The sequence below is a fragment of the Aphelocoma coerulescens genome, chromosome 9 (assembly GCF_041296385.1).
Source record: "Aphelocoma coerulescens isolate FSJ_1873_10779 chromosome 9, UR_Acoe_1.0, whole genome shotgun sequence".
NCBI classification, from domain to species: Eukaryota; Metazoa; Chordata; class Aves; order Passeriformes; family Corvidae; genus Aphelocoma; species Aphelocoma coerulescens.
The window spans coordinates 25,646,189-25,758,036 of NC_091023.1; the positions used below are offsets into that span (position 1 = coordinate 25,646,189).

General features: G+C 48.5%; 4 protein-coding genes across 16 annotated transcripts; 2 read left to right on the forward strand and 2 right to left on the reverse strand.

Annotated features, from left to right (window-relative positions):
* Positions 1-3,595: 3,595 nt before the first annotated feature.
* LOC138114659 (lysosomal amino acid transporter 1 homolog) lies at positions 3,596-7,857 on the reverse strand. Its single transcript, XM_069024378.1, has 5 exons — positions 7,778-7,857; positions 7,515-7,644; positions 7,125-7,215; positions 5,720-5,844; positions 3,596-4,883 (listed from the first exon to the last, which is right to left on the reverse strand). Exons 2-5 carry the CDS (start codon positions 7,632-7,634, stop codon positions 4,791-4,793), a joined length of 429 nt encoding a protein of 142 aa, XP_068880479.1. The 5' UTR covers positions 7,635-7,644; positions 7,778-7,857; the 3' UTR covers positions 3,596-4,790.
* An 8,122-nt stretch (positions 7,858-15,979) lies between these two features.
* On the forward strand, positions 15,980-78,121 carry VEPH1 (ventricular zone expressed PH domain containing 1). 13 transcript variants are annotated; one of them, XM_069025060.1, is made up of 18 exons: positions 15,980-16,080; positions 20,238-20,389; positions 22,802-22,871; positions 24,737-25,536; positions 26,142-26,552; positions 26,800-27,077; positions 27,505-27,720; positions 29,989-30,163; positions 43,366-43,532; positions 44,622-44,831; positions 48,607-48,827; positions 53,552-53,761; positions 54,750-55,144; positions 63,886-64,025; positions 65,783-65,917; positions 69,866-69,983; positions 76,054-76,190; positions 76,564-78,121. In XM_069025060.1, exons 6-18 carry the CDS (start codon positions 26,940-26,942, stop codon positions 76,798-76,800), a joined length of 2,499 nt encoding a protein of 832 aa, XP_068881161.1. In that variant the 5' UTR covers positions 15,980-16,080; positions 20,238-20,389; positions 22,802-22,871; positions 24,737-25,536; positions 26,142-26,552; positions 26,800-26,939; the 3' UTR covers positions 76,801-78,121. The 13 variants fall into 13 exon arrangements, with proteins under 13 accessions (XP_068881161.1, XP_068881162.1, XP_068881167.1 ...); XM_069025061.1 differs by having other exon boundaries at positions 26,147-26,552; XM_069025066.1 differs by having other exon boundaries at positions 26,437-26,552.
* PTX3 (pentraxin 3) lies at positions 33,297-39,468 on the reverse strand. The gene is made up of 3 exons (XM_069024822.1): positions 38,771-39,468; positions 37,763-38,284; positions 33,297-34,641 (listed from the first exon to the last, which is right to left on the reverse strand). Exons 1-3 carry the CDS (start codon positions 39,459-39,461, stop codon positions 34,028-34,030), a joined length of 1,827 nt encoding a protein of 608 aa, XP_068880923.1. The 5' UTR covers positions 39,462-39,468; the 3' UTR covers positions 33,297-34,027.
* A 15,669-nt stretch (positions 78,122-93,790) lies between the features above and the next one.
* Positions 93,791-106,347, forward strand: CCNL1 (cyclin L1). The gene is made up of 11 exons (XM_069025090.1): positions 93,791-94,095; positions 94,277-94,351; positions 94,512-94,621; positions 100,606-100,726; positions 101,150-101,214; positions 102,490-102,589; positions 102,707-102,811; positions 103,061-103,202; positions 104,366-104,477; positions 104,605-104,703; positions 105,608-106,347. Exons 1-11 carry the CDS (start codon positions 93,841-93,843, stop codon positions 105,957-105,959), a joined length of 1,536 nt encoding a protein of 511 aa, XP_068881191.1. The 5' UTR covers positions 93,791-93,840; the 3' UTR covers positions 105,960-106,347.
* The last annotated feature ends 5,501 nt before the right edge of the window (positions 106,348-111,848 follow it).

Here is a 111,848-nt window from a genome sequence, read left to right on the forward strand (position 1 = left end):
TACTCCAGCACCAGTGCTGTAAATGCTGTGGGCTGGGCTGAGTGGGGAGGCTGGTCAGGAGAAAAAGTTAGTAAAAATTATCAAAAAACTCTTCTTAGCAATAGCTCAGCAGGGCCTGAGCACAAAACACAATTATCATCTCCTGCAAAACTTCCAGGCAATCAAATTTGCAGGCACTGACACTCAGACAACAAATGGTTCAACATTTAGGGCTGTTTTCAACACAAGTTGTGCAATTAGACATAATTATTTATTCCCATTGTAAACCAGACCATTGAAACACAATTCTCTCTAAAAAGAATTAACAAGTGTGTCCTTGTCCTTTCTCCTGATGGTGTCAGCTCTCAGTAAATTATTGACTTGGAGCACAGACAGCCCTTAAATACAAAATAATCACAGTTCTCCAGAAGTTTTGCTGGATAATCGAGGACTTCTTGTACTTGAGTTCTGAACTTGGTACAAACCACTTGGTTTTCTAATAGAGGCTTCCCTGTGAACTGGGAAAATTTGCTGAAGTCCCACCATGGATCATAAAATGACAGAATCATGGAATTGATAAGGCTGGAAAAGCCTTCCCCAAGCTCCTGGGCTGTAGCACTGGGCAGCATCGCCCTGAGCCATCAGGCTGGTAACAGCACCAGAGCTCTGAAGGTGAATAAATTATCAACACAGCTTATATGCAGCTTATATATTGCAGAAAATATATCAGCTGCTTCTTAAAAAGAAAAAAAAAAAAGAAAAAAAAAAGCTAAACTGCCAAAATACTGAATACAGGAACTCTGAGACCTCAAGAGTCAGCCCAGAGTGGAGGAGACAACCAAAGTGAGTTCCAGGGTAAACTTCCTGTAGCCACCGAGCCACTGCAGCAAATTTGTTCCATGAAATTAAACAATGTACTGACAATTTAAAAATCTGAGATGAATTTAAAAGCTGAGTTTAAAAACTGGAGGCAACCCCAAGCATTTACAGGAGAGCAGAGAAGTTGACTGTCTGGCTGGGAAGCTCTGCTGGCTCAACTGTCAGGCCAGGCTTCTATTTTTAGCCCAGTAATTAAATTGCAGAGCCCAGTGTTTTGTGGAGGGATAGAATGGATTCCAAAGGTGCAGGAGAAGTCTGTGTACAGCAGCTTGGCTCTTGCTGAATAAACTCTGGCTATCCTGTAACTGCCTGGCCACGTTCAATGAAAAGGAAAACGTGGAAGAGCTGAACACAATTCTCTGACAATAGGGTGATGTCAAAGCAAAAAAAAAAAAAAAGGAAAAAAAATCTCAGTGAAGGGTTTTGTCTGAACTAAACACAAAGCAGAGTTGTTTGGGTTTGGAGGGAGCGGGGGAGGAAGGACACAGGGTAGGAAATAAGAGGAAAGGATGAAGCTTTCCAGAAAAATTTTCACAGGATTCAGGCTGTTAGAAACTTCAGGATGGTGCTGCTCCAGGAGCAAGGGCAGCACTGATTTAGGACTTTGAAACATGTAGGACTGCAGCCCTGTGTACAAGGGAAACATTAAACAGTCATGCACAGAACATAAAGCTCGAATAAAATCCTCACCTGGATTTGGCATCTCTGACAAGACCCAGAGTATCTCGAGGAAGCCCAACCACCTCCCACGGCAAAGTGGGAGGAAACACTGACTGGAAAAGGAAATGATGTCCAATTTATAATTCAAACGTGCAGTGATGAAACTCCTCTCCAAAGGAACAGGAGGACAACTCATGCTTTACAGATAACAGGAGACTGCCGTAACCATGGGAATAACTGGCTTCTTGTGCAAGCACACACCTTTAACTGCAGCCACCAAAGCACTGGGATGGGCGTGCTGTGATCCTGTTAAACCAGGCTGAAACGGCTCCAGGGGAATCCTGCACTGGAGCTGCTGCTCCAGCCACGAGCAGAGCCCATTTGTTTCCAGAATTAGTCCGTGCCAGCCGTGTCAGATGGAAGCACAGGAATAGTGCAGCAGACACAGAGTGAGTGAACTCTTAATCCTGCCTTGGACCTTGAGAAATGAGGGTTTATTTTCCACCTAATGAAACTCAGGACACAATCAGGAATAAAGTCGACCAGAATTAGGCAATTTCTCCTCAAAACAGACTGTTACACAAATAGCAATGATGAAACACCTCCCTTTTAGAAATTAGGACTTTTGGGGTTAATTCCTGTTTCCCAAGACCCAGGTGAGCCCATCTTTTGGTTTCTGGACTAAAGTGATGGGTAAATTTGTCAGATTTTTATTTTTGTGTTTGGCAAGAGGCAGCAGTGAAGCTGTTTTTAAAAGCAGTGCCTTCCTTACCTTCAGGGCTCTCCAAGCAGGAGGTCTGCTTTTGTTTTCTCTTGATTATGAATACTTCATCCATTCCCAACCAACACTATGTACTTGACCAGATTCCTGTAAGCTCCTCAACCTGATTTGGAAGCATCTGTTTCCAATACAATTTGAACTGGAGGACTATTAACAAGATTGGATTCAGACCCCAATCAAGCCAGAACCCAGGAATTAATGCCATGTGCAGGCTGGCACTGCAATCCCGGGGCAGGGAATGGAGAGGGGGAGCTTTGGGGGCAATGAAAAGTCGATTTTCAGAGTCTATCACAGAAAAGCATCTGCAAATCTGTACAGAACGTACTGTGAGGGTCATCAAAATCAAGTTCAAGGGGGTTTTGGGTAAATAAATACTGCCTGGTTTATGTTTCCAGCTGGGGGCTGGAGCAGAAGAAAGTCAGGACTTAGTTCATGGAGTAAGCCCTGGATCCCACAACCTGCTCACAGAATGCATTGTCCGATAAAAGATAAAACCAGAATTTGTTTCAGAACAGGCCAGGACCCACAGTCCAGCCTCCCCACCTTAGTGGGGGATTGTGTTCCATGATGCAGAAGGTTTTACCCAATCCACAACCAGGGGCTGGAATGACACTGGAATTTCAGGGCCCATCCCGAGGCCAGGGCTGTCTGGTCACTGCTCTGATTGCAGGGCCTTCTGAAATTCCTTTAATCAGAAAGACAACACTGATGCCTGGGAATCATAACTTCTGGAAGAGCTCCAGGTAAAGCTGGTGAAGAACTTGCTTTTAATCTGGAATGGATTAACATAAAATGCCTGAAATCCCTCCTCGTTCCATCCTGGTTTATGGCTCCAGTTCATGGAGTTAAGCTCCAAGATGTTTTCACACACAAACATTCAATTCTTTCTTCAGAAAAAAAAATCATAAAATCTCCTTTTTATTCTCCTTTAAGTGCAAATCCAAGCTCTGGTAACAAGACAGGTGACTGTAGTGCACAGTCCCAACCCATCCCTGTTTACCAGGTTTAAAGCCAAGGTAGAGAAGTTTCTCCAAACATTTTGCCTTTAATTTCTTGAGCACAAAATGCCAATGCTCCACCTAGAAAGAGCATGACTAACAATAACTACTACACTGGGCATGAATATATTAAATATATAAACACCCCAGCATGATGTGCAACCCCTCCCAATTTTTATTGTCTCCAAGTTATAAATTAACCCGTTCAAAGCAGATTTAATGTTTATATTTTCTATAGACTTGCTATTCTTGTAAGAATTATCATTATAGAAAAGGTACAAATTGTCGTTCAGCAAGAAGATTTTATTATCAGGTTAGAAAAAATGTGATTTAAAAAAAAATCCACTTTATTTCTGATCTATTAATTAACAAGCCTGTCCTGAGAATCTCCTGTAACGGGAGAATGATACAAAAATGTCAAGGAACAAAACCCCAAAGCTCCCAACAAGCCATGAAAGGTGGTGAACAAAGCAGAGAGCCTGGGAGGATTCGGGTTTTGGCATCTTTAGAACAAGGCTCAGTCCACAGGTGCAGTTTCCCATCATGGCCAAGGCAAAGAGCAGGAAAAAGGTACCTTCTGTGTGTCTTCTCTAGAACTAAATACAAATTTTATACACAAATCTAAAAAATAACAGTTTTATAAATACAAAGAAATGTTAAAATGTACCCCACAGTATGCAGTTAGAGAGAATTTCGGCATTTTGTGATATAACACATTCAAAGACTTTCAGTCATTTTTGTCCCTGTCTTCCTGGGGCTCTGAATTTCTGAGTTTCAGCACAAAGCACTGAAAATTCAGGAACTGTTACAGTCCTTAGGTCCCTGGTTAATGCCATTTTTGTGGGAGTGCAAACAGCAGGGATAATCTGCTTCCAAATGGTAACTAATTTTTAAGGAATCTGTTGCTGTAGCAGTGTATTTAGTAGATCCTTTTGAAAATACTGTGACGTTCCAGGTAGAGAGGGAATATGAACAGGCTTAGCAATTAATTAGTCACTTCCATAATGAATTAAAATGTCTGCATATAACTGACAAAGTAAAGCCTTCTACTCTTTTGATGTGCTTGTTGGGTTTTTTAAAATATACTGATAGTGAAGAGGCTGTGGGGAAAAGTAATGGTATCTTGGTGAAAAGGGGCTAAGATTTAAAACGAATTCTAACTTTTATTCCCATGATGGAATAGTTTGGAGAAAGAAAAGGGCAGATGCCACTTGCTCATGACAACAATCATACAAAGCAGATTTCTGCTGATAAATGCAGCTGTAAATAATTCCTTCCTCTTCCCCTGACAATCAATCTTTTTTCCAGCAATCAAAGACCAGCATTTTCCAAAATTCTCACTGGCATTCTCTGAATGGGAAAAAAACTCCATTTTTTTCAGTCGCAAAAGCGAAGTGGGGGTTTGAGTTGAGGAGGGCTCAGTGTGAGGGAGAATCCAACACTGAAAGGAACAGAAAGTTAAATAAACAAGTGCCAAAAACCCACTCACATTTTTATGGAACTGAGGGAATCTGCTGCCCAGGTAAAACACACAGGACACACATGCCACAAATGAAGCCTGACATTTCAATCATATCAGGAGAGTCCTGGAAAAGAAAAGCACATGGATTTTGGCAAGAATGCTCTGAGGCATTTCAGAGGATTAAACTGAGAGTCCACAGGCTGAGTTTGTGGACAGAACTCCTTTCAAGCAGTGCAGTTCTGCTCTTCAGATGACCAAAGAGGGCTAGGAAGGGTTTAATCTTCATCTCACAACAATGCAGATCAAAACTGGTGCCAGGCTTTGGGATATGACACTGATATCAATCCAGTCCTCCTGCTCAAAAAGCCTGGGCACAATAACTCAAACCAAAACTAAAAACTGCAGCTCCAGCCATGAAAAAAAATGAATCATCCTGTCTGGAGAAAGCAAAATACTCATTTTTCACAGTTTAAGAGTTGCTGGTTTTCTCACTCTGGCTGTGTTTTGAAAATAAGCTGCTTCCCTGCTGGGCCATGTTGCTGGATTACAATTATTTCCCTGGCATTAGTAGGAAGGCCATGAAGCTGCTGGAATAGGCTGTGAACTTCCCTGCTGGACTGACAGCAGCAGGTACAATGGTGATTTTCCACTTTTATTGATTTTTGGTGGTCTCCACGTGGATGTTTACAGCATTTCCCACAGGCACAGACACAACATTTATGTTCTGTTAGTTCAGAGCAGCACATCCTCGGGATCCAAAGGACTCAACAAGCCCAGGATGCTGGTGAAAGAAACAATTTTGTAACTTCTTTATTTTGGGATGTGTGGGAAAAACATTCACATACATGATTTCTACACCTTTGTTAAAAAATCCTCCAGGTTTCTTTAAAGTACACAAACTTTTCAAGACACTTCTGGGTGGGATTTTTTTTTTTTTAATGCAAACAGGTAAGAACTTACATTATTCCTCAGGATTGCTGGACTACGTTCCTGGTTCCTGAGGAGCAGCTGACAGAGTGCAGTGACCTTCAGAGCTCCACACCTCAAAATCCAGGCTGTGCCCAAATTCCTCAGGCTGGGACTGCCTGGAATGACACACAAACAAATTAGCTGAAAAATAACATCTGCTGTTGATTTGAGGTCACTTTCTGTTTGCAGTACAAATATGCAAATGTAAAGGTAGAATTTCATGTCTCTTTTTCTTGGCAGCAGTGGAAGTTTCACCTCTTTTTTCTGGGCTCTGTGCCCACCCCTGCTCACTGTTGTAGTACTGATTGTAGCAGTGGAGGAACTGCTGGGGAACCCCTTGGTGGACATTGCTACTGAGAGGAAATGTTCATTCACACCTTCTCTCTTACATTATAATGATATATTATACTTTATAACTTATGATTAAATAACAGCTAATAAACAAAACTGCTGAGTAGAATAGAATGCAACTTTTTTCCACACATCTTGATTAAAACCTGCAAAAGCAAAGATATTTGAAATGTGAATGAGTAAAATCTCACTAAGATATTGATGACTCTGTCATGTTGGACCAGGCAGTGGCAGCTCAATGCACCAAAGCCTGGGTCTGTTCCCAGAGGAGGCAGCAGGAAGGAAATCCCTCAGCACTCCCCTATCTCCAAGTTTATTATCAGTTCCATATTGAATCTGCTTTATCCCTATTTAGTCTGTGAGGAGGCATCTGGTTTACTTCAGCTTTTTGTTACCTCTGCTGTACCATGGATTTTCTTTCACATTTCTTTTTAAATTGATGAGTTAATGGTTTTGATTTGATACAATATGAAGAGAGCTGTCTTCCATTTCAGACAAAACAGTAGTCCATGGGCAGGCTGAACATTCCAACCACTGCCAGGATTTTCTCAAGCACAACTCCAATAATTTCATTCCCTGGAATATGTGTTTTTAAATGCAGATATTGAAACAGGACACATGAAGATGTCAACATATTTTATGCTATAAGCAAATAAAGCCCAGTTTCAATCAACAGGGAGGAAACCAACTGAACTCCACAAAGAAATAAGGCTGGGTTTCAACTCCCACATATTTCCACAAAAACCATGGAATTGGTTAAAATATGGAACCAGATTCCACAAACCTATTGCATTTTTTATGTCTGTATCAACTGAAAGTACTCCATAGAAAATATTCACAGATGTGTGTGGGTCAGAAGCAAGAAGGAAGGGAAAACGGGAGGCAATAGGGAAAACAGGAGCCAACAGGTCCCAGAACTCCAGAATTTGTACACTCTATTTTTTGATCCCTCTGGAAAAAAAAAATATTTAAATGCTGTAGGAAAATCTCTCAGTAAAGTCTGTAATACATCATGGAGAACATTTTAATTGCTGTAAAAACTTACCTTTTGTCACCTTCTGATTCTTGAGCTTACAGTAAACAAATTGTGAAATCATAATTAGATCCTTGTTCACATAAAAAGCAGCAGTGACAATCTGAAAGAGAAGAGACATTTGCTTGTTCAGTAGGCAAATAGTTTGAAATACCTCAACTGCATGGAAATGTTGCTTCATAATTACAATGTGAATGACAAACACCAAATCACTGCCAGAAATAAACATCAGAGTAAATATTGGTGCAATTATGACTTGGTTTAGATGGCAGATCAGTGAACTGAATACAAACCTCTTTTCTCTCCCAGTGTGTATTTGGCTGTGCAATGTTGGTTTATCCCAGAGTCTAAAGGGACAGTTCTAAAAGGATAAGTGAAAAAGCAGGAATATTAACAGATCACCTGGACTGGCAGCTGGTTTGCTAAAAAGCAGCCTAGGAAACTGGTCAGGTCTCCAGCCACCCAGCACAGCAGGAACCCTCCGGACAGTGCTTGGTCCACTCTCCCACTCTGGCAGGACATGTGAATTTGACTGGAACAAATTCCAGAAGGAATCATAAAACAGTGTAAGCAGAACAAGGTTTAATAACTCAGAAGTTTTTTTCAAAATAAAGAAAGATGAAAGCTGCAGCCACAGGGACCTCCCACAGCAATACCCCCCTCACCTTTGGAAGAACTTGGCATCACCGCAGCTCAGCCGGTCCCACCCCAAGTGAAAAAGGCACAAACCACAAGCTCTCCACTGCCTCCTGTGCTCCCTTTAGTGACCTGCACTGAAACACCATTTTGTTGTGACCAGAACTACATCACAAGCATTTGACACTCACCTGCTGTAAATACCAGCCTTTCAGTTACTGAGGTAAGAAAACCCTCTGTTGTTTAACACAGAAGGGCTCACAACTCCACGTAAGCCCCTTAATTGGAGAGCTGTGACTGACAGTGAGGACTAGGGAGCAGTCCCAAACCTGAGCCCACTGGACATATCTTGCTGAATTCCATGCTCACAAACATGACAGTTTTAATGTAAAGCCCCTCTCCAATTAATATTTCAGCTCACATTTCTGCAGCTCAACAGCTGAGCAAGCATGGTTTTATTTCACTTGATTTCCACAGCCCTTTTACCAGGTCAGTAAATTATATCCCACTTATAGGGACAGACTTTGGAGTCAATCCCATTTTTTTCCAAGCATTTTTAGCTGCTGAGATCATTCCCACTTTTCCTTTGTCATCTCCTACCTGCATGTCTGAAACCTGAACTGAGTGACAAAGTGATTCAGCACTGTGCAAGTGCCAACTCCAGTGCTGCTCCTGACCTTTTCCCAACCCAAACTGAATTGGCAGGACAGGACTGGTGGGAGAGCATGGGATTTATATAAACCTTGAGCCAGCTTGTGCTGCAAGTGCACACACAACTCAGGGTGGAGAAGATAAGAGAGGAAAGGTGATTTATTCTCATTTGCTCTAAGTGGCAGAGATTAGTGTCAAGTCAGTACAACAGCACAGTACATCAAGCTCATTTGTCAACCACCAAATATTTTTGCAAACATGAACAACATGCTTCTTTCTCTGGCATATTATTCTATCTGTATTATGCAGATAGAGGAACATATCCAAGCTAAAATTAAAAAAAAAAAAAAAAAGAAAAAGGCAGCTTTTGCAAAAGGCTTCAGGCAAGATTACTCATGTTTGAGTCTGAGAACTGATTAAGACTTTCAACTTAGGGGAGTGCAGCGAGCAGCAAGCAGACAATGGAAATGAGCCCTGTGACAACGCTCCAGCACTCCCACACATCCCTGGCACATTCTTCCAGGAGGTGCCAAATCCAGGGCGCTCCATTCCTGCACCATGCCCTGTTCTCTGCTGGGCAGGTACTGAGAGCGTGTGCCTGCAGCTGAGGAGCCACCACTCCCGCATGGAGATCCAATCCCAGAAGTTGATTCCTGCCTCCATTCCCAGCCCGTGCAAATCCCCAAATCCGGTTACGGATGCTGAACATCCTCTGTGCAAAGCCCTGTGCATCCAGACAGATGCAGCAGCTCCCAGTCAGCCCCAATCTCCTAGAGAAACCTGCCAAATTCCAGGGGATAAATACAGCCACTGTGAATGAGGCATTACCCACACAATGCTCGTTCCTATTCACTGATTACAGACACAAGTTGGACTTCCAAGAAAGAAAAATACTTTGTGGATCCAATATGTAACACTCCAAATTTATCACTGCAGCATTTTAGTCTGAGCTGTGTTGGATGAGGCTGTCAGTGACACTGAGGGACCAGAAATCTGCTACCGGATAAGCTAAACCAAGGAACTTATTGGAATTTAAGACCCAAATTCTGATTTTTCATGTTCATTGTGATGCTAATAAAGTGACAGTACTTTTCTTAGAAGTGCTCACCCAGATTCTGAACATGCTACTCACTCTTAAAAAACATGCATATATAAAATATTTATCTATTTGTTGGTTCCATGCAATTAATTTGAAGATAATGCTATGAACAACAAGTAATTTGTGACTCAGATTCCAGGTGAGCTTCAGAGTCTACTAAAATCCACCCAGCCTAATCAGTGTCTCGACACAGTGTGACACAGTTTGTGTTATTTAACATGCCACAGGAAACATGGGAAGCATAAAAAACGTGCAGAAGGCAAATGCAGGGTGATCCTGCCCCCAAAATTCCTCAAATGATGCCATCATGATGCATCAAGCTATTCAATTCTTGAAGAAGATTCCAAGTTCGTTTTCACAGAGCATCATTCCCTGTAAAATGAGGACTTACTTTGCTCATTGGCCAGAAACTCCTTTTTCTTTCCAAGAGACTTCAGGTTTTTGTGGCTTTAAATGCTGGAACAAGTTTCCTGCAGGAACTGGCTGCCTCTCCAGAGAACTGTCATCATTGGACCTAAACCAATTAAACAATAAAAATACAGCATACATTTATGCACTGAGAAATCACCTGAGCCTGGAGGATATGTTCAGTTTATTCTGCTTATACCAGGGAAGTTATTAGACTTTGTAGCCATCTTTGAAAATAACTTTTAAAGTTAAAAAAAATGTTACCAGTAGTATTTCAAGTATTTTTTATCCCATTCTGGCACTGTGCAGCTGAGCAGACTCACTAAAATGGGACATGGTATTTAAATTTGATTTTTTTGGGTTGTTATTATTCAATATTTATGCAGCAGAATATTTGTGTTGCCAGTCCCTAAGACTATAATTTTGGTATTACAAAAATTGCTACTTTTCTTAAATCCCTGGCAAAATATCCTGTCCCAGGAAGAGCAAACCCAGGAATTCCACATGAAAAGAGGATAGGGAGACTGCCAGAACATTTCTTTGCTTCCTGTAGTATTGAAGTTGTCAGTGATGAGAAAAGCATGGAATGGTTTGGGTTGGAAGGGGCCTTAAAGATCATCCAGTTCCAACCCCCAAATAATAAAATTATATTAAAAATGGGTTATGTTCCTATAACAATTCTTTGCCTGTAACCTCATATTCTTTCTTAGTTTGCTGCCCAAATACTGGTTACTTCCATTTGGAAAAGTTCCAGGGAAGGTGTGAACTTGGATCCTTGGCATCATCCCTTTCTGCAAAGGTTTAGTGTTTCTCCAGCTACAAATAAAACTGTTGTGGTCCAAGACATTTAGGAATAAGGAATCAGTAACCTGAGCCTCTTGTTTGGACACTTTTTCTCATTTAATATCTTATTCTGGACTAAGTAAACAGAAACAGACAATGGTTTAGAAGTGAAATTCACTTGCTTAGGAACAGTCTCTCAGTGCAGACAAGAAAAAGCAAGTTTTCCCTGGAATTTGGGAGATTTGCCACAGCTCCTCTGCCTCTCCAGCTGCTGTGAACATCCCTGTGCTCCGGATGTCAAATAACCAGAACTGCAAGTGATGTATGAGGATGTCAGATGTGTGTTTGGCTGATGTGCAAGTTCTTTAAACTGCGGTTACAAACAGCTCAAACCCCAAAAGGGATTCATTTGTAGTGTTCATCATTTAATTCCTGCTAGGGAAGGAAAAGGTGGAGCTGGGCTATGGAGCAACCAGGGCTTCTGCAAGCATGTCCCAGTATTAACCTGGTCACTGGATTTTGGCTTAAACTGTTCTCTGAAAGCATTTTAGACACTACTGGTTGTGAATTCTGCTTGGCCAGATTTCACCTGGAAACCAAGGCAAGTTCCCAGAGAACAATCCCAGTTTACCTTCACCTGGGATAGTGGAAGGTGTCCGTGCCCATGGCGGTGCTGGAACGGGATGAGCTTTAAGCGCCCTTCGAACCCAAACCAGTCCGGGTTCTTTGAGTCTGTGATCTATGATTTTATGGTCTAATATTAACAATAATAAACCAAACAACAAAACTGAAGGAAGCGCCTTTCAGGAGAGCCCAGCATCCCACCCCCGGGGAGCCGCATCCCTGCGGGAACGGGGGTGCCGGGGCTGCTGTTCCCCTTTTCCCTGCGGAGCCGGGGAGCGCCGGCGGTCCTCGGGGGAGCCACGGGATCGGGGGAGGCAGGACACGGCAATAACAACCGGGAACGGCGTCGGGAGAGGCCCCGGGCACCGGGAGCGAGGGACACGGGCCCGAGCGGGGCCGGCACCGACCTGGAGGGCTGCGGTTGCTGCTCCGGGATCCGGCGGGCTCGCCTCGAGGGAAACCCTGCGGGCGGGGAGGGAGACAGGGGAGCACCGGGATGACCGGGATGACTGAGAAAAGCGGGACAGCCGGGATGCCCGGGACAGCCGGGATGCCCCGAGCAGCACGATCCCCGCCGCCCCTCCCTTTCCCTGCCCTCCCCTCCCCTTCCCTGCCCGCCCGCCGCCATCGCCTCAGAGCGCGGGCCCGGGGCGCCCCCTGCGGGCGGGCGGGCGGCGCTGCGGCCTCAGCCCGCCTGAGGGCCGGGACCCGCCGGGAGCGCGGCGGCTCCGGGGCCCTTCAGCCCAAACACCCCGCGAGTCTGGGGTTTCATCCCTGGATCCCAGCCTGGGGAAGGCTGGAAAGGCCCGCAGCGGGTCAACTGCTCCCAGGGTCTAGAGGTGCCTCCCAGGGCTGGGCAGAGGGGCAGGAACACCCCCTGACCTGCTGGAAGTGCAAGAGCATCAGGAGACCTTCCCCCTGCGGGACCAGCACCCTCCTGCTCGCCTAAACGCATTTTAATCTGATCGAGAAAGACCACAACACAAAGAATTCTAATTAACAATCCTGGGATCTTTGTAGGGATTTTTGCCATTTTAGAACCATTGAATGGTTTGGGTTGGAAGGACCTTGAAGCTCATCCCATCCCACCCCCTGCCATGGGCAGGGACACCTTCCCCTATCCCAGGCTGCTCCCAGCCCCAATGTCCAACCTGGCCTTGGGCACTGCCAGGGATCCAGGGGCAGCCACAGCTGCTCTGGGCACCCTGTGCCAGGGCCTGCCCACCCTCCCAGGGAAGGATTTTTCTCTAATATCCCATCTAACCCTGCCCACCTTCTGCTCAGGGCCATTCCCCCTTGTCCTATCACTCCAGGCCCTTGTGAAAAGTGCCCCTCCAGCCTCTTTGCAAGCCCTCTTTAGGTCCTGGAAAGCCGGACATGAATATTTTAGAATATTTTGATAGGGAAGAGTGCTGTATAATTTACTGAATTTTTAATACAGTTTTACTTTTTATTCTCATACAGGCTCATCATGTCAGTGGTTGCTGCAGCCTAGCTAATTAACACAGGGCTGGGAGAATGATTAAAGGCAGGCTCTGGGTATCTGCATTGTTCCAGTTTAATTGCTGCTCAGGCAATGATTCAGTGTTGGTTTTGGCAGTGGAGCTGCATTTGTCTGGCTCGGTGAAATTCCCTGTTATGTCCATGACACTCATCTGTTGGGGATGGGCAAAAGCAGGAGGATGTGTAACAGTGTTAGAGGCAGGCTTGTGGAAGGAATAGGTTTTGTTATGTGGGAAGACCAGGCTGGAGTGGAAGGTGTCCCCTCCATCCCAAGCACTCCAGGATTCTGTGGCTGTAGGAGGGGAGCTCCTGGATGGGCCCTTCATGCAAGCACACTGTCCTACCAGCCTGAATCCCTGTTTCCTTTGGATCTGTGCTGTAGCCTTGCTCACAGCTCCTCTTTCTCACCTTCTCGCCTTTTGTTCCTGAATATTCAGAAACTCATGTTAATCATAGGGGGGAATAAGCAAAAAAAGTAATTTATATGTAGAAAAACACTGTAAAGATACCTCCAAAATCCTTCCAGAGACTAAAAAAAGTTTTCAGAAACAGAGGTTGAGATTCCTAGGTTTATCCAGGCTTGTTGCTGTCCCTGTTCCTGAATAAACACATCTTGGATGTCACGAGCTGCATTTCATGACACTCCCTTAAAAAAGAAGTGACTGAAGAGAGGATAATATGGAAGACAGCCAATTACTCCATAAATGTAAACGGCATTAAAAGTGGTGTATAACATTATATATTTATGGCTACAGTTTTGTTCTGCTGTCACATAACAAAATGAATAATGCATCAGTCCAAGAACTTGTCATTAAGTGAATTTCTTTGTTGCCTTGCTATTAAAAGATAAAACCCCTTGGTGTGTGTATATGCGTGACATTAACCCTTTTCTGGGAGTAAAATGTAGGCTGGGTGAAGGCATTGTTAGAGTGGAAAATTGAAGTAGATGTTATCATTTTACAGGTGAAATAATGCTAGTGATATTCATCAGAGGGATTTGAAGACATTCAGGAAGGTGTTTTCTGTTGATGAGAGGAGATAAATGCACTTCACTTCTAAAAGACAAACAGCTCAGTACAAGAAGGACAGGGACGCACTGAATCCAGGGGAGAGCCATGAAAATGGCTCAAAATCCAGCTGGAGGTGGCCCTGACCACCCTGCTGGGCTTGGGCTTGATGGTCACTGCAGGCACCTTCCAATCTCAATCCCACTCTAAGAGATGGGACATTGAATAATTAAAAAGATGAACTGTTACTCCTATGAAGAATCTGCTGAACTGAGATCTGGTGCCTCCTAAAAACATCTCTGAAGGTCGTGGTCTCCACCCCCAGATCCTGTGGGTTTCCATCTTTTTTCCATGTTGTCTTCCTTTAATCCTTGTCCTCCCGAGGAGAGAGGGGAACATCTATTTACAGCCTGACAAGGGAGACTAAAGGGCCAATCCAACTCCTGATTAGGAGAAAATTGCCTTTATGCTTAAAGTCAGTTAAACTGGATATGGAATTTCAGGCCCCAGCTGAAATCCTCGTCCTGTCCCGTGAGCCCTGCTGACAAAAAGGAAACCCTAATGCAGTTAGATGAGGGTGGAACAGTTTTGGTGTTGAGCCTTCCAGACTCCTCCATGTAGATACACGTGATAAGTTTGCACCTCTCAAAAGTAAGATTAAACTTATCTGAAATACCATTTATCTCAGAATGCATTAATCTGATTTTTTTTCTATTTTCTCCTATTTCTCCCTAACGTAATTGACAGCAAAATTGAATCGGTTTCCTACCGAGTTGGACTTGAAAGGTGAACACTGAATTTTCTATTACTTGGTTTTAATGCAATGTGTACACCTCACGATTTGATAAATTCAGACCTGCTGGGGAAAAGCCAGGAACCACATTTTGGACACAAAGGATCAGATCTTGTTTTATTTTGCAGGAACTATTGGCTAAATTTTGAAGTTATGAGAGAAAAATGGTTTCTCTGCGAAATGTGTTGAAAATTCAGGGAATTGGTTTCTGGAGCAAGAGGTTCTCAGGTCAGGGAGGATGTTGTAGGAAAAACAAAACAGATACAGTGATACCACCCAAAAAACCCCAAAACAACCACCCCACAAACAAACCCAAACTAATAAACCCCCCCAAAACCACAGAGAAACTGAGGAAATGAAAACTTTGTGAGAATGGCTCAGGAAAAGGACGGGACAGCAGGAGGAGAGTGAGAAAGGGATGAAAAGAAAGAGATGTTTCCTTCAAAGGGAGACATTTTAGAGAGCAATCAGTCATTAATCCAAACACCAGGACAAACCAGTGATCTGGTGTCCTCTGTTCCTAATGGAGTACAGAAAAGTCTCTGGCTAATGAGTAATTTCCTAATTGTGGAGTGTTGAAAAGCTTTGCTTAGGGAAGCAACATCAGGGCAAACATCAGGTGAGCCTAGACCTGACAGCTCTTGCCTCAACAGGTTTGGTAACCTCGAGGATGTTCCAATCCAGCATTCCTACAGTTTCATGATCATTTATTTATAGAAAGACTTCCTTCTATAAATCTAGTTTGCCTGCCAAGCCACTTCCACATCAGTGCTAATATTAATTAATTTAAATAACTTTTCCCGTGAGGTGCTACCTCTCTTCTATTTTCCCTGCCTGCTTTCCTTAAGCTCCCAAGTACCTGCTGCTGCTTAGCCCTGCTGCCATTGTGAAATGAGGTGCTGGTGGCAGCGTGTTCCCCTTTCAAAGCCCTCTGAGGTGCAGCATTAACGATGGAAAGCTTATTAAGGATCTGGGCAGATGTTTTAGGGTTTTTAGTGAGGCATCTCTCTGCAGCCAGGAGGAGAACCTGGGCACAAGCAAGGCGTGAGCACCTTGCAGAGCAGGCACCGCTTCTCTCCTGTGTAACTCAGCACAAATCCCTGTGTTAATTTTCACTGCTATGGATTATCTGGTTTCATTAGCAGCTTCAGAGGCTGGGTGATTAATATTAATAATCCCTGTTAGCCTATAGACTTAATTAGGGTGAGAAGCAGCTGGATGCCGTGCGGAACCAGCCCTGGCTCCAGACGCGGTGTCTCTGCCCTGATTGCTGAGCTCTTAAGTGGGGGCAGCTGAGAACAGCACGTCCTCACGGTTACTTATCAATACCGCTCCTCCTTCCTGCTTCCAGGACCCTTTTAAAGGCTTCTGGCTCTTACCCAGGACCTGGCAGCGTGGTTGGAGCAGTCCTTGTAGTCAGGCGGGTTTTCCTCTGTGTGGGAGTAGCTGCCTTTGCTCTCCTGGGTAAGTTTTCCTCACGGCTGCTCTCGGGGACAGAACACGAGGGTTCCTTGGGCTATCAGCAGCTTCATTCACTTGTCGTGGCTCTCCTTAAAAAAGAACTTGTGCGAGCCGAATGCGGCTTTTGTCCCCTTGGGGTATTACCAAGCAGGCAAACCCTACAGGAATGTGAGAGCTGCTAAAGGGCTCCTCAACTTGCAGGGCTGCAGCTCCAGTGGCACCGACCCAGCACTCGATATTGGGTCGGGTTCAGGGTCTGAAACCCCGGCGGCAGCGGAGTTATGCAGCTCAATTAGCACAGTTCATAAACTATGCAGCTCAATTAAGGAAGCCCTCTGTCCGTGGAAAGCAAAGCCAGTGGAAGGAGATGGCTGAAGTAATAAAATACGCGGTTCAGTGGGAAAATGATGCAGGTGGCTGATGAAAATGTTACCTGAGATGTGAATGTGTGTGGGGATGTAAAAATGAGGCTGGGTGCGTTTGGGTTTGTCCAAAGAGAGGCGGAGGTAACTTTTTTTGTTGCTTGTGAGTATTTTGGAGACATCTCTGAACCTGCAGTGGTTATAAAGAAACGAGTATGCAAAGTTTCCCTATTTGTGATAAACTTTATCACCGCGATGGCGCAGCAGGTGTTGGGTTTGTGATGCAGATGAGTCTTTGGGGAAGGGCAGCTGTTAATGAGCTCTGAGCGTTGTACGAGGCAATACCCACCTGCGAACCTCCCTAAACAGCAGTGCCAGGGCTGGGCAGGGTCTGGCTCCTCCCAGACCTGGGTCATAACCCCAGAGTTTTATTCAGGGAAAACCTCTTTTAATTTTGGCAGGCGCTGTGACTGTGCCTGGTACACAGTAACTGGAGAAATAAGCAAGACTTGGTATGGAAAAAAAATCAGCATTGTTGCCCAGAGAGGCTGTGGATTTCCCATCCCTGGCAGTGTCCAAGGCCAGGCTGGATGGGGCTTGGAGCAGCCTGGGACAGTGGGAGGTGTCCCTGCCCATGGCAGGGGTGGGGCTGGATGGGCTTTAAGGTCGCACTTCAACCTTACTTGTTCCATGTTCTATGACTCTAAAACAGCTTTAGCAATAAATACAAAATTTGATTGAAATATGAAGTTGGCATGTAACACTTCTTATTTGGCTGTGGTTACAATCCTGAATAATGCACTTAGTGTATAAAACAGTGCAAATACACTGAATATTGGGCTACTGCCAGTCAAACACATGGCCCAGAAATGCTTCTTGTTCCCTTCTTCATAAAAGTCTGTGGCATTATCCCCTTTTCTGTCTGGGGCAGCATAAGGTAAAAGCACAAAATACTTCCTGGGAGGATAAAGGACTTCAGATCCTTGTAGGGACAACGAGAATCTCTCCATTAATTTCAGTGGGCTTTTGAGAAGCTCTGGTATTTTTTAGAGTTAAATACTTCATCCTCTCTGGAATGGAAAGACCCAAGATGTGTTTTCTGAAGAGAAGAAAAATCAAACACAAACTGTTTATCTCCTGTTATGATAGAGGAAATATTGCATCCAGTTCTACAAAATTCTTGGATGAAATTCCTGATATGTCTGTAAAAGATGTGAATGAGCTGTGCATTAGTGATGTTTAGGGTGTGGGATAAAGACCTTGCTTACAAGGGAAACCTTTACACTGTCCTAAAGATGTTTGTGCCCTGGCTGGTTCCATCAGAATCAGGGGAATGTTGCCTGACTTTAAAAATGAGTGGATTAAGGGAACATTCAAGGGTGTCCTGCTTGGCCAGCCTTGGAGTGCACATATTTAAAGGCCATTAATAGGTGGTGCCCTGTCCTGGATCTGTCCCCTGCTGAGGCCACCCCAGTGCAGAGCAGGATTTGAAAATCATTATTTATCCTATCCTGGATTTCAGCCTTAAACCCAGACAATTATTAGCCAAACTGAAACCCTTTGGAGGTGTGATGTGTGAGTCCTGCACAATTCTCCCTGGTTTTCCATGGCTGATTCCTGGCATACAACAGGATTTTGGTGTCAGGACAGGCTGCAGGGACATAAACATGATTTTTGCCATTAGCCTTTTATGTTGGGAGGGGAGTGGGTTCTTACAAAAACCCGAAATTAAAGAGACTCCAGCCTGACTGTGAACTTAATAGAGCTATCAACCCCCCTCTGTCATTATACAACAATTGTTAATTATTTACAAGCAAACTTCTGCGAGACAGTATTGTAGCTGTCAGCATTGTCATTATTAAAATTAAAATATTTTGTCTGGGTGGAAGATAACATGACTCATTTTGGTGAAATGTAATGAATATGGAATATTCTGTTGCTTTTCCCCAATTAGTTGGAGGGAGAACAATAGGCTGTCTCTTCCCTAACAAGATGTTTGTTTTTAAAAGTCTAACAAAATAAATATTTTCAGGGCTTTGCTGAAAAAGGGCGTCATTCACTGTAGCTGTTACAATAAAAGTTAAAACCAATTTATTTTTTTCCAGGATGGGGAAAAACCTATTTTCATAAAGTAATTTTTTTTTTCAGCTGGTGAAAGATGTGTATGAACCTTTTTGCTTTATTGCCACAATATCTTGGTTTGTCCTATTGTTACAGCAAAGACTGTAAAGCTCATCTTGTTCCACCCCCTGCCATGAGCACCTTCCACTATCCCAGGCTGCTCCCAGCCAAATCCAACCTGGCCTTGAACTCTTCCAGGGATGGGGAATCTGCAATCTCTGGGTGATTTTCGTTGCTATTAGAAGTCAAAATTAGGTTCATAGTGAGCAAAGGAACCTCTGAATTCCTGCTGTACCATGAATAAAGTAGTTATCAGATGCAGAAATAAAATCCAACCCCCTGTCTGTGCTCTCCTAGTCGGACCACCCTGCCCTGTGAAATTTATTGTATTAAAATCTTTTTATAAAAATTATTTTCAGAGTAAGAATATTTCTGTTCTGCCATCATCTCACAAGCTTTTTTACAGTCTCAGAGGAGTGGGAGAGAAGCCAGCTGTCTTCTTCATGTCCTTCCTGAGCTACAAGGAAGATGCAGGGAACATACAATTGCATTTCCCTTAAAGAACAACAACAACAACTTTAACATTGTTAAAAGAATTGTGTTCACCCCCCATTAATTTTGTATTTGATTGCCCAGGCTGTGGTGCAATGAACAGGAGCAAAAAAGCCATTAGGAGGAATTGCCATCAAAATCAAGGACCTGTATGACTGAATGTGTATTCTGGGGAGCAGGTTTTTTTTAAAAACTATAATTTATAAACTCCTTCGGTGTTGCAAAAGCCCTAACAAGAGTCGTACAAATGTTTCTACTCATTATCTTTGGGCAAACAGGCTTTCCTTTCTCCCAGCAGCTGCCCAAGGGTGCTTGACCTTACACTTGGCTGTTCCCAGTTGGTTCCTTTGATATTTCTTTGGCTGTTATTAGAAAAACGTCCTTGCTGGGACACTCCCAGTGGGGCTTTGCTCCTGTGCTCTCCCAGGAGAGGAGGACACAGCCTGGCTTGGATCCATGGGGTCGGCCTGTAGGGTAGGTTTTAGTTAAGCTTGACTTGGTGGGAATCTGGAATGCATTATCAGAGGGAGGTTAAGGGGAAGAGTATGGACATGCTTAATGTGGAAGGATCAGGTGCGTGTGGAATGCCTCTGGAATGCTCTGGGAATCATTTCTGTTGCAGCTGCCAGGCTCTGGAGCTGCTCAGGTACGTCCTGGGCACGGGTCCCCCCCTGGGCAGCTCCCTTTGGAAGGGCTGGCTGAAGCTCTGGGGTTGGTGAGATGCCACAAGTGTCAGCTGAAAGGCTGCATTTCCTCAGTGTCCTGCTCTCCCTTGACTTTCCTGTTGGCTAAAGCTCCTCCAGAGGCACTGACAGGCTCCAGCCTCCGAGAAGAGGCCCCATAAGTAATATTAACTTCTGCGATTTCCTTGTTACTCTTAAGCAGGTTATTAATTAACTGAATGTAACCACTGGCTGTTGATAAATCCTTTTAACTAATTCAAATTCCGTATCGAGCTGGGAGCATTTTCACTCGAGCTGCTGCCCAAGTTAAGCTGGATGAGGAATTATTCCTGATGTGCTTTCCAGCGCCGGAGTCGGGGCAAAGGGAGAGAAGATATTTGTTTGCTTGATTCCACATGACAACTCCAGGGTAACTGAACAGACTGTACGGTTGGGTTGACAGGGCTGAGCACCCGCCAGCAGCCTCACTCACATACCAGAGCCAGGGGGATGGAAGGGGCACCGGCAGCTGGGATGGAGCCGATCCGAATTCCTCTAAAGAGCGCCAATTTGCCATCAATTATTCATGTTTTTCTGAGGTCTCGCTTCTGAGAGGTAGGAATAACTTAAATATGTGTTCATGTACCAGTTTGAATAATGAATAAATTACTGTGAGGAGAGGAGTTGAGGAGCAGAGCTGAGTGTTAAATAATGGAGGAGGTTTTGGAGGGAATGTAGTCGTTAACAGCGTGGCTGTTCCTGGTTTTCTCTGACTGCAGGAGCTGTACTTATTAGATGTAGAAATGTATTACAGTGATGCCCATGAGAAGTGGTGTGAGCTGGCTGGAGGTGCCAGGGAAGGAAAAAGCAGTGTTTGTGTGTGGGACATGCACCTGCAGCACTCCTGCATCCTCCTGGGGCTCAGCTGTTTCCTTCCCCTCGCTGTGCTCAGGGGCAGTTTGTGCCCAGGCTGCAGAATTAAAGCCTTGCTTTAGGGGAACTCTGGCAGACTGGGGAGCTGCTGGTCCTATTAAATCACAAGCTGGAGAGACACTGGGGTGGATTGCCAGGTACCTGGGAGGAACTTCAGGACATTCAGTTCTTGTCTGGTGACTGCTGTTTCAGGAGACTTTGAGGTTCAGTGATTTTTGCATTTATTTACTGCTCCAGTCCAATTTTCCCTTCCAGAGTGGCATTTTTCATGACAGGGTTCCTGTATTCCAACCCTGTGGTCCCTCATGCTCTGCCCCATTTCCTCCTTCACTCTCTTTAGATAGAAATTCACATTATTCCCCTTGTAAAAATTTAAACCAAATTCTTTTTCTGTAACATCACTGCAGTTGTGAAAATAAGTCACAGATCTAAAAGCTCGTTAAGCACCCCTTGTAAATGAGCAGCTTTTGATGGCATCATTGTGACAGTGATGGAATTGGTGTTTGTTATGAAGCAATTTATTCCATCTTAGCGCTGTGTTTAGTTTAGCCTACTGTTTTAATATTATGGGGACATTTAAACATGGAATTCTTACAAATCTGCCTTACTGATGTTAAAAATGCTAAGTCTTATGAAGTGTTATACAAAGCATCAGTGTGTGCTGAAAGAGCAGCCAAATATGGTTTCTTATAGACTGAAAATCAGAGAGAACTGTCTTGACAGCACCCAGATTATCAAGTAATTTATTTATATAAAAAATTGATCAGGCTGTCTGTTTGCAGCAGTAGAAGCTGGCAAGTTCCTAAGTACATTCCTACCCCTCTGCAGCAGTGGGCTCTGCATGGGTTGTGCAGCCAAAGTTGCCTTGGAGTTCTGTGAGATCTGGTTGACCTCAAGCTGCTTCTGACCCATCAAACCTGCTGATTAAACCAGCTCATCACAGGGGAGAACATTCCCACATCTGGCAGGACCCTGGACTGCCTGCAGGCTGTGGGCAGTGGCACAGCCCTGGAATTCTGGTAGGAGAGGTCTCTTAAAAGGCTCTGTAATTCCTGATGGTCCTGCAGTGGCCTCCACAGGGACACAGGTTCCTGGGGTACAAGAGCTGGATGCTGAGAGCAGGTCAGCTCCCAGCACTGCAGCAAGGTGTTTCATTAGTAAAAACCAGTTTTAACCCCAGCCTAACTAACAGACTTCATAATTTATCGTTTCATCATCTGGTCCAGCTCAGCATCCATGGGATTTCAAGGGATGTGAAGTGTGGAAACCTGTCCTGACAGAAAAAGAGAGAGGCTTGTAGGAAACAATGGTTGTCTTGTGGGAAGATTTTAAATATATGCAGCTGATCCCATGGGAACTGCTGTAGTCTATTCACCCTGTGTGAAAATGATGCTCTCTCAATATAATCTTTAATCCTTTTCTTTCACTGAAAAATGTGAGGACTTTATTTCCAAGTTTTGAAAGAATGCTCTGTTTAGGGAGCAAATGCTTTCCAAGCATAAAAATAAAATAAATTATTAGTGCAACATGGGGGGGGGGGGAAGATTCTCTGAAATCTCTTGTAATATTCTGTCCATGAATTGCATATGTAGATGTTCTTGGAAAATGTATCCAGGGTTGTTTTTTTTTTTTTACCCTGGGTGGGTGCAGGGGGGAAGGAAGTATCCAGTAGTCTTGGCAATATTGCAAACTTCTGTAGCTCTTTGAGACTGAAATTCCACAAAAGTTCTTCTTGTAAGATGGGGAAGAGGAATTTCGACAGAAGGGAATTCTACCTGAAATTCCAAGTTTTCTTTGAAGGTGATTCTAATCCTCCTGCTATTCATGGAAAAGGAACATAAATGCAAATATGCAGTTGTTGCAAACATCTATCCCCAGAGCATGGAAGTCCAAACCTGCTCTGTCCACCGCATGCGTGTGTGAATAACATCGGCCCCAGAGCTGCAGCAGAGCTGCCCTCCTCCCCCTTTAAGAGCCCAAATGATGATCAAACCCTGTTTGGTGAAAGCCAATCATTCCTGGAGGTGTCCTGAGGGGCATTTTACAGTCTGGAAAGGCAGAGTCACTAACACTATTTTCCTTGTTTTCCTCCAGTGCCTTTCATCCAAGGCATCCAAAGCACTCTGTGTAATCCATGTGTTAGGCATGGCAGCACGGCTGGGAGGTAAGGAAATGGAGTTTTGCTTCCTTTTTAAGGTTACTCAAAGCTCTGGGCTGTGTCGTGCCCCAGATGACCATGGTAAAGCAACACCTCCCAGTTCTCTAACACAAGCCTCTCCAGTTCAAGGGAATTCCCAGAAATTCCCAGATCACTTTCCTCTCCCCTGTAATTTACTGGACACTCTAAGTCACATCTTTGAACCAGATGCTCGTTCCATACCTCTTGGATTTTTGACAAGTTCAGAAAATGAGCGTGGCCTTGTGTTTATCAAAGAGCTTTGGCACCTGTGGTGGCTCAGCCCTTCTGTGGGGAATGAGAAATTCCATGTGGGAGCTGTGCTGCAGCATCTGAGGAGAACCAGGTGTGGTGCCCATGGCAAACTGGGTGTCACAGAGGAGGGGGGGGCTCTGGTAATTAATGGGATTCCCTTGGTAGGCTGGGCTGGGTTGGGAGTGTCCCTGTCCTTGCTGCAGCTCCAGCAAGGGAGAAACCAGAAAATCCTGTAAAGGTTCATTTAACATGAACTGCAGTGGCCTGAGTTCCCTAAAAGTTCTTAAACAGAGTGAAGGCTTTCCTGCTGTGTGTTGTGTAGCACAGAGGTAGGTAAAAGATGTTATTGCACGATTCTTTGAATGCTGTGTTTCTGTTTTCAGTGGGGTAACACCCAGAAAATCAAGCAGCTGGATTTACATTTCAAGTCTTTTGGAAGTTAAGGAAATTATTTTCTTGCAGAATTTCCTTCACTGTAAATATATATATATATATCTATCTATCTTTTCCCTTCCTCTTTGGTTTAAAAGATTTTTTTTTTTCTTGTCCTTCTAATGTCATTCTGCAGAAGCTGAGCTCCTGATGAACTGTAAGGCTCAGCCTTTCAGCTCAAGTTCAATTGGCTTTTTGGATGCCTGTAGGTCCAACTGCCCTTTTACATGGAATTTTTATTGTTAATCTTCTATTATTGGGGGAATTATTTTGCAAACAGACCAATTCAGTAGCTTCAAGCTCTGAAACCTGTCAGGCTGGCTTTTATTCTGATTGCTTCTGATAAGGAGCTTTGGTAAGAATGCTGTGCCTGCAGCAAGTGGAGAGACTCACCTTGGAGGGGAACAGCTTCAAGGTCCCAGGGAAAGGGTGGCTCTTTCAGCTTGGCATGAAAAGGGAAATGAGGTGTTGAAAATCAGATCAAACCTTGGAATTAATGTGGGACTGCACCAGAACCAGTGGAAGTGGTTTGTGTTATAAGCCGAGGGGTTTTTCCTGCATAACGATGACTTGAAGCTTGTTACAAGCGCTGGAGTTCCTGCTTTGTTCCCCATGTTTTGGCCTTGGAAAGGTGTTGGATTCCTGCTGTGAGTCCCTCAGATGCAGTGCTGGGGGGGAGGTCCAGGCAGGATGGACAAACTTTGGCAAAACCCTTTACCTTTTCCATTCCTTCAGTACATGGGACACAAATATAGTGAGTGAGAACTCTGATGGGTGGTGTGGAGTCGAGGTGCTGTAGGCTCAAGGTGATGAGACACCTCAGGAACTACACTCCAAAGCAATTCTATTGCCCAACCTGACCATTTAAAAAAAAAAAAAAGGCAAAACAACTTTAAAATGACATCTTATAAGATGTGATTTGTTTTCCCTCTTGCCCAGTGCTTGCTGCCTATCAACAGCAAATCTTGTAGGGAGCAAGGAAATGCTTAAGGAACAATTCTCTTTAATGCTGATGCAAGGAAAGCATTTCCAGCACTGTTACACAATGTAAGCATTAAGAGGATTTGCTATGATTCCATTTCAAAGAGCTCACAATAAATAACTAAATGGTTTTCTGCATTATCCTGAGTGTTATCTATAAAACTCACATAAAATTGTCTGTTCAGGTAGAGCTCAGGACCTCTCTGAGAAACTCCTCTGCACGAGCACACCCAGGGGAGGATCATTTGCAACAGGCCAAGGATCAGGGAATATCCTGAGCTGGAAGGGATGCAGGAGGATGATGAAGCCCAGCTCCTGCAGAATGGGCTGCTGTGTTTCAGAGCAGCTGATCCAAGGGAGGGCTCAATGGACCTTCCTTCCTGGAGCACTTTCCTACATTGTTGGGCACATTTTGTTGTGCTGCTCCTGAGGGTCATGTTAAAAGCCGAAGCAAACCTCAGACCCTCTTTTGTGCTCATGTAAAGGCTACAGAACGACAGCATTTATTCCTTTGGCCAGGAAATCTCCTCTCCAGCAATGCTGTTCACTTGTTCTCTTTCTTTCAAACAGTGGGAGCTTACTGAGGGCTTTTTCCCCTCCTTCCCAGGGAAGGATAACTTTCCACTAACACAGAGAGTTCTGTTTCCTCTATTAAAAACAACTGCCCTCAAGTGGAGCAGGCTTTGTATTTTTCCCTGGAAACAGAGCAGCTCATTCAGAGATAAGGCCTCCCTGCATTTGGGTTCCTTCAGTCACCTGACGGAGCCGTGGGTAACTTTTAGGCTGCTTTAGTCTGCATTCCTGGGATGCCTTCCCCGTGGCACCGCAATTAACAGCTCCAGGATCCCTGCCTGCCTCCCGCTTCCCGGCTTTCTGCTGCCTGTGGCCCTGGATGCTGCCCGGGGGGAGAGGAGAAAAGGGGCAGGCTTTGTCCCCGGAGCACCTGTGCCCATCCCTGAGGATGGCCTGGGGCAATCCCGAGCAGGTAAAAAATCTGGGGCTTTTGGAACTTTTAGTTTTGAACTTGGCAATGGCTGAGTGTGAGTAGGCTGTGGGCATCAGAGCTCACACCGCCCCGGTGCTTCAGTGGTGGGGGATTTGTGCCTCGCGTGCCTTGGGGTTTGCAACCTTAGCTCCTTTCTGCCTGATGAAATTGGGAATCCTGTGGAATAATGGTGTTGATAGAGCTGGGGAAATTCAAACAGCCCTGTCTTGTGGCATTATCAAGTGCAATGTACTGTCCATTCAAGTAGAGATTCTTTCAGGGACTTGCTTCCAGGAGGTTCTCAGTGTTTTGCATTGGTTTTGCCCCTTCTGGGTGCCCCAGCCCTGGCAGTGTTCAAAGCCAGGCTGGATAAAGCCTTGGGCAACCTGGGCTAGTGGGAGGTGGTCCTGCCCATGGCAGGGGGTTGGGATTGGATGGGCTTTAAGGTCCCTCCCAACTCCTTAACGTTCTGTCATTCTGTGGCTGTTTGACTTTTTTTCCCCCTGCAAAACAGCACGAAATACAGCAATGGGGATTAAGGATTCTCCTTATCTCAAATAGTAATTAGAAGTGATGTAATTTGTGGCTTTGTGTGTCAAATCAAGAGCAGAATCCAGAGGAGCTGACACCCAGAGTGAATCCACGTGGGACCTAACTCTAAGCAGAGTTTTAGGACTCAAGTGTGGGACACTTCCCAATGTGTGACCCTGGCCCTGCCTGGCTCAGCCTCTGCTCCATTCCCCAGCCAAGGAGAAGTGCAGGGCTTCACTTCAGCCAAGGCTTTGCTTTACATGTGTTGAAAAGGCCCCAGGGATCATTTTGGCAACAAAAGTGACATTTTCTTCAAAACAAAACTCGTTTTCTTCTCAATCTTGCCAATAACGTTTTTCTGGAATCAAGACACAACAACCCAGAAAACAAAGGAAGAGGCTTCACCCTCCTGCTCGAGCTCAACTCCTGACCAGGGAAAGGAGTTTGGAACCCTCATCAGCTGGTCCAGTCACCAGCCTGCCCAGGTAACATGCACTGAAAGGAAGAAAACCTTGGGTTCAGTTATTATGTATTTTTTAATCTAATTTTAAGCTATTTAGTGTTGGAAGGTAAAAATTCACACAGTTCATGAATGTGCTTAAGGCTGTCCCTGGATCAGGGGGTCCTGTCTGATGCTTTCACACCCATTTAAAAATCTCTGCTGAACTGGAATATGTCAATCAATGTATTTGCTAATTTTTCTTCTTTCTATTTGTTACTGTTTTCTTTTAGACTGGGGCCAAAGCCTTGAAATACAGCCCAGATTTATCCTTCCTATTAAACTGATCACTCCTGGCCAGGATTGTTCCCATTTTGTCCCCACCTGAGCGCTCTGTGCCCATGGTGCCTGCAGAGGGTGGCTGAGCAGGGCCATGCATCATCTCTTTGGGCTGGTTTTGGCACAGAAGGACCTTTCCAGGGCAGGGGATCTCTTCTCCCTGGAGGATGCTGAGATTGAAGGAAGCCTCTCCGAAGCTCTTGAACAGATCAGAATCATTAGTTCAGCTGCAGTGAGTGAAATATTGTCCTTAATAATTTTTCATGAGATTAAATATAATGTATACATAAAGGTGGGGGCATAATTTAAATTTCTGATAAGACTTGAAGGGCAACGTGTAAGATTTAAAAATGCGGTGACAAAATCCAGTTCCCACCAGCTGGTTTTCATTCAAAGATATTTCAAGTTCATCTTTAATATGCTTTAAATAACTACTTAATAAAGAATTATTATAAAGATTAAATGAGATTTCAGGGGTCCATACCTTCACAGTAATGAGAATTAAGTTCTGTGGGATGACAAATTCCAGAGCTTAATCACGCTGAGCATTTGTTGTGAAGGTGGATGTGGGAAAATGGACATTGGACTGCTATGAAAACTGAATTTTGTGGGGTCCTGGCAAACCAATTCATTGGCAAATGTCCCCTCCTGTGCCCCAGGACTACCAGACCAATGACAACGACCAGGCTGTGGTGGAGATCTGCATCACCCGGATCACCGCGGCCATCCGGGAAACCGCATCCATCGAAAAGCACGGGAAAGCCCTGGTGGCCCTCTGGGAGTCGTGTCTGGAGCACAACCTGAAGCCCTCTGGGAAAGACGAGGATGCCCCACATGCCAAAATTGCATCTGACATCATGAGCTGCATCTTGCAGGTAGAACTGGGCTGGAAGCCAGCGGGTGCTGTGCACTCATTGCCAATTCAGTTCTATTTTTTAAATGCTTTTGTAACTCTTTTTTTTTGGGTGCTTGTGAGTGGTTGTGTTTAAAATTGAGAGCTTGGAATTGCCCTGTTACTGATTCCTTCTGTCCTGAAGCCACTGAGGTAGCTCATAGAATCATGGACTGGTTTGGGTGGGAAGGGACCTTAAAGCCCATCCAGTGCCACCCCTGCCATGGCAGGGACACCTCCCACTGTCCCAGGCTGCTCCAAGCCCCAAAGTCCAGCCTGGCCTGGGACACTGCCAGGGATCCAGGGGCAGCCCCAGCTGAGCTACAAAAGTACTGCTCCCTGAAACAGAGCTGTTATTGGCAAGTTCCTTTGCATCAAAAAAAAAAGGTATAAAATGAGGTTTTACAGCAGATGTGGGGGACAGTTGGAACAATAAGGAATATCTGCCAGCTGGGCTGGATCTCAGGCAGGTCTCTGTTGATAGCAGCAGCAGGGAGGTCCCCAAGGTTTGCAAACATCACTGTATCACTTTATTGAAATCTGCTCTTCATTGTCACCTCCACATTTTCTAAGTGTGCCTTCCTGCCCTGATGTTTATCATGGATCAAATGAAACCTTTTTCCTTCCCTCTGAATTCAGACCTTTTCTTAACTAAGGATTTTATCTTTATTGGAAGAGGGGGGGAAAAGAACTGTTCTTTGGAATTCTCTTAGATCTTTTAAATGCTAGTCAGAGAGCCAAGCCTTATCTTCCTATTCTTTGTGTGGAGTAGCAGAGCAATAACTTGGAGCAGCATTTGGCTCCTTCTCAGTGGTGTCTCAGCCAAACATAACGAGGCATTATGTTGATTTAAACATGCTGCTGCAGAAAGCTCCATTTATTTGAAGGGCTTTTCTCATTAAAGATGCAGCTCTCGGTCATATGGCAGCTGCCAGAATTATCTGTCTTGACACCAAGGGGTGGCTGCAGCCCCTTCTTCCTCAGGGGTCTCTGGAAGGGAGTGTCCACTGCTTGGCAAGTCTCTGCTCCAAGGAAAAACCCTCAGAGCCACTTAAACTCTGTGGAATAACAGATTTGGGGTTTTCTCAGTCTAAATTTATTCTGTTCAGAGCTGCTCCAGAATGAAAGTCCAGAAAGTCTACTCTGCCTTCCTTTGCACTGTTCTGTTGCTGTCTGAAACGTCTGGGTTCCAGGGGTTGCCTGGGATTTCAGCTGCTAATTAAACATAATCACATTGCAGGATTATTTTCAGAAACAGGGATGTGCTCCAGTTTCAAAGAGCTGCTCAGAACTGACTGGAGAGCAGAGCACTGGTTAAGGAGGCTCCAAAGGGAATGTAGGTCCCCAGTTCCACACAAACGTGTCCTGCTGGTGTGGGAACTTAGCAGGCACTGGATGTGTGTGGTTTGTACACATAATTTGTTGTATAAACAATAGCAGAAAACCTATTCTGACCTGATTCAAAACCCAAGTATACACTCAGGGACCCTGGGATTCCTGATGCTTGGAGATGTTTTAGGGAGAGGAGTTTTCAGTCCTGAAAAACCTCAGTGTTCAGAGAAATTGGCTGGAGTTTCCCAGAGCAGCTGTGGCTGCCCCTGGATCCCTGGCAGTGCCCAAGGCCAGGTTGGACATTGGGGCTTGGAGCAGCCTGGGACAGTGGGAGGTGTTCCTGCCATGGCAGGGGTGGCACTGGATGGGCTTTAAGGACCTTTCCAACCCAAACCATTCTGGGATTCTGTGAGTTTAAATAACAAAAGGAAATCCCAATGATTACAGAATAATTATTGATCAATACTAAAGCTATTACATTGTGAGCAAGTTTCCAGTGCAGTTACTGGGAGTGGCTGCTCCAAGGTGTTTCCTGTGCTTTGGGCTGATGGATACAGCCTCTGTCTTCCCAGGGAGCACCAAACACAAAATTTCTTGCTAGAAATGTTAACATTTAATTAGTGCACTTCATTTCTTGATATATCTTATTTATATTTATGCACCACATATTTTATTAGTGCACTTCTGCTTCTTCTAGCAGAAGACAAAAATAGGGCCATTATTAACATTTCCTGCTGCAGTAGTTTTAAATTTCTGTATGTGCTCTTTCTTTGATGCCTGCCTTCACTGGTGGTACCAAAACATGGCCTTTCTTGACAGGTTTTTTGCTCTTTTCCCCTTGTTGCTTTGACTTTTGTTCCCCTACTCTGCCCAGCACAAGACTTTTATATAAATCATTTTTTTCCCTGTGTTTTTGCAGAATTACAACCGGCCTCCAGTGATGGCCTTGGCTGTGCCAGTGGCAGTGAAATTCCTGCAGAGGGGCAATAAGGAGCTGTGCAGGAACATGTCCAGTTACCTGTCCTTGGCTGCCATTGCCAAGGCAGAGCTGCTGGCCGAGCACACAGAAACCATTGTCAGGAGTGTCCTTCAAGGTAGGCCCACCCCAGAGCCTGGGTTTAGTCCAAGTGTGTGACCATTAGATCAGTGAGGCTGTGTTGGGCATGCACAGAACCATTATCTTACAGAATCAATCAATCACGAAGGGTGGGAAAGGCTCCAGGATCAATCCAACCATTAAACAAATCATGCATAAAAATGTATGAGATGTATAAAGCAGACCTATGGAAATATCTATAAATGTGATCAAATGTATTAATCACACGCTAATAACAGACTGTATCAAGGAATATGTGAATTTACTGCACCTCTGGAAGTTTTGGTATGGATTGGCTGACCCACAGGGCAGGAAATACATCTGTCCTCGTTAATATTCCCTGCTAATGGACTCCAAAATACCAGCCCTGATATGAGGCACCAGCCTTGGAGCTCTTATCCTTCCTCTTAGTGTCACTGGCAAGGCTCCAAAAGAGAAATGGGAATGAAATTAATCCCATTCTGTGGTGAAATAGTCAGATGGAAGATATAAAAGCTTTGTAGTGGTTCTTTAATTTTGCCTATGTTATTAGCTTTATATAGAACAATGTTGCTAAGCTCTTTACATTTTATTTTTTGTGGCTTAAAAAGCCAAAAGTATTCGTTCCTCTATAAAAGGAAGTCCAATTGAATTGGAGTAATAAAGTTCACAGTGTTTGTTGCAATACAGTGCTACTGCAGTGGTAAAATCACTGTTCTCCTTTAAGTAGGGGCAATAGCAGTAAGTAGCAATAACTAATTATTAAAAGAACGTCGTTATGAAGATGTTAAGCCCTCAAATTAAATGTGTGCATGCTGTATTTATTAATTTATAAATTATTAATCTATTCTTTCAAGACTTACTATTAATGTGTTAACGCCGTGCATTGCCGCTTGTAACTCCGGGGTAGGAACAGAAAGAAACAGTGAATATATTCACAGTTCTGGGAAAAGCCATTCCCACTCACAACTGAAGGTTTCCGCACGGCCGAGCCGTGTACTTCTGTCCTTGCACCAGCAGATGTTGCTGTGGATAGCAGGTTTGGGAATTCCAGCCTGGAAGAGGCCGCTTTGAACGGGCAAAATGATCCCGTTTGTGTAGCGGCTTAATGGCACTGCGCACAATTCGTGCTGCAGGGGTGAAAAGCGGGGTTTGCAGCCGGCTGAGGGCTGCCCTGAGAGTGCGTTTGCTGCAGGGGCACGGGGGCAGGAGGCAGAGCTGCTGAGGATGAATTTCCGAGGCTGGTTTTGCAGACAAAGCCCCGTTGTGGGGCTGCGCAGACGGGGCCCAGCCTCGTGGCACCAGGCACAGCAAACTTTGACCCCTTGCCTGCAAATGTTGGAGAGGAACTGGAGCTTTTCATTACTTGGGGCAACTCTTTGGCTGCATAACCGGGTTCTTATCTTATTAGCTAAAAAAGAGCTCTTTAGAAGGAGTTTGAGCGCTCTGCTCCAGCGGGCGTGGGCTCGGAGCACGCCTGTGCTGCCGGCCCTGCGCTGGCACCGTCCCTCAGCACCAGGGCTCGCCCGGGTTTATTCCCATTCCCAGGGGACAGCAGCAACTCTGCCCTGTGATCCAAGAGTCCCGTGGCTGCTCCACCTTCCAGAGGCGTTCAGGCATCCTGTGGTGCTGGGCTGTGGCTCAGCCTCGCTCCTTCATTAGTGTTGGCAGTGCAGGAGCAGGATTGCAGGGGCTCGTCCATAACTGGAGCCCAAATTCCCCCCAAATACTGTTTCCTCGGTGTTTTTCCAGACTGTTGACTAAGGAAGGTGTAGTGGAGGAAGGGAGGAAGGAGAGAAGTGTGCTGGTGGAGGGGAGTTGTGGTGCTGGGCTGTGGGAAAGCTTTGCTGGTCCTGGGAGGTGATAAGGGAAGAGGAAAGCACTTGGGAAGAGGGAAATTTTCCCGCTGAGTCAGTGAGGATGGAAGGCTCCTTCCAAGACAAAGCATTTCAGGTATGAGCTGCAGTAAGAGAAGCAGCCAGGAAGGATTTCTGGGGATCTTTCTGAGGATTTTCCTTTTCCTGCTGCATTTTGTGGACATTTGTTTTCACTTAATGGAGGGCACTGAACAGAGGGAGGATTTGAGAGTGGTTTTGCCCTTGCACAATGTTGGGACCCCAAGTGTTTTTGTAGCTCAGAAGACCTGGGTTTTGGCTGCCAGAGATGAACAGAGGTAATATTTCATTGTTCTCTAGCTAAGGTTATTTGCAGATACTACTTAGCGAGGGATTTTTGTCAAGTTTACTGCCAAGCGTTTATAACTTAGATACATTTTTATTGCAGGGTTACAGGAGAAATTCCAGCAATCAGGGCAATTCTTTTTCCCTTAAATAAGCAGTGCTGCCAAAACTTTGGAGCAGGTCGTATAACTTTAGGTATGAAGCACAAACCCCTTGAATGGCACAGGAAAGGGGAATTTACTTTTTTTTACTACTTTTGTATCTGGGCAGCAAGGATTTGTCATGGTCAGGAGGAAGCATAGCAGCAACATGTCAAGAAATTTGTCAAAGTGTGTTCTTAGGACATCTGTAGAGAATGAGAGAGATGTGGAAACATGGGAATAGAGAAGGATGGGCTGCTTCCAGGGGGAGTAGGAACTGCTTTGAGTAAGACATCCCTCATGATAACTTGTTCAGAGGTTTCAACAGGTAGCAAGTAATGGTTCTTGTTGTAAGTGGTTACATATCCAGTGAGCAGCTATTCATCATTCTCTGCTTGTGCTCTGTTTTCTGCATGAAAATCATCACCAGCTCCTCGGCTCTCTGCAGCTGCTATTGTGCTCTGTATCCAGCCCTAGGCTTTTACTGGATTTGGGATAACTGTGTGTGAGAGAGAAGAGAATCACTGGCAATGAGCAGCAATTCTGTCTTGTGCAAGCCCCCTGAGGGCAGCAAACAAGCCCAAATGTACCTTAAAACCTGGCCCCAGAGGGCTGGCATTGTGCATGGGGTCTCTCTGCTCCTGTGAGATGTTGCTATTTATGTTTTCTCTATCAGCAGCTAAAACTTCATGGTTCAAAACATGGAAAAAGTCCCATTTGGGACTTGGTTCAGAATTTTGGTTTACGAGACCAGTAGAGAGTTTTAGTCTAGTAAAGTATCTTTATTTACAAAACAACTTTACAAAAATAATTTCAATAAAATTATCACAAAGTCAATGTACAATATAATACAGCTGTGTTTTCTCCCAATGTAGCATCAGATTATGATGGGGAATATTATTTTTATATCAATCCGTGGCATAAATAATGCTGTAAACAAGGAGCCTAGCTTTCTTAGAGTCTACAAATTACTAACAACGACTAATAGACAACACATACCTTGACTTGGGTGGTTCCTCTGTAAAATTCACATTTTAACACTATAGAACACAAGGATTGGAAGAGCCTGGAATGGTTTGGGTTGGAATGGACCTTAAAGCTGATCCCATCCCACCCCTGCCATGGCAGGGACACCTTCCACTAACCCAGGTTGCTCCAAGCCCCATCCAACCTGGCCTTGGATGCTTCCAGGGCTCCAGGGGCAGCCACAGCTGCTCTGTCTGTTCTCCAAAGCTCAGCAGGGATGTCAGGAGCACGGTTTGGCTCCTGAATGTCCATGGTGACCCTCACTTTATGCATCAGAAAACCCTGCACTGGAGAGACAGAGCTGCCTGACCCTAGGAACAGCTTTTCCAATGCCATGCCTTGATCTGTGGGTGTGTTTTCAGTGTTTTTCCAGGACAGCAGGCAGAGATCGAATCCCATCTCCGCAGTACCTCGGTCTGTGAACCTGCAGCGCTGATCTTCCTTGGGAATTCCAGAGACAGGGGCTCCTGCAGCTCTGGTCACTGTAATATTGATGTTCAGCTCTGTGAAATCCACGCCCTGGGCAGAAACCAGGCTTTAGGACACGTACTGGGCTCCTCCATAGGGCAGCACCTCCGTGACCCCCCAGCCGACGATGTTGCCCCGGGTGCCACAGGTGTCCCCCGCGCTCTGGGCTGTCACCTCGGCGGGGCTGAGCACTCGGTCCCACAGGTTAAAGCCAGTCAGCTTCCCCGAGAAGGCCAGAGCTTCATCAAACCCCCCTCCCACGCAGCAGCCGTTCTTCTCCTGCCCGAGCTGCAGGATGCCTCCGTCGGGAATGGTGTGAGCACCAGCCAGGTCCAGGGCGCTGGCTGCGAGCTCCCCCTGCGCCCACAGGGCTGCAGATCCGTTCTCCGAGCTCCAGGTGCCACAGAGGTGGAGCCACTTCCCGGGAATAACCACATTTCTGGCAGCCAGCTTGTGCTGGGCACCCCCCACAGCGAGCACGGCCGAGTCCCGGCTCAGGTACAGCTGGATTTCGTAGGGGTTGAACTTGGTTCCGTAGGAGAAGACAATGGTTTTGTCCAAGGCCTCGGTCACCTTGAGCCAGATGCAGGCAGTGAAGGAGAGCAGGCTCATTCCAGCGGTCGGGTGGACGCTCCCAAAGATCTTTCTGGAGCGCATGGGGAACAGAATCGCGGTTTCACAGCCTGGAAAGGTTTAGAATGTTGTCAGGTAAATAAGAACTGCTTTATTTGTACGTGCACAGCATAGCATGGAATCATTGAGGTTGGAAAAGACCTCTACGATCACCAAGTTGTGGCTGCCTCAGGATCCCTGGCAGCATCCAAGGCCAGGTTGGACAGGGCTTGGAGCACCTGGGATAGGGAAAGGTGTCCCTGCCCATGGCAGATGGGGTTGGAATAAGATGATCTTTAAGATCCCTTCACCCCAAACGTTCCATGATTCTGTGGAGTCCAACTCCAGCCCAGCACCACCATGTTCACCCCTAAACCAGGCCCTCAGGTGCCACATCACCCATTTTTGAACACTTCCAGGGATGGGGACTCCATCACTTCTCTGGGAAGTCTGTCCCAATGCCTGATCCAGTGCTTGCTTCCAGGCTTCCCAAAGGGAGCTGAGAGCTCAGCTGATCCAATGGGATGCAGGAACCCACCCCAGGATGCTTTGAAGGAGCTGCCAGAACTGATGGAGGAATTTGCTGGACACTATGGCAAGGGATACTCCGGCTGCAGGAGTCTCTCTGCTCTTCCCTGCCTGCATGGGTGGGGCACTGTGCAGTCCTGTGACATCCAAGGCATCTCCAGGGTTAATGCAGCCTGCCTGCCCTGCTGCTTCCCTTGGGAAGGCCAGCTTCCTGAGGCCCTGAATGCAGCACCACCTCCTGGGAGAGGGACTCTTTTAGCCCTTGAAATTGGTAATTATGCCAGGTAATTGGTAACCCTCCCTCGGTGCCACTGAGGTCTTGATTTATCCTCTGTTCTAAGTGCGAAGTAGTGAAAATACCAATGCTGTGCTGAGGGAAAGGGGTCAGGGATCCCCTCAAACAGCAGGTTTGGATACCGTGGCATTCCCAGGATAGGGTGGGAGGCTGTGCCATGGATAACATCATGGGCATCAGGGCACAGGAGCTTCTGAAAAGCAGAAAATGTTGGCAGGAACATGCTGAGATGGGCTTGCTTATTTAATTAATATAATGGCTCCCTTTCCTGGCCCTGCCTTTAGGATTTCTTTATCAGGAACATTCATGGGCACTGGTTAAACAGGGGAAATTATGAGACAACTGATACTTTTAAAATAGTTCTTCTCTCATGCCTGATTCATCAAAGTGTTGATAATAGAAATCAGATCAGTTAAAACCATAACAGAAATTAATGCAACTTGGGAAAGCAACTGGTGGTCACTAAAGCCAAGACGTTTCTGGTGGTTTCTGTGCTGTTCCCTGGTTGTACCTAAGTTAATATCCAAGGTGACAGGAGGGAACAAGCAGCCCCTTCTCCAATTAAGCTGCTTCATTTCCTGTTTAAAGAAGCTGGAGGATCTGAAATGTCTAAAACGTGTGTGGAAATTTCTGCTCCAGGGAACGAAGGATTCTTTGTGCCCTCCAGGACTGAGCTGCTGTGGTATTTCATGGGCTGCTTCCCTCCAGCTTTGAGCAGATTTTACATCTCCTATTGACCCTTTTGAGGAGGGGCAGGGTCAGTGAGCAGCTGCTGGGGAGTCTCCTTAAAATGCTACTTAGGAGCACTATTGTGAAAAAGCTTTTAATTAGCAGGCTTTCAGGCTTTATTATCAAAGCTGAATCAAAATTAAAACCAGCCTCAGTGAAGAACAAAAAAGTGTGATTAGAAAACCCCTCAAGAGTATGGCTGGCAGTAAGTCAAGATGTGAGAAATTAAAGTCAGTTGCTAAAAATTCCCTTGAAAAAAAAATCTGGAGAGATACTCTGGAAGTACTTAAAATGTAGCCTTTAAATTAAGAAGTATGGTGTTTGTATGTAAAATCATGTAGGAACCAGTGGAAATAAACTGAATTTCCACTGATGATCCTCAAAGCAGATCGAGTTTGTTGCTCTCACCTAGAGCAGAGTAGCACTAGGCTGGCTGGGTTACAGGGAGATAAGGAATGAGATCATGCTCTCTGCGAGGTTTGTGTTTGGGGAGAAGAGGAATATGCTCAAAGATCCACTCCCAGCGCACAAAGATTTCTGAGGTGTGGTGATAAAGCAGTGAAAACAATTGACTTCTAAAGCTGAGTCGGTGCCCGGCATCAAAGGATGGATTCGGGCAGGCTATAAAAGCTTTGATGTAAACGATGCTGTGGCTGTGTTGTTGCCTTGGCTTTAGCAATTACAGGCTGCTCCTCTTTGCTCCCTGCTCTAAGAGTTCACTCTGGAGATGCTGCACCCCCTCCTTCCTAGGCACCCATCCTGCGGGGGTAGATTTTTGGGGGAGTTTAGGTTGCAGTAACTTATATTTGTGTAAAACAGAGCCGTTAATCGGCACTGGGAAGCCAGGCAGTGACAGCTCACTGGTGGGCAGGGTGATACCGATGCAGTTTATCTTGCACATGCTAATTTGGCACCCACACTTTAAACAAATGAGGGGCTGCTCTGCCACACCCAAGCTGCTGCTTTTTGGGGTGTCTCGTTGCACTGCACAGAAAAGCTGAGTTGGGATTTGAGGTCTGAGCCCACCTTTCTATGGCCACGTCACTGAGCAGTGCAAATGTTTTGGAAGGGGGAAAATCCCCCAAGCAACAGCAGCACGGGTTACTGGTTTCTCTGTGCCAGAAGGAAGATTCTGCCCTGACCCTGCATGCAGGGAATGTGCCCTCCCTGCCCTGGATGTGTGCTTGGCTGGCAGCAGCAGCATGTCCAGCTCTTGGGCACTAGAGTTGGTGAGGAGATGTTTAGGAAGAGGAAGGAGTGGCAACAGGAGAACAGGAGAGCCCTGTGGCTGGTGTGAATGCACAGGAGTCACCAGCTGGGAAGGCAAAGGCTCAGAGAACATAATCTGGATGTCTAAAATACATTTGCTGCTCTCTGACAATGGCTTTGATCTGGGAGAGCCCGGAGGAGGTGGGATCCTGGCTGGCTCTGCCCTGCACAAGGACTTTGATGAAACCTTTCTTTCATCCCACGTTTGAAAAGCTCAGTGCCTCTTTTCCCAAAAGTTCTGGGGTCCCCCCCTTTATGCATAGCCTGTTCAAAGGTGCCCTGCTGCTCCTGAGGTTGCTTCGGAGGAGTTTGTGGATCCCTGTTTGGAAGGGCCCTCCCCAGAGCTCTCGGGGGGAGCACACTGGACTTACCCGCTGGCAGCAGGTGCTGAGCCGCCCATTGCTGCGATGCCCTCAGCTCAGCCCGGGTCTGCTGCAGCTCCTTCCACACCGAGTTCAGGATGAGACTGTCCCCTCTGCTGGCATCGAATTTATCCTGCTGCAGAGCTGTTTCCTGCGCCTGCTCCTCGGCCCTCCTGCGCCAGGCGCTCTCCAGCCAGCCCAGCCTCACGGACACGTTGTGGCTCAGCTGCAGGACGTGCTCCAGCACCTTCCCTTGCTCCGACTCCTGCAGCCTCCTGGCCTCCTCAGCCTGGTCCCTGCTCCTCACCAGTACCTGCTCCACCTGGGCCACCACATGGGAGGTGACAGTGGCGAAGGTGCCCGCCAGGGTGGTGGTGAGCTGGCTGAGCTCTGCCTTCAGGGTCTGCAGGTCCGCCCTGGGGAGCTCCTCCAGAGCCTGCAGCATCATGTTCTCCTTCATCTGCGAGTTCTCCAGCATGATGAACAGCTTGTCCCACTTGCTGTGCTCCCGCTGGCAGTCGCACGAAGCAGCTGGAAGGGAACATACGGATGTCACTATTCCTTTGTACTGAGTTTTAAACGGGAGCGTTTAGCAAAATCTGTCTCTGTGCAAGGCTTGTGCTCTCCAGCCTGTCACAGAACCACGGACTCACAGACTGGTTTGGGTTGGAAGGGACCTTAAAGACAATCTGGTTCCAGCCCCTTACCATGGTGGGGCCAGTGCCTTTCCCTCTGTATCAGGACAGAACAGTGCAGTGGTGTGGCTACAGAGATCCTAAACCTCTGTGACAGCAACAGCCTTTTCCAGAAAAACCGAGAGATAAAGAGTCTAAATCACAGCCCAAGGCACCCCATCCAAGGGCTTTACCATTATTGCCCAAAAGAATCTGCTGCTGCAAGCACGAGCTTCTCCCTCTAAAAACCGGGCAGTATGTTTGCAGTAATAACTCGTACAAGAGCGAGGCAGCAACGAAGGCAGTTCTGCACTTAACCCAAATTCAGTTTGAATTTACTGACCTTCCTCAGTTCCAGGGGCAGGACCTTCGATTTCGTTATCCAGGTTCACGTACATGAGCTCGTAGTCATTGTCTTCATCCAGCACAGAGCCAGAAGCCCTGAAAACACAGAACAGCGTGAGCAGAGAGAGGAGTTCTTGGGGCAGCATTCTCGTGGCTGCTTCCTGACAATCGCGGGGCTGCGTGGAGCTGCTCGGGCTGCGGCAGAGCCGGGGCTGTGCGAACGCGGCGCAGCGAGCCCCCGATAAAGGCTGCGAGCCCCCGATAAAGGCTGCGAGCCCCTGATAAAGGCTGCGAGCCCCTGATAAAGGCTGCGAGCCCCTAATAAAGGCTGCGAGCGCCTCGGGCCGAATGAATGAGCGGCCGCGCTGCCAGCGCTGTAACCGGAGCGCTCCCCGCTGCTGCTCCCGGCCGGGAGGGGCAGGGGGCGGGCAGCGAGCTCGATCCCAGCCCTCCGGGCTTGCCCGGGGATGTTCTGACTGGTCGGGGGGAAAAACGGGGGGAAGCTGCTCTTGCCCCGGGGCGGGTTGGAACGCGCAGCGACGCGAGGGGCTGGAAGCGCTCGCACTGCGCTGGCCCAGTCGGTTGCGTTGTTTTGTGTTATTTGTGGAAAAGAAGGCGTTCCCTGCAAGTTCAGTTTGTGGTCGGTGTGTGCCAGGGCTCTTGGAGGGGATTGGTAGAAAAATAAACATACCTGGAGTTGCTTTTGGATACACGTGTCTGGTTTAGCTAAATAGTGCAGCTTTTTTGGAGAGTTAGGCACTGTTATATAATAAATTCTGTTATATACCAACAGTTTATTGCTTTAAGCAATAAGGGAGAACTCTTAAGGAGTTCTTAACAGCTTGCTAGGGTTCTGCTTTTCCAGCCCTAATTAGCACTTACACCACCATCACTCCGTGGATAATTTGTTAGTGCTGTATCCCGTTTTGGGAAATGTAAATCTGCAGCTGCACAATCGGAGCTGTGTCTGTTACCTTTGAAAAAGCAAAGCAAGGTGCTTTTGGATGAGACATTGATTTAGTCTAAGTATTATTAGTATTAATCTGGTTTAAGTTCTGTAATCTTATTGGTTCAATGGGCCATTAATCATGTCAGAGATGCTTTGCATGGATGAGATTAGGGGTGATTTCATACAAGTTACGTCTTGGCTATGAAATATCCAGAGAACAGCAAAAAACCCCTCCTGTGATTACATCTAACTTGGAATCTGTGTTTCCCTTTCCCTGTGTCTCTGGTTTTGCTTATACAAACCTGCACTACCTGTGCCTTGGATATTGGGGAGGAATTCCTCTTTGTGGGGGTGGTGGGGACAAGGTGGGGATTGGGCACAGCTTGGACTCTGATCCTGGAGGTCCTATCCAACCAAAATGATTCCATGATTTTCAGGTAGATATGTGCCTGACCTGAGTCATCCTGGGGGAAAAATTAGTGTTTGGGCTTTTGTCTTTGGAAACTCCCTTTGGAGTGAAAATCCATCTGCCCATGGGGCACTGCAATGTGCTCCAGGGCCCTTGTTCTTCCCAAGCTCTCTGTGCTGCTGGATGGCAGAGCTGGAGCTCGGCGCAGCCTTTTCCACGAAGGGTGCAGGGCTGGCACCACCCAGCCACACCCTTGGGGTCCCTCCTTGCCTGCCGTGCAGCCTTGGGGTGTCCCCAGCTGCAGCACACTTTGTGCCAGAATTGTGTCTTTCCCAGTGTGAGGTCTGCTTGGGAAATGTGCGGAAATCTAATCTGGAAAGTATTGGGGGTCAGGGTGGCAGGGGAGGAAGAGGGAAGGAAGGTATTTAGGGAGTTGAGTGGGATGTTTTTCCATTCTCACACAACAAACATATTTTCAGGCTCTTAGTTTAGATTGAGGTAGATGAAGCAAGATTGGGAAAAAGTGAATTATTCGTAATTCCCAATATTGCCTCCGGCTGTCTGAGCTCTGGGAATCAGGAGGTTGGGGAGCTGTGTGTGTGCATAAATCCCCGTGGAGACCGTAAAGGTGTGACAAACAAACAGCTCTGAGGATCCCTTGCTAACTCAAACATGAAAAGACCAGAAAATGGCCAGCTGGGTTGTGCCTGATGACCTTTCTTGAGGTCTCTGAAGAACAGACCCAAGGTGGGCTATCGGGGATTATTTACACGTGTGCACACAGGTTCTTCACTTAAAAGCAATTCCATGTCAGTGAGGTCACTTTCAATCTCGATGCAGAGGGAGGGGATTGCTCTGATTGCCTTTGCTTTTCATTTATCTTGGTTAGGGAATATCAGCCCAGCGGTGTTTGCTGCAGGAAACTGCCCAAAGCTGCACTTGCACAAAGTATTTTTTGTTCCGAGAGGTTTGGTGGCTGCAGGCCATCGTGTGATTGCATCACTCCTCTGATACACCCCACGCTCCAAATGCTCGTTTGCCAGACTAAATAATCAGTCTTCCTTCCCAGATCCCTTCCTATCCCTGACATCCCAGCTTAGGCAATAGCATGGCTCAGGCTGGTGTCTTTCCTTGCTTAAAGCTGTTATTTTTGTTACTCCCTCTTGGGTTCCTTCCCATCACACTTCTATAGCTGAGAGGAATTTTGCCTGTCCAGGAATACGGGGATTTCATCTTTTGCAATTGTTGCTGAAATTTGACTGGAGCGTAAGGGCTCTGCTCCATGTGGGCAGAAAACTTCCAGTGGAAACTAAGCAAGGGCAAGTGCAAAGAAAGGACTTAGTGCTGGAAGCACAACGTCATCCGCAGAGAAAATAATTTTTGGTGTATTCAGTACAAAATGTTTCAATTTTGAACTATGACATGAGTCTAGAAAAGTTCCAGTGAATCCATCCTGTCACCTTCTTATCATTGAGAATCCCGAGCTGGAAGGGACCCCCAGGGATCATCCAGTCCCACCCCTGGCCCTGCACAGACACCCCAACAATCCCACCCTGTGCCTCCCTGGGAGCGGTGTCCAAATGCCCCGGGGCTCTGGCAGCCTCAGGGCCATGCCCAGCACCCTCTGGTGAAGAACCTTTTCCTGATGTCCAAGTTCTCCCTTTGGGGGGATTGGTGCTTGGCATCAATCCCACGGAGTGTTAGTGGTGACACTTTTTATCCACATCCACTGGGAACCTCAGGAAGAGCCCAGGGAACGTGGTTAGAAAATGGCCAGAATGGAGCAGCTTGCTCATCTTTTCAGGGTGATTCATCAGCAAATCTCTTTCTGCTGCCCCTGGCCTTTGTGATTGTGTAGAACAGAACAAGATAAATTTGCTGTGGGGTGGGAGTGGGCTCTGACCTCGCCTTTGGCACTGCCGGGAGTGCACAGGGGGCTCAGAGCGGCCTTCGGGAAGCAGCCAGGGATTCTCCAGGCAGGATAAGGTGCAGAAGTGTGGCTGGCTGGAGTGGAGAGACACTCCTGCGAAGGATCAGGACCCCTCTGGGGTCATTACGAGCTGTTGGGCTCAGAGCTGTCTGAACCTGCAGTGAGTTATGTGCTTGTTTCTTGGCTCAGGGGGGAGCCTGTGAGACCCAACCGTGTCCTGAGGTGTATTTCTGTATCCTGCAAGAGCCCCACGTGCTCCAGCCTGAACCCAAATATCCTTTTGCTACCATCCGTGAACAGATCTGCTTATCTTCCAAAGTTATCCAGCTCAGATTTAAATGGGAGAAAAAGCAGCAGGCCAGAGAGCTGATTCCTCTTGGAAACCAAATCCAAAGAGACCGTGAGGACTTCCAAGGGTTTACAGAAAGGAGCCATGCTAGGTTGAAATAGGCAGATGTTTTCCATATGTTGCTCAAGTGAAACTTAAATCCATGGAGGCAGGCATGTACTGCAATGTGAAGTTATATATTTTGGTATGAGCCTGGGCTTCAAATTGCATTATGCACAGACATCTTAAGAAAACGTGTGAGAGAGGGTTTAGCATATCTCTGTCTGTCTGCAGTTGGCTCTCTCTGGCTCCTTTCTATTCCTGGAAATGGCATCCTTAACTATTTCTGTTCAAATGTGTGTTTAGTTCTCTATTAACCAACTATTCCTTTCATATGATGCTTATTTAATTTGAAAATCTGCATCTCAGCTAAGAAGAATTATAGTTTTTGTCTTTTGCTGGTTTTGTCGTTTTTCTTTGTAGTTTCTTTGTCATTTCTCTCCTTTCTCTCTTCTTTTGTTTCTCTGTTAATTGAAATCACACTTAGTTTGGCCTAGGACTCAACAGAGCATCATCTAAATCTGAAAGTTTATTAAGCAGTGTTCTCATGATATTCAGAAATAAAATGATAATTAATAGGAATTAGTGGGGGTTTTTTACACAATGTTGTTACGCCTGCAATGATTTGTTCTATTTTGGTAATTTATTTGGCTTCTTGGCCAAATATATAATTCCCTGCAGCTTTATGCCTCCCTGGTTTTGTACTGCTGATCCTTCAAAGCCAGGTTCTGGAGCAACCTGGTGTAGGGAAGGTGCCCAGGGCTGGGGTGGAACGAGATGAGCTTTAAGGTCTCTCCAACCCAAACCGTTCTGTGACTGTTCTAACCGGTGTCTCCAGGGCTGTGCTGGTGTTGTGGGGCTCTCTGCAGTGCTGGGCATTGACTGACAGCTGGTCCCTGTCCCCGCTGTGTCCCCAGGGAACTCGATGCTGCTCCGCGTGCTGCCCGCGCTCTACGAGAAGCAGCCGCAGCCGATCCACGCCTGCCTGCGGGAGCTGGTGGCACCCATGGCCCAGCTGGACCCGCCCGAGCAGCTCCACCTCCTCAGGCTCCTGCACACCGTGGCCAGGAAGAGAGAACTGGGGGTAAACCACACTGGGAATATCTCCCTGCTCAACGCTGCCCCTCCTTTCGAGGGGTTTGTGTTTCACAGGCTTGGTGAGGGAGGAATCCCACAACATGCAGGGCAGCGCCTTCCTACGCTAATTCCCTGTAAATGCTTTAACCCCATTCCAAGTTTTCCACCTACTCGTAAGGAGAACAGAACAATGACTCTGCTGGACCAAAAGGTTTGGGTTAAACCATTTGTCTCCAATGTTTTTGGCTCTTCCTCTGTCAGCGGAGCATGAATTCCCATAACTGTGTTTCTGTCGGAGTACATGAACTGTATTAAAATCCATGTCAAGGACAGTTAAAATGATTTAAGAATTGATGAGAACTGGCAATCCTCAGAAATAAAGAACAGAAGAACAGGTTGTTTTATGCCCCATGTCTGTGTCTGAGTGTCTTTTCCACAGATGCAGCATTTTCCCTGAATCCAAGGTGCCTTTGTGTGCCTGTGTTCACCTTGCATTAATCCCTCGGTGGGGACTTGTACACCCAGCATCCAGTTTGGCAGATGGCTCCAAGGACTACACCCTCAGCCTCCTGAAACTGGGTTCTTACAAGAAATGACAACTTACTTACAGCATGTTTGTTATGCAACGAGGGGCTTGCCCCTTGTTTCTCCCTCCGTTCCAGCTCCTGACCGTGTCACATTGTTTAGTTTCTGGTGGAACTCAAAAATTTCTACAAGTACTTTAATTTACTGTGTCATTGAGGAAGGCTGAGTCTTACATTGTTTTCATCAATAAAATATAGACTGGCCTAGAGCAAGGAAAATATTTGGTTAAGGGTTTTTTTTGTCTTCTTTTTTTTTTTTAATTGGGCATTTCCTTACTTATTTATGCATAACTGCCATATCTTAAAGCAGAGCTTACCCTTATTCCATATGTTCCGTTGAACTTGGATTGACCTCAGCAACAGCTCCATGCAAGGGTCACCAAGGGTGGAAAACACTCCTATTAACTCAAAGTCTAGTGGTTTATTTTTATCACTCTAGTGGCTGTGTCTCCTCTGGTTATATATGTTCACAATTCAAAACAGAGTTTCACTTTGTTTCTGATTTTTAACAGGTGCTGAAGGAGTGTTTGCCATTTTTATTTGGACACCTGAGAGACCCCAACCACAGTGAGGTGGTTCTAAACATCCTTCTGGAAATATCCAGCTACGAACCTGCAGCCTTGGCCCCTTTCCTTCCCACGCTGAGGGAAATTGGGGAGAGTTTTCCCACTTTGATTGGGCAGATGGCAAAGATCTTTGGAGCTGTTGGACATCTTGATGAGGTAAAGTGGGATACAAAAAGGCTTGGTTGGGTTTGGGGTTGGGTTGGTTGGGGTTGCTTTTAATCCTGTATAAAGTAATACATCCATGTATTTCTTTCTTCACGAGTAACCAGGCTGCCCTACCACAGAATCATGGAATGGTTTGGGTTGGGAGGGACCTTAAAGACCATCTTATTCCAGTCCTTCCCCCTCTGGCATTTAATTTGGGTGTGTATTGGCTGGGCCTTGGGTGTCTGAGTGCTGGGAGGGCAGCACAGGAAGGCGCCATCCTTGCTGTTTCTACTGATCTGGAGCTTTATATTAATGTAAAATTAAATTTATCTCAGAAGAATCAAAACCAGATTTGGTTTGGCTTTGTAATTCTTATTTCTGTTGTGTGGGAAGAGGAGCCAGAATCCCATTGAGGCCCTGGGAGCCAAATGAAGTTTGTTGTTCTCTCCTTGTTTACTTCCATCCCCCAGCAAGTTTTACTTTTATAAGATCTGCAGGTGACCACATTTAATTCTGCATTTAGTACTTGAGAGTCAGCATTTTCTAGAAGCTTTACAGTTGCTAACCAGCCAGTCCTCAGCTGAGCACAGCTGGGCTCAGAACCGAAGGATTTAATTCAGGTTCTGTTTTGGGGTGTTGAACGAGCTCTCCCCATCTGGGTGTCTCTGAGGCTCCATTTCCGCTGAGTTCTGCTACTTCAAAGGGCCTGAATTTATTTATTTTGCCTTTTGTTGCTGTGATTGTTTTATACCAATACCAAGAGTAAGCAAGGAACCAAGTGGCCCTGTTGGATTTCATGTAGTGCTGGAACTTATAGGCTACACAAAGTTTACAAAGACAGGATTCCAAGAATATTTTCTCCTTATATTTTTAACCTGTTGGTTTATGGGGCAACACCAATCTACTGAGCGGAGCGCACACAGCCTGCACTGAATAATTAATCTCCAGTCTCCCGGGAGTAAGTGTTGAGTGGCTGGCACCATGTCCCGTGTCATGAGTCTTGATTTTTTGGGAAGCTGCTGACTCAGCAGCATCCCAGCCCACGGGGAGGACACATTTGTCATTTGTTTGCTGTGTTTGTCGCTGGCATCCGGGGAGCCTGCGCTCCAGATTCACAAAGAGGGATAAAAACAACACGCAAAGGGCGGCAGAGGTGAATGTTCCAACAGGAGATCAACGGCTCCTCTCTTGTTTTGCTCTCTAGAAAGTGTGAATAATTCTGAATTATGGAAAATCTTAAAGTGACAGAGTGGTTTGGGTTGGAAGGGGCCTTAAAGCTCATCCCATTCCCCTGCCATGGGCAGGGACACCTTCCACTATCCCAGGTTGCTCCAAGCCCCTTCCAACCTGGCCTTGGAAAAAGAATCCTCTCACCTGAAAGGAGAAAGAAATGCCTCCATGGCTGATTCCTGAGCATAGGTGAGCTCATGGAATCATAAAATCTCCCAGGCTGGAAAAGACCTCCAAGACCATCAAGTCCAACCATCAACCCACATGTGCCTCTGATGGTCTCATCTCACAGCCCCCCGTGTCAAGGCCTTCCCAAAGCCCTCCCTCATCACTTCTCCCCCTCTTCCCTTTCCTGTCACGGAGCCGTGCCATGGATATGCTGCCACTTCTCAGATGGGAATCAGCATCCCCAGCCTGGCCAAGCAAAACAAGCAGGGAAGGAAACATCAATGGCAGTGCTGGAATTTTATTTGTTGATGTTTTATTTCACTGGAAGGCTTGCCTGGGGAAAAGAGGTGGCAAGGATTGAGGCTTGGCCCTTGACGGTCGGGACTGCAGCTCTGAGCAGCAAATCCTTGCTGGCTCCTAGAAGCAGCCTCTTGTGCTTCCAGGGACGCCAGGAGAGAGGAGAGCTCTGGATTTGAAAGGTTGCCCCATGTTTACACACACCACTTCTGTTTGTGTCAGCAACACTCTCGGGGGGCAAGCTGAAATCAGAACTTGTCCCTTAACTGTACATTTGTGCAAAGAAAAAACCATCTTGGGGCTCAGGGCAATTGGACACTTAATTTTTTTTCCCTATGTTTTGAACCACGTGGGAGTTGGAGTTATTCCTGAAAGCCTTGGGATCTTTTAGTAGTCTCCTGAACCCGTTTTTAAGGAAAAAGCACAGCACTTTGCCACACCTCATTGCTTGTGCTTTAGTTCTTCACCTTCTGGCAGATGTAATGCCATAAAATGCAAGGGCTGCTTATGAGAAAATACACGAATCCATCCAACAGGCACTGCTGAAATAACAAGGGGCTATGTGCATCCAAATAGGCTTTGTGAAACATTTTGGGTAGGAATTGTGGCAGGGATAACGGCTGCTTTCATGTTGAGCTATTTTGCTGTAATTTTGTTTTGTATAACAGTTACATATTATATTACTCAGGCGAGTTTATTGTTCTTTTACCTCACTCCAGGCGAGTAGCAGCATTTCAGCATGGCTGGAGACTCTCCAGCTGGATCAAAGTGACAGGAAAATGGTCAAAACTGCTCCTCCATTTAGTCTGCTGCACAGTTTGTTTAGAAAACAAAAATGTGTTTTAAATGTTAATTGAGCCTGTGTTTATCTCTTGGAGGAAGGATCAGCTTTCAAATAAATGAGTGACTGTGCACCAAAAAGTCAACCTCGTTCAAGCCATTGAGGAAAAAGCTCCTTCGTCACATCAGCCCAGCCCAGGGTGTAGCTGGAGTTTTCCCCGTATGGCTGAAGGGAAGCAACTGGTCTGATCCACTGTTCCCATTTATCTCTGCCATGGCACAATGCAGCAGAGCTGCTTTTCCTTCAGTTACATTGACTTGCTCTTCACAAAAAGCCTTGCCTGTGATGCTTGGGCCGTGTCCTGCCAAAGTCTCCCGGGTATTTTTATGGCCCAGCTGGATTTGGAATCAAACTTCCAGCAGTTTTTGCTCTCTGGTTATGAGGTCCCAGAAGAGAGGAGGAAATAGGGCTGGGGCCCTGCAGAGCCTAGAGCACGTGCATGGCACATGAGCTCCCTGCTGGCCCTTGGGAAGAAGAAAACTGTTTATTTTTGCCTTTGTTTGTGTTTCAGCACAGGCGCTGAAATCCAAACATCTCCCAGTTTCTGTATCCATCTGCTAAGCACCAAGTGGGCTTCCCTGAGTGGGGCCATGCCCAGTTACCCCAGTGAAGGATCTGATGGGAGTTCCTGAGTTAGTGGCTGGGTTTTCCACTGCTTTTCCCACTTGGGTATTTGTAGGACTGTGGAATCCAATCTAATTAGGACAACTGTAACAGAGGAACCCTAATCTGGAGATGTTCAGCTCCAGGCTGGATGTTCTGCATTCCTGGAGGTGTTGATGGGGCTTGGAGCAACCTGGCCTACAGAAGGTGTCCCTGCCCATGGCAGGGGTGGGACTGAGTGATCTCTAAGGTCCCTTCCAAACCATTCTCTGGTTTTATGAAGTAGCTGAGCCAGGCGCATCACAGGTGAAAGGGGATCTCAGTGCTGCTGGGGCCCTGATCACTGAGCCAGGCTGATCTAGCAACCCAGAACAATGTAGGGCCCTTAAAGAGCCTTAAGGGATCTGGCTCGAGGCCTGAGGAGGAGACAAGATGTCCTGAGTTAGGCTGGGTTAGGTAACACCAAGAGGAACAAAAGTCACTTCAGTGTAACCACAAATAAACGGAGGCAGCTGCCTCTTTGTCATCATGGGGCAGCCACTCTTCCCCAGGGACAGTGACTCAGTCCCAGCACACAAACCCCTCACAGCAGCAAACAATGAATCCCTGTGTTCAGCGCTGTTCTTATCTCCTCCCGCTGCCCAGGAGCGAGCCAGAACGTCCCTGCTGTATCTGGTGAACCAGCTGGCCAACATGGAGCACTCCTTTCACCACATCCTGCTGCTGGAGATCAAGAGCCTCACCGACACCTTCTCGAGCATTCTGGGCTCCCAGAGCAGGGACATTTATCGCATGAGCAACAGCTTCTCTGCCATCGCCAAGCTGCTCGTGCGGCAGCTGGACACCGGCGGCGCGGCAGGAGCCAGGTACTGTGGGTCTGACAGAGCCTCAGCCCTCTCCAGGGCCCTGTGAGGCAGTGACATTCCCGTTCAATATATTCCCATTGCCATGAAGAAAGCCATGACCCAGATAAGTAGACTTAAGCAAGCTAAAAAGCCTCAGTTAAAAATAAATCAGTGAAGTCAGGCCTCACAATTATCATTGAGTTTATTCTAGAAAGTGCCCACTGAGGGTGGTGAGAACAATGGCTGGCGGAGCTCCCTGGTGAAAATTTGCCTAAGAAAAGTCTGAAAAAGATTTCTGAAGCATCCACAGCGAGATGTTCTGCTCACTCAGCTGCTTCTGGCTGTGCATCCTAAAGTTAAAGCATAGTGGTGTTCGTCACGGTGAGGATAGAAGTGTTATTTAAATACATGGTGGCAGCCACTTCTAATTAGTGAGAGACTTCTAATTAGAGTTGTGTGTACTGCAGTAGGTCAGGGGGGCACAGAGGAATAGTGATTCTTTGAAAAAATGGAGCACAGATGTCAGAAAACTCCTAAAGGTGAAGGACAGCGCTAGAGCCAGCCTGGGAGCGGTGGAGCCAAAACATTGAGGTCAGTGGAGAGACAATTAATTGGTGTCCTGGAGAGAGGTAAAACTGAAAAAGGAGAGGAACCCAGATAGAGCCCCTCATCTGACTACAAGGCTGTGAGAAATGTCCAAGCTTCACCTGGTGACAGAACCTTGGCAGAAACCAGCCCTTGGCATTCACAACCCATCGTGGTCCCTGCATTTATGGCTGAAAAGTTACTTTATTTGTTAAAATACTGTCATATTCCTATTCTTTATTGTATTCTGTGCTTAACGTTTATCTCTAGAGCTGCTAAAAATACCCAGTTAAAAACAAGAAAAGGTTTTCATCAAAATCTTCCTGCTTTTCCCGTTCTCTAAAATTCCTTTGTTAAGGACTGACTGAAGAGCAGAAGCTTCATTGTCTGTGTGAGTGTGGTCACAGATTATTTTCTCTCTCTGCTCCTTGATTTTATTTATTTATTTATTTATTTTAAATTTCATTCCCTCCCCAGCCATGTGTTCCTTTGTTATCTCAACATGGCTGTCAGAGATCACAGCAAAATACTGATTTTTCAGTTTTTAGCTATTTGGTGTTACATTTCAGGCCTGTGTCAAGCAGAGTATCAGCTAAATCAGACAAGGCTGAATCAGAGTTCTCTGCTGATTTAAGCTGAGTTGATTCTGACTCGTGCTTGGGAAGTGGGACCAGTCCAGATGTGAACATGGAAGTGCCCTCCCAGCTCTGGAGCTGCTGCAGTCACTGAGCTGCAGTGGTTTCTAAAGAGCAGCAATCCAGAGTGTTTGTGCTGTGAAAGGAAAACAGGATTTTAATCTGTGTGCCTGGATTATAACCATTCCTTCCAAAACTCGTGTGTTTACATAAGGAGAAGCTGATTTCTTCAGAGCCATGGCTGGCCCGGCGTTGTTTGACACAGGGAATTTTACATGCAGGGACTGGGGAGCATAATTAAAACCAGGCCATGCTCTGCTGCTCCTTACTGTCCCAAAATTGCAAGTTACTCTGTCCCAGAGGGGCCTTTAAAGAACATATATGGGGTTTTAATGGACTTGTCCAGCCTAGAGGTACAGTGTAGTCAATTAAAGGGAAAGAAAGCTTCAAAGTCCTCGTTCTGGGCAAGAACCGAGCACAACAGGCTGCACCAGTGCTGCTCCTCTCAGTGCTGTGGCTGCTTGGAATTGTCTTTTACACTGAGGAAGGAGGGATTTAAGTTAAATACAAGGAAGTTCTTTACTCAGAGGGTGGGGAGGCCCTGGCACAGAGAGGCTGTGGCTGCCCCTGGATCCCTGGCAGTGTCCAAGGCCAGGCTGGATGGGCTTGGAGCACCCTGGGGTAGTGGAAGGTGTCCCTGCCCATGGCAGGGGTTGGAATGGGATGGGCTTTAAGGTCTCTCCAACCCAAACCAGTCTGGGATTCTGCTGACAATTCCATTATTTTTTCTTCACCACTTGCCCTCTTTGAACTTTCTTGTCCATCCTGTTTGAGGAGGTGATTTTCTCTCCCTTAACAAACCACAAGCACCTGATCCACCCTTGGGGCCTCCATATGCACGGAGGTGAAGCCCAGGCCACAATCCCAGGTGTACTTTCATCAGCCTCCCCTTGGGATGTTCTTTTTCCCACTGTGAGCACCCCGCTGGTGATGTGCTGATGGTGCTGCTGCTCTGGAGAAATGTCCTTTACACTGGGACATTGAGGTGCACTTGTCCAGAGGATTTAAAAGCACGAAGCCATCACAGCCTGGCACTATCTTTGTTGTTATGGTTTCTCCATGAGCTCCTGCATCCTTCTCCTCTTGCAGCCAGCTTTGGTGTGAGCTGATCCTGCTCCACAACCTCAGCAATGGCCCAGTGCCTCTTGCCAGGACTGCAGACAGTGGTTGGTCTGAGTGGAGCTGGAAGGGGGGCCCAGCAGGAAGGGCTGCCAGGCACCCCAGTGGGGTGGGATGGAGCCCTCACTGAGGGTTTTGTGTGGGGTTTGTGCTTTTGGCTTCCCAAGGAACTGATGTGAACACAAGGCTGGTGCACAGGAGAGCTCGTGGTGCCCAGGGATGGGCATTTGGAGTTCGTCTGCTTCCCACTTGGAAATCCTGGCACCAGCAGGGCAAAAATGAGATGGTGGCTTGAGGAGCCCACCCTTCACACCCTAGGAGTGACTTTTTTCTGCTCTACATATGGAAAATAGGATTAATCTGCATTTCTTTTCTAAGCATAATGATTTTATGGTTCTTTAGGAGAAGTATTCCCTTGTATTCCCTTCACAAAGCCATGGGAGCTCAACAGGAGAATGCTGGACAAAGAGGTGCTGTTTGAAACACAATTTTTAATTCCAAACATTCACCAAGGCTCCCTGGTTGGGGTCTGTCACTCCCACAGCCCATCAGTCCATCAATCCCCTCTCTGTGTCCCAAGGCTTTGCCCGTATTTACACAGGTAACAGAAGTTTTCCTTAGAGCTGAGCTCCCACAATGGGAGCAGTGTTGGGAGCTGTGGTGGAGGGACTGCTTTCCAATAAATTAAATCTCGTCCTACATCCCCAGAAAGATTTGTTAGGAAAGGTCACATCAAGGCTCTTTATTACAGAATATTTTTCAAGTGCTCCTCAGTGTTAATATATTATGAGATCTTGCTTAAATTAAAAACAAAGCAGGACAAAACTTGCCAGCTCCCCTGAGAAAAATCCTGAACTGCCTTTATCAAAACAAGTGGAAAAGTGCATTTTGTGATGCCGTGTTTCTGGTTGTTTTTTAAAAACCTGGCTTTTAACAACTGGTAATCTGCAGTTTGGGGAGTTTTTAATGGGCTTCCCCACTGCGAGCGTGACTTGTGAGACTCTGCTGCTTTGGAAGGGCTGTGTTAAACCCCTCACTTGTGGTTTTATGTATCCACGTTTTACAGATTTAGCTATTCAGATGTTTGTTCATCGGGGGAAAAAAAAATCAAACAAAGAAATGGTCAGAAGCAAAACAAACTTGTTTTAGAGCTGTGGGCAGAGTTTAAAAAGTAAATACTGTCCAATCCCCCTTGATTCTCCACGAGATTCCTGGTTGCTTTGTGCTGCCTCCATGACTTTTTGTGCCAGTTACTCCCGAGTTGCAGGAGTGAGATGGGAGCCTGCACATCATCCCAGCAGGAGAGGGAGAGGGGAAGGAGCAATGATGCACCTCCTGGGAAATCCAGTCCTGCTGCTGCTGCAGCATCTTCAAGGCAGGGTAAAGATACTCAAAATTCAGGCTTTGGGCAAATGAACACATATTGAGAGGAGCTGAGTCTCTCTGCAGGCTCTGAGAGATGAAGGAACCCAGAAAAAGCCATTTTCAAATCTGTTTGAGGGAATCCAGCACATTTTTACCAGCAGTGTCTTTTCCAGCAGATTTCTTTTTGTCCTGTAAGATCAACAGCTTCCCTTCAATTTATGTGCAAGTTACCTTTGGATTTTACATTTAAAAGTTACGTATTGTGGCTGCCCATCCCTGGCAGTGCCCCAGGCCAGGCTGGACATTGGGGCTTGGAGCAGCCTGGGATAGGGGAAGTTGTCCCTGCCCATGGCAGGGGTGGCACTGGAGGGGCTTTAAGGTCTTTTCCAACCCAAACCATTCCAAGGTTCCACCATTCTGTGATTTTAAGACTAACATAACAAATCCAAAACAAAACTGCTTGTCCTGCAGTCCTACAGGTTCATTTTAACTCTTCATTTTCTCTTTGCTGGAGTCACATTGCTCAGAACTTTTCCCGAGTTTTAAAAGATTTTTTTCTTTCTCAGAGTGCAATAATTCAGTAAGAACTGCATGTACTTTGGTCAAAGCTCTAAAACCACAGAATTCTATAAAGTCTGCAAATAGCTTGACTTTTGCCTTGTGAGAATAATGCAATAAGTCAGTGTTTAGTAATTTTGAGAGAGTGGTTTGAGTTCAGATGAAAAAATTTTGCCTATCACAGAAAGAGTTGTGATTTGCTTGTGCTTGGCAGTTTCTAATCCAGGACTGTCAGAGGTGTTCAGTGTTTCTGATCCATCAGAGACGTTGATCTAGAACATGTTCCTGGAAATAATCTCAGGGAATCTCTGTTTAAACATAATTATTTTACCAGACCCAAAGGACAAGTCCCAGGCAGAAACACAGCATCGGCACCATGAACACAATGTGCCAGGGTTAAGCCTCTTCTTTCTGCTTCCTCAGGATGGAAAACGACCCTGAGGCAGAATGTCCTGTACCACTGGATGATTTAAAATCTGTTATGAATGACAATGAAGAAGATGAAAAGCTCCAAGTTAAAATCCAGGCTTTTGAAGAGAAAATAAATGTGGACAACAGCACCCCTGGCTCAGTGAGGAGATACAGCCTGGGCCAGGTCTCTAAAGAAGAAAGGAAGGATATGAGGTTTAACAGGTATGGCTCTGGAAAATGTGTGAGGGGCTCAGGGAGATCAATTTTGTCATAAAGCTTTATCCAAACATGGAGGGTTTGGTCTGCTCATGTGATACCCACAGGCAGCATCAGCCTAATTTTAACCAGTTTTTGCATCCATTAACTTAAAGGCCACGTAAAATCTTTCTAAATCCCAGAATTCTGGAATGGTTTGGGTTGAAAGGGACCTCAAAACCCATCCAGTGCCACCCCTGCCATGGCAGGGACACCTCCCACTGTTCCAGGCTGCTCCAAGCCCTAATGTCCAACCTGGCTTTGGGCACTGCCAGGGATCCAGGGGCAGCCACAGCTGCTCTGGGGAACCCATTTAATCTCTCTGTGCCCTAAGGCAGCACAAGGGGCAGGAAAATAACTGCATTGAGATATCACAGAAAGGAAGGTACCACAAGCTTTTTTTGGGGTTTTATCATTAGCAGTATTTATCAATGACAGCAACGTGACCCACGGGGTCCTCAGGCTGTCCCTGCCCCACAGCTCCACACAGAGCTCTGCTCTTCCTGCTCCAGGATTTTCCCTTCCAGGCACTTCTGCCCTCTTTGGTCCCACAGAGGCTCCCCTCCATCCCCAGCACGCGGATCCAGGGCAGGAGGAGCTGGAGGCTGGGGCCTGGTTCAGTGCAGTGCTGGTTGGCATTTTTATGATGTGATTGATAAAGCAGCCACGCCACTCCTGGGGTTATAAGATCCTTGCAGAGGGGCTGCCTCGCTCCCCCCGTGGCAGATGTTGGGATATGTGGATATCATTTGGATATTATTTCATTTCACTTGCTTATTAAAGCTGTGGCTTGAGCTTGGCTTTTGAAATGCAGATTTCCCAGAAGGTTCTTGCCCCTGGCTCGGTGAGCCCCACACTCAGCTCTCTGAGGCAGCTGCACAGAGCACATTTTGGGGGGATTTTTGTGCCCTGCGTCTATTCCAAACCCTTTCTCCCTTCCTTCCTCCCCCTGCAGGTCCAAGAGCCTGGCCCTGCACGCGCTCCGGATGAAGGGGGTGAGCTCAGAGGGGGGGCCGGACGAGGAGAACGGGGAGATCCCTGCTGGCATCTCCTTCTCCGAGATCTACCTCAGCCAGGACCATGACAAAGGGCCTTTTGGGGTCCCCCCCGAAGCAGCACATGTGGGGAACTCCCTGGTTCCACACCAAAGTGCTGATTACCTGCCAGCAGCTGATCTGCCAGAATCGACCCCAGGAAAGGCCGTGGAAGGAAGGGCAGAGGCAGCCACGGGCCCTGTGGAATACCAGGACAAGCTGTACCTGCACTTGAAGGAAAACCTGGGGAAAGTGAAAGAATATGTGATGGAGATGGGGAGGAGAATCCCCATCCCTGAGCAGTGTGTGATCGAAGGTAAGCGGGATGAGCCTTTCCAAGGGCTTCAGCAGCCCACCCAGACTGCCCTTGATGCCTTTTCCTGGTCTTAAAATCAAGAGTCACACACGCTTAGAAGGGGAAAAGGGATTTTACCTTGGTGTTTATTTTAAGGATCCTTAGGTGCACACGTCCAGGTCATGTGCATCGAGATGCACCCCGCCGAGTGTGTGTGTGTCTCCCCCCAACATTGGGTATACCATTATAGGTTTTACTAATTAGCATATCTATCAGAGATTCCCTAATGAGAGGCTCAAGTGAGCCCCCCTCCCCAAGGAACCTTCCCCTGGATGGTTCTATCTTGGTTTACAGAATGTGTTCTGGAGAGGACCTTGGGGTCTGGGGCACACTGATCCCTGGCTACAAAGCTTCTAAAATGTTGAGTCTCTCAGCTTGACAAACAAGTCCAAGAATGTAGGCAAAAAGCACTAGGAATACAGAAGTTGTAAAAAGGTATAACGGGTATAAACGAAAAGGCAAAAAATCTTCATGGCATCACCCTCAGGGCTCGGGCAAAGGGGAGCAAAGGCCCCCAGCACAGCCCCCACGGGCAGGGAGGAACATCAGCTTCAGAAAACAATGTCTTTCCCAAATGGAATCTTAGGAAACCTTCCAGGATTCATTTCCTTCAGGGTCACTGTGCATCCCTCACCTCTCCCAGACTGCCTTGAGGGCTCATGTGAAGATTTCCTTTTGGGTGCCATAGAGAATGAACCCTGAGGGGTGGCAGAGCCTCTGGGCAGGGCAGGGCAGGGCAGGGGGACGTTCCCAGCTCCAGGCTGGAGTTATGGAGCTGGACATCAGGGATCGATGTGTGCTGGACAGTCCATGTGCCGTGGGCGCTGTGCTGATCCCTGAGGCTCCTGCTGGTTGGTTTGGGGCAGATCTGGGTCTCCTTCCTCATTATCATGTTATTAAATTAGCTGGATCGTGACAGTGCAGGTCAGGACCCTCCGGGCCACACATCATTCGTACCACAAAACTCCCTGAGGGCACAGCAGGGTCAGATCCCTGGTGGGATGGGTTGGATCCCATCTCACCAATCCCTGGGGTGCTTTAATGTTTTCTGCTTTCATCCCAGGTGGTCTGTGATCTGCTGCTCTTTGAAGTGAATACTTTGGGCTGGGTTGGGTTGGGTTGGGTTGGGTTGGGTTGGGTTGGGAGTCCCCTGCTTATTCCCTTTGAGGTGAATTTGGGTGCATCCAACCCCTCACTGGCAGCCATGAGCTGTTCACAGCCCAAACCTTTCCTGGGTAATGTTGATCCCAAAGAGCAGCTGCCTCAATATACTTAATTTAATTTATTAAATTTTCAGTCACTTCAAACATCACCTTCTAACGTCACTTTAGCTCCAACAGGTATCAACTGAAGTTGATAAAAGATTTATTTCTTTCCTTTCTCAGTGGTCAAGAAGTAGAAAAGCAGTTTCCACTCAAAAAAGGGATATAATTCCTTCTCTGTATTTTAAAGGCTTATGCTTCTGAAGAATCTCCTAAATACCTTAAATTCCAAGTTTAGTAGCTGAAATAGTTATTTGGTAGAATTAAGGATAAAACTTGTGTTCCATAAAATTCCAGTGAAAACATGAGAGTGAACAACGTGGCTTTTGAAGTGCTGAGTGCTCTGACCCCGTGTTAATGAAATCCCATATATTGAATATTTTTAAATGTATTGCTCAGTTTCCTTTCTGCAATACCTATTATGATACATCCCAGGCATATGACTACTTCTAAATTCATTCAAACTATTGTAATTTCCTGAAAACCCTCAACTAGCATTCCTAGGGAAATTCCTTGAGCAGGGACACATGTGCAGAGCAGAGATTTATGGGACTCGTTCAAAATCTGTTGAAGAAATGCAGCCCAGCTCATTCCACAGGGGACAGCTCTGTTAATATTTCAGATATTGCAGAAACCTCTCCAAAAACCTGCAGTTATTGCACTTCAGAGATCTCCAAACTCTAACAGGGCCCACTCAAAGGCGTGTTTTACATTTCACCAACGTGCTCAGAAGAAAAAAACAAAATTAGAAAATATTAATGAACATAGTTGGCTGGTTCTGTGTTGGCTGTGTGGGAGTCTGAACTGGAAATGTAATATGTAAGATGTGGGAGATATGAAAAGATAGGAGCTTCAGAGCAACCCCTCACGACACAGAGTATTTGAAGGAAATAGTGGCAGAATGTGTTGCAAGAGCACAGCCCTGTGCTGAGCAAACCAGGGCACTCCACATTTCCCAACCTTTCCTTTCCTTGCTCAGGCCTTTCCCAGGATTTCAGGTGGCAGCTCTGGGGGTCAGCAGGGTGTTAATGGCAGTTAGAAGAATTTCCATGGGATGATGGGCCAAATTCTGCTCTTTTAGCCAGAATTCCACCCCCTGCTTGCATTTCTGCTGGTGGTGGTGTCTGACCTGGGGCAGCCTGTCTGGGAATGGGGTGAATCCCTCATTGCCTCACCCCAGACTGGGGGCTCCTCCAAAAGGTGACGTGCTGGTGAGGACAGAGCCTTGGGAATATCCCAATTCTCCTGTAGGACCCCTCAGATCTGGCACTGATGACACAGGGGAAGGTGTTCCTGCCCAGGAGCTGGAGGGTCTGTAAGGTCCCTTCCACCCCAAACCGTTCTGGGATTGTCTGCATGAATTAGAGCCTCAACTGGAAGGGTAAAGGAGAGTGGCTGCAGGAGGGTGAGGGAAATCAGAGACCTCCATGTGGAGATAAACGGGCTCTGCAGCCTGGAAAAGAGATTTGCAGTATCAGGAATGACTGGGAGGATTAACTGAGTGCCTGCCCCGATCCGGGTGCTGGAGAACACGCAATGAAGTTGTAAGAGGCGAGTTCAAAATACACAAAATAGGCACCTCTGCTCTGTTAAATTGTCTGTGATTTGCAAATCGGTTTTCTTGCTCTTGAGTCAGATGTTTGCTGTGTAGGTCTTACCCCTCGCAGAGTATTTTTGCTTTACAGGGTGTGATTTGCAGGCTCCTTGTTGACTTATAAGCTCATTCAATTTATATTCCACATCCAAATGGATGCAGTATTAACTGGAGTGTCAGATTTTACAGCTGGGGAGGGCTGCAGGTTAGGAAGTGTCAGGGTGGATCCATGAACTGTCTGTGACAGTTTGAAGATGCCTCATACAGACCTTGAAAAATTGCCCTGTCAGCTCTGTTGTTTAATGTTTACTATTTTTGGCTGGCTGTGCCTTGGGCAGGGGAGAGCTGTGAATTGGGTGATGATCCTACAGCAGGAGCAGTGCTAGGACTGGGCTGTTGGCCAGAAGGTTTTATCCTAAAGAAAAGGGCTGAGCCGGGGGTGTTTCACAGAGCAGACAAGCTGCAACACCAGACTCGTGTGCATGAGGGAGTTTTTTTGGAATAACTCTGCAGTCACAGAGGGGATTTGAGCTGGGGCGGAAAGGAGGAACCCAAACCCACAAAAATCCATTTACTGGTTCAGTTCCTTGTTAGTGTGAAGCCCTGTGCCCTGACCCACATCTCTGACATACCTGAAGCAATTTGATGCATTTTTTAACATCATGTTCATCACTTGAAGCCTCTTAATCTTGGGGATCTTTTCCTCAAAAAAAGGCAAAAACCAAACCACCGTATTTGCCAGGCTCTTCAGCTTTCATGGAGCTCAGCAGAGTTTTCCTCAGCCCATATTTTTCCAGGTGGGTTAGAATCCTGAGGTACCAGGATCTTGCTGATGGCAGCAGCCCAGGCCCTTCCAACCCAAACCATTCCCAGGTTCTGGGATGATTCTGTGGTAATTGGTGTTATGATGTCCCAGTGCTGGTTTTGGGACAGCCACAACATCCAGCTGGGATTGAATCCACTCACTTTCTCCTGGCACAGCCCCCGATTCCTGCACGGAGCTCTGCAGCCACTGCAGCCCCACCTGCTGCAGCCTTGCTGCTCCCACCTCGTGAGCCCTGCACGCTGGAGGATTTCTGACTCGCTCTCCTTGTATCCCAGAGCTGCCAGAATGGAGGATCAGAGCCATGGCCATGTGTATCCTGCCTTTGGGAGTGCCTGGGTGCACATGATTGCCAGACACGAGCCTGTGCAGCTGCTGGGTTTGGTTATAACAAGGGCAGCTCCTTGTTTTCCGCTCTAATTCTGCTTGATTTTTAGGTGATTTGGATAAAAAAGCCATCATTAATGCTCAGAGCTCAGAGCTTTGAATGTCGAGTGAGCTGCTGGGAAGAAAGCATTTAATAATATCTGTGTGCCAAGGATGCTGAAGGATTTGCCACCTCCAGGCTCCTTTTGGAAGGACAGAGCCCCGGCAGACCATGGAATCATTCCCCCCTCGCTCACTGAGGCCACATCCAATGACATCCAGTGAAAAATACCAGAACCACTTTGCAGCAGTCACTCCTGGCTCCTCGGTGCCATGCAGGAGGAGATCCATCCAGCAAACATTCCGTGGGATTGCTGGCAGAGGGCTGCAGGACGAGGAGCAGCAGGGGGAGCAGGTTGCAGCGCGCTGGCCCTCCATGTGGTTGTTATTATGTTTTATGTGGTACTGAGGGGTAATGGGGACCAGATGCCGGCGTGGATGGAAAAGCTCATTGCTCCCCTGCAGCGCTCACCCCTGCTCCGGCCTGATAAATTCCAGCATTCCATCGGCCAGAGCCTGATTGGGAACAGATGGGCCCTGGGTCCTTCAGCGGGATCACAGAGCTGGGGAGGCTCAGGGCAGCGTTTCCGGGGAGCAGCGCTGCTCTGCTGGGACACAGCAAACGTGAGCTGGCATTTCTTCCACCAGGACTGGCATTCCAAACGCATCCCAGAGGTGAGGGAGGCAGTGGCAACGGGAGTGCCACCACTCAGGATGGGCATCGTGCTCCTGATCCACGTTGTCAGACCGTGGAGAGATCCCAGTGCCACAGGGAGGGTGTTGGGAACGTGACCAGCTCTTCCGTGGCTGCCCTCACACACCTGTGACACATCCTGGGAGCTTCACACTGCCCTGGGAGCACCCCTGGGAACTGGCTGCTCTCCAGGTGGGCTTTACCTGGCAGCTGGGACACTCCTGATGGGTGGTGGCATCAACAAGAGGACTTGGACTTGGATGGGGCTTGGAGCAACCTGGTCTAGAGGAAGGAAGCGGGGTAGAACAGGATGAGCTTTAGGGACCGTCCAACCCAGTCAGTGATTCTGTGATGATTTTATGACTTCTGAGCCTCTGGACTTGCCCCTTGGATGTTCAGTCTGTGCTGAGTGCCTCGTTGTTGCTGTCCACCCCCCGTTACAGCCCTGTCTTCTCCGTTAGTGTTGGTGTAACTCACTGGAGGTGAAAACTTTGGACTGAGTTTTGCCCTGCACACAAAGTCAGTAGTGTTAAAAACAATATAAAGCAGCATTTCTTGAAGCTGCTTGCATTAAAAGTTGCCCTCTCCTCCCATAAATGTATTTATTGTTTGCATACTTTTTGTAACCCAAACTGAAGGGGTCAGGCAAAGGAAACTGAGGAAGCTGAAAAAGCTTAAACCCAAAATTTAAAAAGTTGCATCCATTTCCTATTGGTTCCATGTTTATGTGTGGGTTTGATTCTATTTGGGAAATTTATGAGCATACTTTTACTCCTATTAACAGATTTCATTTAATAGTAAAGGATTACTGATGTAAATCAAATAATGCATGAATTGTTCCCAGAGCCAGTGACTCTGTACCCTCCTGGTTTAGCCCAGCATGTTGAGCTGGAATAAGTAACAATTAACAGCTCTACTGACATTCTTCTGGTTATATTTTGTTCCTTCTCCCCAGGCACAGCCACTCGGTTGTGAACTTTAAAATTGCAGCATATATTCCCTTGTTTCCTGCAGGAGAAACAAGTTGTTGTTTATCCTTTGCTGGAAGGCAGAGACTTGCCAAGGGATGGGCTGAGAAATGTTCCTTCCCTGGAGGAACGTTTCCTTGGGGTCTCAATCAGTCCTCTGGGGCTTTTGGTGACTGTGTGGGGTGGGTTTGTGGTGCTGTTCACATGTTCTCATGCTTTAAAATCCTTTCCTTGTGGTGCTTGGCCTCTCCTGCCAAGCCAAGCCAGGCTGAGGAAGGAGGAGAACTCGGCAGATAATGAAAGGACAGGGGAAAAGGGGTCTTAAACTGCCAGAGGACAGGGATGGATGGGATATTGGGAAGGAATTGTTCCCTGGCAGGGTGGGCAGGCCCTGGCACAGGGTGCCCAGAGCAGCTGTGGCTGCCCCTGGATCCCTGGCAGTGCCCAAGGCCAGGCTGGACATTGGGGCTGGGAGCAGCCTGGGGCAGTGGAAGGTGTCCCTGCCCATGGCAGGGGTGAAAGGAGGTGATCTTTAAGGTCCCTTCCAAGCCAAGCCACTCCATGATTCCATGATTCACTGACATTGGAATAACTGATATTCCCTGTTATAAATGGAACCTGGTAATTCATTGCAAGCTGCTGAAAAATGCACGTAGCAAACGCAGGCTTCTTATCAGCCAGTGCCAAATTCAGCACATCAAACACAGCACAAAGGCCCTGAGTAATGGCTCAGCTCATTCCAGAGGCTGGGAGATTGTCTGGGAAGGAGCTTTCTGCAGGGGGTAGTGACAAAAGAATGCTGCAGTTTTCCAGGACCGTTCTGCTCAGCCAGCAAGGACTCTGGTCTAGAGCTGTGTTGATTTTGGCACGTGCCCTCAGCCTCCCTGTGCTCCTCAGTGGCACCCACAAAACCTTGCTCAGCACTTCCTCAGGAGTTCCTGTCTCTCCATAGATCCTTTTTTCATTTTTCAGCCTGCAGCATTCAGGAATGTCCTTCACAGCCCATCAAACATGATCCTACCTGGGTGCCTTTTCTCAGCTGCTCCCCCGGGGCTGGAGCTCTGCCCCTTCTGCTCCCAGGTTTCTTGTCAATCCATATGTTTGGAACTGGAAGAATACTGGCTGTGTTCCAGGGAAGAGGAAGGATGGACTGCCTGCTCCTCTTCACCAGGGTTTAGGGTCACTTTTAGCCAAGAGCCATTTCCCATCGTGAAACATCAGCTTTTCACACACATGGCCCAAGGCCAAGCCTCGATTTCTGGTTGAGTGCATCGAGTGGAGGACTTTTGGCATCTGTGAGGGGTCTGCAGTGTGGAACAGCATCTGTCAACAGCCTCCTTGGAAACATCGTTGTGTGCTTTCACGTGCCCCAGGACTTAGGGTGGCTCTAATGAACCCCTTTGGCTTCCCAAACTCCTCTGTTATATTGAACATGAGCACTGGCAGGTTTGGGTAAGAACCAGTAGGTTTGGGTAGTTCAGCTCAAGTTTTCCCCATAGCCAGTAGTCCAAGGGTGTGGATTTTATGCCATGAATCCAAGAGAAGAGGATTTTATGCCATGGATCCAAGAGCAGTGGATTTATGCCCCGTTTTTTCCTGCTGGGGTGAGCGTGTTGCCCATGGCCGTGGTGGGAGAGCGCAGTGGGGAGGTCGACACGGGCCAGCTGTGCAGGGATGTGACTCAGTCTCGTGCTGTCCTGGTGAGTCACCGTGGGGAGAAGGGGGAAGGAATAAAATGCTCCAAGAAAATCTCCAAACTGGAAAAATGAGCTGTGGCTTTTGAGAAAACGTGACTAAGTGGAGACGGTTTCTGGATCTCCTGAGGAGGAGAGGCTGAGAGCAGAGGCAGCCTGTGTATCCAACAGCAGACCAGCTAGAAATGCTTGCTTTTGACATTTTTCATCTTATCAAGACGTGACCGCATAGGAGGGAAATGTAATAAATGCAGGATTTCACCTGGAAGTGCAACATGTGAGGAAGGAGTTTACCTGAGGTACAAAAGGAGGCACTGCCAGAACAAAGTGTCAGCGGTCAGATTGTCACTGAAAATGCAGGAAACCTAAAAGTGGGCTGTTGGAATCTGCCAGAAATGCTACAGAGAGGCCAGATGGCTCTGAGGCTGTGAGGCTGGGAGCAAACCCTCCAGAAGCTGGCAAGGGGAAACCATTTTATCATCCTTTGACAAAGCTGTTTGAGTTTGCTGAGGAAATGGCTTCACATTGAGAGAGGGCAGGGATAGATGGGATATTGGGAAGGAATTCCTCCCTGTGAGGGTGGGCAGGCCCTGGCACAGGGTGCCCAGAGCAGCTGTGGCTGCCCCTGGATCCCTGGCAGTGCCCAAGGCCAGGCTGGACACTGGGGCTGGGAGCAGCCTGGGACAGTGGGAGGTGTCCCTGCCCATGGCAGGGGTGGCACTGGATGGGCTTTAAGGCCCCTTCCAACCCAAACCATTCCATGATCTATAATATTCAGCAAAAGCAGAATTGTGCATCTCAAGGCTTCATTTCCAGTTAAAACCATCACCTCAGCAGGGATCCCACAGGTGTCAGCCCCTCGTGGCTGGGGCCTGACAGGGCAGGGGTTTTCCAACAAACCCTTTAAATAAGGATAAGGGACGCACAGTTTTGATGGATCTGATGGTTTGATATCCCAAACACACGAGAAAGCACAAAGACAATGAGCAGCCTGGCTGGACTGTGCTGCCCCTCGTGCATTTGGCAGTAAAGGGTTACTGGGGAAGATCTGAAGCACTGACCACTGAATTTCTCTCCTCCTATAAGGGTGCAGACACATCAGTGCCCTGCTGACCTGCAGGAGTGTCCCAGACCCCCAGAGTGGGAATGGTTGCCCCCGGGGCTCTGGCACCCCAGTCCTGGGCACTGAGTTTTCTCTCTGGTTTGTAGCTGATTTGAACATTCCATGTATTTCCTTGCAGACACTGTTCAGAGTTGTGTGGCAAAGCTGTTCTTCAGCTGTCCCCTGAAGGGCCACTACTGCCTGTACAGCAAATCCAGCTTCACCCTGGTGAGCCAGCAGCCTCTGCTCTGGATCCACATCATGTTCCTGTTCCAGCAGGTGAGGGGGACACAAACCAGGGCCACCTCTGGGCTGTGCATGTGGCTCTTGGAAAAGAATGTTTCATGGTTAAACTCATTAAATACACCTCTAATTCTCAGTGATTTGTGACCCTTGCAGCCCCTCAGGAAGTCGCTCGATGGGGCTGAAGTTATTTTCTGCTTTATAAGTTTTTATATTTCTGGTAAATGCCCCAAATTCAAACTGGCTCAGGAGATTACAAAGTCTTGGGATAAAAAAGTGGGACCAAACCATGTTGTCCTCATTCAGGCAAAACTTCCAGGAAGTGCCAGGTGCCTTGGAAGCAGCCAGGAGTTGGCAGTGGATTTTAGGGGAACAGCACCAACCCCGAGGCTGCAGGAGGAGGGTGGAGGGGCAGAACCCACTGGGGTTTTTCCTGCAGAAGTTTGGACTGAGCAGGATTTGTAAATCTGCATGTGTGGCATTTCCTAACAGGTTACAAATAGTGTGAAACTAAGAGAGAACCCCACAGTCACATTTCAGGATGAAACAGGTGGGTTTGAGTTAAAACACCGTGTTCAGTTTCTTAACACATGTGGGCCTTTCACTGCAGTTCATCCCATCCTAAGGCAGCCTTGGAAACACCCAGGATTTATCCAGAATGCAACACAGGGAGGGATGCTGTGGATGTAAGAGCCTGAATCACTCTTCCCTGTGTGTGTTCCTAGAAATAAATACTTATCAAGAACACTGGCCAGGTAATTAAAAAAATATTAATGGAGAGTCCTACTATGTTTCAAAACCCTTGGATGGAAACTGGGAAATGATTAGTGCAGGACAGCAGGATTAGGCTTGATGGGTTTGCTCAGAAAGAGGAGACAGAAAGTCCATCCAGGAATCCCACGTTCAAAGGACATTGCCCATATTGTGAAATCAAATAGTTGTAGTATGGAAAATCAGATTTGTTTGCGCACTCTTAGCTTGGCTCCTGCATGCAAATGCATTCTTTAATTGAAAGATCACATAGGAGATACAGGGGAGGCAGAAATGTTCTCTCAGCCACAGTGTTCCTGTACCACTGACTTGTGAGCAGTTGATGCAACAAAGAACTTGGTGCTGTTGAAATACCAGGATCATTCACGGAGGTGGAAGGTTGGATCCTCATTGTCCTTTGGCTCAGGGAGCTCTGGGGGTGACAGCACCCACCCCAACTAGGTGTCATCTTGTCCTGCCAGTGTCCAGGTGCTGAAACCTCCTGTACTCTGTGGTGAGAGTGTCCTGGGGAGTTCTCCCTCCTGTATTTCATCCCACTCTCTGTCCAGCACAGTCACAAACTCTGCTCTTGCTGCACAAGGACCGAGAGCTGAAGGAGCTCCCAACAAACTCACACAAACCCACAGGGGGGTGAAGCATCTCCCCCCTCTGGCTGGGAATGCCAGGTTTTCCCAGGGGGATGCACCTCACCCAGGCTGGTTCACAGGGGCCAGTGCTGCTCTCGTGGTGATAAATTAACATTTCACTACAACCCCAGGTTGTGTATGGTCATCAGAGGGCAATCCTCGGTGAGCCACAGACCTCAGAGACGTGGGATGTGCAATAAACTTCAAAAACCCCAAGGGAAATGAGATATTGTGTGCTGTATCCAGTTGTGAGCCTATTGATCCATCGGAGCTCCTCACGGAGAGCTGGCCTAACCCCTGGCTGTTCTCATGGCTGTCCCCCTGGGAGAACAAGATGCTCTCTGGTAATGGCCAAGTGAAAAAAATGCCTGAAATAATTTTCAACGTTTCCTTCAGAGCCTGTTTGCAGAACCTTTGTCCATACAAAGCGACTCAGTGCAAGTCCTCAAGGCCCTGTGGGAGAAGACACAGCTCAAGGGGACTCACAGCTTTGAGACTGCCATGATCCAGTCCACGTTCCCGCACCAAAAGGTAAGGGCTCCTTTTCCTCACAAATGAAAATAGGAGAAGGACTTTGCCCTGCATTTTGGAACCTTTGCAATGAAAAACCAGGGATGCTGCACGTGGGTTTTTTCCTGCTCACAGTCTCAAGCTCTAGACTCAGCTTAGCTGCTGCTGTGGGGTGTTGGGCAGCCCTTGGAAGTTCACCTAGTGAGACACAGCCCTGGATTTTATGGAACTGTCTGTCTGCACATGTGCCATTAGTCACCCCCATGAGCTGAAGGGATTACAGCCCAAAGCTCTTTACTGTCCCCAGGATTTCAGTGAATGCTGTTTCCAGGCTATTAATCAGCTTCCTTGGAAAAGGCCGCTGTAGGATTGGGAAACAAGCATCTCTTTATTCCTGAGCATCTCCATCCAGCTCCGTTGGATGAAATGAGTTGTCAGACATGATTTTAAAACCCTCTTACTTGGAATATTGTGGGCATGGAGATGTCTGGTGGAATAAGATTAAATTACCAAGTTTATGGCTGATTTAAAACCAGAGTTTTGTTAGGAACACCTTCTGAACTCCCAGGATAATGTGGTGATGAAGTGGGAACCCTTCCTGGGGCTCACAGGGGCAGGGGACCCCCACATCTGAGAGCAGCTTTGGGGCCAGTTTTACTGACACACAGAGGAGCTGTGCTAAGGATTTGAGCTGCTGTTGAACACCAGGCCTGGCTCATCCAGAGGCATTAGAGCAGCTTTGCTGCTCAGCACGGGCTTAACTTGAGCTGCTGCCAAGCTCCACTCATCCAAAGTCAGAGCTGGTGCAGCATGAAGAGTTTGGGGGGAATAAGGAGCTTAGGGCAGAGGATTCCTCCACAGACAGATGGGATGAGGGGCACCAGGCACACACAGCCTGCAGGACAGCCCAGCACCCTCCAACAGGATTTGTCTGCAGCGGGTACATAAGCCTGGCAGTGCTCAGATACGGGAGTCTGGCCTGTTCTGGGAACTTCCATCGCTCCATGACAGTATCCCAGAGTTCCCAAAATAGCAGAGCTGGAAGGGAGATCCTGATCTCTGCTGGGCTGGGGAATCCAGCAGGGATTGGAGCCGGGGAGCTCCAGGAGCTGCGGCTGCCCAACAGCCCTGGGAGGCTGAGGACAGTGGGACAGCTGGAACACACCCAACCTGCTCAGAGACTGCAGGGTCCAGTCCTGGCTGTTTGCTGCGGGATTTACTTTCTGTTTTGGTTTTGTTCATGAATACAGAACCAGAGTTTGTTCTGGTTTTGTTTACTACTAAGAACCCAAGTTTGTTTCTAGTGCAATTTCCATTCAGTTTTCTGGGAGTGAGGACTAGGACTGCCATAAGGAAGCTTTTGCATTTCAAAAAAATCTGCCTGGAACATTTCCTGCATGACCTGGTCCTTGCTTTCCTCAGCTTCTGCCATAATGGGAATTTGTCGTCTCAGAAGTTCTTCCCATTGCTAACAGGACTTCAAATATTGTGAATTATTGGACAAAATTATTGTATCTGTTAATGTTATTCCAGGAAGCAAAACTCTGAGGGTGTGGTTGCTTCATTAAGCACAGCACTTTTAATTTTAAATGGTTTGAAACATGTTGATGCAAATGCAGCATCAACATTGTCTGCTGTATTTGATACTCAGTTTTATGCATTTTCTAGCAGAGTCTGAAATGCTTTATCAGGGTGGGATGGGATATTGAGAAGGAATTGCTCCCTGTGAGGGTGGGCAGGCCCTGGCACAGGGTGCCCAGAGCAGCTGTGGCTGCCCCTGGATCCCTGGCAGTGCCCAAGGCCAGGCTGGACACTGGGGCTGGGAGCAGCCTGGGACAGTGGAAGGTGATAAACTTTTTTCCAATACAGATTCTAAAGCATTTTTCAAACCTGGAGAATAATGTTTGACATCAGTGCTCTACTCCAGACTGATTTCTGAGCAGTATCCTCAGACATGCAGCACTGTGGTGATCCCTGAGCCAGCCAGGAGCTGCAGGAGGAGCTGGCTCCCACAGAGCACGCTGTGTTTCACTGGGCAGCCCCTTCATGCCACAGAAAACATTTATTCAACACGGCTCAAGACGTGCCAGGAGCAAAGCACTTCCAGATGTGCATCCTCCCAGGTTTCCACCGGGTTCTCCACAGCTCCTTATCAAAGTCCCGTCTGTGCCTGGGCTGGGCTGGGCTGTGCTGGCTCCCCTGTGGCAGTGCTGAGATGGTGACTGCTTTAGGAGCCCCCCGTGATGCCCTCAGAGCCCCTTTGTTGCTCAGCCTTGCAAGAGCAGAATGAACACTTTGGAGCCGTGGGCTGCTCTGTTCCCCCCTTTCCCTGTGGCTGCCTTGGTTCACGTGGCACAAGGAAGGGCCACGCTGGCACAATGGACTCGAGGTTTTCAAGGTGATGGAGCAAGGGGGTGAGATAAATCTCTCCTCTCCAATTAGGCTTTCCCCCAGGCTTCCCCTCCTGAAATAAGTGGTCCCTTGCAGATTATTTCAAGCATGCTCGAGTGCAGAGTGGAACAGGCACATTTCTGCACTGATATTTCAGTGGCATTTGCTCTCTTTCAGGCTGGAGTTGGCTCCTTGCAACCATCAGCAGATTTTTTCACGGGATGGGGAAGCTCCCAGGCTTTGTGTGCAGCCTCATCCCTGTGTCCTGTAATGTCCTGCCCAGGCCAGGGACTGCAGTGCCATTGTTTTTCCCATCTTATGTCCCTCAGGGTGCCGTAGCAGGAGCTGGGGGCAGGACAAGCCACTGACCGTGCTGTGCTGCCTCTCCTTCAGTACAGCTGCTCTGGAAAGGCTGGAATCTGCATCCCTCCACAGCCTTGTGCAGTGTGATGGACTAAGAGCCCTGGCAGGGGACGGTGTCTCCCCCCTGACTGCGTAAATCCGTGTTTTCCTTGGACTGCAGGGCAGTGTTCAGCTCTGTGAGACCCCACAGCAGTACACGGGAGGGGTTCTGGGGGCTGGCAGTGTCCCTCCCCGAGTGAGGGACTTGGCTGCTGTTACTGAACACCGAGGTTTGTTTAGGTGTGAGATCACAGTCTGGTGTTACATCAAATCACGGCCTTTAAAACACCCTGAGCTTTGCAGTGGCGTGAATGACCTCACAGTGAGAATCCTCTGCCTTTCCCGTACTCAGGGGTGTTCCTTTGAGCAAGCCAGGCGTTTGTCTGGGGGTACACAGTGCCACTGCCCTGGCTCGTCACTCTGCTCTGGTGGGGATCCCGTGGGGCAGCAGGGAGTCAGCAGAGACCCTTCTGGGGCACTGAAACATCCCTGGGGGAGGGTTGGGGTGATGGAACCATGGAGTCACTTGGTTGGAAAAGCCCTCCCAGACCATCGAGTCCAACCATTCCCCAGCACTGCCAAGGCCACCACTGACCATGTCCCCAAGTGCCACATCCACACATCCCTCCTGTGACTCCACCACTGCCCTGGGCAGGCCTTGCCATGAATAAATTTTCCCGATACCCAACCTGAACCTCCCCTGGCAGAACTTGGAGCCATTTCACCTTGTCCTGTCATTTATTGCTTGGAAGAAGAGCCCAACCCCCCCCAGCTGCCCCCTCCTGTCAGGGACTTGTGCAGAGCCACAAGGTCCCCCCTGAGCCTCCTTTGCTCCAGGCTGAGCCCCTTTCCCAGCTCCCTTGGTCTCTCCTCATCACACTCATGCTCCAAGGTGGTTCAGCTGCTGGAAAACAGGCCTGGCTGCTGACAGCGGCGTGGAAGAGGAGAAACAAATCCCAGACCATCCCCTGCCTCCCTAATCCATTATTTATGGCTCAGCTGCTGCTGCTGGTGGAGAGACAGACCCGTCCTGCCCAGCACATTGATTGCCCTGGCAGTTGTCCCTCTGCAGGAGATGTGGGAAGGAGCCTCTGTATCCCTCTGGATTTGGGGCTCCGAGCAGGTGGCTGAGCAGTGCTTCACCTCACGAGTTTGGTTTCTCTCCTCCTGTCCCAGGACCTGGAGAACATTCAGATGCACCTGGAGGAGGTGAGGTTCTTTGACTTATTCGGGTACAGCGAGGAGGCAGGAGCCTGGCAGTGCTTCATGTGCAACAACCCCGAGAAGGCAACAGGTACAGGGCTCCTGCCTCTGTCACGGGTGGGCTGGAATGGATGGGGTGAAGCTCACAGGTCATGCTGGGTGTCTCGTTATGGTGGGGAAAGGAGAAACCAAACTTTCCAGTGTCTGTTTTAATTGGAATTCTCCATTAAACTCATCTTCAGTGAGAGTCAGGCCCAAACCTGACTTGGTGTGTGCTTAGAGGGACACAACCCCAAATGTGCACCATCCCTGACCCCTGGCGAGTGGGAGGGCTCTGCACCCACCCTGCAGTGTCCAGATAAAGGAGTTGCATCTCCTGGACCACATCCCAGGTCCTCAGGAGCCCGCCCAGGTGCCACAAGTCAGGGGATGTTGGCATAGAAACAACACCTGGTTGCTGCCATCTTCACTCTCAGAATTATTTGCTTTAATATAATTTAATCACAGTGCCCATCTCCTTAGGGACATGGTGATTAAGTGTTTTTAAGGCATAATGCTTCAGCTGTATTGGAAAACAGGGTGAGAGGGAAATAGGAAAAAATAACTTTTTTCCCAGGTGAAATATCCTGGTGCCCTGCTTTTGAAGCTTTCTGGCACCCCTGTGTTTCAGATCAGTGCCCTGGCAGGCAGGGGAATGTCTTGTTCTTAGATGCTTTCTGCCATTCTGTAAAAGTCTGACCAATCCTGGCCAAGAATTTTGGCTATTTTGGCCAGGTTTTTGAATAATTGGCTGTTTCAGCTGTTTATTTTAACAGTTAGTGTCTCTCTGGACTGCATCTATCCCAAAGTCTTGCAGGAGTGGCCCAGCTGCTGCTGCAGGCCAGGCTGCCCCTGCTCATTCCATGAGGGTTTGGGCATCTCCTGCCTCCCCAGCTGCCATGGGACTCCAGGGCCAGAAAAGGAATCTTGCTCTGAGTTAGAGCTTCACCTCCACAGTGGTCTCAGCGTGGTTTGTCCATCATATCAGTGCTGTCGAGCTATGAGGAAAACGAGTCTCTTGCTTAAAATGTCAAAGCTTAATGAAATCACTTTGGTCTGAATTTCCAAAGACATTGAACCAGTCCAGCCTTGCCTCCCTATTGCTCTCCTGGCTGTGACTGTCCTTTTCATGAGCAATTGCTCTCTTTGTCTCAGTTTAAAAGGATTCTTGTAAGGCTCATTGTGAGTATCATGATTTGCTTCTGAGCTCCAAAGGCCTTTAGAAAATCAAGCAAATAAAGTCCTCGAATGGATCACGTGGAAGCTGAGGAAAGGAACGTGGAAGAGGGAGCTCAGTGGAATAAAAATTTGCAGAGAATGACAACTCCACCTTTGTATTGGTGATGCAGAGCTGTGGCAGCTGGGAAGGCTCACGGCAGAGTGGGAGACCCTGAAGGGTTTCTCTGGGTTTGTAAGATCTGACACAAGAAAGGATTTGGGGGTCTCCTTGGATTGGCAGGGAATTTAAAGGCTGTGAAACATCTTTTATTTTCATTCCGGAGTGGGAAAGACCCTTTGAAATGTGAAATACTTTTGAGAGACAAGAAAGCAATTTCTTCCTCTCAGCAATGCTGTTTAGCAACCAAATTCCTGTTGAAGAAGGAATTCAGAGGCAAATTCTTTTTCTATTATTGTCTGCTGGGTTTGGTTCATGTGGGGTTTTGTTGCATTTTTTGGATGTCGTGTTGCAATTTGCCATTTATTCTCCAGACTTGGGCAAACACGGCCTTAAAGCCCTGACCTGGCCTTGGGATGGAATTCCCAGAGGAGCTGTGGCTGCCCCTGGATCCCTGGCAGTGCCCAAGGCCAGGTTGGACATCGGGGCTTGGAGCAGCCTGGGACAGTGGAAGGTGTCCCTGCCCATGGCAGGGGGTGGGATGAGATATTTAAGGTCCCTCTCAGCACAGACCATTCCATGATTCTGTGATGAATGATTCCTGTTTGGCTGTAGCTGGGAGGGTTTTTGGAGCTGGAAGCTGATCCTGTGTGGAAAGAACCAGTTAGGCTGAAGCAAAGTGGTTGATGCACCCACGGTGACAATTAGAGAAAGTTTGGCTCTTTCTCAGGCATTCTTCTGGTTCCAGAGCATGTCTTGTACAACCACACTTTTCCAGCAGTGCTGTTAAATCACCCTGAATTGGCTTTTCCTGCCACTGAGGAGGAGCATTCCCACAAATCCTGCTCAGCTGCCCACACACACGTAGGTGCCCTGGTCTCCGAGGGAGCAACACCAGCTCACTCCGTCGTGTGTTCCAATCGTGGCCATTCCAGCACAGCCACGAGGCATCTGGAATGCTGGAAAATGCGAGGACTCCTCCTGTTGGGACAATCTAATCTGGCTGTTGGGAGCCCCATTCCGACACAACCCCCTGCACTGAGAGCTGGGCTTCACCAGCTCTTGCACAAAACATTCCGCAAAACCACCGGAGAGCTGGCGAGGGAATCACAGCTCATTCCCCCTCTGGAAGCTCACAGAGGCAAGGCAGGGATCCCTGGGGGCTGCACAGGGGGAATCACAGCTCATTCCCCCTCTGGAAGCTCACAGAGGCAAGGCAGGGATCCCTGGGGGCTGCACAGGGGGAATTGCAGCTCATTCCCCCTCTGGAAGCTCACAGAGGCAAGGCAGGGATCCCTGGGGGCTGCACAGGGGGAATCACAGCTCATTCCCCCTCTGGAAGCTCACAGAGGCAAGGCAGGGATCCCTGGGGGCTGCACAGGGGGAATTGCAGCTCATTCCCCCTCTGGAAGCTCACAGAGGCAAGGCAGGGATCCCTGGGGGCTGCACAGGGGGAATCACAGCTCATTCCCCCTCTGGAAGCTCACAGAGGCAAGGCAGGGATCCCTGGGGGCTGCACAGGGGGAATTGCAGCTCATTCCCCCTCTGGAAGCTCACAGAGGCAAGGCAGGGATCCCCGGGAGATGCACAGGAGGAATCACAGCTCATTCCCCCTCTGGAAGCTCACAGAAGCAAGGCAGGGATCCCCGGGAGATGCACAGGAGGAATCACAGCTCATTCCCCCTCTGGAAGCTCACAGAGGCAAGGCAGGGATCCCTGGGGGCTGCACAGGAGGATTGCAGCTCATTCCCCCTCTGGAAGCTCACAGAGGCAAGGCAGGGATCCCCGGGAGATGCACAGGAGCCAGGGGCAAGGAGTCAGGATTTGGGAAAAACTGAGGGTGCTTGTGAACTCCTCTGGAAAACTGCAACTCCATGGAAAAGCCTACAGCACATTAACTTGGGAATACATTTATCTCCCTCCAGCAGTGCCGATTATCCGGGGAAATGAAGGAGCCCAGCTCTAATACTCACTGGAAGATCATAAAAGGTGGCATCCAGCGATGTTTTCTTTCCAGGTTTTCAGCAAAACCCAATGTGGTGATTAATGGAAGAGAGTGAATCCATATTCCCCGAGGTTAATTGCATTTATCTGCCACACATTCCATTCTTTCACGTTCATAGGAGTTTATTATCACTGAGATCATTCATGAATTCTTGTGGAGGATTTTATGTTTCATCAAATGCAAGATTTAAAGCTTTGGGTTTTATCTGCCTCAAGTTCATCTTGGAAGAGTTTGGAGGGTTTTCAACTTTTTATTCAGTACCCAACCTACTTAGAGCTGGATGTGTTGTAGTTCTGCAAAGAAAGCAAGATGGAAAATAGAAAATTCCAACAGACGCATCAACGGGAACTACTCAGGGTTAAGCAGGAGTTAAGCTATATTGAGATGATTTAAGAAAAAATGGATATTTCAAGACCTTTGGGTATTTCGTGACCTTTTCAAACTGAAAGAGGAGAGATTTAGATGGGATATTGGACAGGAATTGTTCCCCGTGAGGGTGGGCAGGGGCTGGGATGGAATTCCCAGAGCAGCTGTGGCTGCCCCTGGATCCCTGGCAGTGTCCCAGGCCAGGTTGGATGGGGCTGGGAGCAGCCTGGGACAGTGGGAGGTGTCCCTGCCCATGGCAGGGGTGGCACTGGGTGGGCTTTGAGGTCCCTCCAACCCAAAGCATTCCAGGATTCAATATTCCAGTAAATAACTTTTGATGATTAAGGAGATCACCCAGGAGACAGAGCCAGGCCCTTGTCAGCGCTGTGGGTGAGACACAAACTGGAGCAGGAGAGGTTCCCGTTCCCTACAAGGGAGAGCTTTCCCACCATGAGGATATCCAGCACTGGAACAGCTTGTCCAGAGATGATGTGGAGATTTTTCAAGTCCCCCATGGATAAATCCATGAGCAACCCAGTCTGATCCCGTGGGTGACCTTGCTTGGAGCAGGAGCTTGGAGGAGACACCCCTCGAGCTCTCTTCCAGCTGAGTTATTCTGGGATTCTGTGAAGTCAACCGCAAGGAAAACAAGCAGAAGGACTTAGAAAAATATTGGAAAAGAGCTCCATTCTTATCTTGCATGAATATCTCTCTCCTAATCAGCCCCTCAGACATGCTGGCATCGGATTCATTACAGCCACTCTGGAAGCTGCCATCAGAACTCCCCACAGGCTTCTTAGTGGATACCCAGGAGAAGTCCTCTCGTAGCCACTGGCTCCTTAAAGAGAGATCAACATTTCTTAGCAAATCCTGGGTTTGAAAGATTTTGGCCATAAAAACTCACTTTAGGCCAAAATTGCACATTCACTTCCTTTCTCATGTTGTGCCCCTGACCACAAACTATCTCGGTACCATCTGGCCCCTGAGCCTTTTGTGCTTTACCCCTCTTAGTTTGGTTAAAGCATGTTCCTACTGCTCTGGAGTGGGATTGAGGATGTTCCTGTGGGACCAGGAGCCAGGCAGAGAACAATATTTAACAAAATTGTGAAGTTTTTAGTAAGGGGGACACTAAAACGTGGCTCTGTCCCACTAAGGAGCGTGTGGGGAGAGGGTACAGCCCCAAGCCAGCTTCCTGGTGAATTTGTCCCCTTTTGCAGTGACAACATCCATACAGGAAGAAAGCAACCCTCTGCTTTACTCTGTCCCATGCCAGGTTGGGTGCTGTGACCCAGCACATCAGTGCTGGCACAAAAATGTGCAGAACAGTTGTGGGGTCAGGGCTGAAGTGGCTGCGTGGAGCAGAGCACAGCCCGCTCCTGTCGTGGAAATCCCAGCTGCAGTTCTCCCCCCCGTGCTGAGGCTTTGCCAACCCCCTTTTCATTCATCCATCTCCTTCCAAACACTCCCTATCTGCAGAGACAGGAATATTTACGGTCTTTCCTGAGGAAATTGCACGAGTCCACGCTGCACCCCCCACCAGCCCCGCTGCCAAGGAAAACAACGCTGGGGGAAGGACACATCCTTCATCTACAGCTGATGCTTTGTGCTGGCCTTGGTTTGCCCTCTTCCACACAGGAGGTGGGTGCCCAAAAAGCCATAAAGCCTTTGGCACTCCCTTGGGTGGCACTTGGGCACCCCGCTCACCTCCATCCTCATCGGCCTTTGGGCCCAGGAGCTGCAGAGCAGCAAAGGCTTTGAACCACGAGCGGGGCTGGATGGATGGGGAGGCTGAGGGACGGGAGAGCGGCCAGCCAGGGATGACTGCCCCTCTGACAGATGCTGGGATGGGCTCCAGGGCAAACATCCCATCCAAAAACATCCGTTCTCAGATTGCCTATGCCTCGCACTGCCCTCCAGTCTGTCTGGTCCTTTGCGTCCTGGCTGTCGGTGTGAAGATAGAAGAGAAAGGAAAAAGAGATCCCTAGGAGATGTCAGGGCTTAAACTGCCAGAGGGCAGGGTTAGATGGGACACTGGGAGGGAATTGTTCCCTGTGAGGATGGGCAGGCCCTGGCACAGGGTGCCCAGAGCAGCTGTGGCTGCCCCTGGATCCCTGGCAGTGCCCAAGGCCAGAAATGGTTATCACAGGGCTGAGGAACAACTGGGAGGTGTAGTGGTGGGGAGAAGTTTGGGATGGCTGAGGGAAAAGAGATGGAAGAGGGAGCTGTCAGCTCCATCTGCTTGGCCTCCCCAGCAGGACATGGCTGAGGGCTGAGCTGTCTTTGTGACGTGAGAGCTGAGTGCTGGAGATTGGGAAAATGAGGAAGGCAGAACAACCTTCCTGCAGCATGGCTCAAGCCTCTGGCTGGGGCAAAGGGAGGGCAGGACTAACCCTGGCCGTGTGTTCCCCTCCCCAGTTGTGAACCAGGACGGGCAGCCCCTGATCGAGGGCAAGCTGAAGGAGAAGCAGGTCCGCTGGAAGTTTATCAAGAGGTGGAAAACGCGCTACTTCACCCTGGCTGGCAACCAGCTGCTGTTCCGGAAGGGCAAATCCGTGAGTCACAGCCCACCAGCTGCACTGCTCCCTTTCCCTGCTTCCCAACACCACTCCCAGAGGCTTGTACCCCTCAGTTTTGCCCGTGGAAATTCTTCCACTCGCAAAGTGCATGGCAGGGGACAGCAAGGGACGTGACAGCCACAGCCAACGTGCTGCACAGGAGCTGTCACTGCTGCGTCCCCAACTTTCAGGGGGCTTAAAGCCCATCTCATTCCATCCCCTGGACATGGCAGGACACCTTCCACTATCCCACGTCGCTCCAAGCCCTGCCCAAGCTGGCCTGGGACACTCCCAAGAGCCCTCAGCTGTTTGTGTGGCTGGTGGGTGACTCCTGCCCCCGGTGAACTCTGCTCTGTCCCCTGTGTTCCAGAAGGACGACCCCGACGAGTGCCCCATCGAGCTGAGCAAAGTGCAGAGCGTCAAAGTGGTGGCAAAGAAGCGGCGGGACCGGAGCTTGCCCCGGGCCTTCGAGATCTTCACGGACAGCAGGAGCTACGTGTTCAAAGCCAAGGACGAGAAGAACGCCGAGGAGTGGCTGCAGTGCCTCAACGTGGCCGTGGCACAGGCCCGCGAGCGCCAGAGCCACGAGGCCACCACCTACCTGTAACCTCCACCTGTCTGTACCCACCTACCTGTACCCACCACCTGTACCCACCACCTACCTGTACCCACCACCTACTGCCTGTAACCTCCACCTGCCTGTACCCACCTACCTGTACCCACCACCTACCTGTAACCTCCACCTGTCTGTACCCACCTACCTGTACCCACCACCTACCTGTAACCTCCACCTGTCTGTACCCACCTACCTGTACCCACCACCTACCTGTAACCTCCACCTGTCTGTACCCACCTACCTGTACCCACCTACCTGTACCCACCACCTACCTGTACCCACCACCTACTGCCTGTAACCTCCACCTGCCTGTACCCACCTACCTGTACCCACCACCTACCTGTAACCTCCACCTGTCTGTACCCACCTACCTGTACCCACCACCTGTACCCACCACCTACCTGTACCCACCACCTACTGCCTGTAACCTCCACCTGCCTGTACCCACCACCTGTACCCACCACCTGCCTGCAGCCTTGGGGCCACCAAACCACACCTGCGTGGCACCACGAGATGGCCACAAGGCCACCCCCAGACCCTGTGGCCCCAGGAGCTGTGGGACAGCCACAGGGAGCAGGGAGAGCAGCCTGCAGAGCCAGAGGGCCGGCAGGGCAAGGATGCCTCCGGGCACCCAGTGCCACAGGGAGCGCGCCCTGGCACGGGGACACTGCCCGGTGCAGGAGCAGCTGCCACATTTCCGGCAGAAATCCAGGGGTTTTTCTTCAGTCTGGTGGCCTGAGAGCCAGGGAACGTGGTTAGAAAGCCAACCCCTCGGCCTGAGGTGCACCAGGTCTCTGACACTGCCAAGAGAATTCCAGGAATGAGGACTTTCTGCTTTCCTCAAACACTTTGATGTAAAAAGTTAATTTTCCTTATTTAATCCCAGTGGACTTTATCATTTTATTGTTTCTATGTGTCCATGCTGCTGCTTTCAGGTTTAAATTGGGCAATTTGAAAGATTTTTGTACAGCTGGAAAATAATTTTAAATATTTAACTGGTTTGATTTCCCCTCTTTTTCCTGCTTTTGCTCTACTTTGTAACTGAATGTAATTTTTAAATTTTCCTTTTCTTTTTAAATTCTCTTCTCTATTCCATAACTTTTCAAAATTTCTGCAAATCTGGAAAATTCCCAGTTTGTTTGATTTTCTTTGTTACTTTCAAATGATTCCAAAGTGGAGGAAGCGCTGTAGAAGAGACTGAAAGGAAAAGAGGGGGGGGAAAAGGAAGGAGAAGTCTGCAAGCGAAGAAATGAGCTCAGAGATCACTCAAAGCTGAGTAGAAATAAAATCGAAATTTTCCAACCTAGCAAAATGTATCCTTGGCAAAACATGGTTGCGGGAAATGTGGAAAAATGAGGAAAAAATGCTTTTTTCTTTACCTTCCACTGAGTGGATGCAGGTTTGGAACAGGGATGCTCCTGGCCTTACCCCAGTTTGCCTGTGGAGTGTGTGATGGGAGGATGGGCCTGAGGCTGGAAAAGGTGTGGAGGGAGTGGGATCTGAGGGATCTACCAGGGTGGTTTGGTTCCTGCTCCCTTGGTGAGGTTGCTCCACAGGTTTATGGCTCAAAGCTGGGAATCTTGTCCCATGAAATGCAAATGTTTGTCCTTGGAGTGGGATCCCTCACAAGCACTGAGTGTTCCTGGTGTTTGTCTCTGCGGCTGCCAGAGCTCTGTAATTTGTTATCCTGACAGGTAAGATGCCAATGTTTGGGAATGAGCATTTACCCAAATTAGAATGAGGAAAAATGAGTTCCTGGCAGCATGGGAGTGCCCGAGCTCTGCTGCCAGGTCAGGGCCCAGGGCTGCCCGGGCATCACAGGAGCTGGCAGCTCCACAGAGGGGGTTCTCAACCTGATCCATCCAAACACCCTCAAACCTTCTGGGGAGAAACACCCTGGACCTTGGAGCTGTGCCAGCGCAAGGAATTGCCGTGGACAGGGAAAGGGAAATCAGGCTGAACTTTAAAGGCTGTTTGCTTCCTCTGTGTCTCCCTTTCTGGCTGCCTGCACTCCTGGGGATCTCTGTGTTCCCCTGCTTGGTTTTTTCCCATAATTTTTAATCATTTCCCATTGTGGTGGCCCCAGGGGACAGTGTTGCTCCAGGGGACTTGCAGGAAGATGCTGAGGCCACACGTGGGCTCAGCACAGGGAGTGTGGGGTGGGTAGTAAAACCAAAAGGCTCAAAACTGGCTCCAGACTTTCCAATGCTCTTGGGAAAGATGTGAAATGTTCAAATTTCTGAAAATCCTTGTATCAGCTAAAATGTGGAGACAGATGTCAGATCCTGGAATGTGGCAAAGTGATCAGAAGAACCTTGTTAAAGCTAAATTTAGTCACAGAAGATACAGAAACCCACCACAGAACAGGCAGCAGGGCAAGGGTGAGGACAGTCACGCGATGGGAATTTCCACAGGAGGCCTGGCAGATGAGGAAAGGAGATTTCATCCATTTCATTTTCAATACCTGGACCAACAAATCCTCACCTTGCCCACAGGACAAACCACTGAGTCTGTGGAGAATGAAGTTAATTTATAGGTGAGAGCTTGGGGATTTATGGCCTTGAGTGCCCAAATTACATCCTGTAATTCACCCTGAGTTCACCCACCCCGGGATGAGTTCAGTGCTAACGGTGAGTTGGTCATCAAAAACAACTTTTACAGACAAAATACTCCGTGTTTCCTACCCTTGGAGCGAAGCCTCAGTCTGCCACCTCTGAAGGATGTCATCGATGCACCTCGTGTGGGGGACAAACACAGCTCTGCGTCCCCTGCTGGCCCCAGGCTGGGCACCAGCACTCGGCGGTCACCGGGCACTCACATCCTTCCTTTCAACCTCAGTGTGATGGGAGCAATATGGATTGCATTGCTCTGGAGTTAGAGACACCCCGGGTGCTGTGCCAGGAAAGAATTCCCTAAAATAGGGAGCTCAGCCACACTTCTCCTGACTTCAATTAAAACTTGGAGGAAAATGAAAGAGAAATTCAGCTGGCAGCTTCTTCCAGTCACCCTCCTAAAAGCAGAAACACAGAGATCATCAATCGAGTGCAGAATGAGAGCAGGGGACTTCTCAAGCAAATGTATAAATAGCTTTTATTGGTTCTTTTTCAAACAACACATATCGAGACACTTTGGATTTAAATATCCAAAACATTTTGGATTCAAATATCCACCAGGAACATGTTGGTAGCTCTGGTTGTGCAGTATTTTCTCTGTTGCTCATCCTTGCAGGACCCATCCTGGTCCTTTGCAATGACAACACTGAGAGCTCACTGAGGGTCCTTGGGCACATCCTGGAAAAAGGACAGGATGCAAACACCCCCTCAGAGCCTACAGCTCCAGGACTCTGCCACGGAGGAGAGCTCCCAGTCCAAACCAGCACCCCCAGTACCTTCCACCTACGGGGGGCACAGACCCAGCTTTAGGATTTAACCTGAGCCCAACGCTGGAAAACCAAACCAAAATCCAGACCTGAGCACTCCCCAATGTGAGCAATTTCCAAACCTGAGTTTCACAGATCACCACCACTTCTCCAGGAAACAAATCCTTCAAAATATTGGCTCCCACTTCCACGAACGTGTTTCTGCAAGGACAATAATCCATGTTTTCCTGAAGGAGCTGATGTGCCCCGTGCCTCTGGTGCCACATCCTGGTTGCCCTTCAGGGATGCCAGTCTGGGCGAGTGTGTGGCCTCAAGAACACCCAGGAACAACTGGGCTGGGGCAGCGCTGCCTCGCCCGCCCGACGCTGCGGTGCTGGGAACGATGCCAGGGCTCTGCCAGGGAAGGGCTGGCTCACACCTGGGGCTCATCACCTCGCACTCCTGCGCAGGGGACGCAACTCGGGCCCAGCCCTGGGCCAGGCAGCACGGGAGCAGTATTCCCTGGCAGGGTGGGAGCAGTGGTGGGATGAGCTGGCTTCCAGCTGCGTGCAGTCCTTGGGGAATCTACTGCGCTGGATCCCTGCTGCCCGTGGGAGTCGGGCTGGATGCCCTTCCCGAGGTCCCTGCCAGCAGGAATTGTTCTGTGATGTACAGCGGGCCAAGAGGATTGCCAGGAATGTCTCAGCAGCTGCGATCACCACTCCAAAACAAGCTGCAAAGCACGGCCCCGGAGCCTCCCTGTGCTCTCCAGGGGTGGCTGTGGTGATTTCCTTCTGGGAGGACTGCTAGGAGAAGAAAAATGAGGAATAGACTGTCAGGCCACAGGCTGCTGGGGGGAAAGGGGGAAAATCTGACTCCCTTCCTTCCTTCAGAACTCTGCGTGTCGGTGATGCCCAGAGCAGCTGTGGCTGCCCCTGGATCCCTGGCAGTGCCCAAGGCCAGGCTGGACATTGGGGCTGGGAGCAGCCTGGGACAGTGGGAGGTGTCCCTGCCATGGCAGGGGTGGAATGGGATGAGATTTAAGGTCCTTCCAACCCGAACCAGTCTGGGATTCCTGAAGGGAGAGCGGCGCTTGCAGCTGCTCCCAGGCCCAGTTACACCACGAGGAACAACACTGGTTTCTGCAGCTCAGAGGAACATGGAGAACAAGGCAGTTCCCTGGTAAAAGTATGTAAGATAAATATGAAATTTAGTGATATTTAGCCAGGCAAATGATAGGTAATCACTGATTGCTGTAACAAATTTAACTACTTGGGCTAAACTTCTTTGTTGCTCACAAGCAAATAATTTTTGTTTCAAATACTCTATTTTGTTCTGTTATTCCCTGAAAAGTTCCTGTGTTCCTTCTTGTGAAGTGTTTGCGAACAGCTCCTTCTGATCACACCTAGGCTGTGCTGGTCAGGTTTCCTGCCCAGACAGGCACATCCACGCCTGAATGCGATGGTGGGATCACACCTTCCAGAGCCAGGGACAAACAGGAGCCTTCACCCACAAACCTCCTGCTTAAATCGTTGTTCCCTCCCCGGTGCTAACAGCCTGTGCTTGGAAACACAAATTCCAATTTCTCTGCCATTTTTGCTGTGCTGACTAAGGCCCAGGTGGGTCACATTCTCAAATCCCAGCAGGAATTTCCAAGGCCGCGCCGTGGTGCTGGCCGGGTGTGCGCCCCCCGAGCCCCCTGCACTTCCATGGGCTCTGCTGGACGGGATTGCCTGGAAATGGGAACCATAGGCTGTGCACCAACACTGCCTTCCCAGGGCTGGCTTGTGAGAGCTGAGCCCAGCTCCGGGAAGCCTTCCAAGGAAATTTTACCCCACAATTCCCCCCGCCCCCCCAACAAAGCATTCCCCAGCGTGTCTGACAGCAATGGAACAGAGCAGGCGAGAAACGCTGAGGCATCGCACACAGGTCTCGCCAGAAGCACGGGAGAAATGGAATAAGCTGGACATTATTTTTCCAGCCATTCCAATTCCAAGCTCAGCTACCCATGGGACTAACCTTGCCTGCTTCTTGTTGACAAGTCCTCTAATTCATCCCGATGCTGATGACTAATATTCCTTGGGTAAAATCCTTGACCCTGTTGAGGTCAAATGCAAAACTCCTATTAACTCTAATAGGGCCAGAATTTTCCTTGGATCCCTGCATGTCCTGGTGGTACCTTTGCAGCTTCCTGCACTCCCCAGGCTTGGCCAGCTGCAGAACACAATGCCCTCCCTCCCCACAGACAGACCTCCGGCACCCGGTTAGCAGCCAGGAGTACTCTGGGGAGAAAAGCTGCTTCCCGAACTTTTAGCAGCATCAGGAATCAGCTGTGCCTCCAGCAGCCTGCACCGAGGCCATCCCGTGGGAGCTGTGGGATGTGACCACCCGGCAACGTCGCTCCTGGTGCTCGGGAGCAACGACAGAATTCCTGCGGCTTTTCATGTTCCAGTGGCAGGAGGAAACAAGAAATGGGGTTTGACTGGGGGTTTTTCCACAGCAACAGTAGAGACATGCCTGCAGCAGTTAGGAAGGGTTTATATTGCACCTGTGAAAGAGCAGGACATTGATTAATTAGATGTCAAATTACAGCTACATTGAGTTGGCTCAATTATTCCATAAATCTCCCCGCTGTCTAATTAGGCGCAGAAAGAAGGAAAATCAGACTTGATTCATTTGACTGCTTCACTGAAATGACCTGGAGCTCTCAAAACAGTTTGTGCTGGGGTTGGTTTTGCCAGGACATGGATGTGGCTGGCTGGCCCCACCTGGGTCCCCCACCTGGGACCCCCAATGCCCCAGCCCAGGGTCTCTGTCCCACCCCAGTGATCCCAGTCCTGGCCCCTCCAGGGGATCCCCCTGGGCCCAGGCAGCCCTGACAGCTCGCACAGTCTCAGGACATCCCAAGATTTAGATTGATTTCCTTCTACAAATGTGGAAATTGTAATACAAATGTTGTGTCCATCTTCTGTGGATATTCACTCCCCATCCCTGGAAGTGTTCGAGGCCAGTCTGCATGGAGCTTGGACAAACCTGGTGTAGTGGAAGGTGGCCCTGCCCATGGAACGAGATGGTCTTTGGGTCCCTTCCAACCCAAACCCTTTTATGATTCTATGATAATCCTGGCATTTAAGTGACTGTAACTTTTAGGACACACCAAAAGCACTTGGTTTTTTTAGGACAGAAATAAAAATATGTTTACACAATAGCTATTGTTTAAGAGCCAAGCTTTGCCTCCTGATCTCTGCCCTGCCCTTCCCTTCTGGCTCCTCCTCAGTAGGAAAATCAACGTGGACACATGGTGGCTGTCTGTCCTAGAGGGGATGAATGGGTCCTTCCCAACCAGGCCATGCCTTTGCTGGCAGTGTCAGAGAAGGTGGCTCGTTGGGGTTGGTGGCACCACAGCCACCCCCGGGCACTGCTCCACCACTGCCTCGGATGTGGTTTTGCCACCCAGAGCGTGGGTAAAGGTCATTGAAAATCCAGGATCACAGAGGGAACGCCAGTGCCTCCAGGTTGGGAGCAAAAATCCCTGTTTTTCACTGGCAGCTCCTCATGGAAAAGATGTGTCTGTAAGAGGGTCCTTTGTTCGTAGGGATTTTTTGTAAAGGATAACTTTGCGTCACCACGTAACGCTCCCGCCAGAGGCTCCAGGCCTGCCTTTGGTGGAACGAGGCTTTCTTTGGGAGTAAACAACAGGAGAGGGCCACGTGTCACAGAACAGAGCCATACCCAGAGAGCCCAGCCTGGCTGTGCTTCGGGGCCTCCAGCCCAAGGGAAAACATTCGTGGCCAGGGGTGTTGTTTTTGCTTTGAAGGATGCAAGTGTGAAGATCCTTTGCTCCAGTGCAGGTGGTGTTTAGGCAGCAGCAGAGTCTGTTTTTCCAGCTGTCCATGGCTGCCTCAGCTCAGAGAATCACAGAATCTCAGACTGGTTTGGATTGGAGGGACCTTAAAGACCACCTTGTCCCACCCCCTGCCATGGGCAGGGACATCTTCCACTATCCCAGGCTGCTCCAAGCCCCATCCAGCCTGGTCCTGGACACTGCCAGGGATGGCTCTGGTTCCATGAATCCCTCTGTGTCCTACTGCCCAGACAGCAGGGACCAGGACAATGTCAGCAGCAGGAAAATGATGGAAGCACGGTGTCCACTAACACCTGACAGCCCTGTGATGGAGACATCTCTCTTTTATTTGGGCTCACGTGTGAGGTTACACAGCACTCTGCCCCTCAGCCATCGCTGCATCCCAAAATGTGGCTTGGGAAAAACAGCCCTGCAGAGTGGTCAACTGGACTTTGCCAGAACTGTCTGGAGTATTCCCATTAATCGTGGGGCAAACAAGGCTTTCTGAACCCCTGGAGAGGTGGGCATAGAGAGGGGAGTGCCTGGGCTCCTGTGCTGACAGAGAGTCAGCTGCAGGGGTTTACGCAGTAGTGTGCAGGTACCAAAGTGATAAAATGGGCTTGGAGAGGAGGAGCAGGATTTGCTGATGGAAGGAGGGGATTGTGGCTCAGGACTGCTGGGTGGTGAGATTTTTGGCTCACAGGCCAAAAATGTTTGGCAGGAAAAGTCCACCTAAAAGACCAAGGTGCTTGGCTCTGATCCATGAAGCTCCTGGATGTGCTGGAAGCTGGGTGGTGACCTGGAGAAAGCTGTGGTGTGGCCTGCTTGGTCTTGGACTCCTCAAGAGGAATCCCAAGAGCAGGATGAACGCTCATATCCAGATGTTTTGGGGTTCAGGAGGTGGTCCTAGCTGATCCCACCTCCCTGCAGGTGCTGCTCTGGCTGCCCAAGGGAAGCAGGTGAGTGTCCAGCACCTAGAGTTTGGTGCTATCCCAAAGGAGCAAAGAGCTTTAGGGACAGCCTTGCTCTGCTCCAGTGAGGGAAGGGGCAATAATTTGGGGGAGCCCAGCCTGTGAAATCCATCCGTCTGAAATCCTGAATTGGGTGCTTTGGTGTGGCGGGGGCATGGGAGAGCCAGAACTGCTCCATGCATGGCTGAGATTCGGATGCTTTCAGCTGCCTGAGTCACTCAGGTGTTCTATTAAACTCCAGTGCAGTAAAGATGACAATTATAGTAAATGGTGATTTTTCTCTTGATAATGATGTATGCAAATGGGCTTTAAGGGAACAACTGAATGATGCTGATCCCTTCTAGGGCTCCACTGTGACACCAGAGCAGGTGTCTGGCACGGTTTGAGTGTAGAATCACCACGAGACTTGTTCTGCTGCACAACAGGGTCAGAAGGTCTTTCTTCCAGCCCTCCTGGCAATACCTGCAGGCACAAAAGGGCCACTAAATCAGAACTAACTCCTTTTGAACCGGACATAATCCTTTATTAGTACAGTCCTATTTGCAACTAGTGCAGGAGGAATGCGGAATTTCTCTCCTAAAGACCCCTGAGCTTCCCACCCTCTCCCTGGAGGGGCTGAGCCCCTCGGCCTCCCTCCCCTGCTTGGGGGAGGATCAGAACTGCAGGATCCACTCCTAACTTCTGTACAGCCTCTGCCAAAGCTGCTGGAGACAGGCACCGCACCGTGGGTGTTATTTTGATTTTTTCCAGTTTAATTCACCTCAAAATTGAGTTTTACCTGAGGTCACTCACAAATGTTGTGAAGTTTTGGGTTGTTTTGCAGTAAAGTGCTGCCTCCTGCTGGGTGCAGGGCCCTGTAAAAGAGACTGCTCAGGAATTTATTATAGAGGATTTCTCTCAGCTGAACTTTGGAAAAGGCTTTGCAGAGATTGCTGAGAGTTATTATATATACTTGCCAAAACCCATTCTTTAATAATTTAGGGAAATACTAGAAAATGATATTGTCAGTCTTTCCAGAAACTAGAGAAGACTTAAAGCATCTTTAGGAATCTGAGAGTTCAGATTCTGATTTGTTCCAAAAATGAGTGACAGAATTACTCAATACTGTTGACTAAAAGGAGACATAGATATTAAAAAGCCTTACTCTAGTACATGATACTGTACACTGTGGGGAACGTTGCTCATAAAGGCAGAAATCCCTATCTCTGTCAATCCTTGAACAAAATGTCTTCCCACATCCTCATAAATGACCTATTAACGTGATTTTTAAAAATTCATTTTATTCCCTTGTGTAATTCCCTTAACTAACAGGAACTGACAATATTCTGAGACATGGATATCCCAGACTAAATTTATACACCAGTGCACCCTGGCAATGTACACCTTCGATATGTTTAAAAGCCAATTTTCTCTTGGTGTTCTGGGGACAGAGAGCTTACTGCTGACACCTATAACTAATTACTTCAAATAACCAATTTCTTTTATTTACAAATGGCTCATGGGCTGTCTGGCAATGTCCGGGGGTGTTCGGTATTGCTGCTGTTATATCAGTAAGGAGAATCTTGCCCACACATTCTCACTTTGATTTCCCCTCCCTTTGCTGGGGAGGCTCTTGCTGTCCATGTTCCTTTTGCCCGTCCCGTGACTGAGGGGGTGACACAAAAATAACCATCCTGAGGCTGTTCTGCAAAATCCCAGCAACCCACTAGATGGCAAACAACCCCTTGAAAAGCCCACAAATACAGCTGTCCTATATAAACAAAGCCGGTAAAATTCACCACAGGCAAATCGCTAATGGAATTACATCTTGGCTTTTAGTTAACCCCAGACCACAGTGAAGTCTGTCAAAAGATCATTAGTAAGATATAACAGTAAAAGCTGTTTCACATTCTGGAATGTTGAGGTACAATATGAGCTTTTAGATGGAATGGTTTGGGTTGGAAGGGACCTTTAAAGGGACACTTTCCACCGTCCCAGGCTGCTCCAAGCCCCAATGTCCAGCCTGGCCTTGGACACTGCCAGGGATCCAGGGGCAGCCACAGCTGCTCTGGGCACCCTGTGCCAGGGCCTGCCCACCCTCACAGGGAAGAATTTCTGCCCATATCCTTACAGAGTTCACCCTTTTCCTTCTGTCAGTGTGAGACACACCTCAAAGAGGTTGTGCTGCCTTCCTGCACTGCCCCGCTCCGCCCGTAAGGACAGAATTTCACATTTTATTGCAATCAATGGGAAATTCACCACTGACTCAGAGTTCAGTGGAGATTTCGCTCAAATACTGCAGGAGAAATAAAGTCCCTGCCAGAGCAGTAGATGAAGAGGCAAGGACCTGATGGCCCTGATCTTTCTGCTGTGAATCATTCTCTGAGGAGGAAAAAATAGCATAAAAGACCTCTTGAGGTTAAGGAGACACTTGAAAATGCTTTAAAAGCAGAACAAACTTGCAAAGCTGTGAAAAAAATGCTTGAAGAGCTCACAGACCATGACAGGAATTTATTCCTGCAGGGAGAAAAGGGGCCAGCTGACATCACCCCCAGCTCTACCCTCACTCTGCTCTGTGCCCTCCTTGCTTTGCCAACTGGTATTTTAACACTTGGATGATAGAAGTAACCACTTGTTTAATATTAAAACAGCTTTTTTCATTTATACACACAAAGAGCTCTTCCTCACTACCAGAACAGTGAGTTGTGGCCACAAAAACCCAGCAGCAGAGCAGGAGAGGGTGTCAGCCCCTCAGAGCCCTTCCAGAGCAGATCTGAGCAGCCCTAGAGCCTCCCTGGTTCCTCTGACCACGCACACAGACAGTGCTGCTCCCCCTGACCTTGCCTTACCCTCACCCTGTGCTGATCACAGCTCAGTAAATGCAAATATGCAAATGGTGAAGTGGTGAACCATTTGCTGGGTATTTACATGAGGTGAAGCATCTCTGTACCGGCTGTGTCGGTGCAGGGGAAGCACCTGCTGGCACCGGTGGGCTGCTTGCAGCTCGACGGTTCCTTCCCAGCACAGCTGCTCTGCAGGCGATCAGATAAGAGGGTTTCGGTGACAGCCCTGTCCCCGCAGCAGGATGTGGCCTCGGTGTGCTCACACGGGGCCTCGCTGGGCTCACAAAGGCTGCAGAGCCGCGCTGTGTCCCAGCAGCCTGGCCGGGACAGGCACCTGTGGCTCCTGCTGCACAGCAAGGTGGCTCTGGGACTGGAACGCTGCAGTCTCTCCCTCAGGAGGCTGAGTGCAGGCTGAGTGCCACAGTCATGACAGAACTGCCCTCGGTGGCTTGTCCATGTCCTCAGCTCCTGGAGGTGGCTTGTCCCTGCTGGCACACACTCCTCAGCTCCCACCCCACAACAGCCAGGTGAGCCTGGCCAGCCAAGCCAGCCTCATCTTTCTTTTTCTGTCCTTCAAAGCTGCAGACTCATGAGGAAAGCTCTAAAAATAGTTTAGACCTCTCACTGTAGTGACAAATGTCCTCCTGCCAGAGCCAGAGCTATATCTGTCCCTGACGTGAGCCTTGCAGGACACAGCCTGTTCTCGTCTGTCCCCCCGGTGCCAGTGGCTCTGCTGTGACCTGCTCCAGCTTAACACCCGGACCTGCTCCTCCTCGCTCCCTCCTGCACCGCCAGCCCGCTCAGCTGGGGCAGGCTGGGGACACCCACACCTGCACACAAGGACACAGGAGGGGACTGCACACAAGGACAAACCCGGGCACGTTCCCAGCTCAGGCCTTTCCCCATCAGGACGATCCAGGGTGCAAGAGCCTCTTGCTGAAGCAGAGTGGGTTTGGAAACCTGGTCCGTGCTCGATGTCATCCTCTCCCAGGTGCTGTTTTCCTAGTTTGCTTACCCCCAGCTGGGAACACCTCCAGACCCATGGCAGCTTCACTGGGCCAGGTGGGATTTCAAGTACGCACTGGCGGGGATGTCACCCGGGCTGCTTGTGCGTTTCTCCCCGTTCCCAAAGGTGGCCAGAAGCGTTTGTGACCCCGCAGGACTGGCTGTGCCGAGGGATGGAGCTGTGCCACTGCGGGGACGAGAAGCAGCCTGCTTGTTTCTGTCCAGCCTGTTTGTTTCTGTCACACCTTCACAGTTTCGGGTGTCACTGGCAGCGCTGAGGCAAACCCGGGGCACAGCAGAAACCACCTGCCCCCGGAGGCACCTGGCAGCAGAGATGTCACCACATCACCCTCATACTTGGGGGATATTACCTACTCCAGTGCAAAGCTCTCCTTCCACCTTCTGGATCGGCCCACACAGAATTCCAGCTGCTCGTGGCCAGGCCATGCACAAACACACCCTGTGGAAGAGCTAAAGCTGCTCACACCCAACCTCTCCAGGGAGTGAAGCCCAGGGATCCAGCCTTCAAGGTCATTACTGTCACTGATCTACACCTCAGTAGGACTTGATAAGGTCCAATAAATCAAATTCCAAATGCTTTTCCTGGCATACCAGTGTGTCTCAAGGAGAAAAGCAGGGTTGAGTTCTAAATGTGCTGTAAAACAGGTTTGAACTTCAGTGACTTCAAGCCTGATGTTCAGTTTGCAAATGCATCAAACTGCTGTATTTGTATGTTTATTTATATTCATACTACTGTTGCAGATAGGGGAGCTAGTGAACATCAGTCTGTAGGAAAAACTGACTTTAATACATGGTGAGTATTCCTTATTTCCTTGTTTTCCCAATGCCTTGCACTGCTTTGATGGAAGTTCAAGCAATTTGTGTATGTTGTGATGAGAAACTTGAAGCCTTGAGTCCATAGACTCATGAACTGAGAGAAACAGGCTTAATTTAGGCACTAAATCTTCTGAAAAAGCTGTGTAACACTCACAGAAATGCAGATTTACTGAGGAAACAGAAAGCAACAAATGTTGTGCCTTGAGTATGAGATTTGAAGAGCAGAGATTTTCCAGTTAATGCAGTGTATTTTACATTCTAGATGACAGAATAATTGAAAAAAAAAAAACCTGCTTTCATACATGAACAATGTTTAAATCGTTTCTTGATAAAGACTTTAAGCCAGTCACCAGCTGTGCCTCCGCTGCAGTAAATAAGAAATGAGTGAGAGGAATTCCACTGAAACCACGGAGGGAGGGATTCGGGGAGTGGAAGGTAAAGGCTCAGTTAACCTGAAACAGAGAAACATCTACGGCCAAGAGGATCCCAGCTCCCCTGGTTTCACACCCAGTTACTCACGGTGCAAACTGCAGGGTGTGACTCCCCTGCTCAGTTCCTCTTTTCTCTTTCAAAACCAGTGAGTAAGAGCTTAAAGAACTCGCCCTCTGGGAACGATTTCAAATAATCCTCCTTGTTCCTCTGAGCTGTTAATTCAGAGCCCAAAATTGGAGTCTCTGTAAATCTTTCATAAAGGTATCTAACGAATTTCTCTTCAAGTTATAATTTGGCAGAGCAACACACTGTTTATCCAGCTGGAATAAATCCCACTGCCATGTTTTTTTGGCACCAAACTTTTATCTCAATGCAAACCCAGTACTCGACACATCCTGGGGCTGTACTTGCCATGAGAAGTCCGTTCGAGCTGATAATGCACATTTTTATCACTGAGATGGAAAAGAATTCCAGATTCTCAGTTAATTTATCACATTCAGCATGAAGAATTAAAGTCAATCTCCTAAATTATTTGATTTAAAAAAAAAACCCAAACAACTTTCAACTAATGTTTTACTTTGGAGATTTTAGAATTTAATGAGTAAATTGATCAATAAGTTGATCAAAGCATATTCTGCATTGTGTGAGTCGGCTATTTGATATGACAGCAGAAACTTTTAGATATCAGCTCATGTCAAAATAGTTTCCTGCCTAAATTCCTGTCACGTTGTTTTCTTACAGCCATCATTCTTCAAGGAAATCAGATTTTCCTGTCATCACGGATTCTTATTTTCCCAAAATAATCCTTTGTTTTTTGTTAAGGTAATTGCACACTGTAATTTGTAGTAATTTGCTAAGAAACCCTTTGTATTTTGTTCCGGGAAACATTTGCTGCCAAGCCTGTAAATCCTGAGGGATTTAGGCACTGAAGTGATGTCACTGACCACCAGAAGGAGGGTTTGGGATGTCCAAAACTCGCTTTCCATGAGGTGTTTTGTTTTTTCCCTTTTTTTTATCGCTCAGCTTTGGTGTCTCTCACTGCAATCAGACACCTGGAAGAACAAAATCAGTTTACATCTGTGTACAACTGATTTGAAGAGGAGCTTCCAGGGCCTGCAGAGTTCCAGGCCAAAGGGTTCCAGGAGAACCAGGCTCGTTAATGCCTCATCATGACTCAAGCAGCAATTATTGATTGATGCTGTTTTCCAGCAGTGTCCTGGCAACAAAGCACTGCTCCTGCTGCCGAGGGGACAGGGCACTGCTCATCTTTATCGAGTTCAAAAATATCCACATAAAAACATCAAGGATTGGTAAGAACAGTCAGGAGGGTTGAGCTGCGGAAGAAGAGCAAACACAAATCTCTTTTTGGGCTTTTTGAAATATCAAAGTGTAACCTGGAAAACCGGAGCACATTAAAACCAATAAATGATGGGTGTGTGCATGGAAAAATAAAAAAAAGGGCAAATTCCACTGCGCTGACACCTGCTGCTTCCATGACTCGTTTTTCCTCCTCCCCAGCCCCTTTGGCACACGGTGGGAGGGAAATGGAAAGTGCTGCTCGCCTTCTGCAAATACCACGTGAACCCGGGATTTTCACTTCAGAATAATCTGAGGGTCAGAGAACTGACTCAACTTTTCCCAGCTCTCCTTTTCATTACTATTTCTTTAACCTTCAGTGCATTCCGTGGGCTGTAAATTGCTTTTTGCCATTGCAGAGGTGTTTAGCACCAGTGTTATGGGTTCACAGGACTTTTTTTGGCTCTGTTAGGACAACTCCAAAGACTGTTCCAGGTTTCTAAAAGGCCGGTGCTCTTCCAGGTTGGTGGTGAGATTTTTTTTATTCCCTGTAAAATTGTTTTTAAAATCCCAGGGATTGTACAGCACACGGCTATAGGAGGGGAGCTTGTCAAAGGGCCAGGAAAATTGAGTGAACTATTCCAAATAACTGAATAATAAATAGTGTCCTTTCCAAACAGCCAGAATCGCTGCTGAGTCGTGAACCTGCACATATAACTGCTCCCAACTAAATGCTTTATTTCCGTTAACTACTTTGGTGATAGCTAGACTTTCAAGCCCCAAACTATACTTGGAAAAGAAGGATAAAAATCACACTGTGGAGAGCTTTCTAAAGGACGTGCTTGTAAAACTGGGGAAGTTTATTAATGAGTATAACCATGACACAAAATAAGGCGCTGCTCCACACCCTGAGGATGAGCAGACCTCGAGCACCTCGGCCCCCTCCTCACGGCTGATCCCGTGGATCCCGAGGGAGCTGGGAAGGGGCTGAGCCTGGAGCAAAGGAGGCTCAGGGGGGACCTTGTGGCTCTGCACAAGTCCCTGACAGGAGGGGGCAGCCGGGGGGGTCGGGCTCTGCTCCCAGGGAACAGGGACAGGAGGAGAGGGAACGGCCTCAGGATGAGCCAGGGGAGGCTCAGGGTGGACAGCAGCAGGAATTTCCCCATGGAAAGGGTGCTCAGGCCTTGGCAGGGGCTGCCCAGGGAGGTGTGGAGTCCCCATTCCTGGAGGTGTCCAAGGAGGGCCTGGACGTGGCACTCAGTGCTCTGGGCTGGGGACAAGGTGGGGATCAGACTCTGCTCGGACTCGATCCTGGAGGTTTTTTCCAACCTCCTGGGAGTCTGTCCCTGTTCCCGAGAGACCCCCGAGGCCAGGGGCGGGGCGGGGCCGCCGCCCGCTCCCCACACAACATGGCGGGCACGGCCTCTGAGGAGCCGGTGCCACTCAAACCCAACGAGCCAATCAGACGCCGCGGCCGGCGCGGGGGGCGGGATTTCCCAGTTAGCGCGCGCGTGCGGTTACGGCCGCGGAGGGATCTACGGCGCGCGGCGCGCGCTGTGCTGCGGCCCTTCCCAGAAGTGACGCAACCGCCGGGGCTTTCCCGCTCGGCGCGTCCCGTGTGGTCGCGACAGCGGGGGATGTCGCGACAGGGGGGGATGTCGCGACAGCACAGGCGGGCCTGGTCACGAGCGCTGAGCCACCGCCGGCGCCGCCCGGGCGGCGTTCGGGCGCGCGGTGTCCGGAGGCAGCGGCGGGTGCGGCCGCTGTGCTCTTCCGCGCGCCTCGCCGTGAGGGCGAAAGCGGCTGCTCCATGTGGGAATGTTTAATTTATTGTGAATTTATTAGCTACAACGTTTAAAACTGCAGGAGCTGGTTCATTTTTATTTTGCTTTTCCTTAATAAATGAAGTCGGAGGTAACTTTCCGCTGGACATTTCTTGTCTGGAACGGCGCAGCCCACCTTTTGCGCACGATCACCTTCTTTTTATTCAGGTTTGGTTTTTTTGGTTTTGTCTATGTGACGTATTTCGAGCACCAAAAGCTCTAAGGGCTTTGATGCAGGACACGAGGCCTGCTTGACCACCTATGCGGTATTTCTGTGTTTTATGTACTGATTCTGTACCGCGTCTCCGCCCATGGCACGGCTGGAGTGGACTGACCCTGAACGATCCTTTTCAGCCGCGATTACACCGCAGTTTATCCAGCACCGTTCCCGCTCCCTCGCTGCTGGGGCGCACACCCAGTTACTCTGCACCGGTTTAAACCCGGTCCCGATCCCTGTCCCGCTGCCGATTCCTGGTCCCGTTCCCGGTTCCCTGGTCCCGGTCCCGGGGCGTGTCCCGCGGACTCTTTTTTCCCGCCGTCCCCCGCGCGCGCGGCGCTGGCGGGTGCGTCACGCGCGGGGCCGCGCAGTCGGCGCGCGGCCGCTCCTGGGAGCGGACCCAGACCCAGCGCCCGCTCCGCCGCCATGGCCGCCGCGCACCCGGGCCCCGCCGCGCCTGCCGCCCCGGTCCCGCCGCCCCCCGCCGCCCCGGGCATCCTCATCGGCGACCGGCTCTACTCCGAGGTGTCGCTGACCATCGACCACTCGCTGATCCCCGAGGAGCGCCTCTCGCCCACACCCTCCATGCAGGACGGGCTGGACCTGCAGTGCGAGACCGACCTGCGCATCCTGGGCTGCGAGCTCATCCAGGCGGCCGGGATCCTGCTGCGGCTGCCGCAGGTGAGCCCTTGCCGGGGCTTGCAGAGGGGCAGGGGAGGAAGGGAAGGGAAGGGCGGGCGCCGCCATTGTGGCGGCGGGAAGGGCGTGAGGCGGCGCGGGGGGGCGGCGGTGCCTCACACAAAATGGCGGCGGCTGGGCCCGGGCACTGACTCGGCTCCTTCTCCCTCCTCTGCCCTCACAGGTGGCCATGGCGACGGGGCAGGTGCTGTTCCATCGTTTCTTCTATTCCAAGTCCTTCGTCAAGCACAGCTTCGAGGTGAGCGCGGCCCGGGGGTACCGGGGGAGGGCGGATGGGGCGGCCACGCGCTACACAGGCCGCTCGCTTCCAGGCTGGCAGATTTGCTTCTTGGTTATGTAATGCTAATTTTATCTGGGTTAAAAGCTATTTGCTTAACGGAAACGGGGCTTCCTTTCAGATTGTTGCTATGGCCTGCATCAATCTCGCGTCCAAAATCGAAGAGGCGCCTCGTCGGATAAGGGACGTGATCAACGTGTTCCATCACTTGCGGCAGTTAAGAGCAAAAAGGTAAGATCAGCTTCGTTATGAGCATAAGCACCTGTTACCACTAATGTATGCTGCAGTTCTCAATTCACAGTATTTTTCCAGGCTAAGTTCAACGACCTAAAATTGGGAAGGGAGTGCCCGTTGGCTGCTGTGTAGGCAGTACAGTGCAATCCCAGCTGCTTCTGCTTTTGTTCACATGGTAGACCCGTTTTCGTTGTTGATTTAGCTACAGGTTATGGTTGACAGGTATTGGTTCTAGTTTTACGTCCATGGTTGTGGTTTCAGGTCTGTTTGTTGGGTTTTTTGATGTCTTGCAGTTGTTGTGAGATAGTCTTAGGCGTGAGTGGCCAGTTAGCAAGTTGCTGTGTATTCTCCAGATTTTTAAGCGTACTCAGCAGTTGTGATGCTTTTCTGTCATTAGTCTGTGGGTGCCCAAGTGTGGTTGTGGTGCTAAGAAAGTACCTGTTAAGAAGAAGCTGAATTTTCAGTGGTGGCAGTGTTACTTTCAAGAAAAAGCCCTTTTAGAGAGTACCTGAAGAAAGGTATGATTTGGCCTGCAGTGTTTGTAAGTTTAATGGTGAGGAATGTGCCATTGAGTCTGGGAGGCTGAAGGCATCTTTAGGTGCAGAAAGTGTGAGCTGCGTTGTTCTGGTGCCGTGTGCCTGTGCAGGTGGTGTAGAGCTGTCCAAGTTATGAGTGCCTAACGCTGCTTTTTGTGTGCAAAGCAACATTTTTCACGTGTAAAGCAAATTAACGATGCATTGAAAGGAGCAAGGAGTGGTTGAAGGGAAGGAGTTCTCTAAGTTGCTGTTAAACACAAAATCTCCTTAATTTTGTTGGGCAGCAGTATTGCAGTCTGGGGTTGGAGGCTTCAACTTTGCCTCTGGTGGCTGATGGCTTAAAGTTCTAGGTACTCTGTAGCTACAAAAGGGTTTTGTTTTCAGCTACGCTGTTAAATTCACACTTTATTTCTCTGCCCTGTGTCACCAGGTTACGGCAGGAATTTAAACTTCAGCGTTGTTGATGCTTTTCTAAGAAACAGAGTAGAAATCCCGAAGGGAAGCCAGCTGTTTGTTGGTGTCTTTATCCTGGTTATGCTTCTGTTGAAGCCAGAACTTCGGCTTTTACTGCCTTCTGATGGTGTTGTCCTAGTTAGCTTTAGATCCAAGAAGAAAGAGTTGGTGTTAACCTTTGGAATTTAGCTTTGTTCTGTCTGGCTTTTAAAGCTGTTGCCCTGATGGCCCCAAGAGAGCTGTGTGAAGTTAGGCCGGGTGTGAATTCAGTGGGGTTGTCTTCCGCAGTTATTAAGGGATTCTGGTTATTGGAATTACTGGAGCAGGCTCAGTGGTTAGTAACGTTCTGGCCTCCATCCAGGCAGTGAAGGTTAATTAATCATATGCCTTGCTTTTCTTTGCATCAAGAATACAAATTAGTTGTTTCTTTGTGCTGTGTGAAGGATCAGAGAAACTGAACTTAACCTGTGAATTTAAATCTTTCCAGCTAGCCTGTTCCAAATCCCAACTTGTGCATGTTACGTGGTGCCTAAAGTGCATCATGTCCAGAGAAATCGTGCACTGCTACCCATTATTTTCGGGAGAAATGGGTATTGTTGCTCTGCGATTCTGAGTGAATCTGCATGAAATGAACCTTAAAAATGCTGCAGTCTGACATTCAGACTTGCACACCCCCTCCCCTTTTTTTTTTTTTAGCAAGCAGGATGTAAACGTTTTTCTGTACTTTTTACAAGCTGACAATTCCATCACCTGTACACGTTATTAACTTCAACTCTTTTTTCCCTTGCAACCGACTATACAGCGACCAGCTACATTTACCAAAGCCTGGGTGATGTGGAGTGGTACATAAAGATGAAGCTGTCGTCATGGCAACAGTGAGTGAAGTATCGAAAATCCCCAAGGAGAAGCCAGTGCTCTGAGCATAGGTCACTGGAATCGGGGGACTAACAGGTTGGCCGCTGGTGAACCATTTGGAAGAACTCCTGTATCTTGTTATAAGCTTTTTTCTTTGCTGTCCAGGTTTTTAGAATACTAGCTTAATCTTTTTTATTTTTTACTGAAGCTAACACTTAGGCTATAGTTAGTCTCTCACACACAACCCAGAACTGAAACAGGCTGCTGTACTTTCTTTTTCAGTCTAGCATTTCTGTTAACTGAAGCTCTTAACCTGCACACATTTGGGGTAGTTTGGGTAGGCTTTGCTTTCTTTCTTAACCAGTTTTGGGTTCTTAGTTCCACTTTCTGGCTCTGTATAATTGCAGTTTGAATTCACAGTAAAACAAGGGTGCGGAAGTCTTGAATTTGTACATTTTTACCAATTATGATGTAAGCAGTCCCTTCTATGTACCTGTTTGCAGAACTGGGAATTGCATTGGAATTTTCTTTTTATGAGACATGTAGTCAACTGAGGTGGTATTTCTAATGCTGAGAAGTAAGAAAAAGCTAAATAAGTGTTTTGGACAAGCATATTTTCTTTGGGATCTTTGACGAGCCTATGTGATGTAGAACTGCATGTAAAAATGTTTGTGTGCATGGAGAAAAGCTCGTACTATGGAAAAACTGCTTTTTAAATAACTGTGTGCCAAAACCTCTGTGTTCTGAGCAAAGTGCAACTGTTGTTTAACTTGTAGAATGTAGTTTGAAGTTGATTATATTTCTTTTAACTGTGCCTGAAAGCTGCAGAAAGTCCTGAGACTGGAAATGTGACTCGTGTGGTGCTGTAATCTCACATGGTGCTTTGAGGTGCTCAGTCAGCTGTTCCTCGCTCAGGGGCCCTGCAGCGGGGCTGCATTAATGACACACATTCTTAGTGCCTTCAGACTGTCCTGCAAACCTGTGCTGCTTGTGTTTGTGATCCTGGAGACAAACAGAGAACTGGTGATCTTTTGCTGACCAGCATAACAGATATCTGCTCTTTGAAATGAGGTGCTGGTGCTCTGCTGTACTTGTCACAAGTGCTTTGCTCATTAGGAACAAAACTCCATGCAGGGCACTGTTCCTCCAAGTATTAGTCACGTCAAAGCCATCAAAGTTTATTATTACACCAAATGAAGCTGCAGCTGTGGAGAACTTAGGTCTCATTTGTCAGAATGATTTTAAAAAAAGGTATTTTTAATTTATTTACTGTTACAAACACATTACAGTGTGTGTTAATCTTTTGGGTTGTTACATAATCTAAATCCCAATCAAGTTTTGCATCTTAAGTGTTGGATTGACTTCCCAGAGGGGCCACTGTGTGCTCTGTTCTTAAAGATAAAGTCTTGCCTGGAGCTCTAGTGCTGGTCTGTAGGAACAGATTCCAAGTAAGAATTTGCAAGACTCCTTGGCTATACAGGGTTTGAAGCTTATATTTCATATATAAGTTTACAAATTCTTTTTCTCTGGTTTCTTACTTGACCCTAAGATAATTCTTGGCCTGAGAATTAAGTGCAGCAAATGCATTGGCAAAGTTCCTCTTTTTTCTTAGTAGAAAGCAAAGAAGTTTTTCAAAGGGGAATCTCTGAAGTTTCTGACTTGTAAATAATTATTTACCAGCCTTGCAGATTTTATGGCAAAAGTATTAAATTGGTGAATCAATGCAGTGGAGAACTTGACTTTTGCCAGTAATAAGGTGCAGTAAACCACTTAAGCCTTCTGGGGATTTTTGTTTTTCCGTAAGTGGATAAAAGGTTGCATTTGTTTGGAAATCCTGTCTGGATAAACTGATGGTTTTCATGGCTTCCTTAGGGCTGTAGGTCTCTAGGACTTGTGACCAAAGGAATGTGGGACAGCAGAGTAAAGCAAAGCACACTTGGTATGTTGGGTTTCCTGTCCCTGTGCTGTGAAACATGTGCCAGGTGTGAACTGTTGGTGCTGATCCCATGGCCCTGTGTGAGGACAGTGAAAACTTAAACTACAGTAAAGGCTCATGTCTGTCCTGCTGCACTTGGAGCCACCTTAACTTCAGAGCTCTCAGGGGATGCAGGGTCATGTGGAAGGTGGGGTGTTGGATGGTCCTGTGCAGTCCCACTGGAGATTTTTTTAATAGACTGGAAGTCATGGCTGTCCTAAGTGTTTAACCCAAGATCTCCCACCTGTGATGAAGTTTTCTGCTAACAAACAGCCTGGATGCCTGAACTCACTCTGGGTGCTGCTCTGCAGATCCTGTTAATGCCAGTGATCTCAAGATGAAACTGAGGAGAGAAATACTGAAGGAAACATTATCAACACCAGTAAAATTGACAGGAATGAGTTGGAAGTGAATCAGTTTCACCGATGGGAAGAACTCAGCTTGGTTGTTCCATTGTCCCACTCCAGAGCACTGTATTCAGCCCATCTCTGTAGTACTGGAGTGTTCAGACAAAACCAGCTCCTCACTGAAGTAGTTACCTTAAAGAGGCTTGAAAGGCTTTTCTTTTCCAGTTAATTTATGGGGAGAAAAGAAAAACAGCCAACCATAAACAAAACAAAACAAAAAAATCCCCCAAGTCTGGTTTTATTTAGAGGAGCTGAAATGAAAAACTTTGTTAACTTTTCCTGATGAGTGAGAGTAACACACTTAACTAGGGAAGTTACTCTGCTGGAACATGGAAAACCTGGTATTTTGTATAATGAGTCAGTACTTGAATTGTACCAGGAAGCTGCAGTCGCTCATTCCAGAGCTGGGCATCTCAGCCCCTTGGGAAGAGCAGGGACAGCTCATGCTTCACGTGCATGGTTGTACAACAAGGTGCTTTTATTAGGGAGGTTTGTTGTGTTCTTTGCCCATGGCAATCCGTGTCTGTCCAGGTGACTGCAGAGGTCATGCCATAAACTGGATTGTTGAAGTTGGGGAGCTCATCCAGCCTTGTCATTAAATTGACCTTTACTTCCTGGGGTGGGAACCTTGTTTTTTTGAGTGTTTTTTCTGCTCTGTGACCTATCAGGGAAGAGAAGTAAGATCCACTCGTGGAATTTGCAGGTTGGCAGTGAAATATTTTATCTGATACAACAAAAACTGTATTTTGAATCCACTTTGCATTACTTTTTTTTCTTTTGAAGATAATGTAAAATAAATTTGTCACCAGTGCTTGGGGTGTATCATGTACAGACCGTGGTTTATTAGAGCATAATGAGCTGCAAAAACATTATTCTGCTTTGGAAAGCACATGGAATGTGTGAGGCATATTACAGGGAAAAGCTGATCTGTCTTCAGGAGGAAGTGGATTAAAATATCCCATGTGGAATGTTGAAAGGTCGAGTCTAAGCACGGACAAAGCAAAGAACATGCAATGGCGTGTGACACCTGGCATGAAGTGTACAGAAGGTTACTGTGGTTAAACATGCTCTGGACAGTTCAGGGGTTGGATTCGGAAGGAATTAGGGCTTGACTGTGCTGGAGTTTGAAATCTCTCTCTAAATGAGCTGTTGATTTGCAAATGCAAACAGCAGGAACATCCCTGGTATGGCTGGAGAGGGTGCAGGCCCAGAGTCCCAGGCAGATCTGTCCCCGTTTCCCAGGGTGATTCTGTGCTTCACTCAGCTTTTCACACAGGGCAGGGCTGGCTTCTCTGAAGGGTGATTCAGCTGCTCTTCCAGCTGCATAGGAAACTGCCATTTCTAAAGCACGGGTTGCTGCTTTAATACCAGTAAGAACCCTGTTCTGGTTTACTTCTGCTTTGAAATCTTGCCTGGCAAAGGACTCCTGCCACCTCTGCCATGGAGAGGAGATGTTCTTGGGAGTGCCCCCCATCAAGCCAACTCCTTCCAGCAGCTGGAGCAGTGCAGTTTGCATACACAGGAGCAGAAGGGTTTTTTTTTTTTTTTAATCTCAGCCATCTAATCTGTAGCTAGCCAAAAGCAGCAACTAAACTAGTTTATCTAAACTTGGACAGCACAAGATTAATGCTTAAACTTGCTTGCAGGAGTTGAAAACCGGTTTCTGTTGCCATTAGTTGGTTGGAAGGGAAAACAGAGTTGCCGTTATTTTTGGATATGCAAAACAGTTTTGATTTTATTTCTTGCAAACTATAGGACTCCAAGCCCCCTGATACTTGATCAGAACTACATAAACACCAAAAATCAAGTAATCAAAGCAGAAAGGAGGGTACTGAAGGAGTTGGGATTTTGTGTTCATGTCAAGCATCCTCATAAGGTGAGTTCTCAACAATAACGTAATTGTAATTCTTACTCTACCTTGGTGGCATCACTGGGAGCTGTGGAACAAGAAACACAGGTGTCAGAATGACCTGGATTCTTCTCTTTATTCCTCTGTAGTTAATTATGTTTTTGCCAGAGTACTTGGGCAAACAGCCATGTTGACTTTAGTAGAAGTCATTTCCCTTAGAAAGGGTGAAGGTGGCTGGTGTGAAAAGCACGGAAAAGTAGTGAAATAAAGAGTTGTCTGTGGGTAGCATGAGAGCTCAGAGTGTGTGCTTGGAGAGAAGGAGCCCCCATTGCTCGGGCGTTGTGTTTGATTTTTTTTTTTTTTAACATATGTATATATTTACTTCCCTACTCCTGCTTTATGTGTTGAAACTGAGTATTTTTTCTCTTCCCCCCCCCCCTTATTCCTCAGATCATTGTTATGTATTTACAAGTCCTAGAATGTGAACGTAATCAAACCCTGGTACAGACAGCCTGGTAAGTTTGCTATTTTCCATTCTTTTCCTAGCCAGGAAAATAGTAGCAGAAATAACAAGCCTGCTGATCCCTATGCAAAGCAATGAGATGTAAGTTACCACCCAAACACATTTGGAAAATCTTGTGGTGCTTGTTTCTGCTTACTATTTTCATGGCTTGATTCCAGCGTAGCAATGGAGAACTCAATTTAACTTTGTTCTTTTTTCTACTCTTTGATTGAAGGGTAGTCCCTGCTGGTAAGTCATAGAGCTCTGCCCTCTGCACCTCAGCCCATGACCTGGGGATGGCTGCTTTGGCTGCCCTTCTCTCCAGCCAAGCCAGTGCAAGCCTCAGCGAGTTCACTGCCATCGGGCAGCACCTCCTAGTTCTGTCCTGGCGCCAGGATTTGTATATTTGGTTCTAGAAGTAACTGTTACAACTGTTTCTCGATGTCTTTGTTGCCTACCTGCTGTATGTTAAAGGACACGTGGGGGATGGTTCTGCCAGCATTTCTTTAGTTGATTTAACATTTAAACTTGAGTTAAACAGAGGAGGACAGTGCATGCAGCATGTTCAGTTAGCAGCCAGGCTGGGCATGGGGGTGTAGAGTCCTCACTGACTGACTGCTGTTCCTCTCTCCCATAGCTTGGGAATTTAGAAATCCATGGAGCTCTGCTGTTCTCTGTATCTCTGGGCATGTGTTGCTGGCAGTGCCAGCCCTGTGCAAGAACAGGAGCTCAGGGGAGTGGGAGTCCAGTTCTAACTCGCGGGTCTTTTCCAATACTCAGTGAGCAAATGGGATGCATCTCCCTGGATGAAGTTGATGTGACTCAAGGCACACAAAATTAAAATGCAGTCGGAGTTTTATGAACTCTGTAGGTTGCACATAGCTTCTGGAACATGGTAGGTTGAAAATACACCTTGCTCTCCTGGTGGCACTTGAGTTCTACATTGATTTTTAAATACAAACCCTTTGGTGTTTAAGACAATCAGCTGGACAGATGCAAAGTAGTTGTTAAATTGTAACTCAGTGGACACTTCCCAGGATAATTTAACCTCGGGAGTAACCATTCCACACTTCTTGAATTTAGTGCTGTACATTATGGTTTAAACCAGTGGCAGTGGTGCAAACTGGTACAAAGTGACACATGTAAACATCCAACACAGTCATCCAAAAGAAATCACATGTTTAATGTAACAACAGAAAAAATAATAAAGTCAATTGAGTCTCCAGTGTTGTTATCCTCTAAAAGAAAAGCAAACCGGAGATCCGACCTCTGCTGCTTTGTTTTGTAGGAATTACATGAACGACAGCCTCCGGACGAACGTGTTCGTTCGCTTCCAGCCAGAGACCATCGCATGTGCGTGCATTTACCTCGCTGCTAGAGCCCTGCAGGTGAGCACTGGCTGCCCTGAGCACTGCTGCTGCTCTGGCTTAAAGAGAATTCATGGAAATACTTCAGCAAAACCTGGCCTGAAATCTCCATTACGCTTCCCCTTGTTTGATTTTCAGATCCCGCTGCCTACCCGTCCCCACTGGTTCCTGCTCTTTGGCACCACGGAAGAGGAGATTCAGGAGATCTGCCTAACAACTCTGAAGCTTTATACCAGAAAGAAGGTGAGTTTGACATCTTGGATTTTCTTGCTTGAGGCTCAGTGCAGCTTGAGCTGAGTTATGGTTGTCCAGAAAAGTTTGGGAATGCCTAATACAGATGTACTAATGGGGACAGTTCCTCTAAGGAGAGAACAAATTCTGGAAGTTACATAACTGGACAGATAATTAAAAGCCAACTCGGTATATTTCAGAAAGGAGATGAAAATGTGAATTACATTAGTTCAGCTTCTTACCTGGTTGTTACTTCCACAGCCCAATTACGAATTTCTGGATAAAGAAGTAGAAAAGAGGAAAATGGCACTACAGGAAGCAAAACTGAAGGCAAAAGGTTTAAATCCAGATGGAACTCCAGCACTCTCAACGCTGGGTGGCTTTTCTCCTGCATCCAAACCATGTAAGCTTGTTTTCTGAACAGAAACTTGCATGATACTGTGTGATAAGTATTTGTGTAAAAACAAAGGAGGTTTGCTTTGTTAGACAGTTCAGGCTTTCTCACGGAATGAAGCAGCAGGCAATTTTTTTTTTTTAACATAGATTCTAAAACTAGTCTCAAAACCTTGAAACCAGATTAGAGGGAAAAGGGATGCTTTATGCCATATTTCCCCAGATAAGAGAGTGATACAGTAATAATACGCACCTGTAAGAGAATGAGGTAATGAAGCAGGAATTGCTGTGTGTTCTGTGATGTGAAGAGAGCCTTTCTGGATTTGATTTGAGGGTGCTGCAATAGCCTTCATGGCCCTTTTTGCAGCAGGTATCTGTGAAAATTCCTTCCCCTGGTTGTTTTTAATGTACTTGGCAACTGTTTGGTGCGGTGAGGGCAGACAGCTGGTGGGCAGGAAATGGGGGAGGGACAGGCCCAGCACTGCCTTGGCATCAGAGGGAATGAATTGGAACATGTATTTTGAACTGCCAGTCTGTCTGAACTCTCATGGTTTCTCCTGAAGAGTCCTGAGTTTTCAGAGGTCTTTGGGCTGGGAAGTGTGAATTTCTCACTGAACAAGGAAAGTGTTTCATTTCTGTGAGGAGGGAGCCAGGGTTGGGAGAGTCTGAAAGCAGGAGCTGTGGTGGGCTTAACAGCCCTTCCATGAAAGGGGAATCCATCTCTGGGCTGTGCCAACTGCCTAGAGACAGACTGACATCTTGACTAGATAATTTTATTTGTTCCTCATTTGTGTTTGTGCCATAATGTAAAGATGAAATCTGTAGTTTTGCTGGGCAGGCTTAATCCTTTCTCTGTAGCATTGGAAATAAGTGTCAGGGTAACAATTCTGTATTGTGGGCCACGAGGGTAGCTTTTGTTTTGTACCTTTTGGCCCCACATGAGCCTGGCTGTGTGCTCTGAAGGTCACAGTGCTGTTCCTCCTTCATGGGCAGAGGGTTTCCCCATGAATATTCCAGGAGTGAATATAAATGGGGAGATGGGATGAAATAATAGCTGTGGAGTTCATATCTACACTTAGTGCAAGTCCTGGTGAAGGTGTCTCAGGGATGTACAGTGTGTTTATGACAAAGGATGAATAAAGAGCTAACTTTGAATTGAAATTTAATTCTTAGCTTCCCCAAGAGAAGTAAAAGCTGAGGAGAAATCTCCAGTATCTGTGAATACCAAAACCATTAAAAAAGAGCCAGAAGAGAGGCAGCAAACCTCAAAGAGCCCTTACAATGGGTAGGTAAAACTCCCCTCCTGGTAAGAGAAGGCTTCAGTAGCAGTGCTTTCAGCTGAAGCCCGGGGAGCTCCTCGGGAGCTCTGGCTGGCGTGGCAGTGCCTGAGCAGCGCTGGTTTGTCCCTGCAGGCTGCGGAAGGAGAGCAAGAGGAGCCGGAGCAGCAGGAGCGCCAGCCGGTCCCGCTCCCGGACAAAGTCCCGCTCCCGCTCCCACACCCCCCGCAGGCAGTGAGTGGGGCTGGGGGGCTGCACTGGGGGGCTCGTGGGTTTTGTCACACTTAGTCCTGTAAATACAGGATATTTCAGCAGGGCTTTGCGCTTCCCAGAGCCAGGGGCAGTCCCAAGAGCTGCCCAGCAAAAGGGGGGAGGCTTGGCTTGACTTCAGGCTCTTGGTTGTGGGTGTGGAGCAGCTCTTAAGAGTTCAGGCTGTAAAATGGAAGCTTAAGCCTGTCCTAACTGCACTGTACCTGAGGAGTCTGAGGTGGGCTGGGGTTAGTCTTCCCTCATTGGATAGTCTTCAGAAGGATCCCATTACAAGTGAGAGCAGTCTTTGGGAGCACAGTGCCCTTGGAAGGGGAGAAGTGCTCCAGGTGTGGCAGCTTCCTTGTGTCAGTGCTCCCTGGTGCAGTGCCTGGCTCTTCAGGACTCTGCCCCTCTCCTGGGACAGGGAGAGGGGGATGCAGTGAGAGCTCCTGCCTTTAGATGGGGATATTCAAAGAATCTTCAGGCTCACATATAAATTGGAGGCTGTCAGCTTGGATCTCAGTGTTACCCAAAGCATAGCTGAAGGAAAAAGGCAATACCCAGTTAGTGATCTGCTGTTGAGGGAAGACCCTTGACAAGGTGGACAAAAGGTGCTGCATTCTGGTTTTATTTTGAGCTGTTTGTTTTCAAATGAGCTCAGCTAAAAGACTCACAGAGTGGTTGGGGTTGGAAGGACCTTAAATGCCACGTCAGCGACCCCAGCCTTCCATGGGGCAGGTTGTGTGTCCCGAGACATTCTCTGTCCTCGCTCACTCATCCCTGTGGGGCAAAGTCAGATTTCTTCCAGTAACTTGGAAGCTCTAAGCACAGAGTTCTGTTGGACTTTGCTGGTGCTGGGCACACGCTGTAACCCTTTCCTCTCGCGCAGCTACAACAACCGGCGGAGCCTGTCGGGCACGTACAGCTCCCGCTCGCGCAGCCGCTCGCGCAGCCACAGCGGGAGCCCGCGGCGGCACCACAACCACGGCTCGCCCCACGCCAAGGCCAAGCACGGCCGCGAGGAGCTCAAGGGCGCCAGCAGACACGGCCACAAGCGGAAAAAGTCCCGCTCCCGCTCGCAGAGCAAATCCCGGGAGCACTCGGAGGCGGCCAAGAAGCACCGGCACGAGCGCGGCCACCACCGGGAGCGGCGCGAGCGCTCGCGCTCCTTCGAGCGCTCCCACAAGGGCGGGAAGCACCACGGCAGCGGCCGCTCGGGGCACGGCCGGCACCGGCGCTGAGCCCGCGGACTGCGGCACGGCACGGGGACTGCACGGGGCTGGGGCAGCTTCAACCCAAATCTCGGTTTCTGAAAGGTGTAGAAGACTTTTCTTTTGGGAAAGAAACTGTTACCAACTTTTGCACATAATACCTTAGCAGTATCCCAGAGGTGGCAAACGATCAGGTTCACTGTATGTATTAGAGTTGTGTATTGTTTATTGAGCTGAGAACTGGAGAAAGGATTTCTGTAAAAAAGCAAAACGTACCTTATTTTTATACCAGTCAATTGCAGACGCTTATATTTAAGTATAGTTATTTGTTTAAACATGGTGGAGACTTTCTTACACTGGTTTTAGTCTGCATGTGTTCAAAGATTTTTACAAGAAATAAAATATAAAGCTTTTTTTTTTTTTTTTTTTTTACTGCCTGTTGGATGCCAAATGTGTGGAAACTAAAGTTGGTTTTCTTACATGCCTTGGCTTGACCCTTGTGCCTGAGTGGGACACGGGCTGTGGATGTGCTGCTGTTGGGAGGGCAGAACTGGGGAAGCTTTGGATGTTTGTGTTGTGGGGGTGTGGCTGGGAAGCCACGCAGCAGCTGGAATAATGGTCATGGATGAGCCAGGGAGGGGCTGCTACTGTCCCCTGGCTGTCAGCTGCCCCTGGGGAGTTTGGAGTCTCCCTGCCCCTCTCCCCTGGGAGCTGCTCTCAGCTGTTCCGGTGACATTCCTGGAGGGCCCAGGTGTCAGGGGTTTATTCCCATCTTTCATTCCAGTGGCAGGATGCTGGCAGGGAAGGGGGGGATCCTCTTGCAGGTGTGATGCTGACACAGCCTGGGGCTGAGCCACCCCTGAGAGCAGGAGCTGCTGGGACCTTCCTGGAGCTGTGCCTTCTGTGGGAAATGAGAGCTGGAACGGGAGCGAAGGACTGGGATCTGACTGTTCAGCTGCTGCCCAGGTGGTGCCACGCCCTGGAGCCGGCAGGTGAGAGGCGTTTGCCGTCCTGCACCCGCAGCCCCCGGGCTCTCCCAAAATGCCTCTCCCCGTTCCTGCCACTGCTGCTGGGAATGTCCCCCTGCAGAGCCCAGGTGCTGCAGGCTGGTCCCTGGCACCAGGGCAGTGCCGGTCTCCCTTGGGCAGTTGCTCTGCAGACCTCCGAGAGGAGAGGAAACCTGAGCAGGAGCTCCATGGTTGGTACGTCTGCCCTGTGTCCTGCTGGGCCCCTCTGCAGCTGCTCTGGAAATGCAGAAAGTCAATGTATATTTTGGAGGAGGAAAAGATAAAATGTCTCTTTCTGTTCCATGGTTACCACTGTTTTTCAATCTGTAACAACTGTTTTGTGTGTGTTGCTTTCAGGAAAATGTGTTCGTTGCTATGGAAGTGGAAGGAGCTTTTTCCCCCAGACACAAATGCTGAGTCCAGAGCAGAGAGAAAACCCTGGGTGTGGAGGAGCAGCACCACTGACTGTCTTGGATTTGGGGTTTGTGTTGGAGGGACCGTGGAGGGCTCAGCCCTGGGTTTGTGGGAGCACCAACAACCCCTCTGTGCTTCCAGAGCTTCGCTCCCCTGAGCAGCTGGAGCAGCTGGAGCTGTGAACAGAGGGCAGCACCTGCTGCCCCAGGCAACCCAGCAGGGAGTTCAGAGTTTGTTCTTCCCTGGGGGAAAATCCCATCCCCAGCCAGGGAGGGATGGAGGGATGGCAGGCAGCCTGGCCCCCAGCAGGGCTGTGCCAGCACTGGGATGTGCAGGAGGCGCTTCCTGAGGGGAAAGCAGCAGCTCCCAGCTGGGAGTCCCAGCCTGGCCCTCAGGGCCTGTGTGGGTTCTGCAGGGGGGCAAGGGGCAGGTGAGAGTCCTGAGGGGCTGTGGCCCCTCGATGCCCCATTCCCTGCAGGACTCCTCAGGGGAGCTGCTGGGCACAACAACCGAAATGTCCCTGCACCACAGCTCCTGTCTCCTAGGACTTGGAAATGTCCCTGAATTTTGAAGTGTCCCTGTATTTTCATGGAGCTCTGAAGCACAGAAATGAGTCATTTGACAGGGCTGATGGACTTCAAGCACCTGTATGGACCTCCAGGAGTCACCTGAGGCCACACTCTGCTCGTATCTCAGTAGCTGAGACAATTTTCCTGGGAGGTCTGGAGTATTCCTGCCCTGGGTGGTGCTGCAGCCTCTGCCACACTGCTGGAAATCAGGTGCTGCCACTGGGCTCTGAACACCTGAGACCCACAGCGACAGGGAAATCTCCCAGCCAGCTCTCCTTGGGCACAGGGCTTTGCCTGGGTGGGTCTCACCCTCAGAGTTGCTTTTTCTCTGAAAAAAGGATTTTGTTAAAATTTTTTTACTAATTTTCAACAAAAAGATGCAAAGGTTTCAAGGCATTTCATACAAACTGTTCTGCTTGTCCTTCACTTTCAGCTTTGTTACAGATATTGGAAGGATGAGTGTGGGCCAGGAGCTTTGGATGGTTTGGGAAGAGACAAAACGAACAATGTGAGAACATTTCTGATGGAAATCGGCCCAACAGGTCCCTCTCAGGGCTTCAGTCACCCCCAAACCCCACAGGTGAGTGGCAGCAGGGGAGGTGATAAGGGCCCCTTTTCCAGGAAATCTTTCCCTGGTTGCTGCTCCTGCCAGGAAATGCTCATGAAATCCATGACTTCACATCAGGCCAAGTCTGTGACTCTCCTGTCCATGCTCCTTGTTGCTTCCAAGCTCCTTGGGGCAGGAAGCAAACCCCCCTGGCCAGGCTGGCAATCACATCCCCCTTTGGAAACAACACTCCTGCAGAGGAAACAGCTTTCCATCCCCTCCTCCTGCCTGGCCACAGCCCAGCAGGGCCATTGAAAAAAAAAAAAAAAAGAAAAAAAAAAAAAAAAAAAAGGAAGTTAAAATTAGTAAAGCTGGCCTGAAGAAAAAATGTCTTTATATTCCAGTGGAAGGAAAAAACTTGGCAGAAGTGACCATTTTTGTCCCAGGATGGAGAATCCTTCTGGATGGGTTTGCTGGAGAGGGCGAGTGGCTCGTGTTCCCATCCTGCAGAGACATTCCAGCTTCCCAATCCCCTGGGGCTCCAGGGATGCTGTGTCCCCCTCATTCCCGGGGGTTCTGTGTCCCCCTCATTCCCGGGGGTTCTGTGTCCCCATCATTCCCAGGGGTTCTGTGTCCCCCTCATTCCCGGGGGTTCTGTGTCCCCATCATTCCCAGGGGTTCTCTGTCCCCCTCATTCCCGGGGGTTCTGTGTCCCCATCATTCCCAGGGATTCTGGACCCCCCCATTCCCGGGATGCCGCGGCTGCTCCCGCTGCCGTTCTGGGTTTCCTCTGTAGGTGGAAGTGTTGCAGAGCCCAGCCGAGCCTCCCCTGCACTCACGGCTCTCTGTCTCTCTTCTGGACACACCAGAAGCCACCAAGGTGAGGAGGGGACAAATGTCCTGCCCTGGGCCATGGGGGCAGAGCAGCCCCATCCCCGGGGTCTCAGCCTTGGCTGAACACCCGAATTCCAGCTGTGGGGAGCTGGGGATGGATCAAAGCCTCGAGGGATGGCATCAGCCACCAAGTGCGGGAGATTCCCCAGGAGTGGCCAGTTACTGGGACAGCTCCGGGGGACAGCCCTGAATGATCCCAGAGGGGAGGGAAAATGAGGGTTTCTCACCATGGCCTGAGCTCCTGCAGGCCCTGGCTGTCCCAGAGAAGCTGTGGCTGCCCCATCCCTGGAATGTTGATCCCTGTGAGGCCCTGCAGGTGCTGGGCAGCCCCAGGGCCTGTGCTCAGGAGCCAAGAGGGGAAATCCACAGCAAAATTATCTCAAACCAAGTGAATCTCCTGAAGGGCCCTCACAGATTTAATTACCCCTGATCAGTGATTGGTGCAGCTTCCCAAAATTCCTTCATGACTCGGGACCCCAGGTTTGTATGGAGCAATCAGGAGCTGGGACCCAAATGCCTGAGGTCCCATTTTAAAGGGATTTAGAGGCTGAGAAGCTGAGGTTTTGTTCGAAGCCTGAAGGTTTTTCTATGTCTCAGCACCTCTAAACCAGGAAACATCTTCAGCATCTTTCTGCCAGCTGGTTCAAAGTGTGCCCCCCATGCTGGCCTGAGGACACGCGTGGGCTGACTGTGACTGAAGGAGCACAGAGCGGAGAGGCTGGCGCTGTCACCGCTGTCCCAAGGGAATAAAACTCGTCCTCCCTGGGCAGAGAGCACCCTCCTTCCTCCCTCCTCAGCACCCCTCCGGGCCGGGCCCCTGCGCCAGCCCAGCCCCAGCCCAGCCCTCCAGGATTCCACACTTTTACCCAGCACGATGCTCAGGACGCCGTGGCCAGGCGGGGTGAGAGCACGGAAGTGCTTTGCGGTCCGGGAAACCGCGAGCAGCAAACAGAGACGTTATCTCTGACATCTGGCTCTGATCAGGGAGCTCCGTCTGCCTTTGTCAATGGACGCGGGATGGCCCGCGGCTGCTTTTTGCTTCAGGACTCCTCTGGGGTTCCCCTGGCAGCAGCGAAGCCAACGGAGGGATCCCAGAGCTGGGGACACAGAGGCAGCACCGCCAGCCTTCCCCTCTGCCCTCCTCTCTCAGCAGCCACGGAGCAGAGCCAGCGCTGACCTTGGCACGGGCCAGAGAGCAGGAACGTGTCCTCACCCACCTTCCAACCCCCCAGGTGAGAGGTTTTAAGACGCTCATCCCGTCCCAGCCCTGCCACGGGCAGGGACACCTTCCATTATCCCAGGCTGCTCCAATCCAACCTGGCTTTGGACACTGCCAGGGATCCAGGGGCAGCCACAGCTCTGTGGGCACCCTGAGCACTGAGTGTCCTGCTCGTGCTCTCAGGGCTATGGTGATCATGAGGTTTGAGGTCCCGGCCTCATTTTCCCTGGGTCAGGCTAAGAGGGATCCCTGGAGACTTTTGCCTTCTGGGATGTGTGCATCTCCTCCACACATCCTGCTCTGTGCCAGGAGCCTGCCTGGGTTTTTGCTCTCCCGGCATTTCAGGCGCTGGCTTTGGATTAAATGCTCACGACATGAACCCCGACTCGTGCTGTGATCCGGGTGAGAGGCTGTTCCACCTGGGGAGGGGATGTTCCACAGCCCTCCTGCATGGCCCTGCCCAGCTGTGGATTCCCCACGTCTCCACTGCTGCCGGGGCCAGGCGCACACACACACACATCCTCTCCCAGTGGAAGTCCTGTGGACAAGGAACAGTTTCTCAGTCAGGTGGATCTTCAGCAGGTTTGGAACATCCTTACCCAGAGCCAGCCAGGGGAAAGGATTTCTATGAACACAAATCCACAGAAAATCCTGGTCTCCAGAACCAACCTTTACCTGGGGATCAGAAATCCAAGTTCTCCCTTTGTCTGAGCGGGTGAATTCCTGCCTCATCCAGCTCCAGCTACTGCTTCCATCACCCTCCAAGGAGGTGCTGGGGTTATTTTTAGAAGGAATCCACAAAAACAACCCCCGAATCCAGACATCAGGAAACAGAATGGCGTTGGCAGCCACTGAGGCCGTGCTGCTACTTGGTTACACCCAAATCCTGCTCCACGTCTGACCCTTCCCGGATGCCCTCCAGCTGTTCCCGAGGATCCTTTTTTGGGTACGTTTCCCCAAAGGCACATGCGGTTCTTTGTTCAGAACTTCACGGTGATTTAAATGACCGCTCAGTCCTGGTAAGTGAAACCAACCCCTGCAGGCAGCGCAGTGCACAGGAAACAGCTGGGAGAGGACGCTGGGACGGATTTCCATAAAAGCCGATGATTCATGGAAACGTTCGGTGAGCGGGGTCAGCCTCGGGCTCCTGAGGAGCCTCTTCCGATGGAGACGATTCCAGAGCCAGCCGCGCTCTGGGTCACTCCCGAATTCCCCGTGCCCGTCCCGGCACCAGCCATGGAACAGAGCAGCCGAACTCCCAAAATACAG

Bases quoted from the DNA above. Each gene is read 5' to 3' on its own strand.
- CCNL1 (XM_069025090.1), top strand. From the start codon at position 93,841: ATGGCCGCCGCGCACCCGGGCCCCGCCGCGCCTGCCGCCCCGGTCCCG. The intron at 102,590-102,706 runs GTGAGCACTGGC...TTTGATTTTCAG, and splicing joins TCGCTGCTAGAGCCCTGCAG to ATCCCGCTGCCTACCCGTCC. The intron at 102,812-103,060 runs GTGAGTTTGACA...TTACTTCCACAG, and splicing joins AGCTTTATACCAGAAAGAAG to CCCAATTACGAATTTCTGGA.
- VEPH1 (XM_069025060.1), top strand. From the start codon at position 26,940: ATGCATCATCTCTTTGGGCTGGTTTTGGCACAGAAGGACCTTTCCAGG. The intron at 53,762-54,749 runs GTATGGCTCTGG...CTCCCCCTGCAG, and splicing joins AAGGATATGAGGTTTAACAG to GTCCAAGAGCCTGGCCCTGC. The intron at 64,026-65,782 runs GTGAGGGGGACA...CGTTTCCTTCAG, and splicing joins TCATGTTCCTGTTCCAGCAG to AGCCTGTTTGCAGAACCTTT.
- PTX3 (XM_069024822.1), bottom strand. From the start codon at position 39,461: ATGTTTATTTTTCTACCAATCCCCTCCAAGAGCCCTGGCACACACCGA. The intron at 38,285-38,770 runs GTCAGTAAATTC...GTTCCCTTCCAG, and splicing joins TGCCCCTGGAACTGAGGAAG to CTGCTTCGTGCGACTGCCAG. The intron at 34,642-37,762 runs GTAAGTCCAGTG...AAACCTTTCCAG, and splicing joins TCAGCACCTGCTGCCAGCGG to GCTGTGAAACCGCGATTCTG.
- LOC138114659 (XM_069024378.1), bottom strand. From the start codon at position 7,634: ATGTCCTGCCAGAGTGGGAGAGTGGACCAAGCACTGTCCGGAGGGTTC. The intron at 7,216-7,514 runs GTGATCTGTTAA...CTTCTCTTTCAG, and splicing joins CAAACCAGCTGCCAGTCCAG to ATTGTCACTGCTGCTTTTTA. The intron at 4,884-5,719 runs GTAAGTTCTTAC...TTTCTTTTCCAG, and splicing joins CAGCAATCCTGAGGAATAAT to GACTCTCCTGATATGATTGA.